This window comes from Schistocerca piceifrons, chromosome 6 (genome assembly GCF_021461385.2).
Source record: "Schistocerca piceifrons isolate TAMUIC-IGC-003096 chromosome 6, iqSchPice1.1, whole genome shotgun sequence".
NCBI lineage: Eukaryota > Metazoa > Arthropoda > Insecta > Orthoptera > Acrididae > Schistocerca > Schistocerca piceifrons.
Genome location: NC_060143.1, coordinates 377,923,947 through 378,042,956, shown reverse-complemented (window position 1 = coordinate 378,042,956; position 119,010 = coordinate 377,923,947). Strand labels below are relative to the sequence as shown.

General features: G+C 39.7%; 1 protein-coding gene and 1 long non-coding RNA gene across 2 annotated transcripts; one reads left to right on the top strand and one right to left on the bottom strand.

The window, feature by feature from the left end:
• Positions 1 to 13,297: 13,297 nt before the first annotated feature.
• Positions 13,298 to 70,737, top strand: LOC124802419. The gene is made up of 3 exons (XR_007017117.1): positions 13,298 to 13,409; positions 60,349 to 60,479; positions 70,589 to 70,737. It is a non-coding gene; the product is annotated as an uncharacterized LOC124802419 (long non-coding RNA).
• Positions 70,738 to 77,839: 7,102 nt separating this feature from the next.
• On the bottom strand, positions 77,840 to 94,441 carry LOC124803333. Its single transcript, XM_047264517.1, has 4 exons — positions 93,880 to 94,441; positions 93,517 to 93,801; positions 78,366 to 78,397; positions 77,840 to 77,980 (listed from the first exon to the last, which is right to left on the bottom strand). The coding sequence occupies exons 1-4, from the start codon at positions 94,439 to 94,441 to the stop codon at positions 77,840 to 77,842; spliced, it is 1,020 nt and encodes a 339-aa protein (XP_047120473.1).
• Positions 94,442 to 119,010: the final 24,569 nt, after the last annotated feature.

Here is a 119,010-nt window from a genome sequence, read left to right as displayed (position 1 = left end):
TCTTTCAGGTACTGTGTAATTTTTCTTTTGAACGGTTCTGGTGGCAGGGATTGTACTTCTTGGGACAATGAATTTAACATTTTTAAAGCAACTGCTGGGAAATTGACTTGAGTTCCAGACAGTTGACAGCTTGGTACATCATTGTCCCTCCTGTTTTGGATGTCATGATTTCGTACAGCTTACCTCATGCTGAAAACTGCTTGGTTTTCTTTTACACTTATGAGGCATAAAAACACACACTGACAGAAAATTTTCATTATTCCAACTGGGTAGGTATAGGCTTGCAGTGCTCCAGTATTTTGCTTGATGCAATGATTCTCACTGCATTCCTCAGCAGGCATTAATACATCCTGTAGAATGTCCCCACAACAGTAGGCCATAATTTAAGTGGCTATGAAATAGTGCATAATACACTGTTATAAGGTATGTATCAGCTAATACACCTTTAAGTCAGCTCAGAAGGTATACTTCAGAGGAGCTGTGCTGATTCACTAATAATTTGCTGTCACTCATGAATTCCAGCAGTCTGACAGCTTCAACAGTATTGTGATATCCAGTGATGCTAAAGTTGCATGTCAGATGTGTTTTTTCTTCATTCATTTTCATTTTACTGTCGATGAACCATTCTTTGGTGTTTTCATAGAGCATACTTCTTGGATCCTTGGGTGTTTTCAAAGAGCATGTTTCTTGTTTGCAGAGCTTGTGCAGCAGCTTTTTCTTTTGCAAAATGTCTTCTGTCATCAGCAAACTGTAACATTTGGTTGTTACAACGCATATCATTGACGTAAATAAGGAACAGGAGACATCCTGTGATGGAGTCCCAGAGTACGCCATGCTCCAGTTTTTGTTCTTGGGAGATTGCACCATGAACTGATAATACCTGCTTTCGGATTTCAAGAGAGGACTGAAGAGTAGCCAGCAGAAATAATCAATATTTCATGTAATGTGCGGTCCAATGCCTTGCTAAGATCAGAGTGTCAGTGCCACACTTTTCCTGTCTTCAAACCCTTGCCTTATCTTGTTAATTAAGTCCAATGTTGCTGTAATGGTCGACTTTCCCTTGCAGCAACCATGCTGTGTGTCCTGAAAGAGTTTATTGTCTTGGAAGTAATTTTGTAGTTGGTGTTTCATTACAGATGTCATAAATTTAGTTAGAATGGGGATTATGGAAATTGATCTACAAATGGACATTTCATATGGGTCACCTTAGTAGATGTGTACTATCCATACTAATTTCAGGAATACTGGGCAGACATCAAAGGATAAATGCACTTATTTCCAATTTTTAATAGTGCAGCAGCTTACTTTTTTATGCAAACTGTGGGATCGAAGCCTGAGTCATTTATGGTATTTCCTACTATCCTTAAAAATTACTGATTGAAGGCATCAGGTCTATAGGAATTTAAGGCAAAGGTAGGTTTCTTTCTGTGCTCATTTACCAGATTCAAAACTACTTTATGCCTCTTTAATGAGCCCCTTTAATGAACTTCCTCTATGCATCACCCATTCCCTTTCTGCAAAAATTCTTGGCTCTTAAGTAGTTATAATGAAGCAGGACCTTAGTTGGAAGATCTAAAGCTGTCTTCATATAGTTCCTGAACAGTAATACCTTTTTAATCTATCCAGCTCAGATGTATACCGCATGTTCCCTTTAATAGGTTTCCCCTTCCTTCTGATTTGCCTGCAGGATATTTCTTGAGGGTTATTGGGAAAATTTCATCAAATTTTGCTTTATGTCTGGAAGAGACATTCAAGCGAGTCACTGGCCCCAATATCTGCTATTTCCTGCTGACAAATCACACCAGATAGTCTGCTTTAAGGTCATTTAATCTCTCTTCTTTGTTAACCTTTCTACTGAATGTGTAGCTTGACTGCTATGTCCTTGGTTGCAATTTACTCTTACTCTTCATGCTGAGTTCCAAGGATATATGGAACTCGAAAATAAATAAATAAAAATAAAACATTTGTACAGCTATTTTAGATGTAATTTTTTTATTCTATGCCCATAAATTACTTTAAAGTTATATGTGAACCATATAAAACACTTTTAAATTTCAGAAACACATTGGTGCTGGCACCTTGGATATGACCTCAAATTCTCATATTTTTCTAGCAGTTTGTATCTCTGGCGAAGGTAGTTTATTCAACACCATCATCCTAGCAAAGTTAAAACTATTGAGACTTATAATGTCTGAAAGTGCAAATATAACAGGACAGAAACGGTAAGCAACAAAGCAGGCAAGTGAAATGAGCACAAGCAAGTGATATGAGAGTATGCAAGTGTAGCACATAGCTTAGCAGCTACTTTTAGAATGGAAGAACATAAGCAGCCATGTGTTCTGTGAAGCCAAATGAGTATGGTCATGTGATGTCAATTTCCTGTCAGAAATGTCAACGCAGCCTGGCTTTTTACTGGCACAAGACACTTCCAGGATGATTATCTCATTATTGCACCAGTTTTTCGCTGGTTCTCAGCTTTTAAGAATGTAAGTGTATCCTTAGAAGATGAATCATGCAACAGACGTCCAAAGTCAGTTCAGGCAGACCACAATGTGGTAAAAGGCAAGGAAGTTGTTGCCTGCGATAGAAGAATTGCCACCATAATCCTTGTTGTGGAACTTGGGGTGCCAATAAGGAAATGGCCAAGGGCATTTTAGAGAAAGTTGCGCAAGAGAAATATTTGTTGTCGGTTTGTGCCACTGTCATTGACAGAAGAGCAGGGAGAGCATAGAGCTGCATGTGCACTAATTTCATCACTGCATGTGACGAAGATCACAATCTGTTGAAACGAATTTTAACCTGGGATGAACGTTGGAGTTTTCAATTCAGTCCAGAGACAAAACTTCAGAATATGGAATGGCGTGGAATATCGTCACCGAATCTGAAGAAGCACAGGTTGCAAAAGTCAAGCATCAAGAAATGACGTTTGTTTTTTATATGTTCACGGAGTGTTCCATAGTGACTTTTTTGCCGAGGATACAACACTTGACTGGCTAGGACTACTTAGGAGTCATTCAACGTCTCTCTGCTTGCCTGTGTTACGTCAAGAGGCATCGATTTCAAAGCAAGAGTTGGATTCTTTCAGAAGACAATGCACCAGGTCACTACGCAGTACCTATAAAACAGTTTTTTGCCTGATATGGCACTTGCAGACTCTTTTCTATTTCCAGGAAAGGCAGTGTTTCGGTAGAACTGAGAACATTTAGCGTGCTGTGACCTACAGAGTGCATAAGATACACAATCAGGACTACCAACTTTCTTTTGACAACTTGTAAAGAATGATGCAAATGTTTTGTGGAGGTGGAAGGGGATTATTTTGAATCTATGTAATTGCAAAATTGAAATAATTTTTTTAGTTTGGGTGTAATGTTAGTTGTCTCGTTATTATTTTGGTGTTCAAATGGTTCAAAAGGCTCTGAGCACTATGGGACTTAACAGCTGTGGTGATCAGTCCCCTAGAACTTAGAACTACTTAAACCTAACTAACCTAAGGACATCACACACATCCATGCCCTTGGCAGGATTCGAACCTGCGACCGTAGCAGTTGCGTATTATTTTGGTGTACCACATATATAATTATGGTGTCCTGTGTAAATAATTAACACCTAACTGCATGAAGACCTGTAAGTAATGCACAATTTTTTCTTATCGAATAACTTGTTAACTATTTGAGAAAGTTATCACTGGAATAAAGACTCCTGTGACAGTATAACAATCAAACTTTTGCCTCTCCCGTCCTGACATGGAAAGAAATATTGATGCTTGTGTGTTAACGTTTAATAGAATGAGTTTTCTTGAGGAATGGACACACGTAAGGATTAAGGCCGATTCACACTAGAGTTCAACAGAATGGCAGGTGATGTCATTGTCAAATTTTGATGCATTCACCCTAAACAGAACATCAGCACATGGTCACTCCTCTTAACCCAGTACCTAATGTTGACAGTGATGTTATCAGACATGATTCATGTTACAAGTACTTGCAATATTGTGTCATATTAATGATAAAATTTATTGATAACCAAAGCAAACTTCATAATGGGCGTTCCGAATGCAGTTTGTATGGTAAACAGCTGAGAAGTGATATAATAGTTATAGTGTCACCCAAACATTTTAAAACATCGATATTTATTTGCTAGTGTAAATATATGGTCCTACATACAAAGACATAAAACAATATTTGAAGTGAATGCATAAAGGCTTTTAACCTTTTTCTCCTTCAATACAGATGAGTTTTAGAAAATTTCTTCAATAGTTTAACATATATTATTATTTATGCACAATGTGTGAATGTATTGTGAAACGAAATATTTTTCACTGTCAGGTGTCTGGTCTCTCTTGTGGAAGACCACTTCATCTACATCTACTTCTACATCTACGTACATACTCCACAATCCACCATACGGTGCGTGCCGGAGGGTACCTCGTACCACAACTAGCATCTTCTCTCCCTGTTCCACTCCCAAACAGAACGAGGGAAAAACTACTGCCTATATGCCTCTGTACGAGCCCTAATCTCTCTTATATTATCCTTGTGGTCTTTCCGCGAAATATAAGTTGTCGGCAGAAAAATTGTACTGCAGTCAGCCTCAAATGCTGGTTCTCTAAATTTCCTCAGTAGCGATTCACGAAAAGAACGCCTCCTTTCCTCCAGAGACTCCCACCCAAGTTCCTGAAGTATTTCCGTAACACTCGCGTGATGATCAAACCTACCAGTAACAAATCTAGCTTCTATGTCCTCCCTCAGTCCGACCTGATAGGGATCCCAAACGCTCGAGCAGTACTCAAGAATAGGTCGTATTAGTGTTTTATAAGCAGTCTCCTTTACAGATGAACCACATCTTCCCAAAATTGTACCAGTGAACGAAGACGACTATCCGCCTTCCCCACAACTGCCATTACATGCTTGTCCCACTTTATATCACTCTGCAATGTTACGCCCAAATATTTGATCGACATGACCGTGTCAAGTGCTACACTACTAATGGAGTATTCAAATATTATGGGATTCTTTTTCCTATTCATCTGCATTAATTTACATTTACCTATATTTAGAGTTAGCTGCCATTCTTTACACCAATCACAAATCCTGTCCAAGTCATCTTGTATCCTCCTACACTCACTCTACGACGACACCTTCCTGTACACCAAGGCATCATCAGCAAACAGCCGCACATTGCTATCCACCCTATCCAAAAGATCATTTATGTAGATAGAAAACAACAGCGGCCTTACCACACTTCCCTGGGGCACTCCAGATGATATCCTCACCTCCAATGAACACTCACCATCGAGGACAATGTACTGGGTTCTATTACTTAAGAAGTCTTCGAGCCACTCACATATTTGGGAACAAATCCCATATGCTCGTACCTTAGTTAGGTGTCTGCAGTGGGGCACCGAGTCAAACGCTTTCTGGAAGTCAAGGAATAGGGCATCCGTCTGTTACCCTTCATCCATGGTTCACAAGATATCATGTGAAAAAAGGTCGAGTTGCATTTCGCAGGAGCGATGGTTTCTAAAGCTGTGCTGATGCATGGACAGCAACTTCTCTGTCTCAAGGAAATTCATTATATTCGAACTGAGAATATGTTCGAGAATCCTGCAACAAACCGACTTTAAGGATATTGGTCTGTAATTTTGAGGACCTGTCCTTCTATCCTTCTTATATACAGACGTGACCTGTGCTTTTTTCCAGTCGCTTGGGACTTTATGTTGGGCAAGAGATTCGCCATAAATGCAAGCTAAGTATGGAGCCAATGCAGTAGAGTACTCTCTGTAAAACCGAATTGGAATCCCATCAGGATCTGGCGATTTATTTATTTTCAACCCATTCAGCTGCTTCACAACCCCAGGGATGTCTATCACTATGTCCTCCATACGGGAATCTGTACGAGACTCAAACAGCGGTACGTTTGTACGATCCTCCTGTGTGAAAGATTTCTCAAATGCTAAATTTAAAATTTCAGCTTTTGTTTCGCTATCTTCCGTTGCCAGGTCAGACTGATCAGTGAGTGACTGGATGGAAGCCTTACCGATTTTACATAAGACCAGAATTTCCTTGGGTTTTCAGCAAGAATCTTTTGCTAAGGTATGACGGTGGTACTGGTTGTATGCTTCGCGCATCGCTCTTTTTACAGCAGCACGAATCTCTACTAACTTTTGCCTGTCCTCATTCTCCCGATCTTTCTCGTACCACAAGTGCAACTGTCTTTGCTTCCTGAGCATTCTCCTAATTGTGCTGTTAAACAACGGTGGGTCTTTTCCGTCCGTAACCCACTTTTTCGGCACATACTTCTCCACTGCGTGATTTTCAATGTGTTTAAAATTTGCCCATAATTCTTCCACGTCCATCGTACCGGAAGTAAATGAAGTCGATTCATTTACCAAGTGGGTTGCTAACAACTGCTTATCTGCTCTTTCTAGTAAGAATACTCTCCTAGCCTTCTTGACCGACTTTTTAACTTTCGTAACCATAGTCGTAATGACAACATCATGATCACTAATCCCTGTCTCAACACTGACACCGTCAATGAGGTCTGGTCTGTTCGTGGCTACCAGATCTAAAATATTTCCATTACGCGTTGGTTGTCGATTTAGCTGCTCAAGACAGTTTTCGGATAATGTGTTCAAAAGTAATTCACACGACGGCTTGTCTGTACCACCTGTAATGAATCCATAGACATCCCAGTCTATACTAGGTAGGTTGAAGTCCCCTCTGACTAATATAGCATGATCCGGGTACTTCTGCGATACAGAGTGTAGACTCCCTTTGAATGATTCTATAACTGTCATGGTGAAACCTGGTGGCCGGAAATAACACCCAACAATTAACTTTATTTCTCCTAGCCCTGTTAGATGTGTCCAGAAAACTTCACAATCACACTCTACTTCGACCTCAGTAGACACAATATTTTTGTCAACTGCAATGAGATCTCATTCTGGAAACATCCCCCAGGCTGTGGCTAAGCCATGTCTCCGCAATATCCTTTCTTTCAGGAGTGCTAGTTCTGCAAGGTTCGCAGGAGAGCTTCTGTAAAGTTTGGAAGGTAGGAGACGAGGTACTGGCAGAAGTAAAGGTGTGAGTACTGGGCGTGAGTCGTGCTTCGGTAGCACAGTTGGTAGAGCACTTGCCCGCGAAAGGCAAAGGTCCCGAGTTCGAGTCTCGGTCGGGCACACAGTTTTAATCTGCCAGGAAGTTTCATATCAGCGCACACTCCGCTGCAGAGTGGAAATCTCATTCTGGAAACATCCCCCAGGCTGTGGCTAAGCCATGTCTTCGCAATATCCATTCTTTCAGGAGTGCTAGTTCTGCAAGGTTCGCAGGAGAGCTTCTGTAAAGTTTGGAAGGTAGGAGACGAGGTACTGGCAGAAGTAAAGGTGTGAGTACCGGGCGTGAGTCGTGCTTCGGTAGCTCAGTTGGTAGAGCACTTGCCCGCGAAAGGCAAAGGTCCCGAGTTCGAGTCTCGGTTGGGCACACAGTTTTAATCTGCCAGGAAGTTTCATATCAGCGCACACTCCGCTGCAGAGTGGAAATCTCATTCTGGAAACTCCTCCAGGCTGTGGCTAAGCCATGTCTCCGCAATATCCTTTCTTTCAGGAGTGCTAGTTCTGCAAGGTTCGCAGGAGAGCTTCTGTAAAGTTTGGAAGGTAGGAGACGAGGTACTGGCAGAAGTAAAGGTGTGAGTACTGGGCGTGAGTCGTGCTTCGATAGCACAGTTGGTAGAGCACTTGCCCGCGAAAGGCAAAGGTCCCGAGTTCGAGTCTCGGTCGGGCACACAGTTTTAATCTGCCAGGAAGTTTCATATCAGCGCACACTCCGCTGCAGAGTGGAAATCTCATTCTGGAAACATCCCCCAGGCTGTGGCTAAGCCATGTCTCCGCAATATCCTTTCTTTCAGGAGTGCTAGTTCTGCAAGGTTCGCAGGAGAGCTTCTGTAAAGTTTGGAAGGTAGGAGACGAGGTACTGGCAGAAGTAAAGGTGTGAGTACCGGGCGTGAGTCGTGCTTCGGTAGCTCAGTTGGTAGAGCACTTGCCCGCGAAAGGCAAAGGTCCCGAGTTCGAGTCTCGGTCGGGCACACAGTTTTAATCTGCCAGGAAGTTTCATATCAGCGCACACTCCGCTGCAGAGTGGAAATCTCATTCTGGAAACATTCCCCAGGCTGTGGCTAAGCCATGTCTCCGCAATATCCTTTCTTTCAGGAGTGCTAGTTCTGCAAGGTTCGCAGGAGAGCTTCTGTAAAGTTTGGAAGGTAGGAGACGAGGTACTGGCAGAAGTAAAGGTGTGAGTACCGGGCGTGAGTCGTGCTTCGGTAGCTCAGTTGGTAGAGCACTTGCCCGCGAAAGGCAAAGGTCCCAAGTTCGAGTCTCGGTCGGGCACACAGTTTTAATCTGCCAGGAAGTTTCATATCAGCGCACACTCCGCTGCAGAGTGAAAATCTCATTCTGGAAACATTCCCCAGGCTGTGGCTAAGCCATGTCTCCGCAATATCCTTTCTTTCAGGAGTGCAAGTTCTGCAAGGTTCGCAGGAGAGCTTCTGTAAAGTTTGGAAGGTAGGAGACGAGGTACTGGCAGAAGTAAAGGTGTGAGTACCGGGCGTGAGTCGTGCTTCGGTAGCTCAGTTGGTAGAGCACTTGCCCGCGAAAGGCAAAGGTCCCGAGTTCGAGTCTCGGTCGGGCACACAGTTTTCATCTGCCAGGAAGTTTCATATCAGCGCACACTCCGCTGCAGAGTGGAAATCTCATTCTTCAAGAGATGCATTGTTGACATGTCAAATGATGTGAAAGACACTCTTGTTTCTCGCATTCAACGCAATTCATTCTCCCTGTAGATAGATGAATCCAATGATGTTGCAGCATTTGCGATTTTATTGGCTTTTGTCTGTTATGAATATTCTGGATATTTTGAGGAGGACCTCTTATTACGCAGATCACTAACTGCCAACACAACAGGTGCTGAAATATTCCGTCTATTGGATGATTTTTTAAGGACTAATTGCATACATGTGTGCACAGATGGTGCAGAAACTATTACACGTCCCACAGTCGGAGCAATAACGAAAATAAAAGAAAATGCAAGAAAAAAAAAGGTTCAAATGGCTCTAAGCACTATGGGACTTAACATCTCAGGTCATCAGTCTCCTAGAACGTAGAACTAATTAAACCTAACTAACCTAAGGACATCACACACATCCATGCCCGAGGCAGGGTTCTAACCTGCGAACGTAGCAGTCGCACGGTTCCGGACTGCAGTGCCTAGAAGCGCTCGGCCACCGCGGCCGGCGAAAATGCGAAGAATTCCAGCAGTAGTCATTGTGCTCTCGATGCGCTTTAGCTACGAAACAAATGCCTGTTTCATTCAAGAAATTTTTAGACGAATCCATTCAAATCATTAACTACATAAAATCAAGGCCGTTAAAGTCAAGACTTTTCACAATACTGTGTGAAGATATGGGAAGCCTTCATCGTTCCCTGCTTCTCCACACAGAAGTGAGGTGACTCTCACCTAGGAATGCACTCTCTCGTTTGTACGAATTAAGATTGGAACTCTTAGCTTTCCTTTTGGACCATAACACCAAATTAGCAGACCTTCTTAATGACGAAAATTGGCAGTGTATACTTACCTATTTGTCAGATATTTTCTCTAAAATGAACGAAATAAATATTTCACTTCAAAGGAAAAGTGAAACAAAGGTCACTGCTATCGACAAAGTTCGAGCATTGAAGAGGAAAATCAATTTTTGGGTAGAGAGTGTCGAGGAGGGAGAGGTCGAATGTTTTCCTTTTCTCAAGGAGGTTTTGAAGTACAAAACATTGGCGCTTGGGAAGAATTTGTTTCATCAAATCCTGGAACATCTCCAAAGCTTGATGTCATTGTTGGAGCATCATTTCCCAACAGCTGAAGATGAGAAGCTGTAGAAACACGAATGGGTGATCAACCCCTTCACTGTATCCAAAACGCCAAACATTCTATCATCAAATGAATATGAGTTGTTGATAGAAATTGCCACAGATCCTACCTTGAAATAAAGTGTTGACATTGACAGTTACTCATACTTTTGGATCTGTTTGGATAACAAGAAATACTACCCCCTTGTTGAAAAGGCAAAACGTGTACTTCTTCCGTTTGCAACAACATACACGTGTGAATCTGGATTCTCGATTTATACTGCCCGCAAAACTAAGTACCGAAGCTGTCTAGATGCGGAACCAGACATCTGTCTCCAGTTGTCAAGAATTGAACCCAACTTTTCAAAACTGTGTCAGCAGAAGCACCCTCAACCACACATTAGGATTCTATTATTATTCCTACAGACTCATCTATAGTAAAAAAGAAAGCATTTTTCTTCGTAGATGCTCAGTGAACGTACCTGAACTATAACTCTGTAGGAATTTTGTTTATGTCTTCTACCATTTACAAAATAATTATTAATATAATTCTGTTGGCATTGATATTTTTGTTACGAAAATTAAAATGATCTTTAAAGCTAATTTCTTTTCTTTATAATATATTCCATCCCCTCAGTTAAAAATATGGCCTGTCTATACTTCAATTACAATTACTTGCTATTACTCTGTCACTATATCGTGGCAACTGGCTTAGAGAGTAAACAAATGAGGACTTTTCACGTGCCACCTTGTAAAAGGTAAACCTCCTCTGCCAGAATTGTTTCCTGTGAGAAAAAAGTCTTACATTCTGTGAAATGCTTTGTCTTCTTATATAGAAATAAGAGATTCTGTTTGTTTGTTTTCCCAATTTGTTTACAGTCGAGGCTGACTGCCACGATATAGTGTCCAAGTTGTCAGCTGTTGCTAAACTGTTGCCACGCCGCCTGCCAGTTGCCAGCTACCAACTGACAGTACACTGTTGCAACGCCGCCTGCTAGCTGCAGGTTATGGACTGACAGTTGCCGCTCAGTAGATACGCAAAGACGTAAAAATAACTAGACTTTCTGAGCTGTTTACATGGGCACGAAAATCGATTGTGGATCTGGAAAACGGCTTTATAAAAGCAGATTTCCAGATTCTATTTTGAAGTGTTTACCTGACCAGCTAAAAGTGGAACTGGGACTTCGGCTTACGAAATCCGGTTTTGGAAACATATGTAAACTGGATGAATGTATTCCCACACATTGCACAACAGATGTCACAATAGTCCTTTAAAGGCAATTCCTTGGCCTCTTTTCTTTCGTGATGTGTTTGTATCCCAAATCATGGATCTGCCTCTTTTCTTCACACCCATGCGGATTGGCCACGCAGTCTGAGGCGTCATATCGTCGTGTATTGCGCAGCCGCTCCCACCGGAGGTTCGAGTCCTCCCTCAGGCATGTGTGTGTGTGTGTGTGTGTGTGTGTGTGTGTGTGTTGTCCTTAGTGGAAGTTAAACTTAGGTTAATAGTGTGTAAGAGTAGGGACTGATGACCTCAGCAGTTAAGTCCCATAGAATTTACATACATTTGAAAATTTTTCTTCAATTTCACGAAAAACCACACACATACACACACACACACACACACACACACACACACACACACACACGACTGTTACGAAATATGCATGCTCCTTACACAACAGTAACCAAAAAGTGGAAGTGAACAGACCACAAGCGGCAGCTTGTCAACAACAACAGTTTGGACGTGACGTTGATTGCTCTTGGAGGAAGGCAGCTCGAAACTGTGAAATGCCAATTACGAAGTAATTTTAATCAGGCTATAGGGTGTTGAACAAAGGGAGTAAATCCACTAGTAAGTGTCTGGATACAGTGGGAATTCAAATTGGATCGTTAATTTCAAGTTGTTTTCATTCATCTCTAAACCAAAGACTATTGATACTTCGGGGGGGGGGGGGGGTAGGGGGGAGGAGGAGGGGGGGCTTGTTGGGAACATGGCACTTGCATTAAGAAGCTTTCAGTTCCCATGGGTTTCGCTCTGAAATTTAAAGTTACTGTCCTCTTGACTGACTAGGGATCCACCATGGATTTTCGACTGAAGAAGGGGTCCGCCAGCTGAAAAGGTTGGGAAGCCCTGAACTATTGTAATGTAACTGAGTGCCACGAAAACACGTTGACTTCCAATATTAGCAAACGATGACAGTGGCCACCACCAATGTCAATGTCAAAACTTTCTCTCATAGAAATCTTGACATAGACATCCCGTTCTATCTCATCCCATTCCATTCCATTGCGTTCCTGACACTTGACATCATTTCTGTCCTGTCAAGTATGAATCCACCTTCAGGACAGTACAATCACTTGAAAAATCATTGAAAAAGCACAATGTTTATTATAATCCTCTTCTTGATGTAGTATAAAAGGGCAAAATTCTGTTTCAGTGACACAAGCCAGTACAAAAGTTGATTTAGATTTTTTGTGCTACTTTCAATTAGTCAGTAATAGTTCAGTTATCGCAGAAATGCCTTGACTGAAATCATGCCATGCCTTCATAGACTCGATTCTAAGTGAAGGAGTAACAGTTCTGTATCACAGAATAACACATACATCCGCAACACTTTCAGCTGCAAAAGTTGTTACTGTTTGATAGGTGGAGTGATACTAGTGCTCAAACCCGTGAGAAATGCCCGCATCTCGTGGTCGTGCGGTAGCGTTCTCGCTTCCCACGCCCGGGTTCCCGGGTTCGATTCCCGGCGGGGTCAGGGATTTTCTCTGCCTCGTGATGGCTGGGTGTTGTGTGCTGTTCTTAGGTTAGTTAGGTTTAAGTAGTTCTAAGTTCTAGGGGACTGATGACCATAGATGTTAAGTCCCATAGTGCTCAGAGCCATTTTTGAACCGGTGAGAAAGCAGACAATAACTTGTGTCATAAGGATAATATTTGTTTTTAAGTATTTTTCAACTTGATTAACGAAATAATTAATATATGTTTGTATTTCGTAGGCCAGTAAATTACTAAGAAATTTGAATTATCATGAAACAAAATGTAAAACGGCAAAATATCACAGATTCAGTGACGTGACAACTTATTCATGAATTAATACTTTCGAATATATCGATAATTGTGCAGCTTACTCCGCTAAAAGCAAGAGAATACAAGAATATATTTCTCTTGTTCTTATTATGATAGGCTCTTTCCTTGACACAAAAGTTTTTTATAGGATTTAATGATTCTCCCACTCTTCACTCCACTTTCTAATACACGAATATTTTTATAAATGTAACTGCTTTTGCTTCAGAAGTGAATGTTGTGAACATTCTTGTTGTTTATTGCTCAGATGTAGCAAAATTGTGGAACTACTTTCTTCTGTGTTAGGAAACAGTTTTATTGTTCTTGACACTTTATTGTCATGTCTGTGTAGCTTCTCTTTCGCTACAGGCGTGGTAGCTTATTTGGGATATTAAATAATATGGGTACTACATTTCATACAAGTTTACTACATTCGCATTCACTGATTTAACTGTAAGTGTAGCGAACAAAACTTCGCGCTGTTGGATATATATTCCATGTCTTCTAGAGTTCACTTGCAGTTTTTTGTTCTTAACGGAAAACTTTTTCTTCAGTAAATATCTGCAAGCTATAAGAGAATCGTAAATAAACTGTCCTGTACTGTATTGTTTCGTATCTCTTAGGGAGTGTTCTTACGAAAATAAGAAAGACAAATGTGCCCTATTGTAAAAAATACGTTACAAATCAATATAAACGATACCATTCGCACTCTTCCCATATCGTAGTAGTTTGCTGGCCGCTTAGTTGCGCTGCTTTAACAGTGAGCTACAAAAACAAGGCAGAGTGTCAATACTGCTATGTTAGACTGTGTCTGTGTTTCACTGTGGGAGTGACACAATCCATACTTGACAGTGCACCATGTGCAGTGTACCTATATAAAATTACATTCTTGGATAGATGGTTTTGGCTGGATTCGCTGATGATTCAAATGTGCTTTTTTATTGGTTGTGCTAATAACTCAATTTTTGCTGTACAGTATCTGTGTACACGCTGTTTATGTAGTATGAGTGATGCTATACAAGGAGTGATCTTGGAACATGAGTAGTGTGGTTGTGGACATATTATTAATGCCAAACTCGCCTCGTTGTGTATCGGCATGTCGTCAATACATACCTTATAGCGCGCCATTGACGGTGCAATGCATTGCATCAAGAATGAGATCGAGGTTCTAAAATGTCCTTCTACTTTACCATTGTCAGGGGATTCCGCAACTCATGCACCTCCTGCCACAAAACATTGTTTCGCACAACCAGACAGTAAGACAGTGTGATATCAAATCAAATGTGAACATCCTCCGATTCAATCACATGTGCCAGTGCTGGTCACATAAGCTACAAACCTTCCACTTGACAGCTTCTCGTGGATCACCTGTGTCGTGATTTAGGGACCACCATTGGTATCAAAACAGCTGGACATTTCTTTTGCTATCATGGCGAAACTTTTCATGCTGCAGCAAATTTGCGATGTATCTGAAAAATTTACATCGATGATCTGCTACCTTGACTAATGTGTCAGTAATTATTTTACACAGCCCCTCCACAGTACACTCAAGATGTGTTGATCTCTCGTTCCAAGAAACCAATGGATAAGCGACTAACACCGCTTCTCTACCATGAGTGACACGATAGGTGGTCTTCCGACTTATGTAGACACTTATGAGCTATGGTTGATTCCAGTATTCTTTCAGACACTCCCCTATTACACATTTGGCAGCAACAGTTTCCTTTGTAGCTGTGTTTAACCTTAACTGTTCAGGAAATTCGGCCATTATGTGAGTTACTGCAAGAGGCCAATAGAAGGCACATCCTGTCCGACTCGTACGCTATCGTGGTCGCCACCACAACTACCATTGCTCACAAAGAGTACAAAGCATTGCCGGATCCAGCTAATGCAGTGCTGCCATCCTGCCCCGCCATGACCAGCTGACGACCACCGAGTATCACAAAGTATTTCCTATTCTCTGTGCTGCTGACGAGAAATCGACTAAACAACTGCAGATGTAGCAACTGTGAAAAACAGAAGCACACTGCTTGGTCACGCAGACTCGCAATTCGGACCTCATGGACCTAACGAGACACGGTTTTTCTGATTCTGCAGGCTTTTCGGTTTTCAAGCTATGAGGTGCAAAGCACCATGCTCCCACCCAAGGTGCAACAGATCTTAGCTTCACAGGCTGGTGTTGGGAAGCACTAGCCGTATAGGATTAAGGGTGATGCTATAGTATATGGGTCGACTTCCGCAGCAATGGTCAGATGTATGGCAGTGCAAAGACTATTCATTTATGACCACTATACACAGAGGGCACAAAGTCAGCTCACTGCCTGTTTGTGTCTTCCCCAATGTCAAATGTATTGATGCAACCCCTTGAAAGACGTTAACCTTTCTGCCATACAAATTGACTAAAAAGAGTTGTGCTTTACATTGGACTCTCTACCAAGCATGATTGGACCTTTTGTCTCGTCGATTTTGACCTACCCATTCTAGGAGCCAATTTCCTTATGAAAAACCCGGACAACTGACATTTTGTGCATAAAGCAGGGTGAACAAACTCAGCAAGCTTCACCTGAAAGATGAGACTTGGTGGGAGCATGATCACAGAAACCTGGACTCAACTATCCATAAATTGGAGGAGAAGAATGCAGCAAAAAAGTGTGAATCAAATGAATTACGTAGAGAGAACAGAGTTCTGGAGGCTGCTCTTTTGGAAGTGGAGTCCAACCTGCAGGCTGCTTGAAAAACGACGGAATGGCTCACAGCACAACATCAAAGAGTCATTTCTTCACCTTCTGCTACAGCCTCTGAGTCACTGCAACCAATGACGGATAGAGGTGTTGTCAAACACAAAATGGTACACTATGCCTGGACAACGCCAGGTCCACTGGTTTCCTCGCTCATTCGCTGGGAAAGCATTAGATCATCTATGCAAAATCACAGGCATCTTCAGTGTGATGTTACAAGAAGGACAAATACATGCCCATCTGACAGCCCATAGACCTCTCCTCTGAATCTTGCATATGTAATAAAAATGGGCCATGGCATCCACTTTTGGGTATCGATTGCCAGAACCATTCCAAATAGATACCATAAGTCGAAGATATCACAAATTCACTGGCTGGGGCAAAAGTTTTCAGTATGTTAGATTGTTGTAAAGCTTACAGTCAGATATCTATGGCAAAGCCAAACATACTGAAGACCGCAGTGGCTACCCCATTTGGGCTATTCGAATGTTTGGTAATGCCATTCAGGCTTAAAATACTGCACAGGTTTGGCAGCGTTTTCTGGATAGTGTACTGAGGAGAGTGCCTTACTGCTTTGCTCATCCTGATGACTTTTGCTATTTTCAGAAAACGCCCAGGACCATGAGACACATTTGAATGAAGTGCAAAGCAGACTAAGTACCGATGGAGTCATGCTGAATGAAGATAAGAGCATGTTTGAAGAGCCAATGGTAACTTTCCTTGACTACAGAGTACTGCCCAAGGCATCTCCCCTCTACCAGAAAAGTTGGAGGTGTTACATTTTCTACCATGACCTCAGAACAACAAATAACCCTGCAAGTTGCAATAATGGCAAACTTCTATAGCCACCATCTTCCCCAAACTGCTGCTACTCAGACACCACCAACAAATACATAATCTGGACACAACAAAAGCGGCAAACGCCTCCATCTGTGGACGCCAGTCATTGATTCTGCATTTAAGAAGCTACAAACAAAATCTTGCTGACATGACACATCACATCCCAGCCCCACGTACATTTGTCCTTACTAGTAGTTACCAGCCAGCTTGTGATTGGTGCAGCACTTCATCAAAAAGTGAGCAGACACTGTCAGCCATTGAGGTTTTTTTTGCCACAGAAACTACAGCATGTCCAAACTCGCTGGAGTGCTTCAAAATGTACATGAGCATCAAAGACTTTCGCCCCTTTATAGAGGCCAGACCTGTCAATATTTTCGCACACCACTGATCCATCATGGTGTCCTTCCAGCAAGTCAGAGACAAACTGTTCCATCAGTCTCACCATGTTGAGTACATATACCAGTTTGCTACAGATGTGCGTCACGTTCAAGGAGCTGACAGTTACATGGCAGATATTTGTTGTGCAGTAGTCGACCAAGACAAGTGTTGAACTATACAGATCTAGCCAATGCCCAGTTTTCCGGCCCGCAGCTGCCTAATCCTCTGGCCTGCATTTACTATGTGGCACAGCTACAAAATGATGCTACTTCAGTACTAGACCTCAACTGTACATTACACCCAAGTTCCAGCAAGTGGCTTTAAACGTTGAAACTGGTGATGGGTCGCATTGTGGAGCTTTGAAAACGAAAGCTTCATGGCCTTGGCCCCTACTAGTATCCTGTGGCAAAACGGAAAAGTGGGATACCACAAGCACTCTAAAATTTCCGACATATACAGAACGATTTGGTCACACCCACATTAATTTAGTAGGGTCCCTTCTCCCCTCAAATGATTGTAGGCTCTTATTAACCATGGTGGACCATTGGACTCAGTGGACTGAGGCCATCCTGAGCAGAAACATTCTTTGGAGAAAACAGCATAGTCGTTCGTCGAAATTTTGGTGATGCGCTTTATGTGCGCCTTTTTCATCATGGCCAACTAGGGCACCAATTCTAATTATCATTTTTTCAGGAAGTGTCAAGATTGTACAGCTTTCAGCACAATCAAACCACAAACTGCCACCCAGCAACAGCGTGGTGGAAAGGTGGCACAATACCTTAAACGCCATGTTGATCTGCTAAGAAGACTCCTGGATGCATGGACTGTCCTCGGTTGCCAATTGGTGGAGTTGGTATATAGAGAACCACTATATGTCCTGCTGGAATTTCTTGCACCTGTTCCATGCCCTAATGTGATACAGTTATCCAACCTGGTACACCAGCTCTGGAAACATTTTGCCAAATTTTGTGCTCCTCTAGGATCACAACATGGTACTCACCCAGTTCTTACGACAACTCTCTCGATAACTGTCCCCATGTCAGGCTCCAAGTGGACCTTGTAAGCTCCTCTCTACAACTTCCATACACCAGACAACACCACGTTTTGGAACGTGAAAACACAAACATAGTGGACACTCTTCTACAGGAAAAACCAACCAAGGTTTCCATCGGGTGGGTAAAATCAACTAACACTCTTCTTATATATTCCAACACTTCCCCAACGCACTCACATGTTGCTCCTCAAAGAACTGCGACCCCAACGTCTCTGGTCTGTGCCATACTTGAACTTCACACTATGGAACTGCAGGCATAGTCAGTTATTCACCAACCCAGCTCACCCAACCGTCCATACATGTGCAGGGTGTGAGGTCAGATTTAAGTACTCTGGCATCCCTGGTGTTCTTCCCCATTGGGAGGGGGTGTGGGGAGCTGTGTGGAAGTGACACAATCGATAATCAAGAGTGCACATGGTGCACTTTATAAAAGCACTTTCTCTGATAGATGGTTTCATTTGGATTCGCTGGTGATTCACATGTGCTTCTGTATTGGTCATGCTCATAAAGTGAATTTTTGCTTCACAATACGTATTTAAATATTTTTTATGTAATATAAGTGCTCCTACAAAACTACAGTTGAGAATCTTTGTTTTAGAACTATTATCATACATGTAGGCCTATCTCTAATTGTATAATGTATGTTTGACTGTTACTTCCAAGAGTGAGCAAATACATTACAATAAATTCGATGAATCCAATTTTCTTAGCTTTGAGTGTTGACTGCTTGCAACCACACTGAGCTATATCTCTGTCAGGCTATGGACCCAGAGGCATAGTCTTGTATGAATAACTGTTGTGCAAGCATTTCTTTCGGCTCATCAGCTTGGAACAATGACTAAATGTCAAGGCAAGTGAAACACATACAGTATCAAGTTACACCTTTTGTTGGTAGGTATTTCAAAAACTAATTTTCCATGGCACCTGCTACAGTTCCTTTTACACCAAACTGAACACAAACGAATCTGCAGCAGCCAACAAGAATTCATTGTAGTCTAAATGCTAGGGCCACTATTGCAAATGGCATTCCATTAGGTGTCGTTAGAATTTTGCAGCTGTTTACTTGTAATCCACTGGTTGTAAATTATTCACCAAATCATCAACGGAAGTTAGTACTCTCTCAGCTTAGGTGCTAGCAGTACTGAAAATTTCTCTCTCTCTCTCTCTCTCTCTCTCTCTCTCTCTCTCTCTATATATATATATATATATATATATATATATATATATATATATATATATATATATATATATGTGTGTGTGTGTGTGTGTGTGTGTGTGTTGAGAGCACTCGATGCTGGCTACAAAAATGTGCCACACTCCAACACATCTTACATGTACACTGCAAATAACATTACACTCAACATTTCTCAAAATTTTCCAAATTTATCCTTGCTCAAAAATTTGGTAGAAATATCTGCTGTCTTGTTTTCTGAATCTACTTTACAAATGACTGTAATTCCATTCATATAACATTCATTCACAAAATGGTACACACTAAGAAAAGTAGATGATTTTGTACACTTCCTTGTTTTTTGTATTTCCAAAGTATTACATATCCAAATAATCTATTTACATAGTCTGGTGTAGACTAATTATTTACACAATCATCTGCCAACCCTGTGTCTACAAAATGATCTAAGAGCTCATATATTAACATCAAACTTAATTCATCCATTTTCGTCCTCTTGAAAGTTCAATAAAGTATTTGAGGTAGTATCTGTGTATAAATTCTGTATGCTCATCTATTATTTCTGTTAAGCTATGTTAAGTGATATTGATGATTTTTTGTTTGCTTCGTTGTGGTATGTTAATTGTGCAAAGTTGAGACCCCGCGAGCTGACTTATAGGAGGTGGTTGATTCGACCATCAGTGACAGCTTTCCCTCCTTGCCAGCCTAATCTGAGCACGCTAGCAGAAAGCATTACAGTGTTAGTGCATCATCTGTTTGTTTACGATAGCAGACGTGTGAGAGTTAGTGACAGAATCAGTGTTATACGTATTCTTTCAGTGATTATGGTTAAAGAAGTCTTAACTTATTAAACATCGTGCTTATTAACATAGCAACTGCTACAATTTGCTTAATGCAGTAGCTACGAAATCTCTGTATGAAGGTATTTAGGCAAATGTGATAGACGGAATAGAAGTTTACTAGTGATTTTTACTTATATTCTTATATGCACAATATACAGTATGAAAATGAAGCAATTAGGAAGAAAGAATATGAATTCTGTGCAAAGTCAATCAAAGTCAGACATTGCACTAACATCTTCAGCTCTATCTAAACTGCATTCTGACGATTCACTGGAGTAACCTGATCCAACAATAAAATTGATGTTATCAATGGCAATTCCATAATACCATCGTTTGTCCAGTACTCGCTCTCCAAGTGCTCCTCCTTACGACAGTAGCCTGCCCAGTCATCCTCAGTGACTGACACAAGGGAATCGTCCTCAAGTTTAAGGAGATTTTCCGCAGACATGTTTCCAGTGACATTTTGTTCCCTAAACACTCTCTTTACTTTCGCCCACGCAAGTTCGATGCATTTAGGTCACAGTTATAGGGTGGTAAGCGTATCATTCAGTGACCTTTGCTTGCAGCCAATGTGTCGACAGCATAGCATTTATCTGCAGGCTTATGTAGCCGAATTAACGAGCAGAGAGTCTCCTTTCTCATGCTTACGTCGCACTCGATGTTTTTTTTCCTCAGCCACTTGAGCATTTCCGCCTTGGAATCGTAGTATGTGGGAGGTTTGTCAGGCTGCCTACTGTGATAGGGCGCATTGTCTAACTGAATAACTGAGCGGGGGGGGGGGGGGGGGGAGGAGATTGGGTAAAACCATTTCTTCAAACCACTTTTCAAAGATATTAGAGTCCTCCTGAAATGAAAAGTGTGTGAAATCTTATGGGACTTAACTACTATGGTCATGAGTCCCTAAGTTTACACACTGCTTAAACTAAATTATCCTAAGGACAAACACACACACCCAAACCCAAGGGAGGACTCGAACCTCCGCCGGGACAATGTCCTCTTGTTTTGAGATGTTTTCCACATGAAGCCCATTGCCTTCTAAATTGTTCTAAGCGAATTACCACACCAATTACATCGTACTTGGATCTCAGAACGGGCAACAGTTTCGTTATGCTGGAACAGTTTTGTTATGCTGGGAACAACTTTCTGTATAGTATAAAAGTTTCTTATCGCATCACAAATGACACGCTTGTCAAATTCATCCAGTGCCTCTTGAATGGTACTACAGCTCCTATTAAGGAAACAAAGGAACACCTCTTCAAAACTTTGATCGCATTGTAGAGTGACTATATCGAAATACAATACAGTACTTATACACAAAATCATTTAAGTGCAATCAACGACACATGAAAAGAAAAATTAATATCCAATACAGGCTTCTACCGAAGGACAGTGGAACAGCAGACTACTAAATTAAACTAACCTTTTCCTTTTTGGCATTCTTGGAGACTCGCCAGGATTAGTTTTCGTAAATTTTACCATTCTCTTCATACTCGACTCACTTCGTCCTGTGTACTTAGCAGCTCTCTTCCCCGCCTGTGAAAGTGGGTAGAACAACTTCTGCTTTCTTTCTTCGTTGCAGCACTTTATGACTTTAAGGAATATTTTATGTGTTTGGCTACGCAACATTTTCTCCCTTTGCATTTAGGAGTGGAAGGAGTTAATAACTCCTCAGAAGGACCAGCACCACTCATTACGAAACACTTTTGAAAACAGTATTTGCCCACAACATAAAACTCAACACATCGAAGGAAACACAGATTGAAAACAACAATACCAGTACTGCCCTGCACCTATATTAGAGAAAGGTTGGCAGACATTCGAAACAAATGAATATCGGATCAAAGTCGTATACTGTCTTTCGACTTTGGTCGATTCTGCTCCCCCCACCACCTACAGCGTCAGGGCTCAACTTTGGTAGTGCGATTAATAATTACTCAGCGATTATTATGTGTTCTGGAGTGTGTAGCCATTGTTAAGCCCATACTGATTAATTAATAAAACGTTGTTTCAGAAAGCTTTCACGTGTATATTAAAAAATGCTCAGCAAAAGGTTATGGGCCCAGGGACAGGTGTGAAAGTAAGGTTGGAATCGAAGTTGTGCGCGGAAATCCAGGGCCGGTACGGAAGTTATGCGTGTGCCTATCATTCATATTTTACCGATTTATCATTCTTGCGTGCAGACTGACGATATTTCTTTCCCTCACTCAAAGCTAAAAATGAGCGGTACAGCCTCAGCTAGACTTCCAGTGACTGAAAAGTTGATCGGACGTGAAAATTACTCGACGTGGAAATTTGCCATGAAGGCGCATTTGGCCCTTGACGAACTGTGAGATGATGTTGAAAACCCTCTTTCGGATCTGACGAAACGGGACAATTCTTGGAAGAAGACACAATGGCACATTCCTGTATTATACTTTTCGCCGACAAGATGAATTATTCCCACATAAGGGACACAGAGACGGCAGTAGAAGCCTGGATGGCCTTGGAAAAGGCACTTGAATACTCAGGACTCACATGTAGAGTAGTGTTGCTTAGATAATTAATCACTACCAAATTAGATAAATGCAAGTAAGTAGACGACTACAGCGATCGAAAAATAACGACCTCTTATGAGTTAGAGGAAGTTTGTGGTGCGTGAAGAGTGGATAGGAATGTTGCTTCTGGCTGGGTTACCTGATCATTATCAGCCTATAATCATGGCACTTGAAAATAGTGGCACACACACCACAAGATATTCTATTAAAATGAAACTGCTACAAGACATCAAACACGAAGATGCAAGTGGAAATGAAGAATCTGCTCTATATACAAATAAGAAGAGGCCTACAAAACGTGTTATTAAAGGCCACAAATGCAAACCGAATCACATTACTAAATATTGTTCTAGCGACGACGAAAAAGAAGGAAGCTCGTGAAAAAATAACGATGACAGATATGTATTTAGGAAACAGACACAACAAAAGAAAGCTTTTCATGCTGCTGACGTTAAACGGTCTCATGAAAAGGATATGTGGCATTTAGTTTCCTGTGCGTCGACTCACATTACTAATGATGGAAGGAAGCTTCATAATGTCAAGCCATGTAATAGTTCAGTGACCAATGTGGGAGGTGATGCCTTAGTAGCAGAGACTGTGTTGATCTGACGCTCTACACTGGTGATAAAATTTGTAGAAGTAGAAGCATCTGACGTAATACATAACCCAGACCCAGATGTAAATTTGCTGTCAGTTAGTAAAATTGTAAGCAAAGAGCATAAAGTGACTTTTAACAAAAAAAAAGGTGGATTCCTCTGCGATGTGGAAGGCAAACTAATTGCCAAAGAAATGTCTAAGAGTGGCATGTATTATTTGAATACGGGTGAAATGAAACATTGCTACTAAACAAAAGGTAGTGGATTCTTATAGCACCACAGGCTAGGATATATGAATCGCAAAAGTATGCTGAAATTGTCAAAGGTTTCAACTAAATGAAGACATAACTGTTAAGGATCCCTGTGAGTTGTGCACCATAGGGGAACAGTCATGTCTTCCATTCAAAACTAGCAAAGAGTATTCTAAACACATCTTAGACTTAGTATATTCTGATGTGCATGAGCAAATGTAGACAGCATCTATTGGTGGAAATCATTATTTTCTCATATTCACTGTCGACATTTCAAGACTCTAGTCATTTATTTCTTGAAGAAGAAATGTGAGGTAACACAGAAATTTAAAAACTTCAGAGTCATGGTGGAAAAACAGAGGGGCAGAAACATCAAGAAGGTTGCAGTCTGACGACAGAAATGAATGTGTCAATTTTGAACTAAAAAGATTTCTGACTTCTGAAGCTATCCACCAGTTTACTGTGCCTTCCAGTCCACAGCAAAATGGTGTTGCTGAGAGAGCTAATAGAACATTGGTTGAAAAACTCATACCATGATGTTCAATGCTAACCTACCAAAGGAGTTTCAAATAACTTTCGGGAATTCAGCCAGGTAACACTTTCAGCGACCGCCAATATTTCGGCGGGAGAATTTGAATGTTGTTCTAGAACATCTGAACTCGATCAACCCGAACATTCGTTTTACGATGGATGTGGAAGAGGATGGTTGCCTTCCCTTTCTTGACGTGTTGGTTAGGAGGAAGGATGATGGATCATTGGGACATGCAGTCTTCAGGAAACGTACTCACACCGACTTGTACTAACAGGTTAATAGTTGTCACCATCCAGCTCAGTGTGAAGGGGTACTTCATACCTTGGTACACAGTGCACATGTCGCTTCTGATGCTGAGACTTCGCCAGCTGAGCTGTCCCATCTTGAATTTACATTTCGTCAAAATGGTTATAGTGATAGACAGATTGAATGTGCATTGCGCTATCGACCAACTGTACATCGGGTGATTGATGGTAATTCTGAATCAACACCTAAGTCTACTGCCTTACGTAGGAAACACTTCCAACGAGATCGGTCGTATTTTACGAAAATACGATGTGAAATGTGTTTTCCGACCTCCATCTAAAATTAGAGTGCTTTTGAGTTCCGTTAAGGCTGATCTTGGTCTGCGTAAGGCGGGTGTATATCGTATTCCTTGTAGCTGCGGCATGGCATATATTGGTCAAACCATCAGGACTGTGGAAGACCGATGTACTGAGCATAAACGGCACACACGATTACAGCAGTCAAGTAGATCCGCTATTGCCGAACATTGCTTGGATACTGGTCACCCCACCGAGATATTGGCATGCACGTCCAGCTATTGGGACAGTGTTATAAAGAGGCAGTTGAGATTAAATTAGCGAGCAACCTCGTTAACAGGGATGGAGGTTTCCGTTTAAACTCTGTTCAGAATCCGGCTCTCTCCCTTGTCAAAAAAACAGAGGAACAGACTCAATGCTACCTCACCTGCGAATTCGTAGTCTCACTATCGATAGCTCTTACCCTGGTCATCTTTGGTGGCACTAGTGTTCATTGTGTGTGTTATCTTTCCTGCTTCAGTCCGGGAACCAAGGTTTTAAATTTGCATGTACGTCACCTGTCCGTTGCAGTTTGCCTTGAAAATGGCGGGGTGTTCTCCCGCCGAAATATCGGCGGTCGCTGAAAGTGTTACCTGGCTGAATTCCCGGAAGTTATTTTAAAGTTGTATACGCTAGGAGAAACTCAGGTCTTACCAAAGGAATATTTGGCTGAAGCTGTGTGCTGCATACCTGTCAAATCATTTGCTGTCCACCACACTTTGAGATCACAAGAAGGGGATAAAAGTCACAGAAGTTAACCAAAGGCTGTCGATTCATCAGTAGGGAGACTGGCCCAATAACTGTCAACAGCGATGTAAAATTCCTGGAGGATGAGAATTTTTCATGTTCAGAGACAGAGGAACCTAAGACCACAAATGCCTTAGGGCACTTCTTCAGGATGTCAGTACTTTACAAACTGAAGAAGAAGTTAAATCAGAAGACAGTGATAATGAACCCTTTTATGGCGTTGATAGTGATTCAATAGAAACTGAGGCTTTAGACAACTGCTATGACAGTCGAAACATAGTTCAAGAGGGTACACACTGAAGGAAAGAAGGATTTCCAAGTGAAGATATCAATGTCTAGGAAGCTTTGGAAGGGGGCAAATAATGAAGAATGGAAAAAAGCAATGACGACAGAATTCTCATTTTTAGTTCGTAATAACACATTTGTAGAAGTAGAGCTACCCAGGGGGCATAAATCGCTCAAGACTAAGTGGGTATTAAAAATAAAGCCTGGGACTAGCAGTACACCAGAAACATTTAAGGCATGCCTAGTGATAAAAGGATGCACCCAAGTTCAAGGTGTTAATTATCATGAAACCTTTGCATCTGTGGTCAAGCATGCATCCATTAGACATATCTTGTCCATGGCAGCTCTAAAGGACCTGGAGATCGACAATGTTGACATCACTAATGCTTATCTCTGTGGAGACTTAAATGAAGAAATTCGTGTCATTCCACCACAAAATTTTCAATTCCTGGAAAAGTACATGGGCTGGAGAAAGTTGTTTATGGACTCAATCAGGCTGGTAGGAATTGGAATAAAAAAATTGATGAGGTGTTGTTGTTGTGGTCTTCAGTCCTGAGACTGGTTTGATGCAGCTCTCCATGATACTCTATCCTGTGCAAGCTTCTTCATCTCCCAGTACCTACTGCAACATACATCCTTCTGAATCTGCTTGGTGTATTCATCTCTTGGTCTCCCTCTACGATTTTTACCCTCCACACTGCCCTCCAATACTAAATTGGTGATCCCTTGATGCCTTAGAACATGTCCCACCAACTGATCCCTTCTTCTAGTCAAGTTGTGCCACAAACTTCTCTTCTCCCCAATCCTATTCAACACCTCCTCATTAGTTATATGATCTACCCATCTAATCTTCAGCATTCTTCTGTAGCACCACATTTCGAAAACTTCTATACTCTTCTTGTCCAAACTATTTATCGTCCATGTTTCACTTCCATACATGGCTACACTCCATACAAATACTTTCAGAAACGACTTCCTAACACTTAAATCAATACTCGATGTTAACAAATTTCTCTTCTTCAGAAACGCTTTCCTTGCCATTGCCAGTCTACATTTTATATCCTCTCTACTTCGACCATCATCAGTTATTTTGCTCCCCAAATAGCAGAACTCCTTTACTACTGTAAGTGTCTCATTTCCTAATCTAATGCCCTCAACATCACCCGACTTAATTCGACTACATTCCATTATCCTCGTTTTGCTTTTGTTGATGTTCATCTTATATCCTCCCTTCAAGACACCATCCATTCCGTTCAACTGCTCTTCCAAGTCCTTTGCTGTCTCTGAAAGAATTACAATGCCATCGCCAAACCTCAAAGTTTTTATTTCTTCTCCATGGATTTTAATACCTACTCCGAATATTTCTTTTGTTTCCCTCACTGCTTGCTCAATATACAGATTGAATAACATTGGGGAGAGGCTACAACCCTGTCTCACCCCCTTCCCAAACACCGCTTCCCTTTCATTCCCCTCAACTCTTATAACTGCCATTTGGTTTCTATACAAATTGTATATAGCCTTTCGCTCCCTATATTTTACCCCTGCCACCTTCAGAATTTGAAAGAGAGTATTCCAGTCAACATTGTCAAACACTTTCTCTAAGTCTACAAATGCTAGAAACGTAGGTTTGCCCTTCCTTAATATAGCTTCTAAGATAAGCCGTAGGGTCAGTATTGCCTCACGTGTTCCAATATCAAACTGATCTTCCCCAAGTTCGGCTTCTACTAGTTTTTCCATTCGTCTGTAAAGAATTTGCGTTAGTATTTTGCAGCTGTGACTTATTAAACTGATAGTTCGGTAATTTTCACATCTGTCAACACCTGCTTTCTTTGGGATTGGGATTATTATATTCTTCTTGAAGTCTGAGGGTATTTCGTCTGTCTCATACATCTTACTCACCAGATGGTAGAGTTTTGTCAGGACTGGCTCTCCCAAGGCCATCAGTAGTTCTAATGGAATGTTGTCTACTCCCGGGGCCTTGTTTCGACTCAGGTCTTTCAGTGCTCTGTCGAACTCTTCACACAGTATCATATCTCCCATTTCATCTTCATCTACGTCCTCTTCCATTTCTATAATATTGTGCTCAAGTACATCGCCCTTGTATAGACCCTCCATATACTCCTTCCACCATTCTGCTTTCGCTTCTTTGTTTAGAACTGGGTTTCCATCTAAGCTCTTGATATTCATACAAGTGGCTCTCTTTTCTCCAAAGGTCTCTTTAATTTTCCTGTACGCAGTATCTATCTTACCCCAGTGAGATAAGCCTCTACATTCTTACATTTATCCTCTAGCCATCCCTGCTTAGCCATTTTGCACTTCCTGTCGATCTCATTTTTGAGACGTTTGTATTCCTTGTTGCCTGCTTCATATACTACATTTTTATATTTTCTCCTTTCATCAATCAAATTCAATATTTCTTCTTTTACCCAAGGATTTCTACTAGCCCTCGTCTTTTTACCTACATGATCCTCTGCTGCCTTCACTACTTCATCCCTCAAAGCTATCCATTCTTCTTCTACTGTATGTCTTTCCCCCATTCCTGCCATTTGTTCCCTTATGATCTCCCTGAAACTCTGTACAACCTCTGGTTTAGTCAGTTTATCCAGGTCCCATCTCCTTAAATTCCCACCTTTTTGCAGTTTCTTCAGTTTTAATCTACAGTTCATAACCAATAAATTGTGGTCAGAGTCCACATCTGCCCCTGGAAATATCTTACAATTTAAAACCTGGTTCCTAAATCTCTGTCTTACCATTATATAATTTATCTGATACCTTTCAGTATCTCCAGGGTTCTTCCATGTATACAATCTTCTTTCATGATTCTTGAACCAAGTGTTAGCTATGATTAAGTTATGCTCTGCACAAAATTCTACCAGGCGGCTTCCTCTTTCATTTCTTACCCCCAATCCATATTCACCTACTACGTTTCCTTCTCTCCTTTTTCCTACTACTGAATTCCAGTCACCCATGACTATTAAATTTTCGTCTCCCTTCACTATCTGAATAATTTCTTTTATTTCATCATACATTTCTTCAATTTCTTCGTCATCTGCAGAGCTAGTTGGCATATAAACTTGTACTACTGTAGTAGGTGTGGGCTTCGTGTCTATCTTGGCCACAATAATGCGTTCACTATGCTGTTTGTAGTAGCTTACCCGTACTCCTATTTTTTTATTCATTATTAAACCGACTCCTGCATTACCCCTATTTGATTTTGTATCTATAAACCTGTATTCTCCTTACCAAAAGTCTTGTTCCTCCTGCCACGGAACTTCACTAAATCCCACTATATCTAACTTTAACCTATCCATTTCCCTATTTAAATTTTCTAACCTACCTGCCCGATTAAGGGATCTGACATTCCACGCTCCGATCTGTAGAACGCCAGTTTTCTTTCTCCTGATAACGATGTCCTCTTGAGTAGTCCCCGCCCGGAGATCCGAATGGGGGACTATTTTACCCAAGAGGACGCCATCATCATTAACCATACAGTAAAGCTGCATGCCCTCGGGAAAAATTACGGCTGAAGTCTCCCCTTGCTTTCAACCGTTCGCAGTACCAGCACAGCAAGGCTGTTTTGGTTAGTGTTACAAGGCCAGATCAGTCAATCATCCAGACTGTTGCCCCTGCAACTACTGAAAAGGCTGCTGCCCCTCGTCAGGAACCACGCGTTTGTCTGGCCTCTCAACAGATACACCTCTGTTGTGGTTGCACCTATGGTACGGCTATCTGTATCGCTGAGGTACGCAAGCCTCCCCACCAACGGCAAGGTCCATGGTTTATGGGGGGGATGGATGAGGTGATAAGAAATCTTAAATCGAACAGTTCAAACACTGATCCATGTATCTATTTTTACACAGATGGCACCAAACTAGTCGTCATAGCTTTATATGTCGATGATAAGATTATTATCCTCAATTGATAGAAGTACTTTGGACCATTTTAAACGTTCTTTGAAGAGATTTTTTTGAGATAAAAGGTTTAGGATAGATAAGTCAATGCCTAGGCATGGAAACAACACCGACATGATAAACGAAAAATTTGGATCTCCCAGAAGTCCTATGCAAAAAAATTTCTGGATAAATTTGGAATGAGTGAAGCCAAGCTGGTGTCAACATCGCTTGAAGTTGACTTGGACTTTGAAGCAGTCAAATCAGGTGATATTAAGGTACCATATCGAAAAGCAACAGGAAGTCTTCTATATCCATCTCAAATCTCCACACCTAATACGGGTTTTGCTGTAAATCCCCTTATCAGATATAATAATTGCTTTAAAAAGATTCATTGGTTGACAGTAAAAGGATTGTTTAGATGTTTAAAGGGCACCATGGACTACAAGTTAGAATTTTCTAGATGGAGAAATAATGGCCTTCAGTGACGCGGAGTGTGGAAATAAAATCAATGACAGACACCCTGTAAGCCTGGTTCACGCACAAAATTGCAAAACTCTTTAATTTTGTAGTCTAGTAGAAAACAAAAAAACTATTGCACTTTCTATTTCTGATGCTGAATATATGCCCTTGGCGTCAACTGTTCAAGATTTACTGTGGTTAAGACAACTTATGTTTGAGGCAGATTCGAGTAGTGTCATAAAGTAATTTACAGTATATTGTGATAATAAAGGAGCCATTCAGTCAGCCAACAATCTAACGACAAACTCTAGATCCAAGTATATAGATATAAAAGTATCATTTCATAAAAAGGCATGTTGAGTCAGGTGTTATTAACATTGAACATATGCCTTTTGAAGAAATGTTAGCTGATGCTTTCACAAAACCACTTAGCAATGCCAGACATGAAATATGTGTAAGAAACTGCGGCCTTGTGAAATAAGTGAAGGACTGACTGTACGTTTCGACTTCATGCTGTGTGTTGATGTAAGTTTAAGGGGACATGTTAAAATATGTAAATTGATACCGACAGTTTTTTTGTTTACTTCGTTGTGTTACAATTGCTTGGTGGTTATTATGTGTTCTGAGGTGTGTAATTGTTGTTATGTCCATGCTGATTAATTAATAAAACATTGTTTGAGAAAACTTTCTTGTGTATATTAAAAGATGCTCAACAGTTTCATGTGCGTATTTTCTCCTGGTGTATAGCTTTCAATTTTTCAAAAATGTTCACTGCAAAACGTTTTGGTATTTTGTGCGTGATCTGGAGTGTATTTTCAAAACCACACTGCTGATACAATCGAGCTGAGCCACACGAAAATATTATTGTTATTTGTATACAAAATTAAATTTGCATGGGACCCTCAGAGTGTGGGGAATCCTGACATTTGTCCAGCTTTTTTTTTTTTAATTTATTTAAAATCGCAATACTCTGTCCAAAAGATGACAACGGATTTATTTGTTTCAATTGGCTGAATGCTATTTCTGTAACTTTCTCACCTCAAAATGATAACATTCTCTTATTTGAGATGTGATACATTCTCGCTGATACGTACTTTTAACTAAATGTGGGTTGAATTCAGGAGTTATAGTGGAGGTATGTAGTTGAAAGAACGTTACTGTTTCCATAAGTTCGTCAACGTCAGCTTGTCATTGACGCTGATGTATTTGATGATACAACACTGCAAATTCAGTGTTTCTCTTCGAATAAATCGCATCACTTGTCTGAGGCTTTTGAGTTCAAAACTTTCTGACGCAATGAGTTTGCTGCCCCCACGGGGCTCATATTGTAACCACATGTCCATTGTTTCTAGTCTCTGTAAAATGATCGGAACACACACACACACACTGATAATTTTATATTTATATTGAGTTGACCTCCTCCTTTTCACTTCTTTCACTACACAGTCCCAATAACGCGATGCAGGGGCAACCACTTGTGTCTCATCGTACAACATTTTATGTCCTTCAGTAAGACAACCACAGATATTTCTGGCTGAAATAAACATGTGTGGTGATGGTGCTCCACACATCAATTCCAGACTGTACAAATCATTTGTCCAATATAAGCTTTCTCACAATGGCAGGGCTTCCTCAAACCCAAATCATCCTTCACTGAACCAGAAGAGTTGTAGTCTTAGCTGGCAGATTGAATACACCTTTAATACCAAATTTCTTTAAGATTATTCCTATTTTTGAAGATATGCTTCCCATAAAAGGTAGGAATGCAACTGATTTGCCTGAATCTTCTGTTGGTTCCCATGAAGGTCCAGTCTAAGAGCACTGCGGATCTGATTGTCGGTATAACCATTCTGCTTGATCACAGCTTCTAGATGATCCAGTTCTTGTGTCAAACTAACTCCATCTTAGATGGCATAAGCTCCTTTTAGCAGTGTATGTAGGACACCATGTGTTGGTACGATGGATGACAACTTGATGCATGAAGATATTGGTCCATATGTGTGGGCTCATGATAAACACTGTGTCCTAATGTCCCACTGTAGACCAAGACACCTAGAAATGGAAATTTTCCATCCTTTTCAACTTACATTGTGAACTTAATATTGGGATGCAGACAGTTAAAATGATCTAGGAAATGATCCAGAGCATTCCTCCCATGTGACCATACCATAAATGTATTGTCAATGTATCTTCAAAAACAAGTTGGTTTTAAGAATGACGTCTTCAGTGTCATGTTCTCAAACTCTTCCATAAACAAACTGGTGACTATGGGGGATAGTGGACTCTCCATAGCCACCCCATCAGTTTGTTCAAAGCATTTGTCATTAAATAAAAAATAGGTTGAAATCAACACATGACAATAAAGTTCAGTTGTTTGTTCATTCAGTTTTTCACCAATTAACTGCAAAGAATCTTCACGAGGAACACTTGTAGAAAGAGACAACATCAAAACTAACAAGCACATCATTTGGGACTTGAGACACAAAGACTACAAATGCTTAATAAAACCAGAGAATTACAAATATGATGTTTACATTTTCCAACATGGGGACTGAGAAAGAATGCTAAATACTTGGCCAAGTTGTAAGTAGGAGCGCCCAAATTGCTAAAAATAGGCCAAAGAGGAACCCCTTGCTTTTGTACCATCAGATAATTAACTTCCATTTTATACATTCAATTGGATTTTTCTGTAATCTTCGGTATGCTAAGTCTGCATGTGAAAGATCCATTTTACCCACATAATCATCCCACGAAAAAAGAAGTGTTACACTGTCCTTGTCCACTGGTAGAACTACTAAATCCTGGTCTTCTCTGATGGATTAAATCATGGCCCTTTCAAGTGAGGAGATGTTACTTCGCCGGGGGTGGCACCCGACACAACGTAAGCGAGACCTCTTGCTTTATCAGCTAAATTGTTGGGAAACCTGGACACTACTTGTTCAACTGTGGAATTGAATTTTGTAATGGGAACATTCCTAGATGTAGGGGCAAAATTTAATCCTTTTTCCAATACTGCCAATGTAGCATGGTCCAGTTGTTTGGTTGGGAGATTAATCACAACATGTCGACAGGTATCATCATCCCTTATTGTAGACTGAGAAGAAAGCCTTGAGGCTTCAAAGATTGCTTGTTGATGGTGTTTGCTTAGACCCAGTGTGACATTGCATAGGCCGAACTGCAAACCCAATCTCAGGATGCAACAGGTAGCAATGTGTTCCAAACGCAAATAAAATAAATATTTGGATATGATATTCAGTTGTCTGCATGTAAAATGAACGTGCTCCCTCACTAAGGCAAAACCAGCATGCTTCTTACTTTTGTAGGCCATTTCTGTCCCAATAAATAATTCTGACAAATTTAGGTATTATACCTTCATTCTGGCATATTCGCAGAAGAGTGAGGGTGCTCAGCAACTTCTTCTTCTTCTTACGAAGTTTATCAAACTTCCTTGCAAGTTCAAATATCACCTTCCCACAGAGGGAGGATATCTTCAATTACTATGCTGGGAAAGTTTATGGAGCCACATCAAGAGCCTCTAGGGGGATGAAATTTTGTTGAGTTCTACAACCCCATAAATAATGAAGTCATGAAAAGCCCAAAATGACCCAAGGGGTACTTCTAGTGTTAAAGATTTCAGAGGATCCAAACTTTTAGTGCCAGTTATAGCAACATACTGTAAATTTCTGGGATCTGTTGATATACTTGTGATCATCTGACTTTTCTGATCTATTGATAGCCATATTAATGAGCAAGAGGCCTTAATTAAAAATTACCAAAATAACTAAATTTTAATACACAAGACAGATCCCATGGTAATAAATCCAGGGCTTCTATTGTGCAGGCATAAAGTAATAATGCATACTTTAACAGAAGCTACCCAGGAGAAATAATACACAAACCAAATACAATGGCCGGCCGAAGTGGCCGTGCGGTTAAAGGCGCTGCAGTCTGGAACCGCAAGACCGCTACGGTCGCAGGTTCGAATCCTGTCTCGGGCATGGATGTTTGTGATGTCCTTAGGTTAGTTAGGTTTAACTAGTTCTAAGTTCTAGGGGACTAATGACCTCAGCAGTTGAGTCCCATAGTGCTCAGAGCCAACCAAATACAATGACAAACCAATAGCTAATAAAAGATGAGCTTACTGACCTATAGAATTTGTAAACTAGTATAAATTAACGAAGTTCAGTGATATCCTGCTTTGGATAAGTCACAGAAAATTCCTATTGGTGACATTTTACTATTTAAGGACTCTGTTATGTGGGCAGTGAAACTGTACACTGCTGTCTCAATGGAACAGCATTTTTGAAATCCAAACTGTGATTTACTATGTATTCCACTACTGCTAAGATGACTAACCACTCGTGAGTACATTACTTTCTCAACAGTTTTTGAAAATTCTGTAAGCAAGGATGCTGGTCAGTAATTATTAATGTCTGTGGTGTCCCCTTTTTTATAGAGAGGCTTGACAATGGCATACTTCAACCTGTATGAGAAAATACCTTGACCTAGTGATGCATTATATATGTGAATCAGAACATCAGCTGTAACTGCTCCACATTGTTTTAATATCTCCTCAGATATATGACTACTCCAACAGAACATTTATTTTTCAAAGATTTAATGATTTTCCTTATTTCATAAGAGGTTGTTAGGCAAAAATTAATCTGACTAAGTCTTCTCAAAACTGACTCTTCCATATACTGCTTGGGTTTTTCTTTTGATTTATTCTCGCCAATTTTTTCATCTACACTTTATATACATCTCCCCAATTAACATTTATTAAACCTTACTGGGTTGAGCAACATTACACTTTTACTTAATGGTTTCTGAACTGTACACCCTGCTATGTTTTGTAAGTTAATCAATTGTGCATTATGATCTGATAAATGACAGGGAAAGGATATGTTAGTTTTACATGCTCTTGCTGTACAAATACATTATCTATTTAGAGTGCTACTGTCTTGAGCTATATGTTTAGGGAAATTGAACACTGATTCTAAGTTATATGTCATTAATAAGACTTCTAGTTCATTTTTCCTATCAGGATTGCTTAGAAAATTTACACTGAAATCACCACAGATTAATTAACTATTTTTGTCTGACAGACTGCATAATAGGGAGTAAACTGTTTTATGAATACTCCCGATCTCCTAATGGGAACCTGTATACTGTTGCTAATATCAACACTACATTCACTAGCTGTATTCACATGCACAAATTTCAAAGTGCTGATCGACACAAAATTTGCTTGCTTCAACAGTATTGGATTTATACCCTCGTTTTGTGTAAATGGCAACTCCTTTATCCATGCTAGATCTGCAAGTGTAAGATGCTAAATTATACCAATTTATACTGACACTGCCCATCCGCACAGTTACATGGTGTTCAGACAGACAGAGTATATTAATCTCATTCTTATATTTGAGATAATCTAAACACACTAACAGCACATCTACTTTAAAAGAAAAAAATAAAGTCTGGTCATTGTAAATTTATATGAAGAATATATTAATCTAGAAAGAAAAGACTGAAAGCTTTGCCATATCTAATATGATGTAACATATTCTTGTTAAAAACTTTTGATTTATAAGCATTAATGATTGACTTTAAGTAGTTAATCTACAATACATAAATACATTTTGGGGATGTTTGTAATTATTTTTAACTCAAAATTTTTGGTTTTGTAACACTATATATTGGATTATGCAGCTAGTTATTATCAATAATTATCTTTACAATTAATTGAGGAGTGAAGGAACGTAGCAAGGCACAATAGCTACACTTTCTCTGATATAATTTCTACTATAAATACTGTTTCTGTATCTAATACATATACTTGTACATTATTATCTACTGAAATGTCATAATGATTTTGACTTTGTTAAACTACAAGCTCTAGATTTTGGCCCCATTAATAACTGTTTGAAGCTGGAACAATATTCCTCATTTTAAATGCTTATTTTCTTCTGGGTACAGAAAAAGATTGTGTTGTCTTTCAAAATTTTGTAGTTTAAGAAGTATTACTATTCAAAAACCAAGTGTTGCCATTTTTTAGCCCTCATGTTTCTGATGATAGAAATGTATATTATTATTGAGAAAATCTTTTACTTGATGAAACACACTAACTGATCTGAAGTATCTGGGCACCTGTTAGTGGATATTAATATGGCTTGTGTCCACCCTTCACCTTCATGACAGTTTGTATGCTGCTGGAAACACTTTCAATGAGATGTCTGCTTAGGAATGGCAACCCATTCTTCTTCAGGAGCAGAAACCAAATAAAATAGTGACGTTGGACATTGCTGTCTGGAGCAAAGCTGATGTTCTAGCTCACCCACAAATTTTACATTTGGTTCAAGCCAGTACTCTGGGTAGGCCAGTCCATCTGTGGAATGTTGCTGTCTGCAAACCATTGCCTTACAGATGCTTCTTTATAACAGGTTGCATTGTCATGCTGAGACAAAACCATTGTCTCCGAACTGTTCCTCTACTGTACGCAGTGAACAATGCTGTAAAATACAGGGTGCAGCAGTGTTCATAACATAATTTCACTTGCATAGTACAATGATGTACTGCAGTAATGCGGACCAGCTCGTGCCACATTCATGTACTAATGAGCTGCCATTTCGAGTGTGACAGTGATATGGAGCAGTGGAGTGCACAGCATCGTGCCTTTGCTGTTGAAAGTTATTTCAAGAATAATGACTCTGTTATTGCTACCCAGCGTCTATTTTGGCAACATTTCAACCAGGGACATCATGGGAAAGTTTCAGATAGAGGAACCATTGTGAGGCGGGTTCGTGCATTTCAAACAATAGGTTCTGTTTGCAATGGCAAACTGGGAAGACAAGAAAGTACTGTGTGGACACCAGAAGCTGTGGAAAATGTTCATGCTGCACTATTGCGTAGCCTGAAAAGATCTGTTCATCATCGTGCGCAAACTGTGCATATGTCCAATCGCTCATTCAGGAGAATATTGCATGAAGATCTCCATTTTCACCCATAAAAGCTGCAGATTGTTCAGGAGATTTGGCCTTGTGATTGGGTTTCATGTGAAACATTCTGCTTAACCATGCATGATCTCCTTCACCAAAATCGACAAATTTTGCACACCACACTGATGTCAGATGAAGCTCATTTTGAGTTATGTGGTTCAGTGAATAAACAGAATATGCGTTATTGGAGTGATGTAAACCCGCATGAACTGCACGTCAAGCCCTTGCACACTTCTCATGTTACTGTGTGGTGTGGAGTTGCTTCCTTGGGATTATTGGCCCTTACTTCTTTGAGGATGACAGCGGTGTGGCTTTAACGCCACCTAAAGATGATTCAAGACTTCGTTCTTCCCCAATTAGGTATGGTCGATGTGGATGTGGAACAAGTATGATTTCAACAAGATGGATCGACCTCTCATAGAGCCAGAATTTGCATGGATTTCTTGCAACAGACATTTCCCGCTAGAGTAATTTCCCATTTTGGTGACATTTCCTGGCCACCTCGCTCCCCTGACCTTTCATGTGCAGTCTTTTTCTTTTGGGGCTACCTGAAGCAAGAAGTGTTCTGAACACGTTGTGCCACCATCCCCGAGTTGGAGGATCACATCAGAACTGCCGTTGGCAATGTCCCAGGGAATATGTTACGCTGAGCTATGGAAAGCTTCCAACACCACCTAGATGAATGTGTTGTGCAGAGGGGGCATCATTTGACAGGAGTCATACTCACCATGCAATGGACAATGACTTACACATTAGTATATGGCATACCTTTAATTATTAATTGACACAAGAGATAATAAATGAATTGCAATTACTGCCGGATGGTGTGTTTTTAATATCCTACAATGAATGATGCCACACCCTGTATATTCTTATCCTTCTGCATTTAGCATTTTCTTAGGCACAATAAGGAGATAACCATCTAACCATGAAAAGTGTCTTCATAATATAACATTACCTCCTCCATATTTCACCGTTGGCACTACACACAATGGCAGGAAACACTTTTCAGGCATCTGCCAAACCCAAATGTTTCCTACAGAGTATAGCATGATTCACCAGTCTAAATAACTTGTTTCCAGTCATTCTTTGTTTAGCAGTGTCACACTTCACAACCACAAGCATTGCTTAGCACTGACTACAGAAATGTGTGGATTATGAGGCACCAGTAGAACTCTGTACGCCATTCTTTTAAACTCCCTATGTACAGTCAATGAACTAATGGTCTGTTGGTAGCACTTTAGAATATGTGAGTGATTCCTTCCAATAATTTCATATGATTTTTGCAACCACCCTCTACAATGCTTGATGGTCCCTGTTTGTTGGTATATGAGGTCCACCTGGTCTTTGTTTAGCTGTGGTTGTTCCTTTATGTTTACACTTTACAATCATCACCAACAGTTGACTTGGACAGCCTTAGAAGGGATGAAATGTACCTCAGGAATCTGCTACTCAGGTGACATTGAATGACTAGACCATGTTCAAAGTTGCTGAGCTCTCCTGGCTGACCCACTATGCTGCTACTGCTTCTCTACAGACAGCACAATTTTCCCTTCTCCTTTTATTCAAGCGGAACCATCTGTCATGGCATCTAGCACTCAATTCTGCATTATGTATGGTGTCTGGGTATTTTTGATCTGATAATGTGTGTACTTGTATAACAATATTGCCAGGATTTATTAAAAAAACTGAAAGATATTTACACAACCAAAAATCTGCTCAGAAAGTAGGACAATACAAGAGGCTTTTAAATAATACCTAGGCAATAATTAAAGAAGAATAATTTAATCCATAAATGCATACAAGTGCTGCTTTAGTTCCTGTTCTATATATCCAATAAATATACATACTTAGACAATTTAATATTTTTAAATTACTTTTAGAAATATTCCTATGCGCATTTCAAATAGGTATTGTGAACAATGTACAGGTAGCAGCAGCTAAACAGCCAGTCAGTTATGTTCTGAAATTTGTCACTTAAATGTCACTCAAGACATTGCAAAGTCACTATTGAAATCAACTTATTGTCAGTATTCAGTAACTATTAAGCTGTGCTCCTCAAATCTATCTAAGTTAATGACCTGATTTTGTGAAACAATTCAAGCTTATCATCATGTGTGTGGTTGAGAAAATAAATGTACAATCACTGCAATTTAAATTTCTGAAGAGACATCTTAACCACTGAAATTTTTTTACTACATGTATCACTTAATCACCAAACAAGGCAGTGGGGACATCAGATGAAACACTAAGTTTGGTAACCTTATAAGCTGTCACAATGAAGCATGACAACTGTAGACACTACTGAAGAGTTTAGACAGACATGCTGATCTCTTTGATGATGCATTTTCACAATTTATTACTAGAAAAGTGTTACTTATTAACAATGATAACAGCTACATTACTTCTTTCAGATGTCAGAGTTCTCACACCAGGAGTAGATGATGAAATTAATCTCAATATCTTTATGAAGGAGTCTGTAAATTGCTAAGGAGGAAGGTGCAATACTGACAGACTTTGCAGCTCATTGCAGTCATTGTTATATTACTAAACTGATGACTCTGCACTTGAGTCACGTAGCTGCCTTGAAAACTGAGACTATTTACTTCATTTATTATTCAATGTATCACACCATATGTGAATATCTTTACATGACAGGTAGTACGACTGTGGCGATATAAAAGTATGGGAGTGATTGCTTTATTTCAATAATCTTATTTATTGTTGATACCGTATGTGTCAGTTTAAACTGCATTGTGCTCAGCTGTATTCATAAATATTTCATTGTTTTGGTCTCTATGTGACTAGATTAATGCTATTTCAGAGTAAAGAGGCTATTTGTACAAATAGCTTTATGAGCTTTATGTGGTGTGATCTGAATCATAGTCACAAGCTGTAATAATGCTCACACACACACACACACACACACACACACACACACACACACACACACACACACACACACGCACACACACATTACAGAATAAGGATAAAAGTAACACACAATGTCATGAGGGTTTGTTGTAGAACATTATAATTATATTATTGCTTACAGAACTGGTCCAAGCCATTCATGGGTACTGTTACTGTATCTGAATCAATCAAGAGTTATCTTAGTCATACTTAAACTGTCACAGAAATTCTCCAAAACTCCCATGAAAAAGGCTGAAGAAACTATAGTGAACAAATTTTCGGAGACAAGGAACATATATCCATAAATACTCGATGAAGAATATGGTAAACTTAGATATATTCAAGTCTGCACAGCAGGAATTCGTCTTAAACTGGTACACAATGGTCTTCTGGCAGACTGTAGGGTGACTTTCAGAGTACAAATGAAAAGGCAGAGAGTACATAAACTTTTTTTTTGTCTCTTCTTGCTCATCCACAAACAGTGTACTCAGCCTTTTTAGTAAAATATGTGAAACATATGGACTCCTGGTTAGCTATTCATATAATGTTACAATGACACATTACAGGTTTGACCGTTTTCATTAACACTTCAAATAGATTGTAGACAAAACTTCTTTTACGATGAATGTGGGAGAGGGTTTCCTCTTAGTGCTTGAGGAAAGAACACAACGACAAAAATATCCTTACATTTGTCATTGACAGTTCCAACTCACTAGATTTTCATGTAGATGTTAGGTGACACTGTGTTTGAAGGATGAATAACAGGAAATAGCTTTTAAGTGCATTATAATAGAGTCAGTTCTAAATCTCCATTGAAATCAGAAACATCAAGTCTTACAACTGATGCTACAATATCCTGTTTGTTAAACCTTGATTTACTTGCTGTCTTTCCCCTTTGCTTTCGCATGCACAGTCTTTTATTTTTCCCTTTACTTCTTCTATTACTCTTATTTTTCTGGGCCTTTTTTCCTGAGTTAGTGTCTATTTTCCTTTTTTGATTTATGGTTGCTTGCTGAGACACACAGTGAGGTTGTGGATCAGTAGAGCTGCTGTTCTCTGGACTACTCCTAATTTCTTGAGACGCAATAGGTTCTTGTATATGCAGCATTTCTCTTAATGTCATCATTTCCATTTGATTTGAACCAGAGGTGCTGACTTCTGTCAAAGAACATTCTTCACATTGCAGTAAACGAGAGTTCATGCAACAAATGCTATCTGCTGAATTAGCTGGTGGTGCCCATAAACCCGTGGATGAAATATCTTGCTCTTCATTGCAATTGCACATACTGGTGTCACAAAACTCACATCCACTTTGTTGAGTTGATAATGTTCTGCAATGTTCACAACAGTTACATCTACTTTGTTCAACTGATAAGGTTCTGCAATGTTCCCAACAGTTACATCTACTTTGTTCAGCTGATAAGGTTCTGCAATGTTCACATTCAAGTACATTAGAAACATGATGGTCTTCATCTGGCATGTAAGACGAGTATTGTGAATCAGATTTAACAATTTTGTATGCACAATAAACTTCTTTGCTTTCGTGATCTCCTCTAAGCACACTAAATTCAACTACATTGGCTCCAAGGTCACCAGCAGAGGGAAGTGGGATGTCTTCAGTGCATTCAATAACGACTGTATTGAATATTTTGGAAGAACTTTGTGTGACAGACATGTGTTCTATGGATCTGTCTTGCTGAGGAAGCAAATCACAATTGTCAAGAATTACATTACTAGTTTCAGAATATACACATGGTATTTCATTAAATGCTGATAGTTTTATGTTTTCGCAGGAATTAGAGTACACAGTATCATTACACATTGGAATAAACTCAGAACTACAGGGAGAAAAGCAGTCTGTAGTTCTGTTTGTTAGTTTGCGATGATGGTAGCTGATAACATCAAAAAGTGGCTGTTCTTTCTGATAGTTACATGATTTATCTGTTGTCTTACCACATACGACTGATGGACCTGCATCTGATAGATTTTCATTCTCACTTGGGCCAGATGTATCAAAAGCGTTTAGTAACCTTTCACCATATTGTTGATTATTACAGTTCTCTTGATTATCAGTAGCAGAGGACTGCAACCCAGAGTTTAATAAATCATATCCACTGGTACTTGATATGTTATTTATTCTACAATTTGTGTACAATTTGCACACAGAAGATACATTTTCATCTTCAGTGGTACTAGCTAGTGAGGACCGTTTATAAATTTGCACATGTTTTTCAGAACTTTGTTGAGAATTAACGGATGCTGAGTCAGTGTTGTTCAATGAACATAAGCCAGAATTTGACACATGATGAGCACTGTTGTACAGACTATTTTCTGATTCATCATTCTTCAGTGAGGTGAATACATCTAAGCTATTTTCCTCACCAGACTTAGACTCTGCATTCAAGTCAGTAATTCTCCAACTCTTTCCACAATGCTGATCACCCGTCAGTTGTTGAATATTGTCAGATCTGGAACAGGAATCTGATATATTATCACCACTATCATGTTGTGAATCAGTTTCATGTAATTCAGAGATATTTTCATCTTTTCTAAGTGCAGGGGATGATGTATTTAAATTTCCTTCACTCTTTCCACTCTTTCCAGAGCTATGCTGGTCAAGTGAACATTCTTCGTTGTTGGTAACTGAATGGCACGAATCAGTATTTGGTGACAAATCAGAAGAATGTTTAGTATAAAGAATTGTGGCAGGGTCATTACCAGCTGAATGTAACTTTGGAACAAGTTTCTCACAAACATTAGAAGTTTCAGATTTGGGATCTGGAACAGTTTTCATCCAAACTTGTATTTTCTCAATAGCTGAAATCTCTGGTAATGACTTCTTCATATCTTGACTATGACTTGAGTGTGAACTAGGAGAATAAAATGATTTACTGCAAGAGGAATGAGCTGACTTCACGTGGTCGAATGCTGAAGATGAAACACAAGTTTCTGAAATATCACCTGTGTTGGATGAAAGAGTTTTGAAAGACGGTGCCTTGTTTTCTTTCAGTTCACTGGATTCCTGAAACTCTGTATCTGATAACATGGCATCAAACTCTTCAAACCCTTCTGCAGAGAGCATTGATTTATTGGTGGAAAGGTAGATACTTTCAATGTCATCAAATTCTAAACCACTTGATGTTTTCAACATCTGATGTAGCTCATCTGTAGGAGTATTACAACTGAATGTCTTGTCTTGTGATATGTTGCTTCCTGGAACATAAAACATAACAGCTATGATTTCTGATGTTTAAAATTTTATTAAAAATGTGCTTTTCGTAACTGTGTTTCTATTGCACATTTCACAGTGATGAACTATGGAATTATTATAATTAAGGTACATGGAGCAAATGTAATAGCAATGAAATCAAACAATTTCTTATTAATGTCAATTAATGTTAAGCAACTAAGACAAGACCATATCCAGCATCTGAAAGGGGAGGGGAAGGGGGAAAATCTTAGTTTTGCAGTGAATGGTGAAAAGTTTAAGATTTTCATGCCAATTAATCTTAAGCAACTAACACAAGACCATAACCCACATCTGAGCAAGGGAAGAAGGGGGGAATTCATTTCATTTTTCTCCTTCCTCCAAACTGATACGTATGTGAGTGGTAGCCGAGACGTGACAACATACTGAAAATTGTATTTTTTTAAAAATATTTTCAAAATGTTATTGGTGCCAGATGAGAACTTTATAAGAACAGGCTGACTGAAGGTGTCTCCACATACACATTACCAGCTTACATCCAACATATAGACCTATGTCATCCTTTCATAAAGTTCAATATATTCTTCTGAATTAGTTTGTATGAAGGATATTTCTCTTAAATCTGGCACATTCGAATTCCGTAGGTAGAGGCAGTTAAACAATGTCCTGAATTTAGATGAGAACAATTACAGTGTAGTGTTGTATTATTCCTGTGTTACCAGGTGTACAACTGAAATGAAGATGATGTACGGTATTTTCCTTTGTGCTAGAAGTACTGCAGGTGGTAGGAGTAGTTACATAACAGTGCAAACTTGAAATACCAAAAACGAAAAAGAAACATGAGAAAAAGTCACTGTCAATCATCAACATTAACTGCCTTAAATAGAGAACATTATTTTCATACTAACTGCCTTCTATTTTTTAAAATAAAATAGTAGTTACAGCAAAGGTCAGGTTCTGTACATAATAAAACAATATGAATATAATAGAGGGAAACATTCCACGTGGGAAAAATATATCTAAAAACAAAGATGATGAGACTTACCAAACAAAAGCGCTGGCAGGTCGATAGACACACAAACAAACACAAACATACACACAAAATTCAAGCTTTCGCAACAAACGGTTGCTTCGTCAGGAAAGAGGGAAGGAGAGGGAAAGACGAAAGGATGTGGGTTTTAAGGGAGAGGGTAAGGAGTCATTTCAATCCCAGGAGCGGAAAGACTTACCTTAGGGGGAGAAAAGGACAGGTATACACTCGCACACACACACACACACATATCCATCCGCATATACACAGACACACAGTCTGTGTATATGCGGATGGATATGTGTGTGTGTGCGAGTGTATACCTGTCCTTTTTTCCCCCTAACATAAGTCTTTCCGCTCCCGGGATTGGAATGACTCCTTACCCTCTCCCTTAAAACCCACATCCTTTCGTCTTTCCCTCTCCTTCCCTCTTTCCTGATGAGGCAACAGTTTGTTGCGAAAGCTTGAATTTTGTGTGTATGTTTGTGTTTGTTTGTGTGTCTGTCGACCTGCCAGCACTTTCATTTGGTAAGTCACATCATCTTTGTTTTTAGATATATATTTCGTACGTGGAATGTTTCCCTCTATTATAACCATCTTTGTTTTTAGATATATAATAAAACAATATGTTACATTCACCTGTCAAAAGGAACATACGGAAACGTTATGCTACAATAAATCAGAGCATGTTAAGATTCTTTATCATTAATGTGTGAGAACATTGTTCTTAATTGCTTTTAGTCGAGATGGGAAAAACTGGTTGAGTTAAACATAATTATTAGCTTGCAGACACCCTGTGGGAAAGCAAATTAACCTGATTGTTCACAAAAGGTGCAGGACAGTACTGAGAGAGAGAGAGAGAGAGAGAGAGAGAGAGAGAGAGAGAGAGAGAGAGAGAGAGAGAGAGAGAGATGGGGGGATGGGGGGAAGTACTCTCCTCCTTCCGCTCAGTTTCACGAGTTCTCATGTGCTTCCCTTATCCAAAATCCAGGTGTTGGAACTGTTGTTATATAATTTCAGCGACAATATTTTCATTACCTCACTTTAAGTGTTTTGCATTTAGGGAAACCTGAAATGTCAAGTGGAATGCAAACTACAGGCAACCCTCTACAGCTGTTTTCACATTATCTGTTTCAATAGTTTACAGGCCCCTATTGCACAGTTGGACTAAAGACTAGTATTACCTGTTTGAGACTCATTCTAGCTTTTTATTTCCGTTCAATAAATGAAATGTCCAGAAGAGATACAAAGAGAGCTACATCTGAGAACGTGAGAGTGACTAGACTAGGATAAAAGAAAACTAGCCAAACTAACCTCACTGGTGACACCAATAGACCATGGATCTGTGAAAACAGCCAGTGGGGGAACAACAACAACAACAACTTGGCTGACACAGAGATTTAGATGAAGAGGAGATAAAGGAGGCATAGATCATGGATCTGTGTAAACAGCCAGTGGGGGAACAACATCAACAACAACTTGGCTGACACAAGAGGAGATAAAGAAGGCATGACAAGAGAAACAAACAGTAGAAACTAGTAGTGTTTTATCATAAGTGTGGTGAACTAACAGTGGAAGTCACTGTTAATACTACTTTAAACGCTATTAGTAGAAGGAAGATGATGCATCACTGTAGCTGTCACCTGTACTAAGTGCAGTGGAAACAGAAGATTTGCAGCACTGTGCCACCTGGATCTGCAAGAGGCTGTGTCCTGTCGCCATTCCAGCCAAATAGTTATGATCCCTTTTACTGAGTGCTTCATTTCTCTGTGCAGTGAGTCTATTTTATGCTTCGGAATGTTTGAAGTTTGCAGCATAAGTGTGCAGAGAAATTTGGTTGCTAAACAAAGAACATCAGTCTCTTATTTCCCATGGTCAGACACATGAGTTTGCACATTTGGTGCGGGAATATTTTGTGAAGTAGAAACTCCAATCATGAACAAAATGTAGAACAATGTACCTGCAGCAGGCATACGGCAGGCAGGCCTTGAGGATTGAACCTCGGCCCCAGGCACGACAATTCAGATGCGCTGACAAATGCCATTCTCTTGGATGTGAATGGTAGTGCACAGCTTTGCTACCTCTGCATTGCAACACTCAGCAGCTGCTTGGTCAGGATGGTGACACAGCAACACAGTGATCTGTAGTTGAAGCCAGGTGAGCCGACCAAGCAGAGGACCACGGAACTGCCCAGGGTGATGAACATGGAGCCACAGTCTGGAGACGGTGGGAGGAAGGGGGGGGGGGGGGGGGGGGAGGAGCTGTAGCAGGGCAGCTGTAGCAACACAGAAGGAGGTTAACACATGGAAGCACCTGCTGCTGTTGGGCTGCTGTCTCGGCAAGTCACTGACTGCAGCTGTCTGTGGTGGCAGATACCCTAGCTATGACACGGGCCACTGCACTGGCCCAAGTCTTCATACTACTACCTCTGTTGAAGGTAGCGGAAAGGACTGTAGATGCTTTGAAGATCATAAAAACACTGTTGTGAAAGCTTGTAAGGAAAAATACTGTGCAGAATAGGAATGGCTGGTTCATCTAAGCTATAGACACTTGGTGAAAAGAGGAAGACAAAACTAGTAATGATCTTTGACTCGTTTCAATAAGTTGCTATTCTTCGCTTCATATATGAGCATTATGAGAGCAAAAAAACATCCAATCATACAAAAACTATTCATGAAGCAGAATCATTTAGTGGCAGCAAGACTTCTTTGTCAAAAAGTTGTTGGAGATCTCTGTTTCAGGTATAAAAAAAATAAGGGATGCAAAATTATAATGGAGAGAAGTGAAATCCTTGTGTGGCATTGTATGTTTTTAAAAGCAGGGGGTATACGTGGACAAGGAAAAAAAATTCCCGGATTTTTCCTGGATATCCTGGTTAAAAATACACTTTCTCCCGGGTGAAAACACATGTTTTCCGTGTTAAATGACAGTACATTTTCCCTTATCAATCCTTTGAATAGTTATGGTTTTATACACGGGGGTAGAATTTCCCCGCACTTCAGAAAACGAAACTCAGGGACAAAGACACGTTTTGGAAATAACTTTGATATGCACCAACATGCATGCATGCGGTGGCAGCCGATATTCAGAGCATAGGACACGTGATGTAGTCAGCCAACAGCAACATCACTGTGAGTAGCACGAACACAAAAACAGGGAAAGTTAATAATTTACACTAATTAATACACATAGTGTTGCTACAAGAAAAGTAAAGCTTTCACATATAATACTGGTCTCTAAGGTTAATAAGCTGCAAGAGAAGCCAAGCTTTCGCATATAATGTTGACCTTTTCTCCGCGTGTTACACTTGAGATATGTCACATAAATTAGCCAGTAAAATTTTTAATGACATAAATGTCTGGTCTTCAGGGTTCAAAATTCTTCTAAATGGCTTGTCATCAAAGAGTTGATTTTTAAATGCGAGTCAAACGCTCTGTGATTTAATAAATTCATGGTACATTCTCGCACATAGTTCAACTTAGGTAAAAGGATATTTACTTTGAAAGTAACGCTTTTCAAACCACCATTCGCAATATTTTCCCGCGACCTGTTAGAAATAGGTTCGTTTCAGCAGTTGACAAAGAGCACAGATAACAGGCGACACCGCGTTTGCACAGCCATCATGACGTAGGAAGCCCGTATGTACGTACATGTAAAATATTAAAAGATCATACATTATGTCATAAAAGAAACAAGACATCAGAGGATACTCCACGACCATCAGAATTTCGTGAACCATACTAAAATGTGCACATTTAAAGTGCATACTTAAAGTACACATTCGTATGTCCAGATTCCCAATGAAGTAGATCTCGACCTAATATTGAGCTTTTCAGTGTGGTTTTCAGGATGTAAATTTTCTTGGAGCACCATTACTGTATTATATCATATTTGGTTCTTTATTATGGCAAAATGCCATATGTGCTAGAAGATGAAAACATGCACTTGAAGTGCTGCGAACAGCTGAAACTAGCGAGTACTGTGGAATTAAACATTTCGTTTCAAATGCATTGACTGCTTCTGCAGAAAAAAGTTTATAAAAGTCAAATTTCTTTAGCAAACAGACTAAAGTAACTTCATTGTTCCGCAAGGTGATTAATGCTTGACTGTCAGGAAAGTGGAAATAAAATAAAATCTGAAACTAATGACATATTTTAGCCTACCGTAATTATATGAATGCATTGTAATTCACTTGATAGCTCCCGGCCACAGATATCCGTTTTGTTTTCATTTGACGTGAGAGTAAACGAGGGGGAAACAGCAAAATCACTAAATATAAACACAGGTTACATGGAGACTACCCACTATAACTCAGACTCCTATGCACATCAGCCCTGGATCTACGATACTTGCGAACCGGGTCAATACTAAAATAATCGAATTTCCAAAAATATGTTCATCTTGTAGCGCATATCTTTCTGAAAAGTCTGAAACATAAACTGTGTGTTCGAGGAAATGTTAAGAGACAGTATTTGGTCTTAAGGGTGCCAAACTGCAGTGCCACACCTCTTCATAAAGCATTCTTCTACAGCAGCACATCAATGTATTTTATCAATGTATTTTGCTCTGTGGAATTGAAAGGCGTATATTTTGCGATGGATGCCATCAAACTATATTCAGGACAGTGGAAATTGAAATGTCCTGTGTTGCCTCTCCTCCTCCCAGTCCGCCAGTTTGACAGACTGCTCCCCCTTTTTTTTTGCTTGAAAAAAATCTTGCAATTAACAGCGGATGGGATTATTTGTAATTGGGAGAACAAGAACTCTTCAGGAAATCTGCACTCTATATTGCCTATTAGCTAATAACTTGCTGTTTTGTGTGATTTAAAAAAAAAAAAGAGATTCAAATGGCTCTGAGCACTATGGAACTTAACATCTGTGGTCATCAGTCCCCTAGAACTTTGAACTACTTAAACCTAACCAACCTAAGAACAACACACACATCCATGCCTGAGGCAGGATTCGGACCTGCGACCGTAGCAGTCGCGCGGATCCAGACTGTGGCACCCAGAACCACTCGGCCTCTCCGACCGGCACAGGTTTAGTTATCCCACGATTATTTTCCGTTTAGGAGCTATTACGTGTTCGTACATCTCGTTTTCCGCGTTACTTCCAAAATATAACTTAAGCGGCTGCTAGCTGGGTACTGTATAACTGGTCCTTGCTAGTATAGCGAACTGGCCAAAAATTTTCTGTCAAAATTTCATTTGCTTGGATACACCGAGAAGATAATATGTAATATTTCTCACCTGTTATTCCTGTCAGTTGTTTATTTCCATTCTGGTAGTCTGAATCTATAGATTTCTCTAGTAATTATAACAACACTGATTATTCGTATTCATCCGTTTTCTTCGCTCAGCTCGTATAGCCCCGTCCCCTTTTGTCTGCGGAAAGTTTATATCTAGTTACGATGAGGATTCTCCTGACAGAGACATCACGCATTCAAAAATCAACTTGTGATTCATTCAGAAATCAACTAAAAATGTGTTCAAAAATGTTCAAAAACCAACAGGGAAGCATTTCAAAATCATATGAATAATCATATATAAAAACAAAGATGAGGTGACGTACCGAACGAAAGCGCTGGCAGGTCGATAGACACACAAACAAACACAAACATACACACAAAATTCAAGCTTTCGCAACAAACTGTTGCCTCATCAGGAAAGAGGGAAGGAGAGGGGAAGACGAAAGGAAGTGGGTTTTAAGGGAGAGGGTAAGGAGTCATTCCAATCCCGGGAGCGGAAAGACTTACCTTAGGGGGAAAAAAGGACAGGTATACACTCGCACTCACGCACATGTCTGTATGTGTGGATGGATATGTGCGTGAGTGTGAGTGTATACCTGTCCTTTTTTCCCCCTAAGGTAAGTCTTTCCGCTCCCGGGATTGGAATGACTCCTTACCCTCTCCCTTAAAACCCACTTCCTTACGTCTTCCCCTCTCCTTCCCTCTTTCCTGATGAGGCAACAGTTTGTTGTGAAAGCTTGAATTTTGTGTGTATGTTTGTGTTTGTTTGTGTGTCTATCGACCTGCCAGCGCTTTCGTTCGGTAAGTCACCTCATCTTTGTTTTTATATATAATTTTTCCCACGTGGAATGTTTCCCTCTATTATATTCATATGAATAATCGATAGACAAACGTGCTGGATGCTAGGCATTTTGTGAAACAAGTTCTTTTCCTCAAGAATATGAATTTGGCGCTCTTATGAAGCATTGTATAGTCTTCCTAAGGCCTTTGACACATTTTGCTGTTGGCAGACGCTTGCATGAGCACTGTGTGTGGTTGTATGTGGCGCATTTCCTTTGCAATTTAAGTTATTTTCGTTTTTTACTCTCGTTCATGTTTTATTGTTGAAGTATTATTCTGCAGTAGCGGGATACAGTAATATCCTTTGTTAGAGTGTCGGTTCTAACTGGTCAAAATTACAAAAATTTAACTGAAAACTAAAACAATGAAAAATTCCCAGGTTTTTCCCGGTTTTCTCCCGGATGAAAAAATTCCCGGGTTTTTCCCGGATCTCCTGGTTGTCCCCTGGGTCGTATACACTCTGAAAAGACATCATTAAGGTACCATCTGAGGGCACTGTGTGGCTCGATGTGAAGTGGGTAAATGCCAGTCATTAAAGCATGAAAGACTGGAGATACGACGGTACACATGTGGAAGTACTGTTGTTCCTGTGGGACTGGAAACAACTATTATTGTCTCATATGCTGCAACTTCCTATATGTCTCTGGTTTAAAAATCGAGAAAAGCAAGCAGTTGCCATGAGGAGGTAAGGCACACTAGTTTTATGAAGCGGTTCAGTGGCCAGCTGTTGAGAGAGTTAAATCATCTGACTGTCACTGTAATGTACACTGAAGCACCAAAGACACTGGTATAGGCATGCGTATTCAAATATAGTGATGTGTAAACAGGTAGAATATGACGCTGTGGTCGGTAACGCCTATATAAGACAAGTGTTTGGCACAGTTGTTAGATTGGTTACTGCTGTTGCAATGGAATGTTATCAAGATTTAAGTGAGTTTGAACATGATGTTATAGTCAGCGTATGAGCAATGGAAGACAGCATCTCTGAGGTAGCAATGAAGTGGGGATTTTACTTTTGGACCATTTCATGAGTGTACCGTGAATATCAGGAATCCGGTAAAACACCAAATCTCTGACATTGCCGTGGCTGGAAAAAGATCCTGCAAAAAAGGGGCAAACAACAGAAGAGAATTGTTCACCATGACTGAAATGCAACCCCACGGCAAATTGCTGCATATTTCAGTGCTGGGGCATCAACTAGTTTCAGTGTGCAAACCATTCAATGAAACATCATCGATGTGGGCTTTTGGAGCCAAAGGTCCACTCGATAACTGCACAACACACAGCTTTACACCTCATCCGGGCCCATCAACACCGACACTGGACTATTGATGTCTGGAAACATGTTGCCTGGTCGGACGAATCTCATTTCAAATTGTATTGAATGGATGGATGTGTACGAGTATGGAGACAATCTCATGAGTCCATGGCCCTTTATGTCGGCAGAGGACTGTTCAAACTGGTGGAGGCTCTGTAATGGTGTGGGGCATGTGCAGTTGGAGTGATAATGGGCCCCTGATATGTCTAGATACAACTCTGACAGGTGAAACACGTGCAAGCATCCTGTCTGATCACCTGCATCCATTCATGTACATTGTGCATTACGATGGACTTGGGCAATTCCAGCAGGACAATGCAACACCCCGTATGTCCAGAATTGCTGCATAGTGGATCCAAAAACACTCTTCTGAGTTTAACCCTTTGACTGCAGTGGACGTGTTAACTCGCCAAGCCTCGCTGTTCCCCTAGTGCGCCTGATGTGTTTAAGCGCTGTCCTTGGGTTTTCCCTACAGCACTAAGGACATGTTGCATACTGTGCCACTGGCCTTTTCACTTCTAGAGATGAATTTAGGCACACTGAGTCACAGCTACCTGAGTGTGACAGTCATGTAAACATGCAGAGCTGTCTTACCGCCCTGATCTTCCAGTAGCTGTTCAGTGGTCTGACTCTAGAGTTTGAGAGTACTGTGTTCCTCTTTGCAGAATTTGACTTTGATTCCTGTGTTTTTGTCAATTTTCTTGTTTTCCATGGCAGATATATCATGTCGCTGTGGTTGCACAGACAAAGAGATCCTGGATATGCTCACTAGGAGTGACTGTGAGTATGAGTTATCTGATGCCGCTAGCAGTGACAAATCTTCAAAAGAATCTTGAAGCTGTAGTCCTCAGTCCTTTACATCAGACGGGAGAGCAAGAATTACAGTCAGCAATTCCTTTGAATCAGAAAGTGACAGTGAAATGTTTCGGAAAAGAGCGCACTTAAGTGACACATTTGACTAGAAAGAAACCGATTTCCAGCCGTTAAACCATTAATTTGGTGACTTGAGTTCAGAACACAAATGTCAACTAGATATTAATCCAAGCATTCTTTCATTCTTTGTGATATTTATGTCTGAAGACAAAAGAAATCGTTTTATATGTTTACACCAGAGAAAATACTACAGAATCTGTGAAATCTCAACTGTCAGTGTGAAAAGACACTGAATTTGAGGAAATGTATTGTTTTGTTGCTATCTGCCTCCTAATGGTGCAAGTTAAGAAGTTAAGATACACTTTTGAACACACCAGTTTGCAGCGGAATTATATCCTGATACCATTTTTATCTACTTCTGAGAATGCTACACTTCAATGATAACTCTGCGAGTACTGGAGGTGACTGTCTATTTGAAATTAAGACGATTGTTGACAAAATTGGTAAGACATTTCGTAATTCATTTCATCCACAGCACAAGCTTTGTATAGATGAAAGTCTCTTACTGTTCTAAGGACAATTATCTTGTAAGCATTTTCTTCCAACCAAGCGAAGTAGATTTGGAATAAAGACATTTGTACTGTGACTGTCAGAGTGGGTATATTTTTGAATTTATTGTATATACAGGTGCAACAAAAGAAACTGGGTTCCACAATTTAGGGAAAAATGGTGACTCTTATAGAATATGACCGTATTTCAAATACGGTCCCATATGTCAATAATTGGTACTCCAGTGTGGACCTGTTCCTCTGGCATCACAACCATGGAACATCCACATGTGTCACTGTTTTTAAGAATAGGCGCAACATGCCAAAACTGCAAAAGAAATTAAAACGAGGAGATACAGAGTTTAAGTCCACTGGCAAGATCCTTGCTATCAAGTGGTGTGATAAGAGAGAGGTGTGCATGTTGACCACAAGCTAAACAACACAAATGGTTGAAAAAGAGATGACTGACAGAAATACTGGCGAAAAGATAAAGAAACCGCAAGGAATTGTAGATTACAGTTCGAGTATGGCTGCAGTTGACCTTTGTCAAATGTTACTGAGCTCAGTGGGATCAGTGTGTAAGACTGTGAAATGGTACAAGAAATATTTTTTTTAACACTCTGGATTTGTGCATTCTAAATGTTCATGCTCTCCACCAGTTGGTAACAGGGTGAAAAATGGCACTCACAGAGTTTCACCTTTCTCTCTTAAGGGAGATTGTAGAAAAATATGCTACAGAACGGAAGAAAGCTGGTAGGGGAAGGTGCTATGATGGCGAGAATCCTCTGTGATTCACAGGGAGACATTTTCCAGCTGTTATTGTGAGTGAACATTCACAGAAAAGTACAGTAATGTGCAGATGCGTGGTTTGCACGAAACAGAAAGTGCACTGGGAAACTAGATACCAGTGCAAAACTTGCAACGTTGCATCATGTGTTGTACCTTGCTTTGAGACTTATCATACAAAGGAGCATTACTAATCATTGGGAACTAAATCTGAGAAAATTTATTGACACTTCTGAAAGAATTACTAAAAAAAGGGAAAAAATGTAAAAAAGAAAATATAAATCTATTTTTTACTTCGTCAGTGCCAGTCCAAAGCCCGGATTGAAAAGAAGCATGGGAAATAGCTGCAACAGGTGTAAAATTTTTCAAACAATGCCTGACTTCTTCATATGTAGCAGTTTTCTGGCAAATGAATGGACTTGGTGATTGAAGTGGTGCAATATCTGTACTGTGGCATATGTAATTACGCCAAGTACATTGTGCCAGTATAACAAAACCCATGTATTGATATATGTATGATACATTTCAATTATTAACACATAATATAGACAGTTATATTATTTTATTCTCAATAGTACAAATATAGATCACATTTGGTCTACTTGCATAAAACCTGTTTTCCATAACTGATTTCAAACACCTTTGATCCAAGAAATAACATGCTGAATTTAAAAGTCTGTTCTCAGTGCAATTTTTCTTGCTACTTTGCCTCTGTTGTTAGCCAATATTTGAAATTAAAACTCACTGCTCAGGGGCAGATGGGGGGCTTAAAATTGATTGTTTGAATGAGACAGGCTTTAAAGCATTAATAGAAAATGGTATTTGTAAAAGAAGTATTGAATATACCCCACTTTCATCTTTTCATAAAAATCAACATCTTTTTGACTAACTTGTAGATTATTGGAAAATAGTAGGGAAATAAAAATTTTTATTCCTTATCTTTGTGGTATCAATCTATTGCACTCTAAATTTCATTTTCATGATGTGTTCACTCTACTAGATATGCAAATCTGAATTTTACACTGCTTTCAGGCTCAACTTCCATTAAAATTATACAGCTTGGAATTTTTTATAGAACATAGTTTTTTAGCAAAATCAGAATAAAAATACAGCATTTTTGACATTTTTACAAAATCTTCAATTTACTGCTTAATTCATTCAGTACTGGAAAGTACTGTGCAAATGAAACTTTGTATTTGAGAACCTTGTGTTGTTAGGTTACTACATGCCAAGTTTCACATTCATCATAGGATTAGTCCAGCATCATAGGATTAGTCCAGGAGAGGCAAGAAGCCAAACTTCAAAATTTTTTCAGCCGATTTTACCTACAATTTTCTGGCTCAATATGGCTTGTAAAATTATTTTCATTATTATTCTTAAGAGAACGCATAAAGTTGTACAAGATGAACGAATTTGATTTCTTAACAAAAACTACTTTCCAAGATATTACAGCTCAGTCACCAAAAATTCATGCTGACTCTGCACGAATGATATTCAGTCCAGATGCATTCAGCACATGGTGAGTTGGGCAGCACAGGCCGCTCTGGTCCTCGCAGCAGCTCAAGGAAGAGACACTTAGTGCAGGTAGAGCCAGATTATGCCGCAGGCTGCGGCACCTCAGTGCGCCAAGCAGATGGTGTGCCTCCAGCAGTCAACAGGTTAAACACTTCCACTGGCCACCAAACTCCCCAGACATGAACATTATTGAGAATATCTGGGATGCCTTGCAACGTGTTCTTCAGAAGAGATCTCCACCCTCTCGTACTATTACGTGTTTCTGGACAGCCCTGCAGGACTAGTGTCGTGTTGCGGCACTTGTGTGTGTTCATGGGGGCCTGCACAATATTAGGCAGGTGTACCTGTTTCTTTGGCATTTCAGTGTGTAATGCCCCATACTGCTCAGATAGTAAAGGTCCAACAGTGGCAAAGGGAAAAACTGACATTGAGTGGTTGAAACATCACATTGCTCAAGTTCAGGACAGTCTGTCCAAGTTCAGGACAATTTGTGCAAGGAGCAGCTCATGAAACTTGTGAAAGCAAAATGAGCCACTGTTTCAACAATATGTTGTTGATGAGATGTCTAAAGAACATGGTCATAGGGTCCTTAGTCTTTCAATGTACCACTGCCACTTTAATCCCATCAAAATGATTTGGACACAGCTCAAACATTATGTGGAAACAAATATGGAGTGGTTTTCTATGCCACAGAGAAATTGTTGTTAAAGAAGCCTGGGAAAGTGAAGTAGGTATGGAAAGTAAGATAGAAAATAAAGTATATCCCAGGGCAATTCCACTGACTCTTCCATGGGATGCTGCACACATAATGATGGTATCTAGAAAGGTGGCGACTTTGAATGAAACGGCTGTTACCTGTTTACTCTTCAATGTAATTTGTCTTTCTTCAGTGTTTGTAGACACGTTTTATGTTTCATATTTAGAGTGAGCAGCATCTACCACACTTCCAAAATAAATCTCATCTTGTTATTGAGGAAGACCCCACTGAAGAAGAATGACTTACTACATGCACACTGTAGTGATTGTTAAGTACTGAAGCATTTTATATTACTTTAATGTTGCTGTTGTTGTTGTTATTGTATTCACATGAAGGATCCAGATCCATTTCAGCACCCCTTTTGTATCTAATACACCCCTCTCCCTGCCCCTGCCCCCCGCCCCCCCCCCCCCCCCAAAACATGCATTTTGCCATTCGTGGAGTGGCTTGTGATACAGATAGCTGTACCGTAGGTACAACTACCACTAAGAGTATCTGTTGAGAAACCAGACAAACATGTGGTTCCTGAAGAAGGGCAGCAGGCTTTTCAATAGTTGCAGGGGCAACAGCCTGGATAATTGACTGATCTGGCATTGTAACATCAACCAAAACGGCCTAGCTGTGCTGGTACTGCGAACGGCTGAAAGCAAGGGGAAACTAAAGCCATAATTTTTCCTGCGGACGTGCAGCTCTACTGTATGGTTACATGATATAGTGTCCTCTTAGGTAAAATAGTTAGGAGATGAAATAGTCCCCCATTCAGGTCTCCACATTGGGACTACTCAGGAGGACGTCATCATCAGGAGAAATAAGACTGGCATTCTACAGATCAGAGCATGGAATGTTAGATCCCTTAATTGGAAGGTAGGTTACAAAATTTAAAAAAGGAAGTCGATACAATGAAGTTGGATATCATGGGAATTAGTGGCATGAGGAACAGGACTTCCGGTCGGGTGAATACAGGTATAAATGCAAGGTCAAATAGGGGTAATGCAGGAGTGGGATTAATAATGAATAACAAAATAGAAATGTGGGTAAGCTACTATGAACAGCATAGTGAATGCACTATTGTAGCCAAGATACGCATGAAACACATTCCTGCCACAGTAGTACAAGTTTACATGCTAACTAGCCGTTGATGAGGTAAAAGAAATCATTCAGATAGTCAAAAGAGACAAAAATTTAATTGTGTTGAGGGACTGGAATTAGACAGAAGGAAAAGGAAGAGAAGGAAAAATAGCAGGTGAATATGGACTGGAGGAAAGGAATGAAAGAGGGAGCTGCCTAGTAGAATTTTGCATAGAGCATTGTTTAATCATTGTTAACAACTGGTTTAAGAATCATAAAAGAACGGTTTATAAGTGAAAGAGACCTGGAGACACCAAAAGGTTTCAGATTGATTATATAATGGTAAGATAGAGATTTAAGAACTAAATTTTAAATTTTAAGACACTTCCAGGGGCAGAAGTGGACTCTGATCAAAATTTACTGGTTACGAACTGCAGATTAAAACTGGAGAAATTGGAAAAAGGTACGAGCTTAAGGAGATGGAACCCAGGTAAATTGAAAGAACCGGAGTTTGTTAACAGTTTCAGAGGGAGTGCTAGGCAACAGTTGACTAGAATGGAGGAAAGGAATATAATAGAAGACGAATAGGTAGCTTTAAGAGATGAAAGAGTGAAGGCAGCAGAGGATCATATTGGTAAAAAGACAAGGCCAATGAATATCCTTGGATAACACAAGAGATATACAATTTAATTGATGAAAAGAGAAAATTTAAAAATACAGCAAATGAATCAGGCGAAAGGGAACACAAATGTTTAAAAAATGAGATTGACAGGAAGTGCAGAACTGCTAAGAAGGAATGGTGAGAAGACAAATGTAATGATTTAGAAGCATATTTCACTAGGGAAAGATAGATACCACTTCCAGGAAAATTAAAGAGACCTTCAGGGAAAGGGGAGGAAGAAAATATGATATTGTGAGAATGATGAAGCTCTGAAAGATCTACATCAAAACAAGGCCCCAGGGGTAGACGATATTCCATCAGAACTACAGACAATCTTGGGAGTGCCAACCATGACAAAACTCTTCCATCTGGTGTGCAAGATGCATGAACAGGCAAAATACCCTAAGGGTGCAAGAAGAATGTAAGTAATTCCAATTCCAAAGAAATCAATTGCTGACAGGTGTGAAAATTACCGAAGTATAAGTCTAATAAGTCTTGGTTACAAAATACCAACACAAATTCTTCACAGAAGAATGGAAAAACTGTAGAAGCCAACCTCTTGGGGAAGGTCTGTCTGGATTCCGGAGAAAAGTGGGAACACGCGAGGCAGTACTGACCCTACCATAGACAGATTAAGGAATGGCCAACCTACATTTATAGCATTTGTAGACTAAGAGAAGCTTTTGACATTGTTGGCTGGAGTAGTCCCTTTTAAATTCTGAAGGTAGCAGTGTAAAATATAGGGATCAAAGGGCTATTTACAATTTGTACAGAAACCAGACGGCAGTTATAATAGTCAAGGGGCATGAAGGGAAGGTAGTGGTTGAAAAGGGAATGAGGCAGGGTTGTAGCTTACCCCTGATGTTATTCGATTTGTACAATGAACAAACAGTAAAGGACACCAAAGACAAATTTGGAGTAAAATTAAAGTTCAGGGAGAAGAAATAAAAGCTTTGAGGTTTGCCTATAATATTGTCATTCTGTCAGAGATAGCAAAGGACTTGGAAGAGAAACAGAACGGAATAGTCAGTGCATTGCAAGAAGGGTATAAGATGAACATCAATAAATGAAAAACAAGGATAATGGACTGTAGTAAAATTAAATCAGATGATGTGGGGATCAGAAAACAAGGATAATGGACTGTAGTCAAATTAAATCAGGTGACAGACATTAAAAGTAATAGATGAGTTCTGCAATTTGGGCAGCAAAATAACTGATGATGGTCAAAGTAGAGAGGATATAAAATGTAGACTGGCAATGGCAAGAAAAGCATTTCTGAAGAAGAGAAATTTGGTAACATCAAATATAGACTTAAGTGTTAGGAAATCTTTTCTGAAGCAATTTGTTTGGAGTGTAGCCATGATGGAAGTGAAATGTGGACAATAAACAGTTTAGACAAAAAGAAAATAGATGCTTTTGAAATGTAGTGTTACAGAAGAATTCTGAAGATTAGATGGGTCGAACATGCAACTAAAGAGGGATTACTGAATAAAACTGGAGAGACAAAATTTTTTTGGCACAACTTGACCAAAAGAAGGGATCGGTTGATAGGACAAATTCTGAGACATCAATTTAATACTGGAGATGAGAGAGAGAGAGAGAGAGAGAGAGAGAGAGAGAGAGAGTGTGTGTGTGTGTGTGTGTGTGAGAGTGAGGAGGTGGGGTAAAAAACATAGAGGGAGATTGAGAGATGAATACAGTAAGCAGATTCAGAAAGATGTAGGTTGTAGTAGTTATTTGGAGACAATACAGGATAAAGTAGCATGGAGAGCTGCATCATAATAGTCTTCAGACCACCACAACAACAACAACAACAACAACTACCATGTACAGTGTGCTGCTTTTGTTGAGATATCCGAATAGGAAAATGCTACCATTTTATAAACAGGAGTGTATTCATTAAGCAATAAGGAATTTATGATTCTGTAAAGCGGACACAATACTGTATGTTAAGTGGGTAATTTTTGCTTACAATGTTCTTTTGGACATCTACTTTATTGCCGTGTTCATCCCAAGCTTGCCAGAAACTCTGTAGTAGAGTTACAAGATGATCTGTGAAAAAAGTGTCTGCAAAAACCATTCACCAGAATGGTTGACTTTGTGGCCAATGTGGCAGCATGTAATTTCAGTGATGGCCTACCATGCATTGAGGACATTACGAAAACGCTTGAACTTGAGGTTGGACCGGCCAATGTTACAACTTCTGCACAAAATTGGATGAAAAGTGTATCTAGTAAGCAGTGCAGTGGATGACAGAAGCTGCCAAAGAGGGCAGCAGGACCACTATGGCCAGGAAGAAGATGGGGGAGGACCTCCTTTTATATTTGGATCAATCGCTGTATGGCTCAGAGACTGGTGACTAGAGGCATGTTTAACTTCGCTGCAAAAGATGTAACCCGAATTTTTAAATGTATTTTTCAAAACCATATTTTTCAATCTGATGGGAAACAAATGTTTAGAATGGCACATACGATTTTGCTTGGAATTAGATGCAGGCATTCCAAACTGAATTCTCAATCAGCGCTAAGTAGCCGTTTTGCAATATCATGAAAAGTCTATCCTCAGTGCATGCTTTGTTTTGATGTTTTGAGTGAAATAAATGATGTTTTTCAACATGTCACCCTTTTTTTTAGAACTTAATATTTTCCCGTTATCCTATGTATGCTGATACAAAATACAGTGAAAACAACTTACACAAAATTGTTTTGTTACAGCTACAATAGGATGGATTCGCGAATTCCCGCTGATGACTGATGTTCAAGCTGCAGAGAGTCCTTCCACCTGGTGCACCAGTTACAAGGAATGTTTGTTGTCGACACAGAAAGGATTTCTTAAAGACAAAAGTGTAAGAAATCAAACTATTATCGGAGTTACCATTATATTTTATTTCTTGGGTGGGGAGGGGGGGGGGGCAAGTTGCACACATCTATATCACTTATTTTTCATGCTTTCAAAGAAGGCAACCCCCTTAACAGGGAGTGTTAGAAGAGTCAGTACAGAACTGCACAGCAGTTACTGGTAAAATGTACTGGATGTACGTGCACCAGAAAATGTGTGATTGTATGCGCAGCTACTATTGCTCACTGCTGCACCTTGTCATCGTAATGAAATTTCTTTCCTCCCATTGCCTCTCTGAGTGGTCTAAACATATGGTGATCACTCAGTGCGAGATCTGACGAGTATGGTGGATATGGCAGAATACCAAAGTGCAGCTCACTGACAGTTGCACAGGTAGTACAAGGCTGAGCATTGTCATATTGCAAAACGACATCTGTACTCAGAAGTACACATCACTTTGATCTTACTGCAGGCTGAAGCTGATTTTTAACATATCAGAATACGGCACAGTGGTGATCGAGTTTAACTAAGTTATGTAGTATTCCAAAACAACACCTCATTCATCCCAAAACATAGTCAGCAAAACCTTCTCTGGAGATGGCTGCTTCCAAAACTTCTTGGGTTTTGGTGATGAGGAATGGCACCATTCCATACTTGCTCTTTTTGTTTTGGGTTGGAGTTAGCATACCCAGGTTTCATCTCCTGTAATAATTTTCACAAAGAAGACATCACCTTGTGCTTTGAAGCACTGCAAAAGCTATTCACAGATGTCAATGTGTCACTCTTTCAGTTCTGGGCTGAACTACAGCAGCACTCTTCTTGCAGACACTCTAAGCACTTCATGAATGACGTGATGTAATGTGATGTGCTGAGCGATGAGTAATGTTCAAATCTGCAGCTATTTCATCCACTACGAAATGGCAATTTTCCAGCACAACAGCTTCAACTGGTAGACTCTGGTATCACAAAGTGGTGTGCCTGACCCGGGCACTGAGCTTCCGTCACAGAAGTCACGCATTTTCCCAAACTTTCTACTCCACTCATACACTTGCTGCCATGACAGACGTGTATCATTGCACTAGACCTTCATTCACCAATGTATTTAAATAGGTTCCACACCTTCACTGATCAGAAAATGTAGGACAGATTGCTGTTCTTCCTTGGTGCATGTCATAAGTGGGGCAGCCATTTTGAACTAGTATTGTGGCTGTATTCCATTTGTCTGTAGTATGCTGCCAACTGTGGGGCATTCCTTGCATCAGTGGTTCTCAAAGTGTGCGCCAGGGCTCACTGGAGTGCCCTAGAAAATTTTTTGGATGCCTCCAATAATATTTTAGGAAAACATATGGCCAAATATAAAAGAAAATATAGCTACTCAATTTTATCCATTTCATGACAGGTATAATAAGGATCGAGTCTTTAAGTTTTGTCAAATAGTTCTCTTTGGTTAAGGAACTAAGGTGGCTTATTCTCCTTGTAGTGTCAACAGTATTCGGACTGTTCCATGCTGACTGTCTTCTTTCTTCCATTGCTGCTAATCTTAGCAATCTAACAGTAGCAGCTGTTTGGGAACTGGGCAAAGGTGTTTCAAAATAATGAGTGATGATAAACCATTGCCAGTCTAGGAGGTCATCCCTTACACCACTAAGAAGTGTAAGGAATTCTAGGGAAAGTGAAACTCACTGTGGGATGAGAAAAACAATTATTCAGATGGCAGAATGCTGGGGTCTGGAGAAACAGAATGGTCAGATAATTGTCACATTGCTACAATCATAACAATATGCAGTGGTGGGAGTGTTTATTTCATTTAATAATGAATGTAACTGTATTTATAAATGGAAACTTTATCCGTGGTAAAGTTTGGTGTGGCCAACACAGTAACTTATTTGATATGTTGTAAAAAACTTGCAGTGCAAGACAGCAACCACGGACTGCAAGTTTCTTACAACACAATGCTTGCTGGTCATTCATAATTAATAAATGGTGCAAATGCCATTTACTTCCACTCCTTGCACTAGAAGTGGATTACAACAGACTTATCTTAATTTCACAATTTTTGATAGAAAGAATGTTCTTTTAGCAAACCCTTTCTACTTTTGTGTGAAAAACGTAACTATCTTAGTCACTGGTCGGTACCAGGCACAAAGGCATCCATGGATGACTAGCACTGGTCGTAAAATTTTCCTACCCATTCCCTCTCCCACCACCCTTCAACCTGTAGGGTTCGTTCCGTGCCTTCTTCCTGTAACCAAACGGTATGACACTTGTGTTGCTCTTAAAGTTTGTAAATATTCATTGAGTTAATCCACTGTATTGTCAAGCATTAATGGATTTCTGGTGAGATCTAAACATCCAGAACTAGGAGAAAATGGTGAAAAAATATTTAACGACTGACGGATTTTTCAGACAGATACTCTTACAGATATTATCTGGTCATGTTGTGCTTTTGTTTAACAGTTGATTTGCCTATGGACGTTTTCCTTTTATAATGGTAGCCATGCTGAAATTGAGCCTTGTGTGCTATGCATGTGATCACAACTTGTCCATAGAATTCAGAAGGTTTTGTGTCTTCCTAATGATTGCGAACCTATCCCACTTAATCAGAGTGGCGCTGCAACAGCATGTAGGGAGTGAATTGCATACTATTATTATTGGCCATTATGACCTATTTGGGTACAATGACAGTGTATCAAAAAATTATAAATAACATCCGCAAACGGTCACTTCTTAATAATACTGTACTGAAAATGCATACCTTTCTGTTGTCAATAAAATATTATTGAAAGGAGAAACTGGGAGAGGAAATTGTTTGACCTTGAGCTGTCTGTTACTAAAAGAATTTCATTTCATGTTCTTTGCTACAGATGAACAGAACATGTGAACATGATCATCATTGTTCATGAAGCCTTGCTACTTCTGAGAATCATTTCCACTGCAGTTTAGTGATACAGCAGATTTGCGATGACAGAAGCTTCCAACAAGGTAAACAGAACTTGGAAAATTATGGCTGACAGGACTGCTAACCCATGGAGGCACAAGAATCCAGGCCCAGAAGGAAAACGCGTTTCCATTTTTGTGCGCTTGTCATTATTGCCGAGCTTTCAGGTAATATGTCAGTGAGGCTAGAAGTGAAACTTATATGCAAAATACGATCAAATAAAATGTGAATATTTCTGAAAAACAAGCATGCCGTTGAAGAATCCAATTCTGGGAGTGAACAAATACTAAGTGCGAGTAAAAAAGCAACCTACTCGTAAGTACAATGAAAGCTACATAAGCTATGGTTTCACTTGAACTGGGAGTGAAGCTTATCCTTTCCCACTATGCTTAGTAAAATGGCAAATCATTCTCTGCTTCCTAGTAAACACTTTAAAGCAAACATTTTAAAACAATGCATTCACATTTGCAAGATAAACCTATAAGCTATTTCAAGAGATTGTCTGAACAGCAAACAAGAGCAGCAAATTCTTTTAAAAGTGCTATGTCTGTTTCTGGTAATAGCTCTGTTCACTTCCTACCTAAGTCTCTGAACTAGTAGCAAAGAGCATGAAAGCTCATACTATAGGTGAGTCACTTATTTTGCCTGCTTGCAAAAAAATGGTCATGACAATGCTACGAAATGAAGAAGCTATGAAAATAAGCACGATTCCTTTGTTGAATGATACAGTTCAAGTCATATTATAGAAATGTCTATTGATATTGAGAAAAATGTATACAGTAATGAACTCAAGCACTCAAACTTTGCATTGTAAGTTGATGACTCAACAGCCATTATCAACCAATCGAAACTCAGCATTTGTCCTTTTCATTAATCAAGATCAAATAGTAAATCAGTTTCTTTTTTGAAAAGAATTAAGTGTGTCTACTAAAGGTGAGGATGTTTTCAACATTTTAAATTATGATCTTTGAATTTTTGATTGCCAGATTGGCGTATTTGGCGGATATATTTCAGCAATTCAATGTTTTGAAAACTAGCATGCAAGGGAAAGAAGAAAATATCCTCACATCCACTGACAAAATTAAAGCGTTTCACAGAAAACTACAAAAGAAAATCTGTTCAAGGTAACTTGGAAATGTTCCTGTTGGTAAAGAGCATATGCATAAATGAAGTAATTCCAATAGTAGTAGATCATTAAACAAGTTTAGAAGCAAAACTGAGTTCATATTTTCCATCCCTTACCACTGAACAGTACAATTGGATGAAACCTATTCATGGAAACCTCAGTGATTTCTGCTTAACATTAACAGAAGAAGGAGAACTGGCAGCTATATCTACTGATTGTGGACTGATGATTAAGCATAAGGAATTGTCTCTTGAAGCCTTTTGGATATCTATAAAAGAACATGTGTCAATATCTAAAAAGGCTTTGAACATTTTACTTCAATTTTTGTTGTTATATTTATGAGAATTAGGATTTTCTTCCCTCACCCCAATCATATGTAAAAAAAAAATTATGGTGAGCAAAGTATATGCCTGCAACTATGAACTGGATCGTAAAAAAAAAAAGGCAGATCAAATAATTGGCAGACAAACATGTTCGCTTAGAGAAAGTTGACATTTTAGGAGACAGAAAAAGTCTGAGTTACAAAATTAATGTGCTGAATTCAAACATCATGGAACATGATAACTTTGATTGTGATTAATTTTTGGAAAAAGTAAGATGTTTATGGAGAAGAGGAGAATGAAGACTTCTGAGTTGTATAACTTTATACAAAATTATTTTCTCACTGCAAATTTACCCCCATACATTTCCTCTGAATCTTAAATTATGGATACTTCATTATAAAAATTATTTTCAAGTAAACTAATTAGACTATTGTTATCAGAAATTGAGAAATTAAACTGTCAACAATAAAATTTTATGAATTCCTGTTTGAATAAGAAAATAGCAAATCTTGTAACTGTCATATGTGCCTTTAATAAAAAGCAATCAATTAAAGAAAATAATCTAATAATGTACAATACCAGCTTGGTCCATTACACTGAAGAGGACACCATGTTATTGTCATTCAGTTCACTCATATTGTCAAAGCTCTGTAAACTGTATCAATCGGTAATCGATGCAAATCACAGCCATGAGTCTGCTGAGAAAGGTGGAACTAACAGTTCACAATTCACAACTGGTTTATGCAGACAATACAATGCTACATCAGTAAAAACTTCTGGGCTAAGTTGCCGTGGTCGATCTGTAGAACTTCTTCTCCCTGACGTTTCGTTCTCAACTACGGAGAACATCTTCCGAGGTGAGTCGACGACTCACCTCGGAAGATGTTCTCCGTAGTTGGGAACGAAACGTCAGGGAGAAGAAGTACTACAGATCGACCACGGCAACTTAGCCCGGAAGTTTTTATTGATGAAGTCGCCGGCCATGAAAGCCTACATGGGATGATTACAATGCTAATTTTAGGTCAACAGTGACTCATTAAGCAGAGGCCATAATCAACTGTGCAGCAGCAAGAAAATTTTACATCACAGAAGTGAATGTTCATGGGTTGCATCAGATGAAGCTTAAATTAAAGAATGCCAGTTCCAATGGCCAAACTTTTAGGGGACTGAACTGGGGAAAGTTTCATAAATTTAGTGTAGCAAGTCTCTCAGTACATGCAAACGAAACACAACGAAAGCATCCTGTTTACTCAAGAAATTATCTGAATGAAGGAGCTGGAATTGAAGAAGAATTTCCAACTGCATGCATCATGGAATTCAAAGCAAGTACTGGCTGTTATGAGAGGACTATGAAGAGGGCAGTACTTACCTTATGATACAGGACAATGCTAGCTCAACAACTTCCCACAGCATTTGATAAAAAAATAATTACATATCAGTGTTATAAAATCAGTCTAAGGAAATAGCATACTATTTGCTGGGCCATATGGGCAATGTCACTCATATGCCCGGTTATTTTTACATTCTGTAAAAGGTTGCTGTTGATGCTAAAGGCGTAACAAGTGTTCTAGCAATGGAATGGCCAGAACAACAGTGAATGGAAGCTCCTACCACATATAATTCATTGCAGGAAAACCAAACCAAAAGAAAATCTGTCTATGGGGCTTACCTTTAGATATCAAGAAAATGGATGGATGACTAATAACCTGATGTTAGATGAGGTGAATGTTGTTTGGAACAGAATGCCAGGCTCTTTGCATAATAGAGAGAAGATGTTAGTGCTAGATTTTTTCAATGGGTCACTTCACCCAGGAAGTCAAGGATTTGATATCAAAGAACACCACAGACCAGGTAATAATTCCCAGTTGCATGATTTCACAGCTTCAAGTAATGGATGTTGTTGCGAAGAGACCTTTTAAGGCCCACTTGTTCAAGTTACATGAATTGTTTCTTCAAGGAGACTGGGCCCTCACTCCGAGGGAAAGTTGAAGAAACCTTTAATATCTATGTTAGGCCCACAAATTCTTACTGCCTGGGGAAAAATCTTTACTGTATCTATAATGAAAGAAGTCAAGAAGTGTTGCTCATCCAATGCTGTGGATGACAATATGGGAGGAGTCAAAGGAAGGATGAAATGGCAGCAGGCTTACAAAGGAAGTTGACACAAGTTGCTCTTGTTGTTAAAAATACTAGTACTATGAACTACTTGCTAAGATAACAAGCAAAAAGGGAAGTGAAGATAGAAATTAATGTAAACCATTTCTTTTCCTTTATTTTATTTCTCCTTGTATTACCAAAATGATGACAAATGGCATAAGCTTAGAATAGGTGTATAATGGTAACTTTGCTATGCAGCTACTTTATATAAATAAAACAATTTGCAATTCTGATTAGTCAGAATATGTTAAAAATAAAAAGTCCTCAAAGACCCCGTTTCTTAAGAAAAAACAAAAAATCTTATAGTCAGGTAGAAACAGTATGTTACCTTATTTTCAAATATGTAAAAATTCTGTCAATATCCCATGTACATCACTGGCATATTTCCTCTTCATGTAGTTTCTAATGAAATACACTACACAAGAATATCCAATGCGATATTATACCGTATTGATAACAAGGAAGTCACAACATTAATTCAATGTTTAAGATTTGCTGCCTTCTAATTGTCAAAATTGGTTAAATTATAAATTTCAAATTAAAATATTAAATATCTTGTTCTCAATAACTGATCTGTATTGCATCTTATTATGTAATGATATCCTATTTGAGTTAGAGCTAATTTTTGTAATTATACATTCAATGAAATTTTAATATAAAAAGAAGTGTACTGGTCTTAATTGTTGAGAATATATAAATAATTTGTAGGCTGCACCTGCCAAACTAGTTTGTTTCAGTTTACTGCAGGTCATTTCTGAATTCACTTGCGCACATAAGGCAGCATTGTTCAGATTCCTTGGAAAAAGAATCAAATGTTCATTAAATTTCACTTAAATTTGTCCTTTCACTGGAACATTATATCAATGTCCACTGTATCTAAAACCCCAAATGAAGAAAACTACTATGGAGAGGCACCAACCCCATTGTCGAGTCTGAATTACATTCTCCGCCAGGGTTTCGATTACCTCTCGTCGTGCCCTGAAATGAGAAATGTCCTGCCTACTAACTATCCTTCCCACCCCTCCTACCATGGTATTCCGCTGTCCACCGAACCTACACAATATACTTGTCCATCCTTACACAGCCCCTGCTTCCAATCCCTTACCTCATAACTCTGTAATAGACCTAGATGTAAGACCTGTCCCATACATCCTTCTACCACCACCTACTCCAGTCCGGTCACTAACATCACCTATCCCATCAAAGGCAGGGTTACCTGTGAAACCAGTCATGTGATTTACAGGCTAAGCTGCCACAACTGTGCTGCATTCTATGTAGGCATGACAACCAACAAGCTGCCTGTCCGCATGAATGGCCACCGACAAACTGTGGCCAAAAAAAACAAGTGGAGCACCCTGTTGCTGAACACACTGCCGAACATGAAACCCCTCATCTCAATGACTGCTTCACAACCTGTGCCATATGGATCCTTCCCACCAACACCAGCTTTTCTGAACTGTGCAGGTGGGAACTTTCCCTGCAATACATCCTACGTTCCCATAACCCTCCTGGCCTCAACCTTTGTTAATCACTGTCCTCACCCATCCAGCCCCCTCCATGTTCCCATTCCAGCACTACACAGCCATCATTTCACCACCACACCCAGTCTTTCAATTTACTTTTATTTCTCTCCTTTCCGCTACTTACCCCCTCCCCCTCTGCACTTTCTCTCCTGCCCTCCATTTAAACTGCAACACTTCACTGTCCGCCACTCCCACCATACTGTCCCCCCCCCCTCCCCCCCCCCCCCCCAGCTTCCTTCTTACCCCCACCCAGTTGCCACTCCCATCATGCACTGGTGCTGCTGCTCGCAGTGTAGTTTCAGCTCTCTGAGACTGCAGACGGGTGGGCAAGTTGCGCGCGCTTGTGTGTGTGTGTGTCTACTGCTGACAAAGGCCATAATGGCTGAAAGCTATGAGTGTGGGAATCTTTTTATTGTGCCTATCATGATTCGACATCTCTGCTATATGGTGAGTAGCAACGTTCCTTCTCTGGTATTGTTACATCCCATCCTGGATTTTCCATAGTTTGATTATAACAGAAAATGCTATAAATAACATAACTTCATTAGAAGAATTCCAGTTAAAAATGGATAAAACTTCTTTCTCTAGGAACAAAGACTGTTGCTTCAAGTAGACAAAATGTAATAGCTAAAAAATTTAGTTAGATTGTAAATAAAACCCTCTTGATGATGTAAAACCAAACATGACATTTTAAAATAGTTATGTGCATTGGATGATTTTCACAGAGGTATGACAAGCGGACTGTACCCTAAATGTGTAGTGCTGGGTAAATGACATATGGGAATATGTTCGAGGAAAATGACATCTTCAACACAGAATGTGCAGTCTGTAAGCAGCCATTAAGTGGCCTTGAGCAAGGGCTTGAAGCCATCGAGTAAATTCTTATTACTAAGCTGCAGCTGTATGTCCAAGATAAAACCATAGTACTATAAACGTTCCTCACTGTTACTTGCATTTTCCTACTTGGTGCTGCTTCTTGGCATAACTACTCATTATTATTATTTTCATCCTAACCTTACGAAAAATTTATAAGCTCTTGTGAGTCATGGAATTCTGCTGAACCAAAAAACCTGGTTTAACTGAATTCAGCCCAACAGATGTAGTACGACGATGAGGTGGAGTGTGCCTGTCCATATGCAGACTAGATGGACCTCGTGTAGTGGACAATGGAAATGTCTATTGATAAGAGGTTATAATAGACTTAATATACATAAAAGTACTCTCCAAATTTAAATCACAACAGCATAATTCACTGCTACAAAAGCCCATTCTATGTACGTTCAAATGTTACAAATTATTTACTCTTAATGCACAAATGTATATATTTTCTTTGTTGAACAGTCTTAAATATATTATGTTTTTCTTTGCTGTTATGGACAAATCAAACAAATAAGCCATATAAACAATCTCATAAAATGATATGTTCAGCATAGCAGAAAGCATAGATAGCAACCAAGAAATTATGTCCTCATCATCTTTTGATAAGCATTAACCAAATATTGGTTCACATTGTCAAAGGCGTCTGTTATTTTTAGCTTAGTATCTGAAAAAGGGAGGGGGGGGGGGGGGCATAAATTTGGGGTTTGCATCAGGTGGCTGAAATCCACACTACTCCACACACAAAACTTAATTTTTTTGGAGGCCCTCTAATTTCTTTTTAGTACATTTGGTGGCTACGGAAAATGGTTATCACAAGTGACCACTACAGGACACTGCTCTTTGTGGCAACAAGTTCAGATGTAAATTAATACCACAATAGTGTGAATATCAGGAAAAATGTTGTCAGAGACGAGACAGTCCTTGACACTTATAGACTCAAAATTATTATGACAGTGTCATTTCTAAAATGCTAAAATTCTTATTAGCACAATGCAACTAATGCCATTAACTCGGTCACATAAATAATTCTGTAATACTTACACAATTTTTTTTTGGTAATAAGACATTTTGCAAAAATATCTGGCCTCCCAAAATTCTATGATAATTAGAAGCATTCTTGTTCACAAAAGTTTTCCAGCCACCCAGTAATTGTTGTTCACTTGGCAATAGGCTTTGCATAAACTGGGCAATGAACAAACTAATTAGAAAGATGTCCTGGCATAACCACAAGCACCAAAACGATGATACAGAATGCAAGAGCAGAGAAGGCGGTGAGGAAATGGCGGCCAATAGTGCGCGGAACTGGACCGCGCCACGCCAAGAGCAACATGTGGAAGAAGTGAATATGAGCAATGCTCCTACCAGCCTCGGCCACGCAGATTGGCACCGGATCGCAGACATTAGTTATCAGTGTCAACTTACCTGAGCAGTTCACATATCAAAGACTGAATTGTATTGCTTGTTGCCCTTGTTTGTGACTAATACTTGTAAATCTCCAAAGTTAGGTATGGTCAATTTGTTTTCTAGAAATAAAAAAACTGCTAATGTTATTTGTTTGAATTATTGTATAGTATTCTGAGAATGCTGCATCCCGTAGGCACCCTATTAGCAACACGTGGGCAAGACCCCACAAAAGATGTAATTAACAGTATCAAATGCTCTATGGAAAATGCATCATCAATAGCTTATCACTAGTAATGACACTCTAATCCTGTTTTAGTCAATGTGAGTTATTAAATCTGAGCTTTATATTATACACAAAAAATGTTTTGTTCTAGACTATACTCCTGTCCAGCAGCTGTTGTCCCTGTTAACTAACCACAAAAGATGTTAAACGTCAATTTTTTTCAGCAGTAGCAAGATGTTTAAATCTGAAATAACAAGATAAATGAAGTAAGTTTTTCTTCACACAATTCAAATCCGGCACCTATGACCATTGTTTTCTAGCCATAAATGTACATTAAATATTGATTTCTTTTACCAGCAGGGAGATGTATGGCTGTTTGAACTAGAAATGATGTGACAAACAGTTCAGTGCTGACTGGGAGTGGAACCCTCACACATCAGTGACTAAAGACAAAGAAACACTGACTATAGAAGTCCTTTTTAACTGAAGCTAGGAATTGCATGTTTGAATCTGCATTATGTGATGAAAATTTCTGTGTAACAGAGTCAAAACTAACACCTACTGTTACTGCTGACAACACACAAAGAGGTGTTATAAACCAAAATTATTTACCACCAACAGTTAGGTAACCACATACTAGAGCTTGAAAAGACTCTATGGAAATTTTTATAGCAATTGGGATTCGAATGTAGATGGATGCCTTATGTGGAGATGTTGAGGAGTGTGGAATATTGAGCAAAAAATAAACTGATGGAACTATATCATGACAAAGGGATCAAATCCTGTGAAAAGGGAGTTTGAATCCAAGTCTAACACCAATATTTTCATCTCAAATTCAAATCAAAGACTGAGTAAGTCCGCTGTGACATTACATGGTTACTGGTTCATTTATGAAAATAAAATTACTAGTGAAAGAAAGCTTGCTGGTGACAGAGTTTCAACATGCTGCTATCTCCGCCTCTGTCATGGCTCGATCAAACCTCTATTCAGTCGGAAGTGAAGTGACATATGTATAATGTAAATTTTGAACTATGGTGCATCCCTACATTCATTTGGTGTCACCAGAGGTGATTACGATTTATTTGTGCCCATTAAAACAAGCACCTGCAGTGGGAATCGAACTCAGGCATTAGGCATACCAATCTAACATCAATCCACCAAACTCCACATGAAGCGAGGTCATAATTTTTTCAGGGGTGTGTCACACTTGACAAGAAGTCCTCCTTCCTGGAATGGATTACAGCCTGTTAGATACGTTCATTTCCTTGTTCAATGGAATTCACATTCACTAGCTGCCTTGGCTGCTCAACATGCTCATTCAACTTTTTTGTAATCACTGAAATAAAATCACATAACAGTCATCTGCACAAACAGCCAAAAGTGTAGAATGGGGAAGTTTCTACAGGAACTGTTGCCTTCTATAAAAAACAAGTCCACAGCAATGAAATCCCACAATCTACAAATGTAAGGCAGGCATCCTTGAAACTGATCAACAAGTATCAAAAAGCCTTCTACAACTAGGGACAGCAAGCCCTTATGCATAATACAGGATGGTAATACGAGGGAGGTTTGAGAAGCTCCCAGAACAGAATAGAAAAAAAGTACTTACATCATTGAAACTTTTTTTATTTTTCGACGTAATCTCTTTGTAGATAAATGCATGATGTTTCAGTGCCTTGATCCCACCTCAAAAATGAGTTTCCTCCAGACCTGCAAAATAGTTGTCAACTCCTGATATCAATTCTTCGTTTGAAGTGAATCTTCATTCTCCAAGAAAAATTTTCAGTTTTGGGAAGAGAAGGAAGTCTGACAGAGCCATATCAGGTGAATAAGATGGGTGTGGCAACAATTCATTCCTTAGTTTGTGTAATTTTGCCATGGCGCCGGCACATGTTTTATGATCCAGCGTCAAGAGCTGCGACACCTATCTTGCAGATAACTTTTCCATTTCTAATTCTTCAGTTAAAATGTGATATACCCTTTCAGGTGACATCTGACAAGCATGAGCAATTTCACACACTTTCAATCAGTGATCCTCCAGGACCATTTTGTGCACTTTTGTAATGATTTCTGGAGTAGTGACACATATTGGCTGACCTCTGTGCGAATCGTCATCTAAGCTCTCCTGACTAAATTTAAATTCATTTGTCCACTTGGCAACAGTTGAATGTGAAAGAGCAGAGTTCCCCAGTGTATTCATGTAAATCAACATGAACATCCTTTGCTTTCATATCTTTCTTTAGGAAGTTCTTAATCACTGCTCAAATCTCAATTTTTTCCATCTTTGCAAATCACTAAGTGGGAACAACAACAGAGCCACGTCACCGCTACAGCTCTCTTCCAAGAGCACTGATGTGGCACGTGTTTACAGGCAACAGTCCAATGAATATCACACGAACAACTTGTTGTGCTAGCACTGACCTCTCATGGTGATTCCGAGAACTTTTCAAACCACCCTCTTATTATAAAAGAACCAAAAGCATTATGTAAACTTTTTAGTAAACATTTCATATCACCAACAGGAAATCCAACACACATTTTAGAAATGTACTGAGAGATACTGAATCACACCCCTCAAGCAATGAGATTTCAATTTCACGAGGTTAAAGAAAATGATATAAGCAAGATAATCCTAACATTAACGAGCAAATACTCAGCTGGATGGGACAGTGTGTTGAATGTAATAGTTCAAAAAATGCACAAAAGAAAGAGTTAAACCACTAAAGTACCTCATAAACTGTCATATTAAAGAAAGCACTTATCCAGTGGTTTAAAAATAAGCCTTGTTAAACCAGTGTATAAGAAGAGGAATTGAAAAGAAGTATCAAACTACTTACAACATCACTGATCCCTACCTTTAGTAAGTTTTGAAATGGTTGTCTGTTCTGAGCACTCTGCTTATTTTACAAAGAACAAAATGTTAACAGACACACGGCATGGCTTTAGGAAAGACTGGTGCACTACTATTGCAGTTGCTGAATTTCTCCATTAAGTGTATATCCTCTAGACGAAGGTATGAAGGCAGCAGGCATATTCTTAAATCTTTCCGAAGCCTTCAATTCAGCCAACAATGGGTTGCTCATTAAGAAATTGAAAGCTTACAACATGAAGGTCTCATCTATGCAATTACTCATCACTTACTTGACAGATCATGAACAGTGTACTAAACTTTCATGTAAAATGTATGATAAAGTAACAGATTTCATGTCTTGTAGAGATACAGTAGTCCGAGGGGCACCACAGGAATCACTTCTTGGCGAAGACATGACACAACCTTCAGCTCACATCTAGTAACCTATGCTGATGACATCCTCCTCTCATTTTATGAAAAGGAACTGAGATATTACATTAAGCTGCATCTAAAAGTCTAAGGGTGTGACGGAAGTAACCATATGTTTTCTACACCAGGGTCAAAATACCAACATCAGTAAATCCCAACTACTAACTTTTAAAACAACTTGATCTCATGAGGTTGAAATAAACAATATTTGTGGTATTACATCAGCAGAAACTGAAATATTAAATTTCTTGGTCTCCACATGGACAAAAATCTCTGTTGGGTAAATCACAGGGTAATAGTGACTAATGTTAGAAAATGGAGCATAACACAAACATTTTATTCTCTTTGGAATTAATATAGAGCTAAAAGCAATGGTGAAAGCTTCAACACTTGCACTGTGCACAAGGTGACTGCTATGAAAGAAATCAGGCCAGAAATAATGTAGGCTCAATTAGACACGATTCATTTGGCACAATCAGGAAACCCAACAGGTTTGGATGAAGGACACTGTTACAGTTTACCACCATGATCCCTATAATGAAATGGATAATTTCCAAACATGATAACTTTTAAATTTTCATTTGACACTTTCAATGGGCAATTTTGGATAAAGAAGGAAGTAAATTAGGGATAAATGTCCAATATGTGATGAGATCATAAAAAATGAAGCTTTAGCTCATATTAGGAAGGATGGGGAAGGAAATTGTATTTAGCATGTCACAAGAAATTGTCTTAAAATTGCAGTGAGTTAACAAAATGTAATAATGTGCATCAGGTGGCAGAAAGAGGTTGGAGCAGTCATCCATCACCACCCAGTCTTCTAATCTTGCACCTTCAAATATTTGCACTTTTCCTTCCTGGCTGAACAACATCAAAAACACTTCTTTTGGGAGGGGGTGGGGGACTTTCAAAGTTGGCTTAATGACACAGTAACTCCAAACCAGGTGGTTTCTACAAGTGTGTCATCAAAGAATTGATATAAATGTGGTATCAGTTCTTTCGGACATGTCCAAAAAACAGACGCCACATCCATACAATTAAGGAAATGACAGCCAGTGATCCCTTCAGTGCAGATGCTCAAGCTCTACAGGAAATGAAAAAATGCCACATGTAATGAGGCTAGTGAGCTGTGATACTACATCAGTAGTGTGTGGTGTAAGTTGAGAATTTGGGTTGACGAAAGGAGTGCTAGGGTAGTACATACAGTTGCAGTGACCACTGTGTCCAGATGGCATTCTGATCAACACATTTGCCTAGTAAGCAGGAGACCCAGGTTCAAATCCTCGTCTTGCACAAATTTTCAACTTGTCCCTCTGCTATAAATCAATGCCCACTGACAGCTAATGTCTTTTCCTTTGTGTATCTTTAATTTCTTTGTGTCTTACAAAATTGCATGATCACTGTCAGGCTGTTTCAGATAAAGTGAGAATGTAATGTTGATGATTAATATTTCTCTCATTTATATGTCTTGTTAAATAAACTAACAGAAAGCCAATATAAATATGCACTATACTAATAAACTAAATCACTACTTGTTATTATGACCTTATGATGAAACCCTGTCTCAATTACTTATAAAGTGTTTGTAACATGAGGATGTCCAAATTATCATCAGTAATACATTATGCTCTTTTGACTTCAAAACGTTCTGTGCAGCCCTGTGTCATACTCTAACACCATAACAGGACTACCACATACATATGAAAAATGTGGCAGTGGGAGCAGACACACAAAGAAACACAATTAATCAATTCTTATTCTCCTTCTGTCATGCAGTAGGCCTTGTTCAGCCTGTTTCAGATACATCTGGTCTTTCCATCTTTTTGCCACTAAGTGGCAGCCCCACTGTCCAACTAAATCTGTACAGTCCTCTCAAGTTGATCAAGCGAAATCAGAAATTACTGGCAATCTACAAAAGAGAAGAAGCCAGACAGAAAACCACATAACAAACCAGAGAAAGAAAATGGATAAGAACTTTGGTAAAGAGAAATATGTAAACTTAATAATGGAACAAATCATTCAGTGCTATGATTTTACCAACAAACTGTGTACTCACAAGAAGCTAAAGGTTATGTTGATAGGAGCAGAGGACTGAATTCAATACAAATTGGTAATTCTGCAATACTGTGTTTCTTACATTATGATCTACTGGTTACTGAATGTAATGAGGAGTCTTACAATGGAAATTTTTTTGTAAAATTTCCCTGATGATTTTTGATCTAGCTACTTGTAGCCCTGTCACAGAAGAAGGGAAAAGCTTGTCTTCTGTGAGATTTGAACCTAGAGCTACCACAGCTTTGGCTTTACTGTCAATGAAATTTCCACAGACATAGCACTGCACTGTGGCATACAGTGCTCCCCCTCACTGTCCTAGTGACGAACAGGACAGATAATTCTCAGTGTAAAAGATGAAACTAGTTGTTTCCCCATGAAATAACTTTCCTGGAGTGAAAATATACAGCTGATAAATATAAATTTGGCAGGACAACATTCTCTCACACCAGTAAGTAACTCGACTATCACAGGGTTGCCAGATGTACTCCACAACACTGCCTAGACCAAATCACCCTCGCAGCAGGAACAATACCTACTCCACAACACTGCCTAGACCAAATCACCCTCGCAGCAGGAACAATACCTGTCCACAGCCAATGTATTTGAGTGTGCTAGCAACCCAGGAGTAAATTTTGCACATCTAAGATGCAGTGGAAACAACTGCTAAATTGACTGATGCTTGACGTAAGACAGGAATAAGCAAATGTATGTAAGCCAACTGGAAAATTGTAAATTAAGAGCTGTGGTTAAACTGGATAGCCCTCTTTATCATAGTTGTCTTTATTTTAGTTTTGTTTTAGTCTCTGTATTATCAGAATATTACTGAAGAGGAAATGTTACAACAGACTGCTACATTAAGTGTGAATAAGAAAACAAATTTGTGCCAATTCTGATGAAGCACTCAATGAAATGTTTCAAATGGCTCTGAGCACTATGGGACTTAACATCTGAGGTCATCAATCCCCTAGAACTCAGAACTACTTAAACCTAACTAACCTAAGGCCATCACGCACATCCATGCCCAAGGCAGGATTCAAACCTGTGACCATAGCAGTTGTGCGGTTCCAGACTGAAGCACCTAGAACCGCTCGGCCACACTGGCTGGCGCACTAAATGACAACTTAACCATAAAAAGCAGTTGCATTGTGTGGTGTGTGCACACACCATACGCAACAGCATCTGGGGATATGAAGCAAAGGTATATATGGACAGAAGACGCTGGAATGAGGGGAGACTATCCAGTTGCCATTGCTGTATTGTGTCTAAGGTATCAAGGTTCATTAAAATCGGTAGTCAGTCAGATTTTAACTCAAAACTTGCTTAACAGTGTGTGAAGAGCATCAATACTCCTCTATTCCACACATAACAGTCTCATCTTAAAGTAATTAATACTGAACATGTCTTTTTTGCTACATTACTTGGTAGCTAATAATAAATCTACTTATTGTTAACAATTTGTTTACATGTTGTGGGTATAGGCCATCATCAAATCATCATACAAGAGGACTTCATAAATAGTTTTTTTATCTGTTTTGGCAGTAGCCAAACCAACGTATGGAAATAATGTGGCATGATACCTTATATCTGATCCAATGACAGGCTGTGACCAAAACATGTAAATAAATAAATTTCTAGTGTAAGTCGACTGTTGTTATAAGTAACCAAATAAAGAGGATTTTTGTACTATCCTAAATTTAGGTTTGCCATGATTTCCTTTCATTATAAAGCTGTGTTCTGAGATTCTTTCATAACAATGTCCTTCATCAAAACCCAATGGGTTTCCTCAATATGGTGAAGAAATTGTGTCTAGTCAATTCTACATGAAGTGAGAAAATTATTCTCTGACCCGATTTCTTCGACAGGGCTCACACTATACACAGCACAGGTGTTGGAGCTTTCACCACTGCTTGCAGCCCTATATTGAATCCAAAGAGAACAAACTGTCTCCCTTCCATGATCCAGTTTCAGACCTTAATCACTATTACCTTTAACCTTGAGAAATGTAATGTTAAAGAACCTTAAATAACAAATGATGATTGATAAACAAACTTACAACAATTTGCATACCAACATGCTAAACAAACTTGCCATGAACTTATGTTATCAAACCTACTTTTTTCAGGTAAATTTTGCTTATGATGTTCGATTACATACTTAGCATTTCTCATACATTGTTGTTGCTGCATGGTATACATTCAGCTTATTGAAGGTACTTCGTGCCGAAAATCAAACCACAATATCAAATAACCTTATGCTCATCAATACAAGTTCAAAAATATTTGCTGTAGATCACAGGCTCAAGGGGAGATGTCTTACAATCACCTGGCTGAAACCGCCTGTCATCAGATTGTCGTATACTGGTTGAGAACATATTATTTTGTTCAGGACAGGCAACCAATGGCTGTTCCATGGAAATATTTTTACAAGACTTTTTTATTACTGGCACATTATAAAATATTATCTTTTACTTCACAACAGACTGGTACTGTTAGCAGACAGATTACTTGTAGTTTAAAAAGATTATTGAATATATCCGTTCACTAACTCTTAAGTTTTCTTTTGCAGTGCATGACATTTACCATGAACATAGTGCAGAAAAGTAACTCGAATGGGAGGCAATGCTACCTGTAGACTGCCATATTCTACAGTTTTGCCAGTTTGTGCAGATGCCCGCTATGTGATTTTATTTCATTGATTATAAAATAAAATGAAATATTGTGTACCCAAGGCTGCTCATGAATTTCCAGTTGCTTGAACAAGAAAATGAATGTATCTAACAGGCTCTAATACATTCCAGGAAGTCAGAATTCTCATTCAATGTGGCAAACAACTGTTATGACTACGTCATGCCACAGGTGGAGTCAGGTGATCTAATGAAATGATATAAGTTGGTGTAAGGTCTGGGTTCAACTCTCACTTCAGTTATCCATTTTTAATCTGCACAAAATGAAGAAAGTATGATTACACCTTGGTTTCAAATTCACATTAAACACAAAGCCTCTTTGCTACTGACTAGATATTAAGTTAGGCCACAAACAAGGCTGAAGCTGAAGTCGCATCATGTACAAACTCTCATCAGTAAGCCTTCTTCCACTAGTAATTTTATTTTTGACACTAAACCAATTTCTATGTAATGTCACAAGGTAATTATCCCATCTTTTATTTATATTTGAGATTGTTATAACCTTTAATCACTAATAAATTGCGTGGATATACAAACGTAGAAACAATAGCTGGTTACATGCTACCAATTCCGTATCGGTCATTCGACTGCCGTGCCGTGACATGCGGCCGGTGCCGTTCGTAGCTAGGTGGCGCTCCCGCGGTCAGCCGAGTTACGGAGCGCCTCTATCGCCATTTGCGCGTACTGACGTGGTGGCACTGTTAAATGTCGTGGCACTGTCACAACACTTTTCCCCCCCTTGAAAAAAAAAAAAACACTCACTTCCTGGGAGACACGGACAGCGCGGAGACATCCATGGCCTCTTGGGAGGCCCTGAGAAGATCCCGCGGAGAAACACGAGAGTACAGTCGAAAATGTCCAGGACGGAAGCCCGTGCGTGGAATGTGCCTCCTGGACGAGATGATGGGTGAAAACTCCGGAGCAGCATCCATAGGGGTCGTGGACCTGGGGGTGTGCTCCAGCGAGATTGGTCCCAGAGAAGGCGGCGTCGCAACTGGGGCCGGTTCTGGCGTACTCGGAAGCGGTAGTGATGTCGGCAGCAGCAACACGTGGGAGATCGGCAGCAGCGACAGGACTGGCTTCTCGGGCTGGTGGGGCGAAGGAAGGGGCGGTGGCACCGGCGTGGCCACCACTCGTGGGCGCATCTGGTCGTAATGGCGAACAACCATGCCGTTGTCCGTACGTATTTCACAAAGCCGGCGGTCGCGAAGAGCCTTGACCACCCCTGGAATCCATTTAGGGCGAGATCCATACCCTCGTGCCCATACGTCGGCGCCCACCGAGTATTTTCCCGCATGTGGGGACACAGTACAAGGCCTGACAGGGTGAAGCAGGTGCAGTAGAGTGCGCGGTTGGCGGCCATGCAAGAGTTCAGCAGGGCTGCGATCACCCAGAGGCGTGAAGTGATAAGAACTCAGAAAATGCAACAGAGCGTCATCTGTGGAAAAATCACTAAGGAATTTTTTCATCTGGCTTTTGAAAGTGTGGACAAGGCGCTCGACCTCCCCATTCGATTGCGGATGGAAGGGCGGTGCTGTAACATGATGAATCCCGTGTCCAGTACAAAAATCACGGAAGGCCTGCGAAGAGAACTGAGGGCCATTGTCCGTGACGATTGTGGATGGAAGACCTTCTAGCGCAAAGATTTTGGACAAAGCCAGCGTCGTCACCGCAGTGGTGGGCGACGGACATCGAACAACAAATGGAAACTTCGAGAAGGCATCAATCAACAGCAGCCAATAAGTGCCGAGGAAGGGGCTGGCAAAGTCAGCGTGCACCCGTTCCCATGGCTGCGCCGGGTCAGGCCACGGAGAGGGCATTGTATGGGGTGCGGCCAGTTGTTGAGCACACTGAACACACGCAGCGACCATGTGGGCGATGTCCGAATCAATACCGGCCCAATAAACGTGCCTGCGGGCCAGGGACTTAGTCCGAGAAATCCCCCAATGGCCTTCATGCAACAGTTTGAGAACATCTTTGCGAAGAGAGGCTGGCACCACGACCCGTGGAGATGCGCCATCCGTGGCCAGAAGAACAACACCATCATGAACAGACAGACGAAGGCGCAAGGCATGGTAGTTGCGAAGGGGATCCGATGCCCGGCCCTTGGTCCTGTCCGGCCAACCCCGTTGAATAAAACCGATCACCTGACGCAGGACCAGGTCCCGCGCAGTAGCCGACGTGACCTGCGAACCTGTAAGCGGAAAACCCTCGACCGCACGACATTCTACCTCATCAATGTGGAAACAGAGTAGTCCATCTCGATCGAAAACCGGGTCGGGGCCCATCGGCAAACGCAACAACGCGTCAGCGTTGGCGTGCTGGGCCGTGGGGTGATAGTGAATCTCATAGTGAAAACGAGACAAGTATAAGGCCCAATGTTGCAGGCGGTGAGCTGCCTTATCCGGAAGCGACGCCGATGGGCTGAACAGAGAGACCAGCGGCTTGTGGTCGGTGATGAGGTGAAACTTAGAACCATACAAAAAAACGCTGAACTTTTTTAGAGCATAAATGATAGCGAGCGCCTCCTTTTCGATTTGAGAATAATGCCGTTGCGCATCGTTGAGGGTCTTGGAAGCATAGGCAATGGGTTGTTCCGACCCATCCTCATACCGATGGGCGAGAACAGCCCCTAGGCCATACTGGGACGTGTCAGTCGCCAGAACCAAGTGCTGACCCGGACGGAATGTGGCAAGACAAGGTGCCAACTGCAAATGAGCCTTCAGGTGGACAAAAGCCTGCTCACACTTGTCGAACCAACAGAAAGGAATGTTTTTGCGTAACAGCTGATGCAGAGGATGAGCTACCGCTACCGCGGATCGAATGAATTTGTGATAATAAGCAATCTTGCCTAGAAACGCCTGAATTTCTTTTACCGTAGACGGCCGGGGTAGAGCGGTAATGGCCGCAACATGCTGACGTAGAGGACGTATACCCTCACGGGCAAGTGGAAACCAAGATACACAATGGAGGGTTGGAAGAACTGTGACTTGTCCAGATTGCACTTCAACCCAGCCGAATGCAGAACCTGAAACAGTGAACGCAAATTGCGAAGGTGCTCCTCAGTGGAGGTCCCCGAGACAACAATGTCATCCAGATAGTTTATGCAGCCGGGAACGGGAAGCCGTGAGCTGTTCCAAAAACCGCTGAAAAATGGCCGGCGCGCTAGCGATGCCAAACGGTAACTGCTGGTACTGATACAACCCACAAGGAGTGTTGATGACGAGAAATGCCTTGGAAGACGCATCCAACGGCAACTGATGGTACGCCTCTGATAAGTCAAGTTTGGAAAAGAACTGGCCCCCAGCGAGCTTGGTAAATAACTCCTCAGGATGGGGAAGAGGATAAGTGCCAATGAGGCGCTGAGCATTGACAGTGGCTTTAAAATCACCACACAATCGCAGACTCCCGTTTGGTTTAGAAACCACCATGATTAGCGATGCCCATTCGCTGGAGGTAACAGGAAGGACAATCCCTGAAGCTATTAACCTGTCTATCTCAGCCTTGACAGGTGCACGAAACGCCACCGGAATAGGACGTGCCCAGAAAAACTTAGGGCGAGCTGTAGGTTTAAGAGTAATGTGGGCTTCAAAATCCTTGGTACGACCCAGACCAGCAGAGAACACGGACAAGAATTCAGAACACAATCCATCCAGCTGTTGATACGGAATATCCTCATATATGAGGTGCACATCATCATCAATGGAGAGCCCGAACAACTGGAAAGCATCATAACCGTACAGGTTTTCAGTGCCCGCATGATGCACTGCATAAAACGTGAGGGGCCTAACAACAGACTTGTAGGCAGTGGAAGCATCAAACTGGCCAACGATAGGAATTTTCTGTTTATTATAAGTTCTCAGATTTCGCGTAACTGGAGACAAGTGAGGAGAGCCCAACTCCAAATACGTGCGACAATTAATGAGAGTTACTGCAGAGCCAGTGTCCACTTGCATGCGAATGTCTTTACCCAGAACATGAACAGTAACAAACAACTTATTTGTTTGAGAAAGCACACAGTTAACATCCATGTCCGATGCCTCATCCTCGTCAACAGGAACTTTAGGGGACTGACACACAGAAGCAATGTGGCCTGTTTTCCTACATGAATTACACATGGCCAAACGTTTTGGACACGCGGCCCTGTCATGCTGTACGAAACAACGTGGACAGAAGGAAGTGCGGAACGAACCTGCTTCTGTGGTTGCTGTTTTCGCTGCGAGCGTGGCGGCCCAATGCGACGTTGTTGACGCGAGTGAACTGCCGCCACATCGTCGGTCCCCTGGGAAACAGGCAAATTGTCCATGTTGAAAGTGGTCTGTATAGCGCCTACATCACACCACGCGTCTATTTGCGCACCAGCAGTGTGAGACACTTCAAAAGATTGAGCGATGCTTAGAACTTCCGACAACAACGGGTTTGGCAGTTGTAAGGCACGTTGCCGAACTTCTTTATCAGGAGCAAGCCGTAGAATAGCATCCCTAACCATTGAATCAGCATAAGACTCATGATGAGTGTCCGTGACAAGCTGACATTTCCTACTCAGACTGTGTAGTTCCGCCGCCCAAGCCCGGTAAGATTGATGGGGCTGTTTACGACACCGGTAGAACGCCACGCGGGCGGCAATGACGTGGGTGTTTTTTCGGTAATAGTTAGACAATAAGTCACACATTTCTTGGATGGACAGAGAGGTAGGTTCCTGCAGCGGGGCTAACTGAGATAGCAGCTGATAGATCCATGGGGAAATCCAAGATAGAAATAACGACTTACACATAGGAGCGTCGACAACACCGAAAGCCAAGAAGTGTTGCCGCAAACGCTTCTCATAATCCTCCCAGTCTACAGCGGCCACGTCGTAAGGAGGGAACGGAGGTGGAGAAGAGGAAGACAGACGATGAGTAAGCGACGTCGACAACGCCTGAATAGCAGCTGTCAGCTGTGTTTGTTGTTCAATGAGCGTTTGCATAAGCTGTTCCATGTCTGCCCCGACACGAACACACAAATCCACAACGCAGGAACAAAAATATTCGACCTCGTCGCCAAAAAGTGTTATAACCTTTAATCACTAATAAATTGCGTGGATATACAAACGTAGAAACAATAGCTGGTTACATGCTACCAATTCCGTATCGGTCATTTGACTGCCGTGCCGTGACATGCAGCCGGCGCCGTTCATAACTAGGTGACACTTCTGCGCTCAGTCGAGTTGCGGAGCGCCTCTATCGCCGTTTGCGCGTACTGACGTGGCGGCACTATTAAATGTCGTGGCACTGCCACAACAGAGATGTTGAAAATATTATTGGTGCTGGACTGGGATTTGAATCCTAGTCAGTACAATTTTCACCATGACCTTGCAAGCTCTAGCGTGTGCTTACCTAAATGACAGTGGAAAATAAATTTCATTTTTAGCTTCTCTTCATGCATCATCATTACAACAGGTATTGGTTTTGACCCCCAGTCAGACACAAGAATTTGATCACATCATTTAAGTTCAAACATGTTACTCCTAGCTATGGGTGAAAAAGAATTTGATAGTTAATGTCTCTGGGTGTAGTCAATGATTTATAGGAATTCCATTTCCAGTCAGCATTGAATTGTATTACATCATTTGTATTGGGTTATTGCATTAAGCCTGTAGCATTTTTCTATAAGTTTAATGAAGACATAACAGAGACTCTAGTCATCAATAATATATTCTCCTCCACTATTTACTAACAGTCTGCCAACACTGGGGTAACTTTTCAATTCTGCAACAGTAGAAATTATATGGTTTTGAAGCAGAGAACTAATCGAGCCTTGTTTGGAGAGCATTTTCATCCAGAAAGGAAGTTCCTGGAAGTTGTTTGATAAACAGCGAAAAAGTTTAAAATCTGTGGGCGCAAGATTAGGTGACTGAGATGGGTGCAAAATGACTTCCCAACCCAACTCCTGTACAGTGTTTTTTGTCAATCTAGCAGAATGTGGGTGGGTGCTATAATGGAATAGCAGCACTTCAAAAGTCTTCCTGATTGTTGTTCTTGGATTGCTTCTGCAAGATGTCTCAATTGTTTACAATTAATGTCAGCAGTGAAGTGATTTTTAGTACACCACACCACTGCTGTTCCACCAGATGCATAACATTATCTGTTGTGGAAGCTCGTAGGTCTTTGCACATGGAGTTGCTGCTTTGTTTGAGTTCAATCATTTCTTTCTTTTACTTATGTCAGCATGAATACACTATTTCTCATCACCAGTAATAATAGAGGATGGAATGGTTGGTATTTTCCAGGAGCGAATTGATGATGAGCAAACACAGATGCATACGCAGCCACCTGCTGATCTTTGTGATTTTGGCTTAGAGCATGCAGCCCCCAACATCCAATTTTTGAACCTTCCCCTATGCATGCAAATGTCGCACGATGGTGCAATGATCACAGTTCATCACATTTGCCAGTTCTTGAGTACACTGACATGAATCACTGTATAATAATACTTTTAAACAATCTTCATCAATCCCCAAAAAGTCTTTCTGAATGTGGAGAGTCACTAATGTCAAAACGAATGAACCTCCTTAAAATGAGAATATAATTTTCTTGCATGCTCTGGCCAATAGTATTACCCTCATACATGGCGCAAATGTTTCTGTCTGCCACCACTGCAAGTCACCTCACTACTGAACGCAAACAGAAGAATATGTCATAAATGCTCCAGTTTCTTCACTTGGCACTCCATTTTGTAGTGTCCACAGCTCCACTCACTATCTCCAAATGGTAAGATGATAATATGTAAACTCAAACAGCAACAGTGAACTACACTAAAAAATAACAATCGATAAAGAACCCCATGGCAACTGGAATACTAACATGCAAAACAAAACCACTACCTACTTATGCATAGACTTCATAGTTCAATTAGGCACACATCACACTACCAGTGAAAGAAATAAATATATAACATCCATTCATAGCTAGAAAACAATAGTAATAAGTTCTGGGTTCGAATCCTTTGAAATAAAGTTATTCGTTTGTCTTGTCATTTCAGATTTTAACATCTTGGTGCTGCTGAAAAAATTACATATTTAACAGCTGATTGTGCTCGGTTAACAATCCGATAAGGTGCTGGATTCAAATCTGCATCCAACCCAATTTTACGTACCATCATTTTAAATTTGTTAATGAAACAATATTTAACATCTTTTATGGTTAGTTAAACAGGGAAAATAATTGCTGGATGAGAGTAGTGGTCCAGTACAAAAATTTCTGTCGTGTAATATCAAATTCAGATTTAATTCCTGATACTGTCTAGAAGTTAGGTATATCACATCTACACTCCTGGAAATGGAAAAAAGAACACATTGACACCGGTGTGTCAGACCCACCATACTTGCTTCGGACACTGCGAGAGGGCTGTACAAGCAATGATCACACGCACGGCACAGTGGACACACCAGGAACCGCGGTGTTGGCCGTCGAATGGCGCTAGCTGCGCAGCATTTGTGCACCGCCGCCGTCAGTGTCAGCCAGTTTGCCGTGACATACGGAGCTCCATCGCAGTCTTTAACACTGGTAGCATGCCGCGACAGCGTGGACGTGAACCGTATGTGCAGTTGACGGACTTTGAGCGAGGGCGTATAGTGGGCATGCGGGAGGCCGGGTGGACGTACTGCCGAATTGCTCAACACGTGGGGCGTGAGGTCTCCACAGTACATCGATGTTGTCGCCAGTGGTCGGCGGAAGGTGCACGTGCCCGTCGACCTGGGACCGGACCGCAGCGACGCACGGATGCACGCCAAGACCGTAGGATCCTACGCAGTGCCGTAGGGGACCGCACCGTCACTTCCCAGCAAATTAGGGACACTGTTGCTCCTGGGGTACGGGCGAGGACCATTCGCAACCGTCTCCATGAAGCTGGGCTACGGTCCCGCACACCGTTAGGCCGTCTTCCGCTCACGCCCCAACATCGTGTAGCCCGCCTCCAGTGGTGTCGCGACAGGCGTGAATGGAGGGACGAATGGAGACGTGTCGTCTTCAGCGATGAGAGTCGCTTCTGCGTTGGTGCCAATGAAGGTCGTATGCGTGTTTGGCGCCGTGCAGGTGAGCGCCACAATCAGGACTGCATACGACCGAGGCACACAGGGCCAACACCTGGCATCATGGTGTGGGGAGCGATCTCCTACACTGGTCGTACACCACTGGTGATCGTCGAGGGGACACTGAATAGTGCACGGTACATCCAAACCGTCATCGAACCCATCGTTCTACCATTCCTAGACCAGCAAGGGAACTTGCTGTTCCAACAGGACAATGCACGTCCGCATGTATCCCGTGCCACCCAACGTGCTCTAGAAGGTGTAAGTCAACTACCCTGGCCAGCAAGATCTCCGGATCTGTCCCCCATTGAGCATGTTTGGGACTGGATGAAGCGTCGTCTCACGCGGTCTGCACGTCCAGCACGAACGCTGGTCCAACTGAGGCGCCAGGTGGAAATGGCATGGCAAGCCGTTCCACAGGACTACATCCAGCATCTCTACGATCGTCTCCATGGGAGAATAGCAGCCTGCATTGCTGCGAAAGGTGGATATACACTGTACTAGTGCCGACATTGTGCATGCTCTGTTGCCTGTGTCTATGTGCCTGTGGTTCTGTCAGTGTGATCATGTGATGTATCTGACCCCAGGAATGTGTCAATAAAGTTTCCCCTTCCTGGGACAATGAATTCACGGTGTTCTTATTTCAATTTCCAGGAGTGTATTTGTCCTTATTTAGTAATGACGATCAATGGCAGTCTTGGTCAGGCATGAAAGGTATGCTTAGTTAGCATTGCCTATAGGTGCTGCATTTGAATAGATATCCAGAACAAAACATTTCCTCTTATCATTATAAGTTCAATCGTGCGTACAACTACCTGCTCATGAAAAACTAAGATTTTTAATGACACTGTGTGTTAGACAACAAAGGTAATAGGTGACTTTCAAAATGCACACAGACCCATGTGGCAACGTGATTGCTATACAAGTGATCACTGTTGATAGTGAGACTCCCATAGAGTGCTTGACACTGTTTACTACAACTTTATACCTAGTTAGTTCTGTACTCAGTATATGGAAAACTTATTGTCCAGTGAACGACCATCACTGGATAGTTTGAAAACCTTTTAGGGATTAAGAATATTTCTAATTATCATATAATTTTTGGAGTCCGGATATTCTTACGAAATCTCTTATTAGCAAAAAAATTTGAGGTAGAAGAATGGAATAATTTACATGGCATAGTTAGTGGTATTAGTTATCATGTGCTAGCAAAAGTTTGAACATTTTATAAATGGCATTACTGTAATAAATTTGAGTCTACAAGTGTTAAGGACTGTCGTCTCTAACAATGAGTTTCCTGAAATTTGCAGTATTGCAATAATAATTTACATGTGGACTGCGGTACCGGTAATGTAGGAGTAGGTTTAATAATGAATAAAGAAAAACAGGAGTGTGGGTAAGCTACTCCGAACAGCATAGTGAATGCATTATTGTAGCGAAGATAGACACAAAGCCCATGCCTACCACAGTAGTACAAGTATATATGCCAACTAGTTCTGTAAGTGACAAAGAGATTGAAGAAACGTATGACGAGATAAAAGAAATTATTCAGATAGTGAAGGGTGATGAAAATTTAATAGTCATGGGTGACTGAAATTCGATAGTAGGAAAAGGAAGAGAAGGAAAAATAGTAGGTGAATATGGAATGCGGGATAAGGAATGAAAGAGGAAGCAGCCTGGTAGAATTTTTTACAGCGCATAACTTAATCAGAGCTAACACTTGGTTTGACAATCATGAAAGAAGGTTGTATACATGGAAGAGGCCTGGAGACACTGGAAGGTTTCAGACAGATCATAAAACGGTAAGACAGAGATTTAGAAACCAGCTTTTAAATTGTAAGACATTTCCAGGGGCAGATGTGGACTCCGACCACAACCTATTGGTTATGAACTGTAGATTAAAACTGCAAAAAGGCAGAGATTTAAGAAGATGGGACCTTGATAAACTGAAAGAACCACAGGTTGTAGAGAGTTTTAGAGAGAGCATTAGGGAACAATTCACAAGGATGGGGGAAAGAAATACAGTAGAAGAAGAATGGGTTGCTTTGAGAAATCCTTGGGTATGAGAAGAAAGGAATTTAACTGATGAAAGGAGAAAATATAAAAATGCAGTAAATGAAGCATGCAAGATGGAATACAAACACGTCAAAAATGAGATTGACAGGAAGTGCAAACTGGCTAAGCAGGGATGGCTAGAGGACCACTGTAAGGATGTAGAGGCATATATCACTAGGGGTAAGATAGATTCTGCCTACAGGAAAATTAAATAGACCTTTGGAGAAAAGAGATCTGTTTGACATGGGCACACAGGCGTTAGCTGGGATAGATACTGGGGAAAACATCAGACAATGCCTGAAGGTCAATACTTTGAATACATGGAAGTTGTGGGGGGTACAGCCAGGCACCATTTCTCTAATAAAAGCCATTTTTTTAATCTTTAAAATTTTACAACTTTATTAACTTGATTTTAAAATAGTAAGGGAACATTTGTTATCTTGAACAACAAGATCCTCAATATAGTTTGTTAATGAAAGTTCCTGAAGTACTATTTTAACAGATCAAAGAACAGCTCTCAGAATCAATGCACAATGCTTAAAACTCAAAATCCATTTTTAAGCAAAGGAAAAAAATGCAAATTGCATAATGCATGGTTAAATAAAAGATTCTTATGCCACATGGCAATACCAATATTTTGATAGATAATACCTGTGATCTCTAAAGGCAATAAAATATTGATAATAAAATTTTTAATTAAAACAACTTAACTGCAATAAAATCTGATTACTATCAACGTACACTCAAACCCTGTAGCCTCTACATTGCACACCATATCACAAAATATTTTCCTTTCTTTTAAACACTTTACACCATAAACTTCCCTACACGTGATGCATACTACACCCAACGAACTATGACAATTAAGCATATATGTTATAATTAACCAGGTATGTAATCTTTTCCTTTCAAAATAAGTCAAAAAAACACACAAATCAACTCTTAATCTCAGTGATTACATCTGTTAAAAAAATATATACAATACATATATTTTAATTTCGTCATGGTCATGTGCAGTTGTGCACCGTGCGCTCCTTCAGGATCACATGTGGCATGGGAAAGATTCTCTACGATGCACAAAATGTTAACAGGGCACAACCAACTTACACAAATCGCATACTGGGATTATACATCGATATGGATGCGGCTCGCAAATCTTAAAACAGGCGAGGGAGTACATGCAGTACTACTGAACACTTCGACTATACCGCACCGCACCCAACAGCAATGGTGAGATGGACAAGAGACAAATCAACAACTGTGGCAAGGCAACCCCAACAAAGGCAGTAAGAAAATATTTGGGGCTTTAAACTCTTGGGAGGGCCACACCAAACGAACAGAATGACGTCCCAAGCTGAATTATGAAAATACTATTGGCGCTTTCACCACGACAAGTACAACTGTAAAATACCGTAAGAAGCGAACTGCAATTAACATGATTTGGAAGTGTCCGACCGAAAAGCTCCACAGTCAATCTTTCTCTTACTACATACACATAACAGTACCTCCAAAGTTCGCTCTTGGACACTACCAGAGTGCCAATTACTCGTTATAACTATAGATAACAGAGTTTAACATGCTGGGGCCGACTTAGGTTACTTAATAAGACAAGCAATGATTCAGTCCTTAACTTGGTTCCACCTTTGATCCAAAACAGTCAGTTACTTTAAAGCAGCTAAATAGATGACAATACCGATGTCAACGCTCTCCTCCCAAGCAGCGCTCTAACTGGAGATTGCAGCACCAACGCAAAGCTTACACCACTCACAAGTCTGATATACATGCCACCAACATGCACTTTTTTAGAGTACTTATGTTCACATCATACACCAAACTTGCCGTAATTCTTCATTAGAATCTAAGGCCAGAACCAAGAAATCACTTTTCAGCCCTTGAATGACCACACGATGTTCGCCATCGGGTCAACACCGGCCCTCCACACTACGATCTTCGAGCCCATGGTGTTCCGTGCCCAACCGACTGCTTCTGTGGGGCCCACCAATCAAGTGGCCCTGCTCTCCAATACCAATGTCACTCCTCACGCACAGTCAAGAGCTAACTCACAGCAAGCCCCTTCCTCCTCCTTCTGTCCACCTCGCAGCATGTGGGAAGCCAACTTGCCAAAGATATGCCATGACTAGAGACTCCAATCTGATCTTGATAATAACATTGTGGTGAGTACTGAGAAGACGGGTGGTTTCAAAAACAAAAAATTAAATAGCGAGCTGTACCGGCTCACCACTTGTATGAATATCAAGAGCTCAGATGGAAAACCAGTTCTAAGCAAAGAAGGGAAAGCAGAAAGGTTGAAGAAGTATATACAGGGTCTATACAAGGCCGACATTCTTGAGGGCAATATTATGGAGATGGAAGAGGACATAGATGAAGATGAACTGGGAGATATGATACTGTGTGAAGAGTCTGACAAAGCACTGAAAGACCTTAGTCAAAACAAGGCCCTCAGGGTAGACAACATTCCATTAGAACTACCGATAGTCTTGGGAGAGCCAGCCATGACAAGACTATACCATCTGATGAGGAAGATGTATGAGACAGGTGAAATACCCTCAGACTTCAAGAAGAATATAATTATTCCAATCTCAAAGAAAGCAGGTGTTGACAGGTGTGAAAATTACCAAACTACCACTTTAATAAGTCACGGCTGCAAAATACTAACATTAATTCTTTACAGATGAAGGCAGGGAAGATAAATTTGCATTCCATAGAAACGTTGGAACATGTGAGGCAATACTGACCCAATGACTTATCTTAGAAGACAGTTTAAGGAAAGGCAATCCTACGTTTCTAGCATTTGTAGACTAAGAAAAAGCTTTTGACAATGTTGACTGGAATGCTCTTTTTCAAACTCTGCAGGTGACAAGGGTCAAATACAGGTAATGAAAGGCTATTTACAATTTGTACAGAAAACAGATTGCAATTATAAGAAAAGAGGGGCATGAAAGGGAAGCAGTGGCACTGGGAAGGGGATGAGCCAGGCTTGTAGCCTATCCCTGATGTTATTCAATCTATATATTGAGCAAGCAGTAAAGGAAACAAAAGAAAAATTTGGGGTAGGGATTAAAATCCATGGTGGAGAAATAAAAACCTTGAGGTTTGCCAAAGACATTGTAATTCTGTCATAAACAGCAGTTGAATGGAATGGCAGTGCCTTGAAAGGAGGATATAAGGTGAACATCAACAAAAGCAAAATGAGGATAATGGAATGTAGTTGAATTAAATCAGATGATGCTGAGGGAATTAGGTTAGTAGTAGATGAGTTTCACTATTTGGGAAGTATTTATTTATTTATTTATTTATTTATTGAGTCCTTTGATCATATGTAGTACAGTGTACAGGATTATATTGGACTTATTACTAAGTGCAAAATGATACATATTTAAATAATCATTTTTCAACATGCTACCAATTTCAATAGTTGTAGTTCTTACAATGATACAATGTTAAAAATTACATAAGCTTTAGTTCTTAACAGTTATTCTGGTTCAAGTATTCCTTTACTGAGTAGAAACAGTGGTACTGTAGATATTCTCTGACAGATCTTTCAAAAGCACTAATACTTTGTAAGCATTTTATACTATTTGATAGTCTATTATAGAGTTTAATACCCAGATAGCATGTACCTTTCTGATACAAACTGGTATTGGCTGGGGGTACATGCAAGTTATATTTTATTCGAGTATTATAATCATGTATATCTTTGTTTTTTAAAGTATTATCATTATTTCCAATCATATACTATTTTACATACATTAGTGTGTCAACAATAAACATACACGGTAGAGGCAGTATATTCAGTGCTTTAAATATTGGTTTGCAGGACTGTCGAGCACCACTCCCTGTCATAATCCTAATGGCTCTTTTTTGTATTCTGAAAGTCCCTTGAGCTGCTTGGGAATTTCCCCAGAATATGAGTCCATACTTGAGATGGGCATTGAAGTATGCATAATAGGCACACAATATTGCCTGTTCATTTATGCATTGTTTGAGAACCCTAAGAAAATAACAGCCCGTACTCAGCTTGGCATTAATTTGTTCTATGTGTTCGTCCCATTTTAAGTCTCTTTGCATCCAGATGCCGAGAAATTTTGTAGCCTCATCATTTGCAATAGGGTGTTGATTGATTTTTATTTCTGGATATATCAATGTGGTGTTTTGGTGGTTATGGAAATTTAAAGCTACTGTTTTGTTGTAGTTTATTATCAACTGATTTTCTGCTGTCCAGTTACTTAGATGTTTTGTAACTGTGTTTACTTCTTCTTGTATATCTTCATTTTTTGCTACTTTTACCAGTATTGTTTCAAAAATATACCTGTCGTTTGTTGTTTTTCATCTATTGTTTTTAATACAGTAGATATGCATTCATAGATTGCTGTCTCCGTTGATTTCTTGCTTCTAAAGCCATGTTGAGTATTAGATGGCACACTATTTATGTTTATAAACTTTAACAACTTACTACACATAATTTTTTCTATTACTTTTGAGAAACAGGATGTTAATGTAATGGGACAATAGTTTATTACTTCATCTTTGTCACCAGCTTTGAAAATAGGGATGACTTTTGATGTTTTTAGTTGATCTGGAAAGATGCCTGACTCTAGGGAACAGTTGCATTAGTGAGTAAGGGGGTCAATTATATTTTGTATACAGAGTTTTAGGATTCTGTTCGGTATACCATCAATTCCTGCTGAGTATGTTGTCTTTAGTTCTCTGACAGCCCTCAATGTCTCCTCCCTGCTTACTTGGTCCATAAACATTGAAAATTCATTACTGTTGCACTTGTTCACCACTTGATGCTGAGTTGAACTAAAATTAGTTTTTATTAAATTTTCAGCTATCCCAGTGAAGTATTTGTTGAATATGTTTGCTGTTTCTGTAGGCTGTAAAATCTTTTTATTGTTGTGTATCAAGACAATGTTCTCCTCAGTTCTCTTATTTTTGCCAGTTTCTTTTTTAATGATGTCCCACATAGCTTTCACTTTATTTGTAGAATTATTTATGTAGTAATCATTGTATATTCTTTTTGCCTGTTTAATGACCTTTTGTAAGATTTTAGTGTATGTTTTGTAGTGAGTATGCATTTCCTCAGTGGCATTATTTTCTTTGCACATTATGTGGAGCTCCCTTTTTTTCTGGCAAGAAGTTCTGATTCCCTTAGTAATCCAACCCTTTCCTCTTGTCTTCTCTCTTATATTTACCATTTTTTGAGGGAAGGCTGTATCAAAATGCTTTACCATTTTTTCTAGAAAAATATTGAATTTCGAATTCAGATTTTACTTTTCATAGACATCAGACCAGTCTTCAGTATGCAATAGTGAGTTAAAGTGGTCAATGCTTTGCTGCCTGTAGATCCTTCTCTTGACCTTTAGTAAGTTATTCTTAACCGGTCTTCCTTCCTTTGTGGTGGTAAGTATTTGAGCTTTGTGGTCACTGTATCCTGTGTTAAACACTTTTACTGACCACTCCAATTTCTCTTTATCAATCAGGATTTGATCTAAACCTGTCTGACTGGTTGGTGTTATTCTCGTTGCAACTTTAACTGTGGCTGTAAGGTTATGTGTTTTAATGAGATTGCCAAGGGCGGTTTTCTGTTTACATTTACTAAGAAAATCTATGTTAAAGTCACCACATACTACAACATCACACCTTGTTTTATGCAGCTTATTTAAGAAAATTTCTATTTTTTCTAAAAATACCTCAAACTTTCCTGTTGGAGAGCGGTACACTGTAGCTATTATCAAACCTAATTTCGTAATTTTTATCACTGTCATCTCAAAGTCTTTTTCACAACTTAGGGAGGTGGCATTATCTATTTTAGTAAACTCTATATTATCTTTTACATATATGGCTACACCTCTATAGTGACCACTAGGTCTACAATAGTACTCAGCCAGAGTGAAATTGTGTAGGCAGACAGATTTAATTAAGTTCTCGTCAAGCCAGTGTTCTGAAAGACACATTACAGATATATCCTCTAGTTCATGCATTAATAAAATATTTAGTTCTTCTGCTTTATTGCTTAGGGACTGAACATTTTGGTGAAAGATCTTTATTACAGAATTTGTGGGAAAATCTACAGTACCACATACCTTCAGTTTAAATGTTTCTTGTTTGTGCAATTTGTAGCTACTGCTTTTGGCAGTAAAAAATCATTCAGATGAGGAGGCTGCCTGATGTTTCTTCTAGTTGGGCGAGATGAGGCTTCCCTAGTGATCCATTTATCCAAGGTACTCTGACCTGCAATCTTTTTGTGCTTCTTGTCACTCTTGTTTACAAGACGGCAGATTTCTTCAGCCAAGAACTGTTTACCATAGTAATTCAAATGTAGGCCGTTACTGGTATGCATGTCTCTGTTTAATGTACTGACATCTATTAGATTCACATAAGGATATTTTTTGCAGGGTTCATTTATCTCAATGTTCACTCTTTCTATCAGTTTGTTTACACATGACCAGGGCGGTAAGTCATACCTATGGGGTTGATTTACCACAGTTACGTTTGTTTTGTTTAATTTGGGCAGCAAACTGTCAAGAACTGTGATGAGTATTTTACCTTTATCTCTGCCAATGTCGTTTGCGCCTGCACAAGTAGAGAGGATATAGAATGCAGACTGGCAATGGCAAGGAAAACGTTTCTGAAGAAGAGAAATTTGTTAACATCAAGCATAGATTTAAGTGTCAAGAAGTCTTTCCTAAAAGTATTTGTGTGGAGTGTAGCCATGTATGGAAGTGAAACATGGATGATAAATAGTTTAGAGAAAAAGAGAATAGAAGCTTTCAAAATGTGGTGCTACAAAAGAATGCTGTAGATTAGATGGGTAGATCACATAACTAATGAGGAGGTACTGAATAGAATTGGGGAGAGAAGGAATTTGTGGCACAACTTGGCTAGAAGAAGGGATCGGTTGGTAGGACTAGTTCTGAGGCATCAAGGGATCACCAATTTAGTTCTGAAGGGCAGTGTGGAGGGTAAAAACCATAGAGGGAGACCAAGAGATGAATACACTAAGCAGATTCAAAAGGATGTAGGTTCAGTAGGTACTTGGAGATGATTGTCACAAAGAGCAGTGTTCTATAGTGGTCACTAGTGGCAACCATTCTCTATAGTCAAACGTCAGTACCAAAAAGAGATTAGAGGACCTGCTACAAAGTTATGTTATATGGGCTACGTGCAAATAAGGTGAAATGCAATTCAGGTCTTTCAGAAGTTTTGAGCATGATAGCACCTCATGCAGTTTATGTTGAAAGGCATCAGTATAGTGATGAAAGGTAGGGAATCAACAAATAAGGAGAATAGACTGTGTTGTGTAACATGGAGATGATGAGGAGACAAAAAGTTTATGTTTGTAGTTTTAGTGTTTCATTCCCTCACCTCTTGAGTATTAGGAAAATCTGAAAGACTAAATGGTGTTATTGTCTCATCCGTTTAGGTTTTGCAAGCTTTTGTAGACTGCCCATACGAAAAATCTGTGCGGCTTGTTGAGCACTATGCTATCCACTTTATAGATGACAAAAATTATCTCCAACTTAACCAGCTGACATTTAATAAAGGCAGTAACTGCAATTAAAGGAGCTAAGAATTTTGAATTGAAATGCATCAGTTGCTAAGAAAAGAAAATTTGTTTATAAGAGGTTTCATTGTTTTAGGCATGTGAACAAAACTATGAACACATGAACTTTTTATCTGAACTACGGTTATAAAATTTCATTAACAATATCATCATTTCCTCACGTAAATAAGTGCTAGGGAAAGAAGAAATTTCAGAAAATGGAATACACACTACATTACAATTGTTCTCTGATAACCTATCTCAGTAATTTACTAATCGCTGTAAGTGTTTAAGATTGATCTGGATCTTTATTACCGTTCAGCAAATGAAATGTCCAAAAGAGGTGGTAAGTGATCTGAATCTGAGTGAGTGAATGACTAGATTATGGCAAAACAAAACTAACCAAACATATGCAAAATGTCATCCTACAGTCTTCAAAGTCGCCTCTATTGTGAAATTTATGTCAGTTATTAGAACATACTTAAATACACATATAGTATAATAGTAGTATCTATGATTATTTTAATACAGAAATTGTAAAGTCTAGTGTACCCTCTCCACTTTCACTTACGTTTGTGAACTCATTTCTCAGTTATCAAATGCCAACTTAGCTGACAGAATAATATTTGTACCCTTGCTTTTGTAGGTGGAGGGGAGACTTGTACATTGTGAATCGATGCCAGACACAAATGGTGAGCTGTTCAAAAGGCACTCCACGAGTTGGAGCAAATGATTTAACTTAATGATTTTATTGTATCTCCACTCCAGGTCACATGAAATTCTGCAACTAAACCCTGTTCTCATTCACCAACTGTCTCTTGGAAGTATAACCATCTAACCCCTCACTCAGAGACCATAATATAAGCAGTGCTCAGCTTAAATGTAATATAATGTAGTTTCAAAAGCATAGATTTGAATACAATGCTTCCTGTGTGGCATAAAATCTAAAAATTTCTGTGCCTTTGCATCATTCTAAAACGAGAAGGGGGAAAAGTGGACAAAATTACTCCACCTATAGTTGAGAAGAGTGATTTTCTCCATTCTAAGTGCAAGTATCTCCTATTGGCAAGTATGTCCTGTTAGTGCAGATCTCACATGATCACATTCATTGTGTATACTTTATATGGGGAATTATTCCACCACTGGTTACTCACCAGTCTCAGCACTGGCACTGTGTATAGATCTATTCCTGAAAGCATTTTTAGCCAATCTAACACATTCTGGTCTGCAGCTTATAGGATGGTGTGATGAAAGAAGCTAACCAGATAAAAATATCTGATAACATCAACAAAAATGGTCATCAGCAATTAGTCCAGTGTGGAATCCATCCACTGTGAGGTCAAAGTGAGTACAGTAGAGAGGGGATGAAAATGTTGCCTTATACGGTGATGTACTGACCAGGGTGTATACAAGGACAAGGAAAAAAAATTCCCGGATTTCCCGGTTAAAAATACACTTCCTCCTGGATGGAAACACAGCTTTTCCCTGTTAACTGACAGTGTATTTTCTCTCAGAACTGTATAACTTATCAATCCTTTGAATGGTTACGGTTTTATACATGGGCGTAGAATTTCCCGGCGCTTTAGAAAACGAAACTCAGGGGAAAAAACACCTTTTGGAAAGATGTTTAATGTGCAGTAACATGTACACTGCATATTTTTGTATTATGAAAGTATAAATTCGAATTCCAGCATACACTGCATGTTAATTTCCGAAGCATTGAAATCGAGATTGTGATGCGTATTTGTAGGCCAGTCATAGCTCATGTCACGTGATCTCGCCAGCCGATGACAGCAGATATTGAGAGCTTTGGACACGTGGTGTAGTCAGCCACTAGTAACATCACTGTTAAGTAGAGCGAACACATGAACAATAAAAGTTAATGGTTTAAATTAATATATAAATAATGTTGCTACAAGAAAAACGAAGCTTTCACATATAATATTGGTCTTTTATGCACGTATTACATTTTAAGATATATCACCCAAATGTGCCAGTAAATTTTTTAATAACGACATAAAAGTGTGATCTTCTGGGCTATAAATTCTTCTAAATGGCTCGTCATCAAAGAGCTGATTTTTAAATGAGTCCCAGATTCTCAGTGAAGTAGGCATTGACCTGATATTAAGCTTTTCAATGTAGCTTCAGGATGTAAATTTCCTTTGATACCAGTACTTTGTTATCTCATGTCTGGTTCTTTGTTATAGTATTATGCCATACGTGCTAGAAGATGAAAACGTACACTTGAAATGCACCGAAGTGGGGCAATAGTAAATAGTGGCGTCCCTCGAGCGTTTGAGATAGGACATCAAAAATTTAAAAAATCGAATTTTCAAAAATATGTTCATTTTGTAGTGCACATCTTTCTGAAGAGTCTGATACGTAAAACATACGTGTCCGAGGAGCTGTAAGACATGTTATTTGGTCTTAAGTGTGCTAAAGTGCAGCGCCACACCTCTTCACACAGCATTCTTCTATCGCACGTCACTGTATTTCGGTCTGGGGAATTGAAACGTGTATATTTTGCACTGGATGCCATCAAACTATTTTCAGGACAGTGGAAATTAAAATGTCCTATGGTGCATCTCCTGCTTCCAGTCAACCGGTTTGACATACTCTTCAGAAAATTTGCACTCTTTATTCCCTATTAGCTAACAACTGGCTGCTTTGTCTGACATAAAATTAAGTATAGGATACATAAAACCAGTAAAGAGAAGAGACAAGCAAGACAGTACACATTTCTTCAATCCTTAGCTCCTAGAATTTTTTTCTCTCTAATCTTGCTACAGCTTTACATGGCGTGCTTTCCTTTCTGCGAAAGGATCTGCTACCTCATCAAAGTTCGTCAAACGTTTTGCTACATGAAAAATCGAAATGTCGTTGTCTAAAACTGAAAAAGCTGTAATTACAAATAGGCCCAAGACTAGAGTAGTTTCTCGACCTGATTACCTGTATTTTGTCACTGTCTGTGAGATAAAACAAAATAGGCCTTTATAATACTGCAGCAATTGTAACACACGCCAAACAAGCGAGACTGTTTTGGCAGAAATGGTCATTTTTATAACATGGCAGAATATAATTCACAAAATACGAATATCAAATGTCTATTAGGCCTACTACAAGCAAAAAGCTTTACGTTAGGATATAGTTTTACACTTCATTCATATGCTCCAGTTTCTCAAGCAAGAGATGGAAAAGTAGTAATGCAAAATTTTTACACAAATTTGGAATCATCATATTCTTTCATAATTTAAGTGATGTCACCGTTTCTTCTCCTTCCTCGTTCTAACAAACAAAGTTGTCATCAGTAATTCTGTATCTATTCCTGCCAATGTCAAAGCTTATTTGCCAGTTAACTTCACTAACTCTGCCAGAATCACCAGTTTAGTTATCCCACGATTATTCCCCGGTTAGGCATTGTTACGTGTTCGTAAAACGAGTTTTCCGTGCTACTTCCAGAATAGACCTTAAAGCGGCTGCTAGCCGGAGACCGTACAACTGACCCTTGCTAGTATAGCAATCTGGCCAAAAATTTTCTGTCAAAATTTCATTTTATTGGATACACCGAGAAGATAATATGTAATCTTACTTACCTGTTATTCCTGTAAGTCGTTTATTCGCACTCTGGTAGTCTGAATCTATGGATTTTGCTGGTAATCATAATAACACTCATCATTCGCAAACCCAATCAACCACCTAATCAGACAGTGGTTGGCTTTCTTTCGTTCGGCTGTACTCTGCTCAGTTCATATAGCTCCTTTTGTGTGCAGGAAATTTTATTTCTAGAGATGACGAGGATTCCACTGACAGAGACATCATGTACACTATGCACACATTCACAAATCAAATTAGGATTCATTCAGAAATCAACTTAGAATGTGTTCAACAATGTTCAAAAACTGACAGGGCCACATTTCAAAGTCATACGAATAACGAATAATCGATAGACCAACGTGCGCTGGATGCTAGGCGCTTTGTGAAACAAGGTTTTTTCCTCAAGAATATAAATTTGCCCCTCCCCCCCCCCCCCCCCCCTCCTAGAGTAAAATTTTTCCCGGTAGCACCTAGCATTTTTAAAAAAAATTTTTAAATTTATTTTTTTATTTTTTTTCCTGCGGCTGCTTACACAGTCAACAGCCACGTTTCTGTAGCCAGCAGCAGAAGAAGATACTACTGAATTGCGCATGCGTAAGATCCCACTCGTATCTGCTAAACCAAATCTAATGTTAACAGTTGTGACGTCATGCTCATCGGAGGCAATTTGTTGTTACGAAGCATTGCATATTCTTCCTAAAGCCTTTGACACATTTTACTGTTGGCAGGTGCCTGTATGAGCACTGTGTTTTGTTGCTGCATATGGCGCATTTCCTTTGCAATTTAAGTTTTATTTTAGTTTTTTTCTCTCGTTCATGTTTTATTGCTGCACATTATTCTGCAGTAGCAGGATACAGTAATATTCTTTGTTAGAGTATTGGTTCCTTCCAGTCAAAATTACAAAAATTTAACTGAGAACAAAAACAATGAAAAATTCCCGGAATTCAAAAATATTCCCGGGTTTTTCCCAGATCTCCCAGTTGTCCCGGGTCGTAGACACCCTGACTGACTAAAACATGATGAGGCCAGCACCCCCCACATGGCAGTGTTACCACTCAACAATGGCCTGGAAGCAGTCATCCAAAAGCTTATGAATGTACAACCATTTGACATGATGAAACCGGAGAAGATTTATGCAGTAACACTGCTGGGAGACCATGTATTCATACTAATTCAGTGATACGTAGGAAGCTGCAACGTATGCCTAAATTTCTAAGTAACTACTTTCTAAGTAGGTTTTCATGGATACTTGACGCTTATTTTTGTGGTTCCATCAGACCAAGTTTTTCAGCATTTTATTGATGCTCTCCCATGAGTCAAGTTAATCTGTGACCTGAGAACTTAGTTTTTAGCTGTGACATTCTCGAATAAATGCTTAATGGAGCTCCTGCCATGTCAGAGTTGTCAATTTCAAGCTTTTGACAGTCACCTCCATCATCATCACTATGACCACCACCACAAGATTAGTTTTCAGTACGCTGTTAGTCACGTTACATGGCTGAATTATATTATGGAGGTGTTGTGAAGTCATGGAACTTCTAAATACTACTAGAGACTATGTTGATATCTATTACTGAAGAACATTGGTAGCAACACTGATTTCATTAGATGGTGAATGAATAAATTGCTTTCTCTGTTGAAGCAACCATTTCCATGCACCAATAGAGGTGTAGCCACTGTCTCAAAGTTGTTCTTACACATTCTGATCTCAACAGCTTCTTTGATGACATAATCCCAGTAGATAGATACATGGAATAGTATTTCTGCTTTATCAAATCAGTCTTTCCTTCTCATCCTGTCTCGTTAAGTCTCCCCTGACACCCAGTTCTGGGTGACTGTTCCGAAATCTACCCCTTTTTCCTAGGTCTCTTCAGTCCTTTTTCTTCACCCCTCTCCCTTCCCCTTTAACCCTTCTGCCTGAAGAAGGAGCCATGGCTCTGAAAGCTTGCCTAATTATAACCTTCTTTTATGTGTGTGTTCTGCCACAACTTGGTGAGTAGAGTTTTTTATCAATCCAATTACATTATGTTGTCAAAAACTGATTTTTTTCATTGGCTGATAGTAGGTCATTTTAAAGCTCCCTTCGGTGTGAATTCACATTGGGTTACATTCAACATTAATTTGTTCCATTCCTCTCTCATAGACACTTTAATTGGTTTACTTATTGAGATATCAAGAGGTTGCACTTGCTAAGTAAGTCCTCCCGAGATAACAGCAACCTTTGTATTTCCCTGTCTCAATTTCTCTTTTACATAATTTTTCAAATGACTACTAAACTAATCGAGCACAAGAAGAGAACTCTTCTTCAATAAAGCACTTTCCCTTCTCTCCCACACTCTGTTAATCCATAATTACATACCAGCCTTGTCCATCCAACCCTTGGCATGTACATGAAAACAACACATTTCGGTATTTCAGAAAGTTTGGCAATGTTTTTTGAAAATAATCACTGAATTAAGTTTAGTACTGTGAGTGCAACATGAATGGACAACAGTGTAGTGCAATTTTTTCATGTCCACTTGTTTTTATAGTTACAGTTTTAGCACCTTTCATGGCAACAGTTCTGTTACTCGGCACATCAAATGTCCGCGGAATTTCATCCATATTATTTGTTTAGCTTAGTTCCACATTCGTTTTCTTTCAATGTTGAATAATAAGTAATGGAAAGATAATATTTTCTCTTCATACTCTTATAGCATTTTCTGAGATATTTTGGTTCTGGTTCACATGGCAAGTGCATGATGCTTCATAAACCTGTAGCACCAACCAGTGAACTCCACCCTAAAGTCTTTTAAGTTCACTATAGTGCTAGCTTACAAGTGTGTATGTGAATCATTTTTGTATCAATGCCAATGTCATTTTGTTGGTGTCCTTGAATCGATTTCGGTATGTCATCTTTGGCCATTTTGCATTCCATCTTCTATTTGCACATTTCGTCTTTCTCATTTTTTCCAGTTCTTTTTTACTGGCCTGCCAACCACGAATGGTTTTTTCTGTTGCTGGTGGGCTGAAATGCTGCTCAGCTGCTCTGTTTCCATGTTGTTCTGCATATGCTGTTACTTTCAATTTATAGTCCACATCATATGAATACCTTTTATGTTTTTCCTTTATGAAACTAGCTATTAACAAAAACATTGTACTGTTACCAATAACACAAATCACTTTCAATTCAAGTTCACTGGCACCAGAGACTGCAATGACACATCATAAGCTAGACAACGTTCTGGTTTGTAATGGAGGGGTGGGAAGGAGACAACTGTTAGCAAGCTTGTGATTCCTCACAACCCACATTCGTCGCATCGGTGCACTGGTGCTGCCAGTCGAATCCAATGTTGCCAGATAGAGATAGGTTTCCCGTGGCATTGAATATCTGGCCTCTTTTATGACTGGCAGGAATTTAAAATCAGACACTGGACATTTTTATACTCATCTCGAGTGTAAGAGCACCTGAATCTTGGGAGAAAATTTTTCGAAGAAAAAAGTTGGTCTTAGCGCCCATAAAATACGGTAAGGAGGAACTGTTAAAAGCTCAAGACTGACAAATCTGATGCAACAAGAACTCTGTGAAACATTTATTCAAATCTGTGACAATTTGTACATCTTTTCTTTGTAAAAATTCAATATCCTCTGTTAAATCCTATAGTGGAATATTCTGCAAACAAAATAAACTTAGTACCTGGTAAAGTCACATATTGAAGTTTATGATATACATAAAAAAGTGATGGTACTAAGTTGGAACCTTGAGGGAAACCACTTGTAATTAGTTCCCAGTTGGATGATGCCTCAGACTCTTGACACAGGTCTCTTACCTACTGACACCATCTAATTCCCATCAGATACAGGATTTGAATCTTTTTACATTTCCTGTTACACTGTGATATTCTAATTTCCTTAAAAGAATGTTGTGATTTACACAGTCAAATGCCTTTGACCGGTCCAAAATATAAAAGTAGTCTGTCTTTTATTGTCTAACATACTAAGTGCATTCTCACTTTAAGTGTAGATAGCCTTCTCTGTATCAGAACCCTTCAGAAATCCAAACTGTGACTTTGACAATATGTTACTTGTTGTCAGATGGATCTGAAGCTGACTGAATATTATTTTTCTAAAATTTTCAAGAATGCTGGCAAAAATGAAGTTGTACGGAAATTTGATGGCCTTTCCCTGTCTCCTTTCTTAAACAAAGGCTTACCTTTAGCCTACTTCAACTATTCAGGAAATGTTCCATTGATAAGTGATCAGTTACACAGACAATTTAATATGTTATTAAATTCAAAATCACACTCTTTTAATTAACTATATTTATACTGATTTTTATCATAACCACTAGAATTTTTAAGATTTTATGGGTGGAATTACTTCAGTTGATGCTGTAATTCTCATATTCATATTACTAAAGCTACTAGTAATGACTTGTCTGAGATATTCCAAGGCAGCATCTACTGAACCTGACAACACTATATTTTCAGTAACAATTATGAAATGCTTGCAACACTGCACGTGTCTGTTACCGATGCATCACTCTCTTAATGATATCTGCTCCTCTTTATGTCTGGTTCTACCAGTCGCCTCCTCCAATGTACCTCATACTGTCTTCACTTTTTTTGTCTGATGTGATTATCTTTTCCTCGTAATAAATTTGTTTTGATGTCCATGTTACTAACTTCAATACTTTATTGTATACCTTGTAACAAGCTACAGTATCAACATTAGAGCTGTTTCTGACTGACATATACATTAGCAGCATGCTGCTAATGAACCAACATCTGTCACCTGTTTTACTTATACTGAGCCTATGTGATATTCCATTTCATATCCCTATATAAACGCTACACCCAGGTATCTGTGTGAGTTGACAGATTTCAGATGTGACTAAATGATATTTTAGTTATAAGATACAGCTTGTTTCCACTTTGTGCACAGCACAATTTTACATTTGTGAACATTTAAAATATGTTTCCTATCTTTGTAGCAGTCTTAAATCTTACTGAGATCTGACTGAAGACCAGGCAAGGTGGTGCAGTGGTTAGCACACTGGACTTGCATTCAGGTGGACGACGGTTCAAATCCGTGTCCAGCTGTCCTGATTTAGGTTTTCCGTGATTTCCCTAAATTGCTTCAGGCAAATGCCAGTATGGTTCCTTTGGAAGAGCATGGCTGACTTCCTTCCATGTTCCGACTGGACCGTTGACCTCGCTGTTTGGTCCCCTCCCCAAATCAACCAACCAACCAGTCTGGCTGAATATTTGTGCAGTTTATTTCAAACACTGCTTCATAACACTATCTGCACATCATCTACAAAAAGTTTGCAGTTATTATTAATATGGCTATGAATTTTATCCTACCAGTATTCCAAGCACTGGTCACAATCCTCAGCAAGTTCATCAACTCTCAGTTTCAACAAAATTGTAATGATTGACAACTAAAAAAGTTGGAAGTTTTAGGTATCAAGGCATTAAATACCTGAAGTGCCTCAGTCACAAGTTGTGTGTGACAGGCAGGACATGTCTGCCTCAGGTGTTGGCGATGAAAGAAGTGACACTGAATGAAATTTTTTATCTGTTTTTCAATGCATGTCCAGCTACTACTGATTTCTTCAGATACCATAGTCACAAACAGCTCTCTTATTCAATTTAGCTTTGTACTAACATACATATGGTCGTTCTGATGAAATACTGTCTGCACTCAAATGACATATTGTAAACAAGGGGAATCCAAGCTTACATTATATTCCACAGGCAGAATGAACTGATGTATTTCAGCTGGTGGACTTGATGACTAGTCTGATTTTAAGTCTCTTCAGGAACTGACTAATCTGATGGAAATACAGTCTGCCACACAAAAAGAGACATCTTGTGTTTAAATATATTTGCCAACATTCAATGAAAGAAATGAGACGCCAGTCCATTTGTTAACATAAGTGTGTTGCTGGTGTACACACTGAAACAGATATGGCTACACACTGAAACAGATATGGCTCATTTTATCCAAGAAATAAACACCAGAATATGACATCAGAATTTAGTATCAAAAGTAATATGAACAAAAATTTACAGGAAAACTAGAATAAGACTGCATTTCAAAGGAAGTAAAACATCAACAAAACATTTCGGTTAGAAACAGTGGTTGTTGGGAATACACACAGACATAAAAGCAGAGAATTATCTACTTCAGCAAAAAAGTGCACTTTTTACACAGTGATCTAAGAATAAAGTTCAAATACAATTTGAACAAAACAATTATGGAAGAAATAGTAACAGACCAGTTTGAAACTGCTTCCAACAGTAGTCAAATGAATTACAATAGTCTGTCAATTTACCTGCAAATAAGCTACTTGTAAATAAAGAGAAGCTAGTGACACTGCATTTCCTGCTTATTATAATTTAAATGTAAATGTTATTCCATTTACATTTCCACTGGCACTTAGGTACACAAAAAAACACAAATTTTTGGGTATTATCATGGATAACACCAGCCGTAGGAGGAGCAAGTAATTCATATTTGTAAGTCAGAACAAATACGATTTTACCAAAATGGGTCTTAGCCTTCCAGGACCATGATACCTTAAGGCAAATATATTTCGGACTGATATATCAGCATCTTCAGTGTGATACTGAGATCAAGTTGGGGCACCAGCAGTCTATTCAGAAAGGTTTCAGGGTACAAAAGAAGGCAATAAGAGTGTAAGCTAAGGTAAAAGAGAGAGCATTGCAAAGAAATTTTCAGAAAATATAAAATATTCGTCATATACTAAATCCACAACATAAATTAATGAACAATGATGCACATAGCTACAGAACACAGGGAAGGGAAAATTTTCATCGATTTAAAAGTAATACAAGGGTGCAGATTGTAGTTCACATACAACAGGAATCATTTTTTACAACGGACTACATCTGATCCAAAAAAGCCGATTTAAATACCTTACAAAATTAAATGAAGCACTTGTTAGTAGAGAAATGCTGTTATTTGATACAAGGTTTCACATTGTAATGTAATGAACTAAAGCTGTGACAATGAAAACTGATCATCATATGAACAACAGTAGTGGCATAACTACTACTTCAATCCAAGAAACCTCTTTATCAGCACTTTTCATGAGTTTTGTTTTCTTTAGCTCTCTTACTTTTCTCTAATCTCTTTCCTCTGTCTCTAATTTTATTTTGAGGACTTCTCAGCTGCCCCCCCCCCTTTTTTTTTTACTGCTACTACACTGTAACAACCATGTGCACTTTGGAAGCAACGTATTAACTGCTTCCTGATGCATACAGATCCAACACCTCCATCAACCTTTGTCACATTGTGTATGGTATGAAGGGCTGTGAGAGGGGTTTCAGTCAAATTTTCAACCACAATGGAGGAAAATGTCTGAGAAATCTCTTTCGGTGGCTGGCATTGCCATGAAAGAAAATGTAAACAAGCTTGATAAATCCCTCCAAATTTTCATAAACCCTCTTATCCCCATCCAGAATTCACCACTGTGATCACAATTCCTATGAAGTTCTTTGAGAATTTTCTTTACTTATCTGACCTCTAAGAGATTTTGAAATTCACAAACAATGGTATCAGCCTCATGACCATCAATGCGATTTAAGGTAGTGAGATGTATCAATGCTATGCTTAAAACAATGTCGGCATTAATTGTCACTTCTGATGCCCTTTGTAAAGGAATAGGCCAGAGACAAATACGCCAGATTCTGGGATACCATCGATACTCTTCATAAATGCATGGCAATCATTATGAAACATTAAGATACCTTTCTCTGATATGCCACACTGACCAAGAGCTTTCTTGGTTCTGTATCTGATTTTTTTGTCATTCAGAACTGTTTTAAAGATAGTCTGTTTCTCCAAAACTTTTGGCTTGATAAAATTCCCCATTAATTCTTTGACCATTAACTGAAAAAAGGGGGGGGGGGTGTAGTACAGAAGAAAAGAAGTAGGTGGGCATCTGACAAATTTAGTGAGAAACAGCTCGGTCTGAGCAACCATAGTCTCAAAAAAGGCGAGATGAGCTCACAGCATCTTATCATTCTCAGACTCATGCAGTACTTGATAGATATGACACTTAGCAATTCAAATAGTGATCTTAGGCTTTGGTTTTACCCCCTACTGTTTCTTTTTACCCTTTCTACTTCCTTCACATACTTTTCAATAGCTGTCAATATTTACTCAGTCCTGACTGCCATCATTTTATTTTCCAACCACTGTATAGTACAAAATTTCTGCAGGAAAACAGAGATGCCTGTAACATTGGAGAAATTAGTTTGGTATGATGGAATGTTTTTGAATAGATTATATAAGGTTCTCAGAAACTGAACAAGATTGTAACCAGCATTAGTACAATGTGCCAAAGCACCATGCACTTTTAAGTAACTCATGTGTCAGAAAGCCCAAAAGCTTGCTTCTTCTGGATTACCTGCTGCTTTAAGCTTGCCTTTCAGTTCTCTTAGAAATGCCTTATTAACATTAGGGCCATACACGGACACTTTGACAACCTGCCATTTCTGATTTACCCTGGATTGAGAAGCACCTGTCTAAAACACTTCAACTATAAGTTTCTGCAGCACTTTTTCTCAGGAACACTGAATTGAAGTGCCTGTTCAAAATCTGGCCCAACACACTATCCTACAAACGTGCAGCACTTACTATCCCACAATCTGCTGCTTTTGGCTAACCCAAGCACAACCACATCACAGGCAGCAACAGTACCCTGTAGTTATCGAGTGAAAAATGGTCCCAGGCTGAACACAATGCTGTAATTTACTTTTGACTTCTCAAGCTGCACTCTGGAGGTAATCTCACTGTCTGGGAACATATCCGGAAAGAGATTAACAAGGCTGCCAATGTCCCTATAAGATTGGTGTCTCACACAGCCATAAGGCACAAATGGACCTCTGCCTTGGTAACAGCATTCCTCTCTGTACATAATCTGGCATCAACAGTTGTTGCAAAGAACTTTCCTCTGTAGATGCCTGATGCAATTGCCTCAGGGTAGGATCTGCCTGCTGGAACACATCAAGACTGAAATGATGTACTCACTGCCTACAATACAGCAACGTAAAAATACACAAGAAAATTAGAAATACCACTTCTTATCACTGAAATTAATAATATTCTTTCCCAGCGCACTTACTGAAACAATGGCACAGTTGGGAATGTCGAATTGATGATCAACTGGGTGCATCCAGCAGTGACAGGTGGCATCACAGGGGGCTATGTTTGACGAAGTAGCATTGGGGGTGTGGCTGTTTTTGTCAATTAGCATTTTAGCATGGATATAGGACCTGTCCCCTTCTTAAAAGCCTTGAGCCCAGTATGTTCCTCAGCCCCTGCATGGCTGGGCAAGACCTGCGTACCTATATTGCTGAGGGAGAGGTGAATTTCACAGAACACTGAATTTTTCAGACATGTGCTCTGCTCTGCACCAAAATTCTGCATCCTCAGTCCAGTTAGGGTTAAATTAACACTTCCAGTTCTCTGACTGAGTCCTGTGTTAACGTATGTATTAGACACGATCATGTCAGAGTAATCTGGCAAGATGCATCCAAGAGTTCATGAAGATAGAAAGGCACTATTTTATGCACACCACTAAAGCACTATAATCAATCTTATTCATACACATAATCTATCAGACAGACAGGTGCTGGCATGCTACAGCATTAATTTTTCAGTATACATCCTAAACAATGTACTATATGAGCCATTTCATGTCAAGAGGTCCAATTTTGGGAAAACCTCTTGCATCACAATCATGGCATTTGATGAAATTTTGTGTGAATATTCACAAATGTTCCCAATTAACATAGGTAAGGCTTTACTTTCACCAATTTAAAATCTCCAGGGCCCAGTGGAATTTCTATCAGATTGTAATATGCATCTACTGTCAAGGTAGTCCCTTTGTTAACTGTTATCTATCTTAGATCCATTGAACAAAAACCTGTGCCCAGTGATTGGAAGAAAGCACAGGTCACACATGTCTACAAGAAGGGTAACAGAAGTGGTCCACAAAACTACCATCCAATATCCTTGACATCCATTCATTGCAGAATCTTAGAACATATTCTGAGCTTTTAAACATAATGAGGAATTTCTAACAGAATTGCCCCCACCACGCCAATCAGCATGGTTTATGAAAACATCTGAAGTGAAACTCAAATTGCACTTTTCTCACATGATACCCTGAAACAAATTGATCAAAGCAGTCAGGTAAATGCAGTGTTTCTCTATTTATGACAAGTATCTGACTCAGTACAACATCTATACTAATTAGCAAAAGTATGGTCATGTGCAGTATCGGTGAAAGTTCAGGTGTGCCCCAGGGAACTGTGTTGGGACCTTTGATGATTGTGTAGTACATTAATGACCTAGGAGACATTATTAATAGCGCTGTCACCCCCTTCACTGCTCCTCTCTCTCAGCAGTTTTAATGTGGTGGCAAGGCAGGCCTCCTGCCAATCCCAACAGCCATCGGATGAATCACCGACTTAATGTGGGGAAAGTGCCTATGTTTGGGAACAACCATTTCCTGTAATGTATCAAATGTTGGACCATCACCACGTAAAAAGTTATGACATTCTTTTTTCATTCAACCTCAATTCTCACAACAAATTTTCATGAGTGATCTTTGACACTCCTTGAACCAATTTTTCATCCACCCTTTTTGTTCCTCCTTGCAACAAAGTAGAAGAATTATTGCAGTAGCAGCATCTATTGTCCAATATTCCAAATGGCAATACTATTGCACAGAATTATTGTGCAATATCGTTGACTGTCTGTGGAGTGCTTTAGAGGTACTCTTTTGAAAACCGTACTATAGGGTGAAACAAATCTCCACAAGTATTGACTTGGAGACAGAATAACTGCGTCTTTATTGGGCACGAGTGCCAATGTTCACACAAAATTTTATCAAATTCCATGATAGTGGTGTGAGAGCCTCTAGACCACTTGGCATGGTATGACCCACATCATGCCCAGTAGTTATCCCTGAATCAAAATAAATTAATTGAAATAGGCCACGAACTCCTCTAGAAGGACACATATTTATTATCATAGTGTGTTAGTAAACAATACAATGCTTACATTTAAATAGCTGTCAATGTAAAACACACCAATTAATCTTCACAGCTTATACAGTGTACAGCTTGAGTGCAGACAGTATTGCACTGAGCAGATCATGCACGTGACATATCATCATCAGACTGATATTGAGCTGTTTCTCCTAATCAAACTGTCAAGATAAATACTGGTAATGGTAGCTGAACATTAACTGGACAAATGGCATATGATTGCATTCAATGACACTCATCATCACAAAGGTTAATGTTTCTTAGAATAGCGCAATTAAAAAAGATAGAGAGATCAAAATATCTAGTAACACCACCAAAAAGTTGGTTTTCAGCTGAACAACATCAAACTGGTCATAACGAGGTTCAATCAGGTGTGTTAGATTTGGTACAAAAATGTTACTGTTTATGGCAATTGTCTGATCACTGGTAAGTCACAGCCAGAGACAAGGAACCACATAACTAGACAATGGTTTTGGTACCCTTGGCTGAAAGTTCACAGATGTCCATGGTATTTCCAAAAGAATGACTTCATGTTAAAACTCCATATTTGTTGATAAAACATACTACAACCATAGGATAAACTGCAAAATACTAATCAAATCTTACAGCTTTAGCTTTGCTATTATTAATGCCCTGTGTGTCTACCATCAGCAACACAAACAACATGTAGACAATAACTAAATTTGTCATAAGCTTTACACAACGTATCTGCTTTTACAGAAGTTATGGTGACTGATATTCTGTTCATCACTACTTCTGTGCCACGAGGTAGAGGAAAGATGAACCCACTTTCCTTCACATATCCCTATAAAAAAACCACATGGGGTCATGTCTGGTGATCTTGGAAGCCAAGAATGTAGAGCAGTGTCTTGGGGTCCCGTGCCGTGTGCCCTACCCAACATTGGTCTACCTTCAGATGCAGCGGAATTTGCTTTTTCCACAACTTTTCTGGTGATTTCATTTTCCAACAGGGTGGTGCTTCCCCACACTGGCACAACAACATACATCAGTTTCGCAATGACACTCTGCTTCAACACTGGATGCATGGAACCCTGAGATACTGCCCTCCATTCTTGGCCTCCAAGATCAACAGACATGACACCATGCCATCTTTTCTTGTGGGGATATGTGAAGGAAAGTGTATTCATCTTCCATTTTCCCCGTGACACAGAAGAAGTGAAGAACAGAATAACAGCTGCCATAATTCTGTAAAAGCAGATACACTGTGTAAAGTGTATGATGGATTCACCTACTGTCTAGGTTTTGTTGATTGTGCACATTGTGTTACTTCTTTGGGGAACATTACAAAGGAAAGGCATGTTACTCAGCCCCAAGTATGAAAGCAACTCTGCTGTGAAGACCAGTCAGAAGCTGAGTTCCTTTCATACTGGGGTATGAGTGACCTGCCCTTCTTTTTAACCTTACTCAGCCTACCCATGTATCTTCTCCTGAGGAAATATTGTGCACCAGCAGCACCAATTTTTCACCTTCTGTAATTAAGTATTGACCAGTAATTCTGTCTAATAATTTTATGGTTTTCTCAAGTGAATTATCTTTTTGACACACTCCCATCAGAGAAAAGTTCCAGGACAGGTTTTATTAAAAATTGAAAACTGGAGGTCTTGGAGGCAAGCAGGTAAATTTTTAACTGTGGTGCTTGTAAGCTCATTTGTCACAGCCAATTGGATGTCTGCGATATCTTGACAAAACTTTCCTTTCAGTTGCCTTTTCACTCACAGAAACACAAAAAAAATCACAAGGCAAGAGGCTCGGCAAATATGGTGATTGTGAGATGGCAATAACAGAATGTCTGGCCAGATACACGATAAGAGATAAAGCAGTATGAGGGTCTTGCATTGTCATGTAGCAAGAACCAGTCCTGAGAATGCCACAAATCAGGCAACATCAAATTGCTTATTGCAAATGTTTCAAGACTTCAATGTAAAGAGTTTGGTTCATTGTTTGATGTGGAGGAACATGCTCATGATGAACTAATCCTTTACTATCAAACAATGTGATCAACACTGTCTTTGTTCTTGAAGATCGTCATTTGAATTTCTTCAAGGTTGGTGATCCAGGACTCCGCCATTCAGCACTCTTGACATTTCACGTGAGGGTCATGCTCAGCAACAATATTTGCCAGAACTGTGGTATCACGTTTGACTCTCTCCAGTAGTTTATCAGAAATTCTTTGTCTTTCCTCATTCTTTTTGTCTGTAAGTTTTGCATTAAGTTTCTGATACCTAAATCTTTGAGTAAAGTCTCATGACACACATGGTGATTCAAATTAAGTTCTTCTGATATCACACCTGTTACACGACAGTCTTCTTGCAATAACTGCCTTAACCATTCCATGTTTGGATCAATATGTACTGTAGGTGGGTGATCAGCTCTGGGATTGTCTTTTACTGATTCTCAGCCTTTTGCACCACTCAAAAAAGTGGCGTCTTGAAAGTGCCTCACCAATGTATGCTTGCTTAATCACTGTCCATATTTCACTAGGGGTTTTCCCAAGCTTAACACAGAACTTAATATTCACTATTTGCTCACAATTGGCATTCATTGTGACATTGTAACTAATGCGCCAAGAATCCATACAGTGTGTTGGTAAGCACAGACCTGCCACCCAGTGAGTCTGCACGGAAAGGTCATTTCAAGGACACACACATGCCACATAACATAAAAACATTTATTCCTTTTCAGTATTGCAAACTCAGAAATAAAAAAAACATCTGCCCTGGTACTTTTCTGACAAAGTGAGTAGTTTAAAACTAAGCAGTTAAAACTCAAAAATCATGGTTAAAACTCACAGAACAGAGGAGTTTAATGAATCTTATTTTGTTATACTTTTGAGGAGACTTATGGGGAAAAATTGTGCTCGAAACATATGCTACCTGGCAATCTAATTCAAAGGTCTTGTATTTGCAAACACAGTGTTTTCCTATATAACAGACAGATAAGAAAAATGAAGACTACTGCAACTACTTTGAGTCTGTCATAACATAGAGAATTATCATTTACAGTAATGTATGTAGTGCAAATCCTGGAATATCATTACAAAAAAAACTGTTTCCAGAATGAATTTTCACTTGCAGCATATCAAACTGCCTGTCAGATTAAAACTGAGTGCTGGACCAGGACTCTCACCTGAGACAAAAGATGTAAAAGGCTATAGCTGAACATCCTGTTTTTTGGCTTTAGTAACTGATAAGATCAGTCATGAAAAATATTCCTTGTGCATCCAGGATAAAAGTAAAATTTTAAACTAATAGTACTATAACACACACCCTGTTCCAATGAGGGAAACCATTAAAAGAAAAGCAACTTTCATAAAAAAAATAAACAACATAAGACATGCATTATTACTAACCTGAATGAGAAGCACCATCAATATCTACAAGACGCAAATTCATTGATGGAAGCTGTGGGTGGACTGCCTCATTTTCATTTTCAGTGTCTGAAATGGTACATTTGAGAAAGTTTTCTTATTAATATGAAAAACTTCACCAGGGTTATCACTATAATATTAAGTGGAACAAATACAACAAAACAGTTACCGAAGTGAAGGAAAGAGTCTTTCACTGTATACCAAAATTCATAATCACAAATACGTTTCAAAACAGACAGAAAGAAAGAATGTGTGTGTGTGTGTGTGTGTGTGTGTGTGTGTGTGTGTGTGTGTGTGTGTGTGTGTTTTATATGAAAGTCCAGAATTAAAACAGAAATGGAAATGTTAGGCTGGGCAGTGACAAATTAAAACTTAGCAACGTTAGGTTTTGTGCCATCCTGCAGTAGATTTAAACTGACTGAGGGTAGTCAAAGTTTTAAATACCTTCTGCACCATACGCAGTCACACTACACAATGAAATCCCCATGTTGTAGTTCCATAGGAAAGCACTATACTAGATAAAAGAAAGTGGTACAGCTGACTGATAAATTAAAGATAGGCTGTGCCCACTCATTTTGACTTCTTTAGGGCCCTGCTATATTTTGTGGTTTAGGGATTTCAATGTGTACTGGGACTGCAAATGTGTACCTGCAAATATACAAAACATTAATAATATAACTTTTTTTCCAAGGTAAAATATTACCCTTATATATCAGTTAGTATCTTAAAGATTAATACACAGGAAGACTTATTTAGTGCTCTGTATGATATGTTATGAGGAACTGAATGTGCTCATGCATTATAGCATTAAATACAATTATTAAAGATTGTTAAAAAGAAAAATTAAAAAGACATTTTTAATTTTTATCAAAAAAATCTATAATTTTAAACATCAAGCCACTGTCATAATGCCAGTAGGGCAGCTGTCACAAATTGTTCATGAGACACAGTTATAAGCATCTCTATGTTGTGTGACGTCCAATGGCACACTGACTGTTCTGTCTACCTATCTGCCCCTCCCCACTACCAGCTTTGTAACCCTCGCTTTAAAACCAACAAAATTTATTGAACACAACCAACTTCTGTAAAGCCAGAAAAATTTTTTATTAGTCCCCAAAACCAAATAATAACAGTTTTTGATAGAAATTAATATGCAATTGTTCTGACTGAAATTGATATAAGTCCAAGCATTATTAATCTAACATGCACACAAATTGTCAGTCTGATATTAAGCAGAATTCCATTAAGCCTGCCAGTGGTGGAAACAACATGCACCTAAGTCAAAGCATTATGGTATGCAATGCAAGCCTAAATCAGTCCAGGTAAACATCAGGAGTGGTTGTAGTTCACTTTCAGAGGCATCATATGACTGGCCTGCATTACTGGCAATGTTCCTGCTGGTGGCATCCTGGCCATATGCGGGTGATGCTACACATATTGATAAGTCTGTATTCTTCATTTGGACATCTGATGCAGTTACTAAATTACTCCCCCTTGAAGTGGTGTGTGGGTGGCAAAAACGTCTGGGTGAAGTAAAAATGTAAGGGTCCTGGGAGACTTCAGGGGACACTGGCAGTGATGGTGCTGTATCCTGAATGTCTTTTGTAAGCCTGGAGACTTCTGTAAGCAGAGTGATACTGTGGGACACAGTATGTCTTTTAATTAAACTGCCGATAATGCCAGATTGATATCCTTTGGTGCACCCTTCAGCTTGCAGGAAGGGAGGACCAATTTGCTATCTTCTATGATCAGGGAGTAGAGAGAGCTACAATGTGGTTGTGATGGTCAAAATGGACTCCCAGACATGGCCAGAATTGGTTGCTGGTGCATCCCCCATGTTGTAGACAGTAGGACCAAGTAGCATCCACACTGTTCTGCCATGCATGCCCCCCCCCCCCTCCCAATTCCACCAAAATGTGCATGCTCACAGCAGGGAACCCACATGGACTGGAGTGGGTGTGTCTACTTTGTGTTCTAGGGTGGAAATGGGAAATCCAGAAGGGTCCTATGAACATTCCCATGAAGGAGCTCTCAAATTTATTTATCAGACACCAAGGCTTTCAGATTTTTCATCTTGAAGTTATAAACAAACTGTCCTGCCACTCTGTTGGAAACAGGATGTGGTAAGATGTCACTGTAAATTGTGGATCAGTGTCAGTCACAAGCATGTGAGTTGCATACTCTACTGCAAAGATGTGCCCCAAAGTTATCACTGTGGCCTCTGTTGTTTTAAGAAAGAAAACACTGTCCAAATAGGCTGTAGTATATTTATTGTCTGTGCTATTAGCTAAACTTGACTGTTACTCATTTTGAAGCAGTTATCATAAGCCTCAACCTTCACATCACATTTGACGAAATAGCCAGTACATCTGTAAAAACATATATTGAATGCATGTGCATGTGTAGCATACATACAATCCATTACATACACTGAAGCACCAAATAAACTAGTGTTGTTGTTGTGGTCTTCAGTCCTGAGACTGGTTTGATGCAGCTCTCCATGCTACTCTATCCTGTGCAAGCTTCTTCATCTCCCAGTACCTACTGCAACCTACATCCTTCTGAATCTGCTTAGTGTATTCATCTCTTGGTCTCCCTCTACGATTTTTACCCTCCACGCTGCCCTCCAATACTAAATTGGTGATCCCTTGATGCCTCAGAACATGTCCTACCAACTGATCGCTTCTTCTGGTCAAGTTGTGCCACAAACTTCTCTTCTCCCCAATCCTATTCAATACTTCCTCATTAGTTATGTGATCTACCCATCTAATCTTCAGCATTCTTCTGTAGCACCACATTTCGAAAGCTTCTATTCTCTTCTTGTCCAAACTATTTATCGTCCATATTTCACTTCCCTACATGGCTACACTCCATACAAATACTTTCAGAAATGACTTCCTGACACTTAAATCTATACTCAATGTTAACAAACTGGTGTAGGCATGTGTATTCAAATACAGAAGTATGTAAACAGACAGAATACGGTGCTGTGGTTAGCAATGCATATGTAAGACAACAAGTGCCTGGTGCAGTTGTTACGACTGGTTACTGCTGCTACAATGGCAGGTTAGCAAGATTTAAGTGAATCTGAACATGGGGTTATAGTTGGTGCATGAGTGATGGGACACAGCATCTCTGAGGTAGTGATGAAATGGGGATTTTACCATACAACTATTTCATGAGTGTACCGTTAATACCAGGAATCAGGTAAAACATCAAATCTCTGACATTGCTGCAGCCAAAAAAAGATCCTGCAAGAATGGGACCAATGATGACTGAAGAGAATCATTCACCATGACAGAACTGCAACCCCTCCTCAAACTGCTTCAGATTTCAATGCTGGGCCATCAACAAGTGTCAGCGTGTGAACCATTCAATGAAAAATCATCGATATGGGCTTTTGGAGCTGAAGGCCCACTTGTGTACCCTTGATTACTGCACAACACAAAGCTTTATGGCTCACTTGGGCCCGTCAACACTGACATTCTTTTCAAATTGTATCGAGCGGATAGACATGTACAAGTATAGAGACACCCTCATGAATCCATGGCCCTGCTTGTCAGCTGGGGACTGTTTAAGCTGGTGGAGGCTCTGAAATGGTGTGGGGTGTGTGCAGTTGGAGTGTCGTGGGACCCCTGATACTTCTAGATACAATTCTGACAGGTGACACATATGCAAGCATCCTGTTTGATTACCTGCACCCATTCATGTGAATTCTGAGGAACTGGGCAATTCCAGCAGGACAATGCAACACCCCACACAACCAGAATTGCTACAGAGTAGCTTCAGAAACATTCGTCTGAGTTTAAACACTTCTGTTGGCCACCAAACTCCCCAGACATGAACATTATTGAGCATATCTTGGATGCCTTGCAACATGCTGTTCAGAAGAGATCTCCATCCTCTTGTATTCCTACATATTTTTGGACAGCCCTACAGGATTCACGGTGTCAATTCCCTCCAGCACCACTTCAGACAAGCCCATGCCACTTCATGATGCGCCATTTCTGCATGCTTGCTGGGGCCCTACACGGTATTTGTCTCTTCAGTGTATAATCCAATAGTGGACTAGATTACGTCCGTTAGACTAATGGATATAATCTACTGCACTATTGGCTTGGATCTGTGCTACATGTACATGAAAGCAATGTGTGTCTTTACATACATACCGTCTTTTTAGTCAATTGAGATGTGAAGCTGGAGGCT

Bases quoted from the DNA above. Each gene is read 5' to 3' on its own strand.
- LOC124803333 (XM_047264517.1), bottom strand. From the start codon at position 94,441: ATGGTAAAGCATTTTGATACAGCCTTCCCTCAAAAAATGGTAAATATA. The intron at 93,802-93,879 runs GTATACCGAACA...ACTGTTCCCTAG, and splicing joins ATACTCAGCAGGAATTGATG to AGTCAGGCATCTTTCCAGAT. The intron at 78,398-93,516 runs GTATATTTTTGA...TTGTTATTTAAG, and splicing joins TGAAAAACAACAAACGACAG to GTTCTTTAACATTACATTTC.